Source organism: Amphiprion ocellaris, chromosome 2 (assembly GCF_022539595.1).
Source record: "Amphiprion ocellaris isolate individual 3 ecotype Okinawa chromosome 2, ASM2253959v1, whole genome shotgun sequence".
NCBI lineage: Eukaryota > Metazoa > Chordata > Actinopteri > Pomacentridae > Amphiprion > Amphiprion ocellaris.
In genome coordinates, this window is record NC_072767.1 from 1,442,538 (window position 1) to 1,559,669 (window position 117,132).

At 38.2% G+C, this 117,132-nt stretch overlaps 7 protein-coding genes across 16 annotated transcripts; 3 read left to right on the forward strand and 4 right to left on the reverse strand.

Annotated features, from left to right (window-relative positions):
* Nucleotides 1–10,725: 10,725 nt before the first annotated feature.
* safb (scaffold attachment factor B) lies at nt 10,726–24,591 on the reverse strand. 2 transcript variants are annotated; one of them, XM_023264835.3, is made up of 21 exons: nt 24,314–24,591; nt 23,919–24,015; nt 20,929–20,993; nt 20,578–20,769; nt 20,439–20,498; nt 20,306–20,345; nt 19,116–19,518; nt 18,712–18,755; nt 18,516–18,625; nt 18,258–18,407; nt 17,367–17,455; nt 16,965–17,014; nt 16,760–16,839; nt 16,462–16,604; nt 16,031–16,136; nt 15,636–15,832; nt 14,065–14,242; nt 13,623–13,693; nt 13,454–13,512; nt 11,598–11,655; nt 10,726–11,502 (listed from the first exon to the last, which is right to left on the reverse strand). In XM_023264835.3, the coding sequence occupies exons 1-21, from the start codon at nt 24,464–24,466 to the stop codon at nt 11,385–11,387; spliced, it is 2,463 nt and encodes an 820-aa protein (XP_023120603.1). In that variant the 5' UTR covers nt 24,467–24,591; the 3' UTR covers nt 10,726–11,384. The 2 variants fall into 2 exon arrangements, with proteins under 2 accessions (XP_023120603.1, XP_023120602.1); XM_023264834.3 differs by having other exon boundaries at nt 20,578–20,772.
* A 2,167-nt stretch (nt 24,592–26,758) lies between these two features.
* Nucleotides 26,759–44,743, reverse strand: malt2 (MALT paracaspase 2). Of its 5 annotated transcripts, none has more exons than XM_055015090.1 (17): nt 44,572–44,743; nt 44,129–44,298; nt 40,609–40,744; nt 38,676–38,806; nt 37,172–37,328; nt 36,894–37,081; nt 34,670–34,766; nt 34,420–34,470; nt 33,987–34,079; nt 33,384–33,587; nt 32,226–32,403; nt 32,058–32,132; nt 31,819–31,946; nt 29,769–29,918; nt 29,500–29,657; nt 29,161–29,298; nt 26,759–28,044 (listed from the first exon to the last, which is right to left on the reverse strand). In XM_055015090.1, the coding sequence occupies exons 2-17, from the start codon at nt 44,177–44,179 to the stop codon at nt 27,601–27,603; spliced, it is 2,379 nt and encodes a 792-aa protein (XP_054871065.1). In that variant the 5' UTR covers nt 44,180–44,298; nt 44,572–44,743; the 3' UTR covers nt 26,759–27,600. The 5 variants fall into 5 exon arrangements, with proteins under 5 accessions (XP_054871065.1, XP_023120599.1, XP_023120596.1 ...); XM_023264831.3 differs by having other exon boundaries at nt 37,184–37,328; nt 40,609–40,775; XM_023264828.3 differs by having other exon boundaries at nt 40,609–40,775.
* A 2,501-nt stretch (nt 44,744–47,244) lies between these two features.
* Nucleotides 47,245–52,315, reverse strand: mrpl54 (mitochondrial ribosomal protein L54). The gene is made up of 3 exons (XM_023264826.3): nt 52,121–52,315; nt 49,363–49,519; nt 47,245–48,060 (listed from the first exon to the last, which is right to left on the reverse strand). Exons 1-3 carry the CDS (start codon nt 52,245–52,247, stop codon nt 47,928–47,930), a joined length of 417 nt encoding a protein of 138 aa, XP_023120594.1. The 5' UTR covers nt 52,248–52,315; the 3' UTR covers nt 47,245–47,927.
* A 103-nt stretch (nt 52,316–52,418) lies between these two features.
* fam32a (family with sequence similarity 32 member A) lies at nt 52,419–58,437 on the forward strand. The gene is made up of 4 exons (XM_023264833.3): nt 52,419–52,549; nt 54,355–54,499; nt 55,545–55,598; nt 58,229–58,437. Exons 1-4 carry the CDS (start codon nt 52,476–52,478, stop codon nt 58,295–58,297), a joined length of 342 nt encoding a protein of 113 aa, XP_023120601.1. The 5' UTR covers nt 52,419–52,475; the 3' UTR covers nt 58,298–58,437.
* Nucleotides 58,438–58,501: 64 nt separating this feature from the next.
* fh (fumarate hydratase) lies at nt 58,502–60,600 on the reverse strand. Its single transcript, XM_023264827.3, has one exon. It carries the CDS (start codon nt 60,541–60,543, stop codon nt 59,044–59,046), a length of 1,500 nt encoding a protein of 499 aa, XP_023120595.1. The 5' UTR covers nt 60,544–60,600; the 3' UTR covers nt 58,502–59,043.
* Nucleotides 60,601–62,892: 2,292 nt separating this feature from the next.
* Nucleotides 62,893–74,244, forward strand: hdgfl2 (HDGF like 2). The gene is made up of 16 exons (XM_023264817.3): nt 62,893–63,135; nt 63,932–64,008; nt 64,565–64,706; nt 65,080–65,262; nt 65,703–65,822; nt 65,915–65,983; nt 66,095–66,281; nt 66,424–66,508; nt 66,582–66,879; nt 68,459–68,592; nt 68,693–68,760; nt 68,840–68,910; nt 69,015–69,116; nt 70,623–70,779; nt 70,871–70,988; nt 73,141–74,244. The coding sequence occupies exons 1-16, from the start codon at nt 63,064–63,066 to the stop codon at nt 73,238–73,240; spliced, it is 1,983 nt and encodes a 660-aa protein (XP_023120585.1). The 5' UTR covers nt 62,893–63,063; the 3' UTR covers nt 73,241–74,244.
* Nucleotides 74,245–75,692: 1,448 nt separating this feature from the next.
* ap3d1 (adaptor related protein complex 3 subunit delta 1) lies at nt 75,693–116,165 on the forward strand. 5 transcript variants are annotated; one of them, XM_055017651.1, is made up of 35 exons: nt 75,693–76,022; nt 81,156–81,251; nt 83,366–83,446; nt 83,684–83,764; nt 83,881–83,988; nt 86,202–86,331; nt 87,059–87,198; nt 87,882–87,955; nt 88,078–88,127; nt 88,544–88,593; nt 88,982–89,030; nt 91,119–91,264; nt 91,809–91,957; nt 92,078–92,308; nt 93,701–93,932; nt 94,074–94,219; nt 94,308–94,449; nt 94,773–94,844; nt 95,541–95,616; nt 95,919–96,118; nt 96,595–96,668; nt 97,004–97,027; nt 99,192–99,360; nt 99,595–99,738; nt 100,157–100,210; nt 104,166–104,273; nt 105,654–105,809; nt 110,003–110,050; nt 110,399–110,419; nt 110,792–110,981; nt 111,222–111,310; nt 111,752–111,837; nt 112,214–112,335; nt 113,330–113,409; nt 113,521–116,165. In XM_055017651.1, exons 1-35 carry the CDS (start codon nt 75,927–75,929, stop codon nt 113,614–113,616), a joined length of 3,810 nt encoding a protein of 1,269 aa, XP_054873626.1. In that variant the 5' UTR covers nt 75,693–75,926; the 3' UTR covers nt 113,617–116,165. The 5 variants fall into 5 exon arrangements, with proteins under 5 accessions (XP_054873626.1, XP_023120584.1, XP_054873634.1 ...); XM_023264816.3 differs by lacking the exon at nt 110,399–110,419 and having other exon boundaries at nt 75,694–76,022; XM_055017659.1 differs by lacking the exon at nt 100,157–100,210 and having other exon boundaries at nt 75,694–76,022.
* The last annotated feature ends 967 nt before the right edge of the window (nt 116,166–117,132 follow it).

Below are 117,132 nucleotides of genomic sequence, written 5' to 3' on the forward strand. Positions count from 1 at the left end.
TCTAACACTACAGAACCAGTATTTTTTTTGTTAATCGACACTGATTGTATCTTATTTTAGGAATATGTTTACAGTATTAAACTCAAAGTTAATAGTTTCAGTTATTTCATTAAAAAAATTAAAATTTGTGAAATTACGATAAATTTGTAAACATTCTTTTATGTCAAAATTTTATAATTATTCACAGTTATGGGTGTTTAGGGTTATTTTACGTGTAATTTCATAGTGTATTTGTGATATATGTTTGATACAGTTATATTTTCATGCATTTAAAAAGAAAATACTGAAAAAATCTGGAAAATAACATAAAATGTATAATAGATTTACCAAATATCTCCCTCCCACAATAAAATCATGACCAGAAACCCTTTTAAAGGTCATGAAACAAATGAAAAATCACATATGAAGCTATTTAACGTTACAGAACCAGTAATTGTTTTCTGTTAACTGACCCTGATTGCATCAAATTTCAGCAGCATGTTTCCAGCATTAAACTTAAACTATTTAATTAAAAAAAACTATAATAATAAATCATGAAATTATGATAAATTTGCAAATATCTTTTAAAGCAAAATATTTTTTAAAAAATCTTTAAAAAATGAAAATTTTAATAATTCGCAGTTACAGTTAAATGTAATTTCACAGTGCTTTTATTTTATCTATTTTTGATACAGTAATATTTTTGTGCATTCTGGAAAAAAATGCTTAAAAATCAGTAAAAGAAAAGGAAAATAGTAAAATTAGGGATTGTTTTTCTTCTTCTTTTTTTTTTTTTTACCAAATGTCTGCCTACCACAAAAATAAACAGAACACAAGCTGAAACCTTTTAAATGTTCATAAAACAAAAAACATCGCATATGAAAATTATTCAACTTCTGCATAGCTGTACAGGTTTGGGATAAAACTGTTTGTGATGTCCAACTAGATGTGGAATTAAAGGGAAACTCAGCTGATTTTACAAGCTACGGCCTTAAAATTAAGAAAATTTGGGGCTGTGGAGTTAAAAAGTTACCTCATGGTCAGACAGCTGTGTTTGGCCAAAATATTAAATCAGAATTTATGAAAATTGTATAAGGTGTTCCACAAGGCTCAATCCTGGAGCCTGTTTTGTTCACTGTTTATATGAATGACATTATTTTCTCCGTATCTAGTTGTAATATACATCTATATGCTGATGACACTCTTATATACTGTAGAGTGGATACTGTACATTCAACTGTCAAAATCCTTCAGCACTCAATAAGCTTTTTTTAGTTCTTAATGCAGATAAAAGCAAATACCAGAACATAAAGTACTGCATATAAAAATCTGGTCATGTCTACAAATACTGAAAGAATTACTGTGTACAAATAATTAGGTATCTTAAATTAGAAGATGACTTTTAAATATCATGTGTCAAGACAGTGACTAAACTATGACCAAAAATGAGGTGGTTTTACAGGAATACATCATGTTTCCTACTTCACTGTAGAAAAAACACTGCAGAGCAATTTAAAGTTTGACTTGAGACAGAAATAGGAGGTGAGAGCAGAGCACACAGGGGATATAGAGATATAAAAAAAATATAAAGGCATAATTATGTACACAATGTACAGCTAAAAGACTGTAGATGGTGTGCAAGTAGGCAGACAAATATAAATCAAATAACTAGTAATGTGCAAACAACCAGAGGTCATTTTGATCCCTGTTTAACCCTCCTGCTGTCTTCATTTATGGGCACCAAAAGATATTGTTTTCTTGTCTGAAAAAAATCCAAAAAAATCTGCAAAAAATTCCCCAAATTTCTGAAAATTTGCAAAACATTCAGGAAGAAAATTCCAATAATTCCTTAAAAGTTTCCCCTAAAAGTTTTATTTGAAAAAAATCCCCCAAATTTGGCAAGAAAATTCTTGTAAACATTTTCAAAAAATGAGTAAAAATCTTCCAAAAAATTCTAAAAATATCTAAAGTGATTCCATATATATATCAGTAAAACTTCTAACATTTTCTTTAAGAACATTCACATAAAACTCAACCAAAATCCAGCGAATTTTGCTAGATTTGGTTGATTTTTATGTGAATGTTCTTAAGAAACATTTTTAACATTTCCTTTTTCCACCAAAAAAATGTTCAAAGATTTCCCAAAAATGTTGAAAATGTGGACATCAGAAGTTTCACTGTGAAAATTTTTTTTCTCCACATTTTTAAACTTTAAAACGTGTCAATTTGACCCGCAGGACGGCACGAGGGTTAAAGAAAAATAAATGTTTTTCAGTGTGGTGTAAGTGCCCCATTGTTTTTTGCTGTTACTGAATCTACTGTCCTTATCTTTATTTTTTTCTGCTCCTTCCTAAAGAGTATAAAACTGGAGATCTGCAGATTTCTCTTTTCTCCTTTCGGGCTGAACTGTTTCTCTGAACTCAACCCCCAGCTGTCCTCTCAGCTCCTGGTGGATCCATCGACGGTGGTCTCAGGTCTGGAGCTTCTCAGACCAACATGCTGATGAGGGTTATGTTTCATTATTTTATCTGGGCAGTAACTCACGCGAACTGATCCTGCTTCAGAGACCAGAAGCTCTAAAGGCAGTCAGAGGCTGCAGAAGATCTCCCTGAAAACCTGCTGTGTGATATGATGTGAATTCCACCGTGTTTGTTTCTTTCTCACATGCAGGACGAAGGCGTGTCTGAGGAACCTGCTGCAGACTTCAGATAATCTGCTGCAGCTGAACACACCATCATGAATCATACGTGGAGCCTTATTTGTAACATGAAGGCTGCAGAGCACAGCAGTCGATGGCTAGTTAGGACCAACCGATCATTTCATCTCAAATCACCACAAAACTATTTCTGCTCGACTGTCTTTGATCTGCCCAACATTTTTATAGCACAAAATATGGATGTTTATAAAGTGACGTGAAATTTTAGCTTGATGCTTCTCATCGACTTACTTTCAGCCATTTTTGTTTTGTTTCGCACATTGAAAATTGAGGCTATGATTGAACCACAATATCCCACGAATTTTAAAAGATAAAAGGCTGAAATTTTCACTGGTATTTCTCATCATGTTACTGATTTGGAATCTGTAATATTGGACAAGTAGATTAAATAATCACTGATTACAGTTGAGCTGAAATATGAAAAAAAAATGAGACTGTCATGAAAAGTTACATCTTTGAGCCAAATTAACCAAAAAAAGACAAATCAGAAGTCAGCTAGTGATATTTTCTGAACCACATGTAGTTGCAAGTCACAATAATACAAAACAAAACATATAGAATACTTTAAAATGTAAAATACGTGGTTACAAAAATGAAAAAAAAATTTTTTTTCATTCGATTTTTATAACTGTTTGAGCAGGTATGACAAGTTGTACCACAAAAACACAAATATTAGTAGATAGATTATGGAGCTTCAAAATGGTTCACCAAACATAAATAAAAATGTGTATGATTTTTAAATATAAACTTTGAACTTTTATCTTTAATATCACGCGATACAGTCATCCAAACATTGCCTCAAATTTTAAAGTGCAAAAACAAATGTGCTGAAAGTGGGTCAATAAATTTCAAAAAAATCTTGGACAATATTTGATAAATCAAGCTAAAATTCACCGGATTTCATCTTAAATATCTGTAGTTAATGATTAAAAAAGTTTCAAGCACCCCAGAAATGGTCAAGCACAAAGCTCCTGATGATTTGAGTTGGAAAAAACCCTGAATAAGATCCAAATATTAAATCTATTTTTTTAACTGACAGCTGCTCGAAAGCTTATGAACCTCCATGAGGATGCAGAGAGCCTTTGGTGCATTCAAGCAGCTCATTGCTGTTGTTCTGATGACATGTGGAACCCGTCTCTGATATGTACGATGCTATAACTTCCCTGAGTTAGGGTGCAGAACACATGATGCCGCACATCATTCACCTGCTGTCTAATGTTTGATAAAGACAAAAACGGCAAGGAATAATCACAAGAAAAAGACCTAAATAGACCAAATATTTCACATTACAATTAAAATCAATGTCAGTGCCAGCACACATTAGGTTAAACCAGAGATGACCTCTTCTTATGGCCTCACTGAAGCATCTGAGTTACACATAAAGGAGGAAATAAAGGAGACAACAGACACACGAAAGACTCTTCAGGACAGACATCAGAGAAAACAGTGACTTTTAAGGCCAAGAATCTGTGTAAATGATGTTGCGCAGCACGAGGCTGACACTAAAGATCAGTGCATTCCTTCAGCGCTGACCTCAGTGCATATTTCTGCTTCACGTCGGTGAGGTGTCTGAAAGGTTCTAGCTGCTGTTTTCCTCCTCCCAGCAGGAGGTTTCATGTTGATCTAAGCCGTTCGCTCCACATCTGGCGGACTGTTTGCAGTGGAGGAGCGGCCAGTCAGTCGGGAGGCCTCGGTGCATGTCCTGGTTTTATCCTTTTACCCACTATCTGTGTCCTCTCTCATGTGTTCCCATTTTTTTCTGCTGCCATTCATATTTGCAAGAGTGTTAATCACGTCTAAAACACGAACACAACCCTTGGTGTGATGTAATTTTTGGTATTTGGGCTGTTTTTACAGTTGCACTTAGTGCCAAGTGGCAAATAAAACAACATTTAAACAAAAAAAAGCCTAAAACAAAAAAGAGAAATGACCAGTTTGAGGTTTAATCTATGACTGAATAACCCCCTCTAGTGGACAAAAACAAAAATGAGGAAATTTTCAGCTCACATTAAGATTTATGCTGAATGATGTTAGATTTAAAGAAATATGATTTATAATTAAACTTACAGTTAGATTTTATTGGTTTGTGTACATCATTGGGTACTACATAAATATGTAGGTATGTGTAATATATTTGTTGAACATTAAAGTCAGGAACACTTCAGGCTTTTTAAAAAAATTTAATTGGAACTTTTCAGTCCAATTAACCGATTTATTGTATAATATAACAATCTCCACTGTAAAAAATGACAAATGTTAACATTTTAAAAGTGAAAATTTTTGAAAAATGCAACTTTATTTTCCAGATTTGCCCTGTTTATTGAATTATAACTAGTAAAATTATAGGAAAAAAACAGATTCATTTACATGTCAGTTATATAGAATGAGACCACAACTCCATAAAAACTCCATAAAATTACATATTTTTAGTGTATTTAAAGCAGAAAAGTTATTTTTACAGATTTATGTTGTTCTTTGAAAAAAGAATTCTGGATATTAAGGGTTGAAAAAATGCTAAATAACTAAGTTGTACAAATTTCTAGATTTTCTTGTTAACACACATGGTAATAAAAATAAAATAAGCCAAAACTGTAAAAAAAAAAAAAAAAACAAATAAATAAAAAGTCCATGATTAAAAGTCTCTCTCTATATATATATATATTTTTTTTTTTTTTTTACAAATAGTAGTTCATTCTTTTACATGTGTGACCACAAATGTCCAATTTTACTGTAATTAAATCGGCTAAAAACATCATTATCTTACAGATATTTGCTGATATTTTCACATTTTTTAAAATTTTGAATGTTTCTTTCTGGAATCCCTGCTGCCAGGTTTGTTTGTTTTTTTTGTTTGTTTTGTTTTTTACGGCATCAGCTAAAAATTTCACACATCATATTAATTACACTATTTTTAGAAGTTTTTCTTTCAGTAACATTGCTGAATTCCCCTTTCGAGGGAACAAACATCCTTGAATGACCCCAAACAGCCTCATGTTAGGTACTTTCCCAGCAGAATGCCGTCAGTCATCCCCAACACTTAATTTCACATGATCTTCAGGGGCTCGGGGGCGGAAAGCATCTTGCTGAAATACAGGAACTCTATTTGTAGAAAGGGAACTTTGAGATAATACCAATGAAGTCAGAGTTCCTTTCTTTTCTTAAGTTTTGAAGAAGGAGCCAAATCTGTTACCAGTTTCTAAGCCAGAACGGGCAGCTGTTGTACTCATCACCTATGAGTTTGAAGTACAGAGGTTAAGGTTTCATCCCACACTCTAAAACCTATTCTTATTGCACAATAAATATACATACATGTATGGATCATCTCTTTATAATACTGCTGAAGTGTTGCTTGAGGAAATACTGCATTAAGAATCACTCTCAGGTCTTCAAGTGCAATTCCTTTCAGTACAGTCACAGCCAAAATACTAAACAAATCCTTAAAAAGTCACCAAAAACAGAATTGATTGGTTACATAAAAATACATGAGAAATTTTGAGTATTGGGTCATTTTGATACCAGTGATCCACTAATGATCATATTTTTTATTAAAAGACAGAATTTTGGATGCCGTGTTTCATGTCTATATAAAGCCAGCACATTAGAAAGTTCTTCAGAGACAAAAATGACTAAAACAAGGAACCTAACACAGATCCAGATTCTCAGCCAGGAAGGATCCAGCTGCTGCCAGATATCCAGGAAGTGCAGATGCAGTCCTTCAGCTGTTGGATTCACTCTGCAGAAATACAGACCAACCAACAGCTTGGAAGACAAACCAAGATCTGGGCCTCCAACGGTTTCTTCAGCAAGAAATTACTGCATCCTGATCCACACGTGCAGGAAAACCACCGAATCACATCACAGGAGCTTCAGCAGCAGTGGTCAAACCAAACTGGTGTCCAGTGTTCCACCTGCACTGTACATGGCCGACTTTCAGATGATGGCTGAAGGTCCTACAAGGCTGTCAAGAAGCCCCTGATCAATGAGAGACGGAGGATAGCCCGGTGTCATTGGACCCAAGAACACAAGAACTGGACAGCCAGGAACTGGAAGAAGATTCTGAGGTCAGGTGAGTCCAGTTTCCAGCTTTATCTTCCTCCTGCTAATGTGAGGCTAAGCAGAAGGCCAGGAGAAGCATCATCTCCAGCATGGACAGTACCTACTGTCAAGCATGGTGGAGGCAGTACCATGGTTTGGGGATGCATGAGTGCTGCTGGTGTTGGTCATCTCACATTGAACTCTGCCATTCTCCAAACCCACATGCTCCCTTCCGCTCATGCTCTGTTCCCTCGAGGTCAAACTGAATGTTTCTACCAGATAATGCTCCTTGAACTCATCCAGGACCAGTAGAACTTGGCTGCAGGAGCTCAGTGTCCAGTTCTTAGAGTGGCCAGCTCAATCCCCAGACATGAGCCCCATTGGAAATCTGTGGTGGATTATCAAAAGGTCTGTTTCAAAGCATAAACCAAAGAATTTAGAAGAATTAAAAGCAGTAATTCCAGAAGAATGGGACCAGATGATCCCTCAACAGTGTGGAAGGCTGGTGGAGAACATCCAGCCAGGATTAGAGCTCTACTAGACTAAATATTAATTTGATGATGTGATGGTTTATTTTTTGTTCAGCTTTGAACACATCCTAGGTTATTTGCTGACTTTGATACCGACAATGTTGAGAACTGACATATTGAAACTGTCAAGAATTCATTTTTTTACAAGTTTTTCTTGTAAACAATAAACAAAAAAATGTATTTGTTTGTGTCTGTCTAATGCAGCCACACCTTTTGAAACACAAAAAAGATTTTTCCACATGATGATATTCAACATTGTGTAAAATTGTAAGGGTGTCCAAAAATATTTTTCCATCATTGTATATGGGGTGGTAACTTTACTCTTATTGTGCTTTCAACCGAATATCTCCTCGGGGATTACTGAAATATTTCTATTCTATCATTTAAAATATAAATTACATATAATAATCAGCAAAATCCCAGAAAAAAATTTAAATTTACTAGTTTTTTTAACAAGTGACATTTCAGCAAGATTCAGGGACTTGTTTTAAGACAATGCATCTTAAATATCTTGTTCAGTCAAACAATCTTGAAATTATCTTGTTTTGAGTTGAATTTTACAAGAAAACTCAAAATAAGTTTAACTCTCGTGTCGTCCTGTGGGTCAAATCCACCCGTTTTAAAGTTTGAAAATGTGGGGGAAAAAATATATTATCACAGTGAAACTTCTGATGTCCACATTTTCAACATTTTTGGGAAATCTTTGAACATTTTTTGGTGGAAAAAAAGAAATGTGAAAAATGTTTCTTTAAGAACATTCACAAAAAATCAACCAAAATCCAGCGAATTTTGCTGGATTTTCGTTGATTTTTTTTGTGAATGTTCTTAAAGAAAATATTAGAAGTTTTACTGATATATGGAATCACTTTCACACATAAAACAAATGTGTAGGACTTCCTTTTTCCACCTGAGAAATATTGTGAAAATCAGGAACATCCTGTCTCAGAGTGATGCAGAAAAACTAGTCCATGCATTTGTTACTTCTAGGCTTGACTACTGTAATTCCTTATTATCAGGTTGTCCCAATAGCTCTCTGAAACATCTACAGCTGATCCAAAACGCTGCAGCCAGAGTACTGACGGGAGTTAGCAAGAGAGATCATATTTCTCCTATATTGGTTTCTCTTCATTGGCTTCCTGTTAAATCTAGAATAGAATTCAAAATCCTTCTTCTGACATATAAGGCTCTTAACAACCGATCTCCATCATATCTTAAAGACCTGATAGTACCATATTATCCTAGCAGAACTCTTCGCTCTCAGACTGCAAGCTTACTTGTTGTTCCTAGAATCTCTAAAAGTAGAATGTGAGGCAGAGCCTTCAGTTATCAGCTCCTCTCCTGTGGAACCAGCTCCCAGTTTGGGTTCTGGAGGCTGAAACCCTCTCTATTTTTAAGACCAGGCTTAAAACCTTCCTTTTTGACAAAGCTTATAGTTAGGGCTGACTGGGGGACCCTGACGGGGTGAGCTGGTGTTTTCATTTGGACAACTGACTTCCCCTCTTGACGTCCCTTTAGTTTGCCCATAGTTCTGCTGCTATAGGCCTAGACTGCTGGGGAACCTCTCTGGATGCACTGAGCCCTTCTCTATCTACCTTTATATTTACTATATATACCATTATTGCATTACATTCACTCTGTTTCTTTCTGTGTCCTTTCTCTGAGTGTCCCTGGTCCCAGAGCTGGATGCTTCAAATCTGTGGTTGTTCTTCCACCAACTATAACCCTCTACCTCCATCCCTCTATCTCTTCCCCTCTACCTCTATCCCTCTATCTCTACCTCTGTACCTCTTCTGTCCCTCTCAACCCGCCCGGCCAGCAGCAGATGGTCCCCCCACATTAGAGCCGGGTTCTGCTCGAGGTTTTTTTCCCTGTTAAAAGGGTGTTTTCCTTGCCACTGTCGCCTTTTGGCTGCTCTGGGGGTTCAGGCATATGGGTTCTGTAAAGCGTCTCGAGACAATTTGACTGTAATTGGCGCCATATAAATAAAAATGAATTGAATTGAATTGAATTGAATTGAATTGAACTTTAGATATTTTAAGGATTTTTTTGGAAGATTTTTACTCATTTTTTGAAAATATTTACAAGAATTTTCTTGCCAAATTTGGGGGATTTTCTTTTTAAATAAAATTTTGAAGGGAAACTTTTAAGGAATTATTGGAATTTTCTTCCTGAATGTTTTGCAAATTTTCAGACATTTGGCAAATTTTTTGAGCTGATTTTTTGGGGATTTTTTTTCAGACAAGGAAACAATATTTTTGGTGCTCGTAAATGAAGACAGCAGGAGGGTTAATACATCTCAAATTAGGAGGTTGCATGAAAGCAAAAATCTATTTTTGAGTGAAAAACTGCTATTTTTTGTATATCTGGCTTATTTTAAGACACCTAAGCTTGACAATCCTGGTAAAATATAGCTTAAAATAAGTTTTCCCAGCTAATTTTAAGATCTCAATATTCTAAATATCACATCTTATTTCAAGAAATCTGACCAAGCCATTTTTCACTTGTTCTATTGGCAGATTTTTCACTTATTTCAAGGTAAAAGTTCATTTAAATAAGTTTTTTTCTTGTTTTGAGAGGGGCATTTTTTACAGTGTAAAATCTGTTTTATTTTACTAAAATCCCCTAAAAAATATATTCACTTTACAGATAGTTGCTTTAATTTTTTTTTTTTTAAATTTGAATTCTATTGTATTGTACTGATGTTTAATATACTTTTTCTGGCACCGTCGATGCCAGATTTTCAACATATTATTCACAAGACTGCTTGTTTTAAACAGTGTAGTCTGGATAATCCTCACTGTACTTTATGCTGACTATTTGGGCACAACAGTTTGAGTTATGTTTCTAGAATATTCAACTAATATGGATGAATTCAGTCAGTAATATAAAAAAAATCCATTATAGACCATCCATTTCTAGTACTATTCTAATCTAGATGGAATCATGGGTGGATTGACAGAAGAATTTACGATTTCCTTCAAAAAAATTCACAAATTCATCCCAAAGTGGGGCTCATTAGAGGTGTTTCCATTAAAGTGTACATAATGTTGTTAAATTGTGTTTATCGTGGTACAAACGTCACCACTTTGATTTGTTAGTTTAGAAATTGTGCTTTTGCTGCCATCTTGCTGGTAAAATTTAAAATGACTGCACTTCATAACCCAAAAACAAGTTTTTTCTTTCAAAAAATTCTGCTGCTTTAAATACATGTGAAAATCTCAATGCAGCTGTTTTTCTTACTCTTCCCAGGCAAAATGAGGCAGAATTGGTGAAAAAGTTTCCATTCCAAGTAGGTCGATGCTCAGTTTTCATGTAGCTGCATCAGTTATTGAGCCAAAATACCTAGTTTTAACTTGAACGCTGCACTTAAAATACAAGACAAAGCTTTTATTCAAGTTGTTATTCAATGTGAGGTTTGAAATATGAGTCCAGGAGCTTTTTCTGTTTAGTAGCACCACTGCAAAATGATGAAAAATCCTTTATTGTAATGTCACCCTGTGAATTTACAAGACACCAGCTGTTCTATCACTGTGCCGATCGTGGTGTTAAGAAAAAAAAAAACACACATTCAACTAAAGGACAAGAATAAACAGAACATCTTTTATGCACAAAACTAAAAACACATTTCAGTTACCACATATCGACTTTCAGAATTTATCACAAATCTGGCTGGAAAAACACTTTGTAAAAAGAAGCCTAATGAGCACGGATAATCAAAAGGTGACATTGAATTTAAAAAACCTTTTTTATTTTCATCTGCAGCAAAAATTGAACCGAGTGGGTGTATTAAAAACGACGTCAACAAGGAGCCTGGAGAACAGAAAGCTACTGACCGATGCAGGAAGTAGACTGGCGAGGTGAAACTGATCAACCCAAGTGTCTAATAAACATCTGAATTTATTATTATTACACACAGCGTATTCTCCAACACAAGGGCCAGCTCACATACACAAGACGGCTGTTGTACAAACAAGGTGGGTCGCACTGAATGATAAATACACTACAGTGCCCAAAAACGACAATGAAACAAACCTAAAATAGACCAGAAAAAAAATATCAATGTTTACATCAAAAATGGATGGGAAATGTGGCAATATAATGAACTCCTGTACAAAAACAAGCGGTCAGTAGCGTCGACCGAAAGCTCCACCCTGCATCCCGCCGCCCTGCATCAGCTGGTTCTGTCTGTTCAGAGCTCCGGAGAGAGACTGAGATGTTCCCGTGTTCATGTAGCCTCCACGTCTGGGAACACAAAAAAAGACAAAACATTTGACACAGCGGTAAAGAATAGTACCGGCTGCTTTTTATGAGCTTAAGTTAATTTCTAAACCACTCACCCAGCCATTCCTCCTCCACGCGCCATGTGGCTCTGGCCTGGAATAGCACCGTCTCGACCTGGAAATGAAAAGCAAAGAAAATCAGAAATGCAGAGAACATTTCTTAAAAGTTACTCAAAATTATTAAATTACTCATTTTGCAAACAAAATCTACACAACAGGCCTTCAATTTACAGAAGGTCCTCGGTTTACGACGTCCTCGACCTACAGCGATTCGTGGTTGTGTCGCCTTCTCCCATAAATTTATTAGGAAAGTCTTGTTCCATCGTTTCGACGTGTCATGTTAGCGACGTTAAAACAGATTCTGTGGGAACTAGTTGGCAAGCGGACGGATACGTCGTCACGCGGTGTTCTACGAAGACGGCTTTGTTTACATTCACCGGTTGTTTGCCACATTGGATTGTGCTACATTGCTTTCTTTCATTTGTGGGTTTTTTTCTGGGAAACTTTTTGTTCTTCATTATGGCTCCCAAGCACAAGTCAGACTCAACCACAGAAGTAAAGGTAGGGAATAGTTCTATTTCTTATTTCTACTGCACGGTGCTTTTATATCTTAGATTCTGATTTTACCACTGTGTCAGTGAAGGTGAGTGACACAGATACTTATGTACATATGTGAGTTCCAACTTGTGGCGAAAAGTGCGTTACGCTGCGCTGTAGGAGCGGAATTTCGACTTAAGTCGAGACCCCCCTGTATATAGTTTTGTTTGAATTTCATCATAGTGGTTAAATAATTACAGCATCACCCTAAAAACATGATTAAAATCTTACTAATTTAATGGACACAATAAATTAGATTCAGAAACATGATGCACTGAAATTGCAAAGATGACCAAATTCCCGGCAGATAGCTAAAAATATTTTTAACACTATTTTTGGGAATAAGATGTGTGTATCTACCGTGATATATTCTTGTATCTACCTCTTTGCCATATTGCACCTACTTTTCATTCGTATTTGCACTACGTATGACATATTTGCACTAGCATGTTACTAAGCTGTGTTTTTTGTCTTATTTCTCTCTTCTTTATTTTTATTCCTATAATACTTGCTCTAGTTTGTATATATATTTATCCCTATTTCTTTATTACGTCATTGTTGCACTGTCTGCTCTACGTGCCTTTTTAATTGCCCCCTGGGGACAAATAAAGTTTTCTGAATCTGAATGAATCTGAATATATAAAGTCAACAAATAATACCAACTAAATTATCTACAGCAATCAGCCGTCTTTACCGGAGAGAGATACAGCGAGAAAGCCATCACTAGCCAACCTGGAATTAGCTAAACAATGTCCATTACAATCTTAAAAGTTCCATTTTGTGCCTCTTTTCACCAAATTAATCAAAGTCTCACAAAATTTTTAGCTAAAAATACTATGAAGATGGTTCCTGCTTTTCGGGCTGTTTCGCATTGAAAACTAATAATCTGCTGCCTCTTTCAGGAAGAAAACTCTCTCTGCATCTGTGATCAATCATAGTTTGAGCTGGATGACGATTGGTTAGTTAGAAGCTACAAAGCACTGGGGTCAAATTCATACAGGTCTGTAAAGCTGGAGGCTAACTAGTCGTAGGGGCTTCAACGTCACAGAAATAAAACAAACAAACATGGATTTTTAAATTATGGGACTTTTAACGCTGCATGTCTTCACCAAGAACCACAAAGGAGGAGGCAGGAAATTGTGCTCACTGTGGTCTAATAATTATTTCTAAAGCTGCTTATTGCCATCAACTTAGTAGAACCAACTACAATGTTAAGATATTTACTTAAACCAGCTGCTTTACGGGTGCCAATCCCCAGAAAGCATTTTTTTTTTACAGTGCAGTCCTAAACAAACATTACAGCCAGGTTTGCCTACCTTGCCATGGCCTGTCTCCATCCATCTTACGGCCGGAGTCCCAGTCACGGCCGCCTTCCCTAAAACACAGAAGAAGTATTTAGAACATTTCTTACATTCTGTGTGGAAAATGGTCAGTAATGGGCTGTGTACTGGTTTTTATGTGGCTACAGCTCTGTGTGATAATCACCTGGGATTCATTCGCTTGTCGTAGCCTCCCCAGGAATCTCTGCCTTCTCTGCCGTGTCTGTCTGAGAAGTGCTGTGAGAAGAGAAGTAGACAGCTGAACTCTAATAATGTGCTCCCATGCAAATGTTAGAATGTCCAGGCTTCAAGGAATCATGTTTTACTGCTCTTTAGGGAAGCTGTGCACCATAACGAAGAAGAAAAGTTGCAAGTATTTGGTTTCAAAGTGCTAGTCACACAAAGGTAGCAACCCCATAGTAAAAACAGACAATTTAAACTAAGTGGCTCTCCTGATGTCCATGCAGCACATCCAGACTGCTGCTGCTGATACAAGGCTCAGGATTCAGGAGTTTCTACAGTGATTAAGAGACAACTCCTAAGGATCACCACATTTCCGTTTTGTTTTCAGGAGTGTAACCTATGGAAGCAGGATTCACGTCTCTTACCTGACCGTCTCTGTCGGCGCCCATACCACGAGCGTTGTCCCGCCTGTCCATCATCATGTCGTCTTGGTAACGGCCCCGGTCTCTGTGATCGAAGTCCTGATAGCGATCTTGGCGTCCGAAGTCTGAGCGGCCGTAACGGTCATCCATGCCCATGCGCTTATCAGGCCAGTCATCTTTCCTGTAAAGAGAAGCAGCAGCAAGCAGAAGGAGGTCATCAGGTTGATATATTCGGTGTAAGAATTAAAGCTCTCACGCTTATTAACAGTATGTTTATTTAGAGTACAAACTGCAACGAACATCTGCTTAATCCCCTGAACAGGCTGGCAGGTTTGAAAGGCAAATTATGTAATAAAAACTATTTTAAAAATAACCAGAATTACAGCATTTGTCAGAGCCACAGACTGCAGAAGTAAGAATAATTGCTGGATTTTCATCAAAAAAACAGTCATGAAATTGTTGGATTTTATTGTCTTACATGTATACTTACTCCGTATTTTCTTAGAACAATGCACGCTTTTTATGCTTGTAGTTTTGTTCACATTTTTATGGCTATATTTTTCTATTCCTGTTTATCAGTATACTTTTTGTATTGCTTATATTTGTAAGATTCTGAATGGGGAGCAATTGGAACGTAATCAATTTCCCCTCCAGTGTCCAACATTTATCAAAAATAAACCATTTGCACAAACTAGATTCTGTAAAAAATGTAAAATTGTGCCCTTCTCGGTGCAACTGTGAAGCCATTTGGAACAGAACTGCAATTGACCATTACATGACAAACATTATGGGACTTTTTGGCTGAAATGCAGGCAGCGTTTGCATAACATACAGTTGACTAGTACGGAAAAATGTGATTAAAATATCTATGTACACTACGGTTCAAAAGTTCGGGCTCACTTAGAAATGTCCTTGTTTTTGAAGGAAAAGCAGTTTTTTTTCAATGAAGATAGCATTAAATGAATGATAAATCCAGTGTAGACATTGTTAATGTGGTAAATGACTATTGTAGCTGGAAACAGCTGATTTTTAATGGAATATCTCCATAGAGGTACAGAGGAACATTTCCAGCAACCATCACTCCTGTGTTCTAATGCTACATTGTGTTAGCTAATGGTGTTGAAAGGCTCATTGATGATTAGAAAACCCTTGTGCAGTTATGTTAGCACATGGATAAAAGTGGCAGTTTTCATGGAAAACATGGAATTATCTGGGTGAACCCAAACTGTTGAACAGTATTGTATGTAGAGTCACCACTATGTCCATGACTTGTAACACCTGTGGTCACTTGGAAAAATGTTGAGTTTTTGCTAAATGATTAATCAAATTCAACTTGTGTTTGCGATACTCAATACTATAAGTTTCTTATATGTTATATAAGTTCTGTTTACTTCTAGTCATGGTTTTGTTGGTTTCATAAAGGTGCAGGACTTTATATTGCAGCGAAAATGAGCCCACAATTTCTACAAACTTCACAGGAGCAAAAAAAAAACTGCTTTCAGTTCAGGGGATTAAGCAATAAATGCACCAATCAACCATCCTGTTCAGTGTCACTACAGTTTGTTTTTGTGTACCTGCCGTCCATGTCATAAGGCCTCTTCAGGGGGCGTCGATCCTGTTCGTATCGCAGCTGGTCCTGCTGCCGTCGAAGCTCGTCGCGCTCTCTGAGGATCCTCTCCTGCTCGCGCCGCCTCTCGTACTCGATACGTAGCCGTTCACGCTCCAGGAACTGACGCTCCATACGGTCTGCATCGAGGCGCTGCTTCTCCGTCTGAGAATTAAATCATTCATCATGACCACCCACAGATACCTCATGAGAATTTATACGCATGGAAAGTACAGCTAGGATAATGAGGGGATTGAGAAGCCTCTATGTGGGAGCAATGAAAGCAGATATTTCTCCTCTTTAGATTAAAATGAAGTGCACTGTATGATGCGAGGACAAACTCAATGAATCACGTGACCCTACCTCCAGCCAGTGTCTCTTCCGCAACAAGTGCTTCCTCTCTTCACTCTCTCGGAAAAGACGGATCCGTTCACGCTCGCGGTCTGGGCGGTTGTCACGATCACGGCCGCTGAAAGAAAAACAAACAAAAAAGTCCATCCATTCAGTGACGGCCTGAAATAAGCAGTAGATGTATCCAAAGCATGACCTGACAGGAGACAAGTGGAAAAAGCTTAAACGTGTCCAGTGTAAAATCACATTGACAAACGCATTTCTTCAACCGCCAACAAGGAATTTGAGAGCATTTTTCGTATTCAACCAGACAAAGTCCCAATGTTTTGTAAGGGCGTTTCCTGTATTAGTTATTCTTCAAAGCAAATAAATGATGTTTGGTACAGATTTGTGTATCATGAAGCCCCACAGAGGATTTACATGATGGTTTGCATGATCCTTACGTGTATCGGCGTCTCTCGACCTCTCTGATCTCCCTCTCCCGTTGCCTCTGCCTCTCCCTTTCCCTCTGCTCCTTGATCTGGTCAAATGACAAGATGTCTTTCCTCTCCTTGCTGGGTGATTTACGGTCGCGACTCTTTGAGCTCTAAAGAAAAGACAAGAAGAAAAACGTTAAAGACGGCATTTTCTGGAGTCGAAATAAAAATCTGCCTCCCACTAATGCGTGAAACAAACCTAATCTTTATATTAGCAACAATACAATTCACAGTATAACAGGTAAAGGTGTGAATGTTTACTTACCCTCTCCTTGCTTTTGGTTTTAACGCTGATAACTGGTTCTCCCTTGGACTTGTCCATAACTACAGTCCTCTCATTACGCCCTGTCAAACAAGCACAATTGATAGTGTCAAATAAGTGAGGATAAAGTGTTAGAGACCAATTAGTGGTCTATTTTTCAATGTTAACGTGATTATATACCAGCTGGAAATTATCCCACATCTCTCACCTTTTCCATCTTTTCCTTCTCCCTCAGATTTCTCATCTTTTCCATCAGACCTGCAGAAAATTTAACACATTGTGACATTAGAGATGCATCTGCAAATACTTTAAACAACCATGATGACTAATAAAAACTGGTTCTGAAGTTCATAGCTCTGACAGGTTTTCAAATTGACTGAGCTAAGGGCTAAGGACTTTAACAAACTACGACTGTTCCATGCTAAAAATATATGCACCAATGACTTTTAAAGGCACGCTGGACCAAAACGACCCAGCTCAAGAGGCATTTTTAAAAAGAGATTATTTAGATGTGACTACAGTCAGTGTGAGGTGTCTTCTTTGGATTGTTTGTTGCCTAGAGTGTTAAATTTATCCACTCAAACATGCAGCAGCCTGCTGGCGGTCTTACTTGGAGTCAGAGGAGTGTCTCCTATCGCTGCCAGACTTCTTGGTGTCATTCTTGTCTGCTGGCTTCTTCCCTGCAGGCTCATTTTTAGCCTGCAATGTTTAAATGGCGACATGTTAGAGTAGAACGAGCAGCTTCGATTACACACTGACAGAACCACAGAGAAAACAAAGAAATAACACAGTTTACGTCGGTATTTGATTACTTCGAACTGTCACAAGATATTCTCATCTGGTTTATTTTCTGCTACAGTAGTTTTTACTGGAGTTAGAGCTTTTATAGAAACTATTAGGCCCAAATTTGAATAAAAACTAGTGCAGCTGGAAATACACTTGTCTTTTCAGTATCTGGATTCCTTCTAAATAAATAAATGTTTTGCTTAAAGCTACATGAATCCTTTAGGATTAGAAAGAACCTCATGCTCATAGCTTTGTCGTTACTGTATGGTTCCTACACATCATGTCCATGAGGTTAGTACAGTTTCTACAATATCATTTAACAGACGCTTTTATCCAAAGTGACGTGCATCTGAGAGTAGATATAACACAAGCAAGGATCTAGTCAGGAGGAAACAACCTGGATAAGAGCCTTAAAACAAGTTCCAAGTGTGATAATAGGACCGTTTGTTTTTTATTGCAGTCTGTCAAATGCAAAGGTGTTCAGTGAAGAGCCATTTTTTTTAGTAATTTCTTAAAGACTGAGAGGGACTCTGCAGATCGAACAGAGTTGTAGTAAAGCTTTCTATATCCTGTTACACCAGCAGAGATCTCATTTAATAGAAAACAAAAAGGTCTGTGTGCAAATGCTCAGATTCTAAGATCGATAAAGCGAGTATCCGGGTGAAGTCTTCATTACTGGAGGACAAATGAAAGCAAGAGTTTCCCCAACACCCACCTGCTCCACAGAGATCATCCTGCCATGGAGCTCCGTCCTGTGAAGGTGGCTGATGCACTTGGTGGCCTCCTCTGTGGACGACATGGTGACGAAGCCGTAGCAGCGAGCGCCAGGGCTCTTGGCGTTGGTCACCACTTTAGCTCCAACAACCTGCAGGGAACATAAGGATTCATAAAACCATTTTCACTGCTTTATGAAATTGAAAGAAAAAAGTTAGGGCTGCTGGCATTGGCGAGAGATGGTTTCCAAAAGACTAACCTTGCCATATTTGCTGAAAAGCGTCTTCAGATCAGTCGCTCTGGTAGTGGAAGAGAGACCACTGACCCACAGATTCCTGCTACTGCTTGCTGCAGCACCACTTCCAGCGGCTACAAACACATTGAACATGAATTCATGACAGTAAATTAAATGAAACTGAGACCACAGCAGCAAAGAAACTGCTTCATTCACTCACCCTTTTCATCTTTTGTCTCGGTTTTGCCATCGTTTTCCTCAGAGCTAGAGAGAAAGAAAAAAAGCCATAAACATACAGCAATGAGGACATCAGGGATCTCTTGACAGAGATGTTTTTACTTTTGCTTTATGGTATAACATTAATTGCAGTGATCAACCCAGCATGTATCACAGTGCAGTGATTTAACGGTGAATAAATGGAGCTCCACCCTCGGACAATCCCAATGCATTACTTATTAATGGATATTAAAGTGGGATAGGTGAGTGTAAAGAATGACAAATGAAAACAGACAAATGCACAGAACGTTTTTACCTCCAAAAGAGCATCCAAATTTTGCTAGCACAAAGGGGGCCAATGCAACAGAGATAACCATTTTGGTTTCTAGTATACAGAAAGCAACAAACCTCTTTGTCTGATCATCGCCCTCTACAGAAGAGGACTCTTTCAGTGTTGGATCCGCAGCAGCTTTCTCTTCTGTCTTCTCGTCCTCCTCACCCTTCTTAGACCCCATTTCTGAATCAACAGTTTCACCCACGCCGCCCTGTTCGCTTACACTAACAGCCTGCGAGCTTTTGTTTTCAGCGTCAAATGTCTCTTCTGGGATTTTCTGAGCGTCCCCAACCTCTTTGGTGTCGGCCTCCACAACATCCTTGTCGTCCTCCACATCTCCAGAGGCGGGCTTGCTGGGCACACTGTCTTCCCCTGTGGCGGTGGCAGCATCCTCTTCTTCAGGGCTCGTCCCGTGGCTCTGGTGGCGATCTTCGTTAAGCGGCTCAGATAAACAAGACCCGGCTACTTTGTCATTTTCTACGGATTTAACAGGAATAGAATGGCACAGAGTTTAATCACTTCTGAAACACAGCAATGGTTAACGAGGAACTGGCAAAGGCCTGGATTAGGAACGTCATGACGACTGGCTTGTGCTCTTAGAACTATGAATTAAAACGAAGTTGGCCCTAACGAGAGACTGGAAATGAACCCAAAGGCTGGAGGACAACCAAGCAACTAAAGCGGCTGAACCACTTGGCTCTGTTCACCTGATCCAGAGCAGACAAAGAGTTCAGTGTCGAAGAGAGCCACAAGATCAGCAGTGCAGCAGTAGCAGCTCGCTGCAGTCCATCCTCTTTCAGCTTTTCACATTTCCAGTGTCCATTTGTATCAACCAGAACTTCAGCTCAAGTCCAGCAAGTTTCATATCCAGCTGATTTCTGAGTCAGTGTCCTTAAAAAGTTGTAACAGTTGATAAATCTTGAGGGATCTTCTGTGTCTTGATCTTCATGCGGCCACCTAGAAACACTGCAATCACCTGCAACAGCTCAAACCTCCCTGACCTGGAACTGTAATTGCTGTCAATGTGCATCAAATTGTTAACCACAGTTCTTGTAGAATACGAGAACACAAGCGGTAACTTGACCAACACTTACAGATGTTGAACTATTAATGGAGGTTAACCCAACTTTCAACACAAAGCCAGCAATTTCCTTTGGGCTTCCAGTCTCTCTTCCTGGTTGAAACTAACAAAAGTGTTTGCATTTCCAGGCTCAACACTGTAAAAAGATGTCTCTATCACTTGATAAACCATTTTCTACAGTACCTTCTGCTTCTTTCCTGTCGTCTGCATCTGGATCCTGAGCCTTAAACAAAAACAAACAAAAGATGCATTTATAAGTTTGTGAAATTTACTTTTAAAATTGCTCTACATATCAAGAATGCGTGTGTAAACGTACCATATCGATGGATGAACATGTCATTTCTTCATCCTTGTCCAACAGCTCAGCATCGTCCATCTGTCAAAACACAATCGAAAAGTTTACCATAAAACTTCAGAGGAAATTCAGTAGCCAAGTTTGCAGTCGAGTCTCTCACCTCTGGACCTTTTGCTTCATCCTCTGACTCAAAAGTCCTGAAGTCATGTTCATCATTCAACAATGCGTCTTCCTCTGTGTAAAAATCCTCGTCGTCCTCTGCTGGTATTCCATTGTCATTCTCCGTCTCATCTAGAACATTCATGTCAAGGATGTCCATCTCCTGCATGTTCTCATAATCCTCCTGGAGATCCTGCTGGTGAAAAAAAGAAAAGAAATTTGTTGAATACAGAAACAATAATAGAACAGGAGTATCCAGAGGCTAACAGCTCTGATGTCAGAAAAGAGATGTTTCAATCTTTGCAAAAGCAAGTTAACTAACAAAAAAGGGTAAATCTTTCAGCAGACTTACATGCCCATCATGGGAATCCTCCTCCAGAGTGTTGTCCTCTGGTTCATCATTGTCAGGCCTGGTATCTGCAGAAAATAAGCTTCAGCTTAGACTAAATCTTCATTTGCGTGTTAGTTTATAGGCGTCAACAGAAACTGTAAGGTGTGCGCTTTAACCACAACCTCAAAAATTTCCACTGCAATTACAGAACATCTCGCTCATAGTCTCAAAAAAAAAAAATTATATTTTCAGACTTATTAAAGCCCAGAGATCAAAGACCAAAGGAACACTATATATATATTTAAAAATACATGTAAGTTCTCACTGACAGTATTAGTCCTCTTTGCTCTTAAGTGCTGAAAACATACTGATCAAAACATACACCGTCTGCAGTATTTTGCTCCTGTTGCCACTACAATGAATTTGTGCACATTAAAATCAGCACCACAAAGCTCTATATGGTGACTGTATAGATCTGAATGCCATCCAAAGCAAATAGCTAATGCTTTTGCCAGTCTTACATTGTAGGTGAAAGGTTCCAAACAACAGACAGAAATCACTGATGCCATAACTTTTCACTCCCAATGACATGACACCAATACCCACAGATACCAAAGAGGATTTTTAAAAGATGATCTGTCACCTGAGAAGCAGCACCATCAAGCACCAAACACATGCAAGGCACATGTTGGTCACAAGTCCTGCATAATTCTGCCCATCCACTTGATTATTTAGGACTAACAACTGTAACGTTCTTCCTGAATAATCATACAGACAAGAACATCACAACAGAGATGAGAGAAGCTGCCTTACAGCCTTGATACAAGATGTCAGATCTGTATGATCACAGTGTGTTGAATGTGATGAAGACTGCTGCTCTGAACAAATGGACCACAATAGAGAGGTTTACACACTTACAGTTGGTAAACTGCACAAACACCAAAAGCTGTAATGTAACTGATATATTTAAATGATAATAATGAATATTCGGATCTCAAAATTAATATCCGGATACCACCGTCGGGACCAAATATTCGGGTCCAGCCCTGTTTAAAACTTTATTCAGCTTAATAAATGTTTGTTTTACAAGCCGTTTACTGTTAAAGGCACGCTGATTTCAAACCAAATGGCACATTAGTAGTGGAAATTACGAGTGACAGGCCTCTGGATGTCGAGACTGATAACCTGAGGCCTACTTTAAATTATCTCTGAAAGCTAATAGTCTTACACAATTATTCCAACCATTCAAGAACTGCTAATTTCTTGCAAAAAGTTCTGAAATGAATCTGGTAAAAATTCCAGATTTTCTTCTTATATCATCACAAAAAACAAACCCTGCATCATATGCACTGTACAAGCCTCAACATAAAGAGGACAGGCAATGGTAACTGACCTGAATATAACCCTACAGGCTAGTAACACCTGGTGACAGTTTCTTAGAGCAAAAAACGTGCTGATTTATGAGGCAACACAGTGTGGCATCTGGAGGCTGCACATGCATGAAATACCACATCTAGTGTCAATCAGCAAAATGAACACTCCTCCCCTTTAGTTTGTTAGGATTTATTATCTCTTACAAAGCCACTGCTGGCTGAACACTGAAATTTATATCACATATGAGTAATATGAAACTGATATTAAAATAATTTATATTAATATTACATATTGTTTAATTAATGCGTGAGTTGTGATTGACTTTTAAAGGGAGAGTATCTCAGGTTCTGAAGGTTTGACTATATGTTGGTCCCAGACAGGACAAGCTGGAAAGCTACGGTTCCTTATATGTACACATTCTAATGACACAGAGAATCACTGCTTTGCTCCACAGTATATCCCTGTACCTAAATAAGGTAACAGCAAGCTGCACTGAAACTGTTATTGAAGGTGGGAAACCATAACAACCCCCCCCCCTATGGGATACCATTAGTGCCTGCATCCCATCACTGCTAACAAAGGGGAAGAAATGACAGGTAGAGCGCAGGAAGTGTTGGAAAGGTGGGTTCTTTTCACAGGGTTTCTGCAGAAATCAGTCAGTCAAATTTAATGCTTTTTAATGCCATTTTAATGCTATCCTGTAAAAATTTAATGCCAGGACTACAAACTCAATAAATTACACGGGTTTGTTTTGTTGTAAAATATAATTTTTATATGAAAACTGTCCCTACATTTCACTATTTCTGAATCCGGAAACCACCCCTGACCACCCACAGGCTGCAGTCATTCTCTGAATTCCATGTTTTCTAGGCATTTTTGCTGGAATTTGCATTTCTCCATTTCCCAGCTCTCCTCCACCTGGTCCAGCCTGCTGGTCACTGTAAAAACATGCAGTTTTTGGCAATTGTACCCGACCGTCTGGAACAATTATCGTAATGCTTCGGCATGTTTACGCAGATGCACATATCTGACAAATCGCAGTCTAAAATTATATATTATTATAGGCAAATATTTTTCTTGAAAACTGCAGGAAGAATTTTAATGTCACTGACAATCAAATGTAATGATTTTTAATGCCATTTAAGGCCTTAATTTTTGCAAAATCAACTTAATGACTATGAATGCTTTTTAATGGCCTGCAGAAACCCTGTTTTCACAGGATGCGGCTCTTAGAGAATGGATGGACCGTATGCCAAGAGACATGGACATACTGTATCTGTGCACCAACCATAGGGAGAACTGAGTCTAAACCATGCTTCTTCCCCACCTCTTACCCATTCACATTTCAAGAGTTGAATTATATGTATATGTCAAATAGCCAATCACATTGCACCATATAGAATGAAATGTGTTCACATTCAGATTTCATCCTTTTCTGGGAGGCTGTTCCAAACAGAAGAGGTCCTTGTACAAGATTTTTGAGACACTGATATTTGAAAATAAGCAGCTTAATTGAAGAGAAGTAGTTTGTCTTCTGTCTCACATAACGAACACATGATCCCACAAGTTCAAACAGAAACAAACAGGACAGGTTGGACTACATTTTGGGTTTAATGAGCATCATCTCCGAACTGTACCTTTAGCGGCCCGTTTCGGTGTAATGCTAGCCTTCTTGGGAGCAGACTCCGGGGCGACGATAATCTCATCTGGATTTCCACCCTCGTCCTCGATTGCCTGTTGGCAGAGAGGAGCAAAAAACACAGATACGTTACTAACATGTACATATCAGTAGGACTTTCACATAAAAATCAACGTTATCAAGCGAGCTTTGGCGCAGACAGCTAACCATTAGCATCAGTTCAGGTCAATGGGCCTCGCAAGCTAACGCAGCTAGCTGAGAGTTGATCGTGGTTTGACTGACGGGGTTCATTGAAAGATGGAAAATTCTGATTTCTGTCGTGCATTCGTTTCTAAAGCTTCGTATTAACAACACCCAGAGTCTATTTGCGCCAAGAGACAGCGGACTACAGACCTTTTTCAGTCGCTCCGACAGAACGCTCTTCACGCCCGTCGTGTCCAGGTTTCTCTTCTTCAGCTCGGCCTTCAGATCGATCACTCTCAGCTCGGACAGTTTGCGAACCTCGGCGCCCTCGGGAACCTCCAGGTCTGCAGATGGGTCCGCCATCGTTCTGTCGGGAAAAATACCTCCTCGACTTTAAATTAGTGGTATTTTACAACTTTATGCACAGATGCCGTACCACGAATGGAAGCAGCAGGATCACTGCTGCAAAATGGAGCACGGCGACAGCAAGGGTGACGTCACGGCGCAGGCGCAGTTCAGTCATAGCGCAGACCTGTCGAGAAGGGGCTGCACGGAGAGGGCTGTTTGCTTTATAACGTTTTATTTGTTTAACGTTATAAACATTTGTATTTATGCATGTCTAACGTTGTATACATTTATATTTATGCATGTTTAACGTTATAAACATTTATATTCATGCATGTTTAACGTTATAAACTTTTTATTTATGCATGTTTAACGTTATAAACATTTGTATTTATGCATGTCAGGGAGTCATACAGCTAATTTACCTTTGTGTGTTTGCGTATTTAACTTTTATTTGTATTTAATGTTATTGTACGAAATAAATATAAATATATATCTGCCTCTGTGTGTTTCGCCTCTTTCCAACCTTTCAGATTGTACTGTTTGAGATCTCGACACCACAAAGGCCCTTACAGATGATTACATTATTATTTTACCTGATAATTACACAATTTGTCCAAATACAAGTTAAGGAATTAAGTCCAGGCTTCTTCATGGAACAGGTAGAACCACCACATCTTTATTAGGAACTTCATCAAACAAAAAACAACAATTTCCCAGCACTCACAGAATACTTCACTTCTGTGTATAGGTGCACACTTCCTTCAGAATTTGGGTGAATTAAACCTTTAAAATCTTTGGTAGGATATGAAGTAGTACTTTGTGTGGAATGTGGTCCTGAAAGTGCAGCTTCCACTTCTGTAGACAAACTTAGTGGAGCCGAAATGAAAGTGGCATACTCCTTGAAAAAAACTCTTAAATTCTAAGTATATTTTGCGTGAAATCATCCTTTAAAACCGTAAGTTCTGCATTTAAACTGTAACTTGTGTACTTTAGTGATCATGTATTGTGGTAACTTTTAAAAAATGCGACCGGAAGTGTGCAGCCCTCTCGGTGCAGACAGGAAGCGACTAAAATCAACTAATCTTTTCTAGTTTATGTAACGCACTTATACCAGCTTTGGTAAGTAAATTGAAATAAAAATGTCAACTTTTTATTTTTTATTCAGACATCTTCAAAACATCAAAACATGAATCCTTATAGCGAAAAGTGTTTTGACTTAAAATGATGAATTTCATGAAGAAACCGCTGAAACTTCACTCAACTCACTGTCTTAGGTTCATTAGAAACAAAACTATCAAATCAGTAGACTTTCCAGAATGCAACTGCTAGAGTTAAAACTCCCATACGACACTGTGGAAACTAGCTGTGTGTCTGCTAGACAAAAAGTAATATTCTGGGTGGAATAAACCTTTAAACCATAGTTCATTAGTCAGAAAGTACTATTGGGGGTGAAATAGACCCTTAAACTATGAATTTTTAGACAGAAAGCAACATTTTGAGTGGGGAAATACTTTAAGCCACAAGTCACTGGTTAGAAAGTACTATATGGGTTGAATAAATCTCTATGATTAAACTGATATTATTTTTCAAACGCATTCAACTCCATCCAACCCACCATACTCAAAGACAAGCTCACAGAGATGGGAGTGGATCCTTCCTGTGTTTCTTGGATCATAGATTACCTGACAGGAAGTCCACAGTTTGTCAGGCTGGGGAACTGTGTTTCTGGGACATTAATGAGCAGTACTGGGGCTCCACAAGGAACAGTCCTGGCTCCATTCCTGTTCACACTGTATACATCAGACTTCAAATACAGCACTGAGTCCTGCCACATTCAGAAATACTCTGATGACACCGCTATCGTGGCATGTATCAGAAATGGACATGAAGCTGAATACAGGGATCTGATAAATGTCTTCAGTGACTGGAGTCACAAAAACTGCCTGCTACTCATCGCCTCAAAGACAAAGGAAATCATAATCGATTTCCACAGATCCAAACCCCCTTTTCAGCCAGGGAACACTTGTGGCGTGGACATCGAGGTGGTGACATCGTATAAATATTTAGGTGTCCACCTTGATAATAAGTTAGACTGGTCTAAAAACATAGACTTCATCTATAAAAAGGGCCAGAGCCGAATTTTTAGCCTCAGAAGACTTCGATCATTAGACATCTGCAGTAAGATGCTGCAGATGTTTTATCAGTGTGTGGTAGCAAGTGTTCTGTTTTATGCTGCAGTCTGCAAAAACAGTGGTCACAGAGGTCTAATTTTTTTTTTTTCAAAAGTTGTGTAGAAGTAGAAATGAGTCTTGTTTTCATAAATTGTATTTATTTGTAACTTGAGACCTTTTAAATAGTCCAGGAGAAGAGATGCAGGTGCTGATAAGGAGAAAAAGTTCAAAAATAATAATGTCCCGTAAGACAATAACCCAAATAAATACCTAATAATTAGAGTAAATCTGCTACATGTGTAGCTGCTACAGCAACAAACAATGAAATGTAATGTTCAATATGCAGTTATGGGGAAACATCCATTCGCACAATAATTTCACGGCTACAATTTGTGAAACGGAAACAGATAAATTTCAATAAAAACAATTATAATGATAATAAAAATAAAACACTACGTGGCAGAAATAATATTTTAGCTTTATATTTTAATACATCAGACTTTGATGAACAGTAAAATAATGCCTATTTTTCAACAACTACTTGTATATCATATTTTCTACAGTTTTATGCATGATCGAAAGGTCAGATGAACAGATCCAAAACAATTTTTTTAAATTTTTTAATATAAATAAAAAAGAAATACATAAAGAAAATCTAAAACATCCTGGTTATAGTCTTGGACGCCAAAAATAAAGATGCCACTGATACAGTGATCTGAGGTCTGTGCCAGCTTTACTGAAATGGAAAATGAACACGCTTTAACCCTCATCTTTTACCATCTTTATGATTATATGTTCTTCAATTCAGTTCACTTTTATTTATATAATGCCAATTCACAACATATATCATCTAAGGCACCTTATATTGTCGGGTGAAGACAAAATTGATCCAACAAATCCATAGTTATCTTTGGATTAGCTTTGGCAAGAGTGCTTTCCTCTGATTTATCACCACACCAGTCATGGGGTTCATGATGCTCAATAAGAATGGAAATTGCACATGTCACTAAATTTGTAGTTTAGGTCATTTACTTGGCTGTGGGGCAAACTTTTACTGGCAACAAGAGGCTCAGGGGAATCAAAAAACTCCGGACAGTCGGTCTCCTCTGGTACATTGGCGCTCCTGGATGAAGTCTGATGGTTGGCACTGGAAGAATCTGTGCCAGTTTGTGCGTAATGCGACCACGTGTTTGAAGCCGAGTCAACAGAGGCGAATCCCTCGGTGAAGGAGGAGCCCTCTGTAACGCTGAAGGAGTCGAGGCTGAAGGACGAGGAGGCTGAGCAGACGTGATCCGAGCGTGGTTCATGGAGGTTGAGCTTGGAGACCAGCGGTTTGCCGATTGTTACCGGCTGCCTTTCCTGTACTTCTTCATCCATGTTGGAATACGTGTAATGGAGGCAGACGGTGAATGTGAGCTCCGTCTATGAAGACAGGCAAGAGCACAACGGGTTTTTTAGCTGAGAGGGAAAATTGAAACATATTTAAAGTCTCCTGTTACTATCAAAAACTAACTTGACAAATATTTTAACATGAACTTTGAACTAAAATAGTCAAAATAGTGGTTTTCTTTTTGACTCTAAACCGTCTTCAGATTGCACATGAACACTCCAAAAAATTTAAGGGAACACAATACATATGTGTGAATGAGAGGAAGGGTGAGCTTAAAGGGAGTAGAGACAAAGAAGTTGGAGGATTTTTTTAAGTGTTTAGAGTCAACAGTCAAGAACAATGGAGAGTGTGGAAAAGAGACGAAGAAACGTTATTGGAATGGGTTGGAGTAAAGTGTCAGGTGTGATGTCTGATAAAAGAGTATCAGCAAGAATGAAAGGTGTAGAAAACAGTGGTGAGACCAGTGATGTTGTATGGTCTAGAGACGGTGGCACTGAGGAAAAAACAGGAGGTAGAGCTGGAGGTAGCAGAGATTAAAATGTTGAGGTTCTCTTTGGGAGTGACCAGGATGGATAGGATCAGGAATAGGACATCAGAGGCACAGCACATGTTAGATGTTTTGGAGAAAAAGCCGGAGAGGCCAGACTGATGGTTTGGTCACATACAGTGGAAGGACAGTGAACATATCGGGAGAAGAATTGTGAGTTATGAACTGTCAGGCAGGAGGCCTAGAGGAAGACCAAAGAGGAGTTTTGTGGATGTAGTGAAAGAGGACATGAAGTTAGTTGGTGTGAGAGAAGAGGATGAAGAGGATAGGCTTGGATGGAAGCAGATGATTCACTGTGGCGACCTCTGAAACGAAAAGGCCAAAAGGAATAGAAGAAGAAGAACAAGGAGAAAAAATTTAATAGGACATTTAAATCACTGATATACACTCTGTAATTTACTGAGAACAAAATGACGTTAGAGTGGAAACCGAAATTATTAACCCACTGAGGGGGTATTCACAATCTGTTACGCATCCGAACTGGGTAGATCGATATTCCACAAGTTTAGTTGAACTGTGATGATTAAGCGTTTCCTTAATTTTTCTGAGCAGTGTAAATTCTTCTTGTTTCTAATGCCAAAAACAGTGACGAGATACTGACCCTGAGTCTCTGCAGGCTGCGAATGCGGGTATAAAGGCTGGGAGCCTCCGGTGAAGGTAGACCCTCCTTGATCAGTAATAAACTGCCGGCTTCAAGCAGAGTTTCCTGATTACTCTTCTTCAGATCAACGTCCACACCCTGGCAAAAGAAAGTTAAAACGGTGCATAGACAAGTGCCATTTTTCATTAAGTAGCCACAACAACTAGTTCCTGCTTGAATTATTGTGTATTTTTATATAATGACATATTAAAATATTTCAGGTCAAAAACATTAAAGGTTTATGCAAGAAAAATGTCTTGGTGTCTTGGAATCTACATATATTATTAGCAGGTAACTCACTTGTGGGAAATCAGTGAGTTGAGCAGAGCAGGAAACAATTTCTTTGGGTTTCTCAAGTATCCGGGTATAGATGACCATGATGTTGGAGAATTCTGCAGCAAAGCCGAGCTGAACCTTCACTCCACAGTCAAACTGGAGGCAGTGGCTCTTAGGCAGCACTGTAAGGACAGACGTTTAAATTAAGACTGAACTGTTTTGCCTTTAACAGTAACCAAAGTGATCTAGAAGTGGGACAGTAACTTTTGCTGTATTTAAGCATCATATGTTACCATGAGCAACAGCCCACTGCAGGTTTCGAGCTTTATAGGATGCAGAACATTCAGCAGTTTGGATCTGGTCGGTGAGTGAACGTCTCTCAGACAGATTACTGCGAAGCTCCAGAGCCTGCCTCCCACGTGTGATCTCAAAGCGACCCATGTCTGTGAAGCAAACAGAACCTTTAATATGTGTAGGATGTGTTAATCAGTGCTGTCGAGGAAAAACACTAAGGGTTATATATATATGTATATATTCTTTCAGACTAAAGGAGAGAAAACATACAAAAGAGATACACAAAATTAGACATATCCGTGTTTATTTCACTATATTTTGTCTAGTTGCGTCTGTAGATGTCAATTATAATGCACATCTTTAAAGGCCATTTTCTCAGATTAAGTTTTTTCTTCTACTCTGAGCCAGAACTCTCACCATCATTATCATTTATATACATTAAACTTTCTAGTTTTATTTCCACCTTCACTCTAAAGGTTTCCACAGAAGGGCCTGTTTATGTATCTGTCACAGCCTAAATTTTAGGAAACATTTCATTCATAAAAACATAGTGAAAATTGATGTTTTTTTTCTAATTATTGACAGTATTTTCTAATTTGTGAAGTGTTAAAAAGAGATATCAAAAATCCCCTGTGTAAAAACCTTTAACTCTAATATGTGAATAAAATGTAATGAAAATTTTAAAGCTGTCTTTATCCAATGTTCAGAATTTTCTTCTGGAAATAAATGCAATGCATTTTAAGGTATGATGCCGATCTGCATAATTAAACAAAACATTTCAGACAACCTGTGATACATAAAATCTTAAGTGTCGCTGTAAGTATTTAAGTTTCATGGTGATATCTGTCTTGATCAGTTATTGCCGTTTTATCTGATTTAGAATTTACTGGACAGTTGTATATATTTTTCCTTTCTAAATTTATGACTTAACTTTAATTTTATTTGAACTGATTGATCATTGGCTCTTTTTTGGATTCTACGGTTTGTGCAGTGATAGAGCCACAAGTGGGATGTTTGCTATCTCACATTGTACTTTGTGTATAAAAATTCACCCAATTCACCTGTAACATATGTCCTTTAAGAGTTGCACATCTGGCTGGAAACCAGAGGCTGATGTGTTCTTATGTGGGATATGGGCAGAACTACAACATGCTACATTTTTTGTGCAGTTTTTTTTGCACTGTATGAATCAATGTTTAGTACACTACCAAATTTTCCTCTGTGTCATGAAACAGCAGCACCTGGGGTGCATTCAACTTGAAAAACTGTCAGTTGCTGGAAGTGTTTCTCCGGTTAAAGAAACTTTTGTTCATGACATTGAAGCACTAAAGGAAATGAGGTGGAACTGATAATAAGGCTGGCTCTGTTCCAGCATACACACACCGCACATTCTGGTTGGGTTAAGACGTGAATACAACTGTCATTTCAGAGCAGACTTGACTTTTAACATGAGGATGAATTATTATACACGTTTGGATGCGCAAAAATCACTTACTGTTGCCCTCACTATTGGATATAGTATATTATATAAGTAAATGAGCACACGCAGAGGTACACAATAATCTGAATATGATACAGTCTCAGTACAACATTCAAGATGTTTATTTGTCACAAACACAATTATACATAGTATAATTATATATTGCACCTGTTCCAAAACTGAAACAATAAGAATAATGAAATAAAACACACAAGAAGTATGTATATATATATATACATACACACACATATATATGCATATACACACACACACACACATACATATATATACACACACACACACACACACACACACACACACACACACACACACACACACACATATATATATGAATATATACATATGAATATATACATACATATATAGATAGAGATGATGAACAAAATAAATATATAAACCAGAGTGAAGTAGTACAATAATGTATATGTACAAGGCGTAAGTGAACGGGATATTGAATATTGAAAAGCATTGTACTGTGCATATCCAACACATAACTGCTTTAGTGATTGCTGTAAATCTGTCCTATCGTGTCGTATTGTGCGTTCTACCTTCAGCGACTCGGTCCAGCATGACAGTGACCTTCTCATCTTCACAAACCCTTCGTTTGAGGAAACTTATGAAGATGCCGTTCGACACGTCTTCCCTCTTCACTTCATAAGCTTCAGCATCAACACATCTAAACACAGGAAGTTACACATTAGTGGAGCCTTGTGACCAAAAGTAAGAAGTTTCATCCATTAATTGCATTCTAATGACACCAATAACATGTTGAGGATCAGCGACTCACGTGGCATAACCAAACACGATGTTTGCCGTCACCTTCACCAGTCCAGGTTGTACAATGACGTCGTCACAAAAGTTTCTAAAAAAAAAAAAAGAAAATATCTTCGCACAAAATGCACAGCAGACGATCGAATCTCAACGTTATTTCATGAACTAAATTTAACATCCATACCTTTTGCGGCACATGTCCAGCAGGAACACATTGAGTCCAGTCTCCTTCTCCTGCATCCTGGTGAGGATATTCTGAACACACAGGCAGTGTTCTGAGGTGTAGGAGGCCGGAGCATCGATGGGAACCATGAAACTGTTGCCGTAGTTCTCATAGCCATGACCGGCAAAATACAGCAGACCTGCAAAAGTAGGGACAAAGAAATATTATCAGAGTCAATGAACTGTATCAAAAAGTACTGAAGAAAGGATGGAAAGGATGCAGTGTAAATGACAATCCCATTTAAAAAAACAGTGAAAACACGGCAGCAACGGTGCTAGAAAAAATATGTTTTTAAAAAAAGTGAAAATAAAGGCAGATTTACAATTAAACACTAACTTCATGGTCACAGATTAGAAACAAAGAAATTATTATTTGTGAAAATACAGATTTGTTGATTGTTGTATTTCAGAATTGCCACAACACCGTAAATCAGACGACATGAAAAGAATCTCAGATCCTTACAGTACTGTACATTGTTGACATTGTTGGTGTTAAATGAATATTATTTCTGTGATTTTACTGGATATTAATTGTAATTTATTAAAACAAGGAAAACATCTGAATACGCATAATTTTTATTTTATATAATGGCAGATATCTGTAAAATACCATTTGCTGCTGATTTAAATACATAAAAATTGTGTAATTTTAGAGCTAAACATTGTAAAAGAACAAATTACCATTTGCAAAAACACATATTTATGACATGCAAGTTATGAACAGTTTTGGCCTCTGTTTTTTACAGCTATAGTTACAGTTACAAAGTCATATTTTGTGCTGTGATTCTTCTAATTAAACTTTAAATCATTTTTCAAACCTTAATATATACAATTTTTCCTTAAAAAATTAAATTATCTGTATAAAGGGATTTAAATACAGTAAAAAATGTAATTTTACGGTCTAACATTGTGAAATCTGTAAAACAATAGTAAATTATTCAAAAAATTACAGTTCAATCTTTTTTCAAAGTAAATTTTTCTACAGTGTTTATCCAATTTTGTAGAACAATGGTACATTCATTTTAATTTACTATGAAGAGGTAAAGCTGTTCCCTAAAAGTGGAACAAATGTTAGAAAAAGGTTAAATTAACATATAATAGAGATGGATGAAAGACCAACCATAGACTCCTTTGTCAAGCAGCAGCAGGAACTCAGTAACAGCACTGTGCATCTCCTGCCAGTTGAGGTCGAGCAGAGAAACCACCTTGAAGTCCATTTGTCTCAGAAGGTTGGTCAGCTCGTGGACGTCAGAAATGGGAGCGCACAGTTGAGTGTGGTGGACGTAGTTCATGTTGCCGATCAGGAGAGCAACTTTGTCCGTCGCTGTGAAGACAAGATGAGATTAGATGGAAGGGAACGATGCAAAATCCAAAAATGCAAAAATGCAGGGAAATAAGTAGAAAAACGACAAATAAACAAGAAACATACATAAGTACAGGTAGAAAAATAGCAATACTACACAGGGTAATTCTATATGTAGAAAAATACTGACATTGCACAGATTCTATTACTATCACACAGTTTCTTCTGTAAGATGAGAATACCAATATTATATGGATTCTTGGATAAGTACAGAAAAGTGACATAGTACAGAGACTTCTAAATGCATGAAAACTACTTATAATGCACTCATGAAGGACTCATGAAGATCTATTAGCCTAAAAATATATCGTAATGTACCTATGGCAGATGCTGTACTCTGTTTGCTTCCATAAAACTCACCATAGAAACTTTTTGCTGACTGAGGCGGGCTGGTCATCTGTCGAAGTGGATGTATTCCTGCTCCATAGGTTGACCTGTGGACTTCTTGTGACTCTAGAAACACCAGTAAGAAAAGAGAAAATTAAAAAAACTTCCCGTGCCGCGTTATCTTACATCCAACAGTTTATTTAATGTCTGGGTTCATTTCTATAAAGCCTGGTGAGCACACAGATTGTACACATCGCTTTCTTCTGATTAAATGAATGTACAGCTGATCAAACAGTTTGATGGTTACAACCAACGCTCAGACACCATTAGCTGTTCCGTCAAAGAAAACCTACATGATACTCTATTTCTAAAACAGGAATTAAAGTGCAGAAAATGACAGAGGAACTTCAATTCTGCTGTAGTTCCTGTTTTTGCTTCTTAATATTGACTAGAAATGAAAGAATACCTAGACCACGATCTACTTCTACCCAGGAAGCATCAGTGATGGAACTGGGGCCTGCAAAAGGGTGAAAAACAGGAACAGCTATTTTTTGCACAGCACTTCAGTTTAACTCATGTGTGACACTGTTGGTGCAGTGTCAGACTAACTGTATGCTTCCATTACACTGCAAGACATTTTAACATTAACATGCCATTGATTATTCTCATTGATTTACATTCTATATTTAAAAAAAAAAAATGCCTGTGGGTCTCACCGATAGCGATTGTTGCCGTGTCGCTCCACGCCTGATGGTACAAGTTGAACACCTTACATCTGTACTCTCCTCTGTGCTCTGTGGTCACACATGGGATCTAAACGTTGAACAAGAACACAACACATCATACTCGTATGCTGATGTACGAGCGTATGCAAGTATTAGCAGTCTGTGTCTGTACAAATACTTAATTGTAATAACATTTTAGTCATTGAGATGGTGATCAAACAACCAAATGGAACTACAGCTAAATTCAGACTCCTTTACGTTAATCTTACAGCATCCAGAAGCATCGACTTTTTGTCTGAATGAATGCTCTGTTCTGTAAAAATCACAACTGCAATCTTACTAGATTGGACCAAGTAGCAATTACATACACTGGAAAAAATGCTCCTCTCAAAACAAAAAAAAATAACTTATTTCAAGGAACTTTTACCTTGAAATAAGTGAAAAAATCAGCCAATAGAACAAGTGAAAATGTCTTGGTAAGATTTCTGGAAATAAGATATGATGTTTAGAATACTGAGATCTTAACATTAGCTGGGAAAACTTATTTTAATCTAGATTTTATCAGGATTGTCAAGCTTAGGTGTCTTAAAATAAGCCAAATATGCTAAAAAAATAGCAGTTTTTCACTGAAAAATAGGCTTTTGCTTTCATGTAACCTGCTAATCTGAGATGTATTAACCCTCCGGCTGTCTTCATTTACAGGCATCAAAAATACTGTTTCCTTGTCTGAAAGAAAATCCCCCAAAAAATCAGCAAAAAAATTCCCCAAATTTCTGAAAATTTGCAAAACCTTCAGGAAGAAAATTCAAATAATTCCTAAAAAGTTTCCCTGAAAAACTTTATTTGAAAAAAAAAAAATCCCCCAAATTTGGCAAGAAAATTCTTGTAAATATTTTCAAAAAATGAGTAAAAATCTTCAAAAAAAAAATCTAAAAATATCTAAAAGGATTCCATATATATCAGTAAAGCTTCTAATATTTTCTTAAGAACATTCGCCATTGGTGAATGTTCTTAAGAAACATTTTTAACATTTCTTTTTTTCCACCAAAAAATGTTCAAAGATTTCCAGAAAATGTTGAAAATGTGGACATCAGAAGTTTCACTGTGAAAATATATATTTTTTCAACATTTTCAAACTTCAAAATGGGTCAATTTGACCCGCAGGACGACACAAGGGTTAAACTTATTTTGAGTTTTCTTGTAAAATTCAACTCAAAACAAGATAATTTCAAGATTGTTTGACTTAACAAGATATTTAAGATGCATTGTCTTAAAACAAGTCCCTCCATCTGCTGAAATGTGACTTGTTGAGTGAATTTATCTTAAATCAAGTGAGATGAGACATTTTGACTAAAAATAAGACAAATAGACTTGGTAAGATTTAGAGCTTTTGCAGTGCATCTGTTTTCACGTGGCACAAGTGTGAGATTATACTTCCAGCCATTTGCAGGAGTCTTTATTAAATATCTGCAGCATCAAACAGCAACAGGATCCATATGAGTAGTGTGCATTTACGCACGTGGAACAACAGAAGTAACATCATTTGTTACTTACATTACAAATTATCCCTGACATTGAGACAGGATGTGATAACAAGTCTCACTGCATACTTTTCTGCATTTTAGACAAGTGAGCTGTCACACGAGAGTTGCAGTTTAGTTTGTTGCTTCCGGCTGTTTGTAGGAGTCTTTCTTCTGAGTTTATTAAATACCTGCAGCATCAAACTGCAGCAGAGTCAATCCGAGTGTCTCCAATTTAGAGTTATGTACATTTACTCATGCAGCAACAGCAGCTCCACACTTCAGCTTCAGCAGCTTTTAACTTAATTAATTAAATTTTTAAAGGATCCCCGACATGGAGACAGTATTGGTCAGAATCTACCAGAAAGTCACACTGTGTATTTTCTTTCTCTTCAGACAGGTGAGCTACTACACAGTCACAACTTTAGGCTGCAGTTAAATCCTTTGTTAAACAGTGAATATAGATTTAGTCTTTTGTTCACCAGTGTATCATTATGCATAATGTCACTTGATGTATTCTCCAATTTTATGTGTATGACCAAAATTGTGCACACACCTTCATTCTCTCTAATGCTTTCGTAGGTGTGTCTGAATGAAGGCATGAAAAATATTAACAGGAAAGTGGTGAATGTATGAATGACAGAATGCCGTCACTTTAACAGATAACAAGCTCACAGCAGACTGAATCCACTTACTTTGAGCAAGCGTGTCTTGTGTTGTGGCATGGGCACTGCGTTGTGGAACCATTCATACTGAGCGGGCGGGTTGGCTTCTGCATGGCACTCCAGGACCAGAGTGTCGCCCTCAGACGCCGCCTGAGACCGAGGCTGATGAACGATGTGTAGCCCGCTAACAGAACCTGGAGACAGACTGCTGCTGCAGCCTAGGAACACAATCAATACTGAGACATCACATTACATCCCATGAGATGTAGTAAAACAGGAGAAGAGAAGGAGGGCAGGAGGACAAGTACTTGGACTAGAACCTGCAGAGTGGACCAACAGAACACGAGCCCACTGGGAGAAGATGCAGTTGTCTCCGTGGTTGATCCGACAGATGAAGTGACCCTGGTGGGCTTGGCTTAAAGGACACAGAACCAGCTCTGGCGAACTGCCTGTCTTTTCCAAAACCTAAAGCAAGAAAAGAATCCTGTAATCTACAAGAAATTTTATAGCTGAATTTTCACAATAAACACCGAGATGTCAAAACATCTCATTGCCATCACCGCTTCAACAAATGATCTACAGGACCTATGAAACTATTCACCTCCTTTGGAAGTCCTCCCCTTTAAATGCTTTCTACATTGAATCAAACACTGCACTAAGAAGCATGGTGGTGGCAGCATCATAGTGTGGGGATGCTTCTCTGCAGCAGGAAGGCTTGTAAAGGCAGAGAGTTAAATGAATGCAGCAAACTACAGGGAAATCCTGGAGGACAACCTGATGCGGTCTGGAAGAGAACTATATATTTGGAGACAATTTGTTTTCTGGCACTATAATGACCTGAAATATGAAGCCAAACCTACACAGAAATGCTTTAACCCTCATGTCATCCTGCGGGTCCAAACTAACCCGTTTTAAAGTTTGAAAATGTAGAGAAAAAATATTTCACAGTGAAACTTCTGATGTCCACATTTTCAACATTTTTGGGAAATTTCTCAACATTTTTTGGTGAAAAAAAAAAGAAATGTTAATGTTTCTTAAGAACATTCACAAAAAAATCTACCAAAATCCAGCGATTTTTCATGTGAATGTTGTTAAAGAAAATATTAGAAGTTTTACTGATATATATGGAATGACTTTAGATATTTTTAGGATTTTTTTGGAAGATTTCTACTCATTTTTTTTGAAAATATTTTCTTGCCAAATTTGGGGGATTTTTTTTTTTTTTTTTTTTAAATAAAAGTTTTAAGGTAAACTTTTAAGGAATTATTGGAAGTTTCTTCCTGAAGGTTTTGCAAATTTTCAGAAATTTGGGGAATTTTTTTGCTGAATATTTGGATTTTTTTCAGACATGAAAACAATATTTTTTTTGGTGCCCATAAATGAGGACAACTGGAGGGTTAAAGACAACAAGGTGAATGTTCTGGAGTCAGAGTCAAGACATCAATCCAATGAAGAATTTGTGGCTGGATTTTAAAAGAGCTGTTCACTCATGATCTTTGTGTAATCTGACAGATTGAGCAGTTTTACAAAGAAGAATGTGGTAAAATTTCAGCATCCAGATGTGCTGTGACTGAAACCTACTGGCAATGCCGTAATCAATGCAGTAAATGCACCCAACCTGACATGAAAGGGGGGAATACTTATGCAGTTACTTATTTTATCTTTCATATCTTTAATTAACTGACATTATTTTGTAGAAATCCATTTTCACTTAGGTAAGAGTCTCTTTTGCAAATTTTTATCCAAATGACCAAATTCAACCAACCATGTGTCATTACTTTTCATCACATTATCATAAGATGCTAGACTGACCTCCTCGTCGCCTCTGAACCACTGGTAGCTGAGTCCTGGAGGACCAGAAGCCCTGCAGGTCAACACCACCCTGCTGCCAGCTGTGGCCTGCTGGGACTGAGGCTGCACCGTGATCTGAATCAGCTCCACCACTAACGCACAAGTGTAAAACATGAACAATTACATTCACAGAGAAGTACAAACAATAGACGTGTAGCATCAAAAGATAGCTGGGCGTGTCTGTAATAATATGTTCAATGTGCACTAACTTGTTTCACTGCTAGACAAAAATGATCTTTGAAAATTATATGGTCGAACGAGCTACAACTATTTCCTCCTGCTGTTTGCCAAAAAAAAAGATTTAGTACACATTTGTGGTAGTGGCTCATGTTAGCATATACTGGACTCATATCATATCACCCCAAACCATAAAAATGTGCTTCTGTAACAATGTGAATTTCCCCTGGAGTGGGGAGAAATAAAGGACTATCTTATCTTATCTTATCTTATTTTATCTTCGTTGTTCTAGAGCCTTTTTCATTGTCAACTCAAAACATGTAAACATACCAATGGTTATATTTTAACATTTAGAAGCGCAAAGTATAAAAATAATATATGACCTGACAATATTCTCATATCTAATCACCCACCTCGTGTTTAATGTGGAATTTCAAACTTGCTCTACAGACTGCATATGGCATTACGTACACATTTAAAGCAACAAGTCACATTCTCCAAACAAATATCAATATCTTTGCATTCATATAAGCAGATTAGTAGCTTCTATAGTTGGACAGAAGTCTCAAACAATACAAATCCAACAGTTTCCAGTGTGCGATACCTGAGCACACTGGAAAAAATGCCCCTCTCAAAACAAGCAAAAAAACTTATTTCAAGGAACTTTTAACTTGAAATAAGTGAAAAAATCTGCCAACAGAACAAGTGAAAAATGGCTTGGTAAGATTTCTTGAAATAAGATATGATATTAGAACCTTGAGATCTCACAATTAGCTGGGAAAACTTATTTTAAGCTCTATTTTACCAGGATTGTCAAGCTTAGGTGTCTTAAAATAAGCCAGACATGCCAAAAAAAAAAAAAAAAATAGCAGGATTTCACTCAAAAATAGATTTTTGCTTTCATGAACCTCCTAATTTGAGATGTATTAACCCTCCTGTTGTCTTCATTTATGGGCACCAAAAAATATTGTTTGCTTGCCTGAAAAAAATCCAAAAAATCAGCAAAAAAATTCCCCAAATTTCTGAAAATTTGCAAAACCTTCAGGAAGAAAATTCCAATAATTCCTTAAAAGTTTCCCTTGAAAGTTTTATTTTTTAAAAAAATCCCCCAAATTTGGCAAGAAAATTCTTGTAAATATTTTCAAAAAAGGAGTAAAAATCTTCCAAAAAAATCCTAAAAATATCTAAAGTGATTCCATATATATCAGTAAAACTTCTATTTTCTTTAACAACATTCACAAAAAAATCAACCAAAATCCATCAAAATTTTCTGGATTTTGGTTGATTTTTATGTGAATATTCATAAGAAACATTTTTAACATTTCTTTTTTTCCACCAAAAAATGTTCAAAGATTTCCCAAAAATGTTGACATTGTGGACATCAGAAGTTTCACTGTGAAAATATATATTTTTCCACATTTTCAAACTTTAAAATGGGTTAATTTTGACCCGCAGGACAACATGAGGGTTAAATTTATTTTGAGTTTTCTTGAAAAATTCAGCTCAACACAAGATAATTTCAAGATTGACTTAACAAGATATTGAAGATGCATTGTCTTAAAACAAGTCCCTCCATCTGCTGAAATGTCACTTGTTCACTGAATTTATCTTAAATCAAGTGGGATGAGACATTTTGACTAAAAATAAGACAAATAGACTTGGTAAGATTTAGAGTTTTTGCAGTGTATTTGACCCCCCCAGGTCACTTCTACTTTACCTGAGGTGGTGAGGAACTGCACAGCTTCCTGATGGTCCATCTTCTTCAGGCAGTGGAGCAGGAACTCCAGGGAGCAGGAGCGATCAGCTAGCCGGGCCAGGAGGGTCCGACCTGGGCTACCTGCAGCGCTCAGCACCTGGAGAGAGCAGCTGGTCAGCTCCTTCTCACTGCAGGGAGAGTTCAACACGTGGTATCAGATGATGTGGTGACAGTAGAAGAACCCGGTCCTACAGTGTTATTTATGGTGGGAATTTACCCAAGTAATGATTAACACCCTACAAAAACTCATATAAAATGCAGCTTTACTGGACATAATAAAAATTAAGACTACGACTCTACAGTTATTGGTTACGGAGATGAACCAGACTAATTTAGAACTAAAATTATGACGAGGTTATGAGCAAGTTTTGCTTTCAATTTTAATTTCATGTGCATTATTTATTGTAAATAAAAATTAAAATGAAATATATATATTTACATATTACTAAAATATACATGTCATACATCAAAGAAAAATTGTCTAAATGTTCAATTTATTAAATTAAATTTAAAAAAATTACCTAAAGTACAACTTTAACTGAACATAACAAATATTAAGGCTAAAACCTTCAGTATTATTAATTATGGCGATTAAACTGACTAATTTAGAAGTAAAGCGAAAAACAAGCTTTTTTAAAATTATTCTTATTCGTACAAATTTGAGCAAATAAAAATAAAGGAATAAAACAAAACTAAATGTTTTCTGAGTGATGCCTTCAATGCATCACAGAGTAATTTAAATATTAAGGATTAAAACAATACAAAAAATATGCCTGACTAAAATTAATATTGGAGAATAATGTGACCAGTTTAGAAGCTATGACCTTCCACAAAGCTTTGTTTTTATATTTATTATATATTATTAAATAGACTATATTTAGTTTTAAGTGTTTTGTGAGTATTTGCAGTATATTTGTATAAAATCTATATACTTTTAATCATATATTTATGATTTGCAGAAAAGAAAAATATCACACATAGTCGATGGGCCAGACCAGACATTGGAACCGTCTCAGGTGATCAAACCTGAGTGGTGCTAAAACGTATGTTGGGTTATTAGAAGTACATCAGGATGTGAGAGTCTTTCCACACTGGCAGCTTTATCACTTCACTATTAGGGAAACGGTCACATTCACCATAACCGCTGTATGACACAATTCATAAATCTCTCCGTCTGCAAAGATCACATCTAATATGAATCAATGATCAAATAAAACTTTTTGAGAAAGGGGAATATACTTTAATAATTACACATCAGACCCAAATGAAGGCATTTCTTGTTTGTCTATACTTTCATTTCATGCTTATTTTTTTTTTGTCATTTTGTTTCTCACTCGTGTCGTTTTGTGTCTTTTTCAGTCATTTTGTCTCTCGTTTTTGTCATTTTGTGTTTCGTTTTGTTATTTTGTGTCTTGTTTTTGTCATTCTGTGTCTCGTTTTTGTCATTTTGTGTCTTGTTTTTGTCATTCTGTGTCTCATTTGTCATTTTGTCTCGTTTTTGTCATTTTGTGTCTTGTTTTGTTATTTTGTCTTGTTTTTGTCATTTTGTGTCTTGTTTTTGTCATTTTGTGTCTCACTATTGTCGTTTTGTGTCTTGCTTTTGTTGTTTTGTGCCTCGTTTTTGTCATTTTGTGTCTTGCTTTTGTTGTTTTGTGCCTCGTTTTTGTCATTTTGTGTCTCGTTTTGTTATTTTGTGTCTCGTTTTTGTCGTTTTGTGTCTCGTTTTGTTATTTTGTCTTGTTTTTGTCGTTTTGTGTCTCGCTTTTGTCGTTTTGTGTCTCACTTTTGTCGTTTTGTGTCTCGCTTTTGTTGTTTTGTGTCTCACTTTTGTCATTTTGTGTCTCGCTTTTGTCATTTTGTGTCTCGCTTTTGTCGTTTTGTCTCGCTTTTGTCGTTTTGTGTCTCATTTTTGTCATTTTGTGTCTCACTTTTGTCATTTTGTGTCTCGCTTTTGTCATTTTGTGTCTCGCTTTTGTCGTTTTGTCTTGCTTTTGTCGTTTTGTGTCTCATTTTTGTCATTTTGTGTCTGGTTTTGTCATTTTGTGTCTTGTTTTGTCATTTTGTGTCTTGTTTTTGTCATTTTGTGTCTTGTTTTTGTTGTTCTGTGTCTTGTTTTTGCCATTTTGTGTCTCGTTTTGTCATTTTGTGTCTCGTTTTTGTCATTTTGTGTCTTGCTTTTGTCATTTTGTGTCTCGCTTTTGTTGTTTTGTGTTTCGTTTTTGTCATTTTGTGTCTTGTTTTTGTTTTGTGTCTTGTTTTTGCCATTTTGTGTCTTGTTTTTGTCATTTTGTGTCTTGTTTTTGTTGTTTTCTGTCTTGTTTTTGCCATTTTGTGTCTTGTTTTTGTTTTGTGTCTTGTTTTTGCCATTTTGTGTCTTGTTTTTGTCATTTTGTGTCTTGTTTTTGTCATTTTGTGTCTTGTTTTTGTTGTTTTGTGTCTTGTTTTTGCCATTTTGTGTCTTGTTTTTTTGTTTTGTCTTGTTTTTTTCATTTTGTTTCTTGCCTTTGTTGTTTTATGTTTCGTTTTTGTCATTTTATGTCTTGTTTTGTTATTTTGTCTCGTTTTTGTCGTTTTGTTATTTTGTCTTGTTTTTGTCATTTTGTGTCTTGTTTTGTTATTTTGTCTTGTTTTTGCCATTTTGTGTCTTGTTTTTGTTGTTTTGTCTTGTTTTTTTCATTTTGTGTCTTGCCTTTGTTGTTTTATGTTTCGTTTTTGTCATTTTATGTCTTGTTTTGTTATTTTGTCTCGTTTTTGTCGTTTTGTTATTTTGTCTTGTTTTTGTCATTTTGTGTCTTGTTTTGTTATTTTGTTTTGTTTTTGTCATTTTGTGTCTTGTTTTGTTATTTTGTCTTGTTTTTGTCATTTTGTGTCTTGTTTTTGTCAGACAATCTTGTTACCATAGCAACAAAATCTGTTTCAGTCTCAGGTTTGTTATAATACTGTTCTGTGCTGTAAAGTTTTTCATAAAGAGTTAAAATCGTATCGAATTCTGTCCCGTCTCATTGACAGGACTTTTGGCTCAGACTCTTTCATTGTGTCCATTAAACCAGTGATAACATTTATTAAGCTGTGAGTCTGCAATGGCTGTCATATCAAAATGCAAGCTAGTGACATATAGCTAGTTAAAAACACCAAAAAGAATTGGCCACCTCAAGTGGTACCGATACTGGAGATGTTGGGTCTGGGCCCGTGGACTAACATGCACCAAAGAAAGTTCTTGCAATGCATGATGGAGTCTTACTTTTGTTCTTGTGAATATATAAAAAGTTGTACAAGCTTTTTAAATAATGATCAGAGCTGCTTCTCTGTACGTGTGATGCCTTCAGGGTCTCACCTGCAGCGGAATTTCAGTCATAATGTGCACCAACTAGTGTATGTTCCGGTTGACAATAAAGTGTCTATTCTATTCTATTCTATTTTATTCTATTCTATTCTATTCTCTAGATGCGTCTCTGTTCGTGTGATGCCTTCAGGGTCTCACCTGCAGCGGAATTTCGGCTGCTCGGACGCTGCGGAGGCCAGCTGCCTCCATCCGCAGCTGGAGTTGTCCAGCATCTTTGACAGCTTCTTCAGAACTTCTTCACTGAGGGAAGCGACGCTCATTTTCCAAACGTCCATCTTCACGGTGTCCCCGCTGACAAACCGGGAGATCTGCGGGACAAACCGGGACGTTAAAGTGAAACTGCACCGCGGACAAACGGCAGGTTGTGAACTGAGAAACTCCGCCCGGGATTCCCCAGATGTGTAAAACTCTGCAAGTGTGACACACCGAAGTAAAACGAACCGGCGAAGCGAGAAACCAGAAAATAAAACAGTGATTTAAAGCCGAGCTGAGCCGCAGGACGTCGACCAAAGAGCCGCACAGCTTTTTGCAGCTTCCGCCATTAACGTTTCAGAGAGTCGTGAAGAAACCGACAGATTTACCGGGTTTACGGTGAGGAGCAGCCGAGCCGGTGGGCAATCCGAGCCACGGAGGAAGAAGAACAGCTGCCGTTTGGCTTAAAGTGAACTTCTCCACCAGTTTAGTCGCCCTTTCTCACTTTTATTCCCCAGACGGTGAGGAGCTTCTCTTTTCGGTTCCTCATTTGTGCGCGAGCATTTGCATGAAGCGTCGTCATAGCAACCGAGTTTACGAAGATAATAATAATAATAATAATAATAATAATAATAATAATAATAATAATAATAATAATAATAATAATAATAATAATAATAATAATTTATATTAAAAGCATCACACTGCATTAAATTATTTATTATTTTTTCATCTCAAATCAACACATTTTTAGAACAATTTTTTTCCCGATCATCTCTGATTTATTTGAAACTTTCTAAAATCATCAATTGTGGATATTTTAAAAGCCAACTGTAAAAATGAAGCTTTCTATATATTTAAAATAAATCAATAAAAAAATGTCCATGGATCCAATTTCATCAACTTTCTTCACACACTGAAATTTCAAGCAATGTTTAAATGCCAATATTTCAGGAAATATTTCAAATAAAAGACAGAAATTTCACTGTTATTTCTCATCATATCACCGACCCAGAATCTGCAAATTCAGACAAGCAGATCAAATAATCTCCGATTATGGGTGGGATGAATTAGCCCATCTTTGAGCTCACATTAACAAAAAAACAAACTGATAATGCAGAAGGCAACTAGTGAGATTTTGTGAGGCGTGTAGTTGAATGTCACAATAATACAAAACATAAAGAATACTTTTTGTTATAAAATTTATGGCCATAAAAAAAAAAAAAATATATATATATATATATATATATATATATATATATATATATATATATATATATATTTTATTTTTTTTTTTTTTTTTTTTTTTTTTAACATTGAACTTTCATAACTGAAATTCAAAATGTCCCTCCAAATATAGCCACAAAAAATTTTTTTAATATTCATAAAATAACGTTTTCAGTCACTTTGAACAGCATGTGTTCAGCTCAGTGAATGGTCTCACGACTTATTGAAAAGAAAATGTTTGAAAGTTCTCTCTCCAGCAGTTACTATAACATTACATGTACTCACACTTCAACCTTCTGCCGACTCCAGCTGTGACTTTGGTCTTGATGGCTGAGTTTATTCCCAATAAAACGCAAAGCAAGAGAGTCCGTCTTCATCCAGTCCAACAGTTTCCACAATGACTATGAAACTAAATTTAGTTTTGTTTATTTCACTAACTTTTGAGGTGTCAGATATCAGTAAAATTCCCTCCTTGTTTCACAACCCATGACTCACTTGCACCTATGAGCCTGCACTGCAAAAACTCTAAATCTTACCAAGTCTATTTGTCTTATTTTTAGTCAAAATGTCTCATCTCACTCAATTTAATATAAATTCACTTAACAAGAGACATTTCAGCAGATGGAGGGACTTGTTTTAAGACAATGCATCTTAAATATCTTGTTAAGTCAAACAATCTTGAAATTATCTTGTTTTGAGTAGAATTTTACAAGAAAACTCAAAATAAGTTTAACCCACGTTTCGTCCTGCAAGTCAAATTGACCCGTTTTAAAGTTTGAAAATGTGGGAAAAAAATATGTATTTCACAGTGAAACTTCTGATGTCCACATTTTCAACATTTTTGAGAAATCTTTGGACATTTTTTGGTGGAAAAAAAGAGAAATGTTAAAAATGTCTCTTAAGAACATTCAGAAAAATAATCAATGTTCTTGATGTGAAAATATTAGAAGTTTTACTGATATATATGGGATCTCTTTAGACATTTTTTAGGATTTTCTGGATTTTTACTCATTTTTTGAAAATATTTACAAGAATTTTCTTTCCAAATTTGGGGGATTTTTTTATTTATTTATTTTTTTAAATAAAACTTTTAAGGGAAACTTTTAAGGAATTATTGGAGTTTTCTTCCTGAAGGTTTTGCAAATTTTCAGAAATTTGGGGAATTTTTTTGCTGATTTTTTGGGATTTTTTTTCAGACAATATTTTTTTGGTGCCCATAAATGAAGACAACAGGAGGGTTAATACATCTCAAATTAGGAGGTTCATGAAAGCAAAAATCTATTTTTGAGTGAAATCCTTTTTTTTTTTTTTTTTTTTTTTTTTTTAGCATATCTGGCTTATTTTAAGACACCTAAGCTTGACAATCCTGGTAAAATAGAGCTTAAAATAAGTTTTCCCAGATAATTTTAGGATCTCAATATTCTAAATATCATATCTTATTTCAAGAAATCTTACCAAGCCATTTTTCACTTGTTCTATTGGCAGATTTTTTCACTTATTTCAAGGTAAAAGTTCCTTGAAATAAGTTTTTTTTCTTGTTTAGAGAGGGGCATTTTTTTCCAGTGTGGCAGGGAATTTAATCACATCTCATATGACTTGAAATAAATCACAGAGAAAAACATGATGTCCAAGATATGCAGATTTGATCATTTTGCTTTTTTTTCTCATTTTCAGGGACCAACAATGTTCCACCATTTAGATCTGCGTGAAATTATTTTATCTGTGGGACTATTGAGACGACGACTAAATATTTTGGTTATTTTTTGGACCCATTTAACACATTTATGAGGACTGAACAAAATCTTCACCAATTCTCTCTGAATTGACAGACTGACCCTTTTTAGATTCAGATTTATTTGTAATAAGTCTGCAAAGTAACAAACATTCACATGATTGATAACAAAAAACAACCTTATACATGTTCCGTTCTTTTAATCCACCACAATACAGCAAACACGGCACTTTTCTGTTTTTTTAGCTGCTCTGGAGCTTTTCATTAAAACACGCAATCTTTCAAATTTTGATCACAATTTCTTTATAAGCAGATAAACCTGATTTACTAAATTTGACTGTTATACGTTTAGAAGCTCCAGAAAGCTACTAAATGGACTTTGCAGGGAGATGATCTTGTCAACTAACGTTTCCAAGGCTGAGAACGAATTCACGATGCATTTTTAAGGGTTCACTCTGGCAGTGCTTTGGACTCTGCAGCTTTGTGAATTTTATGTCTTCCATCCCCGCTTCATGTTTAATATAAAGGACCATCTGCCCCTTTGTAATACATATAACCACTGCTGAGCCTCCTGAAGTTATATACCATGCAGAAAAGTCGAAAAGTCTAAGACTGGATAATTTCAGACTATCCACTGGATGAATGACAAGTGAGACAGAGTGGATCTAAAAGTCTGTTATTCAGGAAGATATGGTCCTGAATGTGCATCATCCTTGTGGTGATTCAGTCCAGACTGTAAATCATGACGCTGTCCACAAAGAAGCCCCGTGTCAGTCCGGTGAAGGCCTAGAACTTCTTTCCTTTGTGCAGTCTGTTGGAACGCCAAATGTTCTCCTTCCTCAGACGTTTCCAGTACTCCCAGGTGTCCGATTCCAGCTCGTGCAGCTTTTTGGGCATTCCCAGGTTCAACTGGAACAGCCTGAGCGATAAAACAAGACTGAGATCAGATCACCGAAGACACATTAAAAATCTCAAACTGTCATCCCCATGTTTCGCAAGATTGGAGTCAATGAGTCTCTGACGCAATCTCAGCTAAAATAATAAGCAAAAACACTCTGATATTTGTCCAGTGTACAGTACCTGTTTTCCATTACCTCCCTCTGACTGACTGCACTGAATCATGACTGATTTACAGGAATACTTGTCAGTTACCGAAACATGTCTGGACTTCATCCGCTGTGTGTACGTGGAGGGAACAACAGTAATAGTGACACAGAGCACTCAGGAAGCTGTGCAGTTCCTCACCACCTCAGGTAAAGTAGAAGTGACCTGGGGGGTCAAATACACTGCAAAAACTCTAAATCCTACCAAGTCTATTTGTCTTATTTTTAGTCAAAATGTCTCATCCCACTTGATTTAAGATAAATTCACTCAACAAGTGACATTTCAGCAGATGGAGGGACTTGTTTTAAGACAATGCATCTTAAATATCTTGTTAAATCAAACAATCTTGAAATTATCTTGTTTTGAGTAGAATTTTACAAGAAAACTCAAAATAAGTTTAACCCTCGTGTTGTCCTGCAGGTCAAATTGACCCGTTTTAAAGTTTGAAAATGTGGAAGAAAAAAATATTTTCACAGTGAAACTTCTGATGTTCACATTTTCAACATTTTTGGAAAATCTTTGAACATTTTTTGATGGAAAAAAATGTTAAAAATGTCTCTTAAGAACATTCACAAAAAAAATCAACCAATATTTTTTGGTGCCCATAAATGAGGACAGCAGGAGGGTTAATACATCTCAAATTAGGAGGTTACATGAAAGCAACAATCTGTTTTTGAGTGAAAAACTGCCATTTTTAATTTTTTTTTTTTTTTAAGCATATCTCGCTTATTTTTATACACCTAAGCTTGACAATCCTGGTAAAATAGAGCTTAAAATAAGTTTTCCAAGCTAATTTTCAGATCTCAATATTCTATATATCATATCTTATTTCCAGAAATCTTACCAAGCCATTTTTCACTTGTTCTACTGGCAGATTTTTTCACTTATTTCAAGGTAAAAGTTCCTTGAAATAAGTTTTTTTTCTTGTTTTGAGAGGAGCATTTTTTCCAGTGTATTAAAGTATATTTTTCTTGTGGTGTTGATGTTCTTTATGAATTTGTATAAATACGTCAAAAAAAGATGGTAACTTCCTCATTTTTTCACATGACTGTAATCATACTTGATGACAGAGGCAGGGATTTTTTAAAAAATGCATCAGAAGTGAAAGTGTCCTCACCACTCAGGATAATCCTCATGAGGCTTCAGTTTGGGGTCTTCCCCCTGTTTGAGGATGTTGACTCCGACTGCGTAAGACGTCAGTCTGACTGGGTCTCTACACACCTCTGGACCTTTCAGCTCCTCCTTCATCATACCTTTACCTTTTCCTTTGGCCGCTGAAAGACAGGGACAGAGACTTTGGATATCAGTATAAATATAATGATGTGTTAAATGAACACCAGTACTGAGAGATTTGTCAGTTTTTTAACAGAGAGGATGGCCCTCGCTATCACATTTCTTCTTATTTTGTGTGTTAATGAGTAAACACACCTTGAAATTGTACGCAGTGGACTGAGTCAGGTGAGCAGAGCTGCTTTAACTTAAATGACCCACATGGACCCTAAAATTTTCTGTTTTTTTACCAACTAAATTCCTTGAAATTATATGGATTTATTAATATACTGCCCAGTTAGAAAGAGTTTAATAGATGCTAACTTGCACAAATCTCAGTCAGATTAAATAAGAATTAAAAAACAGGAATAAAAACAGGACAAAGCATTTGCAGTCAGGGCCCAGAGGCTCTGCAACAATCTGCAGGCTGGGTCAGTGATAATTTTAAAATAGATTCTAAAAACATATTATTGGAGAAACTTTCCTGATTTTATCGAAGTTCTTTCAATAATATTCTTTACCTTTTCGAACACAGTGTCGGTTTTTTAATACACCATCTTGTGCTTTCATTAGTCCTTCAAATTCTAATGTTTTTCTAACTCATCTTTGTAACTTCAATTTTTAGTAAATTTCCTTTGAAGTATCTTTTATTTCTTCAATCACATTTTCACCTTTTCTAGCACTGCGTAGGTTTTTTATACACCATGTTGTGTTTTAATTTTTTTTTAATTCTGATGATTTTATGAATTCTCTGTTGTATTTTGCTGCCTTGTGAAGCACTTTAAAACTTACACTTTGAAAAGTGCTCCATAAAAAAAGACTGTTATTATTATTATTATTATTATCACTTACTGTTTGTACTGGTCATTCTCTGTATACATTTCATTTTTCTAATGCTGTTTATACCACAACTTACCCCTACTTATGTATGTACATTTTCTGCCTTTATGTTTATATCTACAGATGTTATATTAATATATTCAGTGTGTTCATATCACTCTGTTCATAACAAACTGCGTATAGCTGCATAATTAACTGCTCCCTTTGCATTTCTAGCTAGATGCTAAACTGCATTTCACTGTCTTAGTAGTTGTACTTTTAATCAAATACTGTGGAGTAAACAACACCTTTATTAATAACCTTAACTGGAAAACGACGTGGAACCTGCCAGCTAGATATATGATAAATAATAAAGTAAAAGAAGTATCTTTTAAAATAATTCACAGATTTTACCCATCAAAAGTCTTTTTGCAATGATTCACAAGAGACATAGATATAATCTGCTCTTTCTGTGAAGGACATCCTGAAGATGTATTTCATTTATTTTGGTTTTGCCCCCTTTCCACCAAATTATGGGAAGATATTTGCAAATTGATTTCTACTTGTATTGAATCAGATTCTTCCTTATACTTTGAACATATATTGTTTGGTTTCACTGACTATCCATCTACCAAAAAAACCCAACAATTTTATATTATTAATCTTATTATAAATTTAGCCAAATGGCATATCCACAAATGTTGATACACTAATCAGAAACCACTTCTTTCTGTCTTTGATGAAGTCAAACAATATATTAAAACTATTAGACATTCCACTAATATGAAAGCCATTAAGACTCTTAATCTGTGTGCGCTTTTTAACCCTATAAAGCCTGACCCATCAAAAAATAGCCAGAAAATTCTATTTTTTTGAAATTGAGATGTTTATTACCCCTACAAAATCCTTTTCTTTTTGCCATATCATTTTGTTTATGATATATTTTTTGTATCAAATATGATCCATTGGGCGTTTTTGCTCACAACAATCTACAGTAAAACTCCACTTGCTCCAGTCTACTAATAGCATTGAGTGAGCTGACGTACTTCATAGCAAAAAAATTATGTAATAATAGATAAAATTAAAAGAAAGAACAGAAAAACAAACTGCAGGAAGCTTTGTCTCCATCTCCCAGTGGGTTCTCATATGCATGTACATGCCTAGAACCTGCTCTATCTCCTCCTCATCCTCATCTTCTAACTGCTCCATGTCACTTGTGTTTCCATCCAGTATCTCCTTGATGACATTTTCAATGTACTTTCTTTTTCTCTCTTCTTCCTCTAGTCGTTTTGACATGTAAAAATTGGTCAATGTAGTATAGTGATTATGATTTCAGAGGAATTGTTATTGTAAAAATACTCAGAATGCATTTGAAGATGGCACTTCACTCCTTAATTAAGTTAATTAATTAAAACAGTATGTGTTTGTATTTTCATAGGTATAATGTAGATTACGAAAATGGTACATGACAATTGAGGAAGAAAAAGGACGTTATAATCCTGTTGTATCATATATGATACAAACATTTTAACACAAGTTAACTGAAATATAAGTAACAAACTTATTAAATATTCATTCATTCAATGTAGAAAATACTTATTTTAAAAAATGAGTAACAATTTAGATGTTATTTTTACCTTTACTTCTTGAAAATTAACAATGATTTTCCTGAAAAAAAAAAAAAGCGTGTGGACGATTTCATGAGAGTAGCCGTTCCATCTATTCACTAAAACTAACATACAGAGCGTTTCCTCTAGCCTGAGACAGTGAATGTCTTCTTTACTCACCAGCTTTCTTGGCGTATAAACACGTCTGTATTCTGTTTAACGGGCTCGTTCTGCACAGCAACGTTGTACCGCCGTTTGTGATGCATTTCGTTAACGGCGCAATCCGAAGTAAACCATTTCCCAACATTTTTACTCCGAGGTTACCTAAAAACAACCCACCATGCTGCAGTTTGACATTCCTTCAGCTTCCGGTGTCCGCTTTGTTTTTGGACTCAGTGAAAAATCCTCTGCTGCCCCCTGTGAACAGGAGGAGGAACTACAGCCAGGTTTGTGTAGTTTTATTTAAATCCGGCAGGTGGCAGCACTGATGTTCTGTCGGTGGTTCTAATAATAAAACAGAAGAAGACGTCAGAACATGTCTGAGTACGCCACAGTGCAGAAGAGTGCTCTGAAATTAAAGGGAGTAGGAGACATTTCAGCTGGGAAAAAGTAAGTTTAGTCGTTTTAGTGTTCGGCAAAAGTTTTAGTAGAAGACGAATCGCTTAAATTAATTAAAAACTGCCAGTCTGAGCCGATTAAAGCGCCACAGGAGGCTAACTGTTAGCGTGTTTGCTAGCAGAACAACACGGCGTTAATGTGAGCCTTAAATAAAGATAATGTGAATAATTAATTATTAATAATTAATTATAAAAATAGCTTTTTTACCGAGAAAACACTCGCTGTGTTTGTGATTTCGGTTCTGGCTTTATAGAATGTAACATTTGGAGCTAGAAAACGTTAGCTAGCTAGCATTAGCTACAACAAAACAAACAACAAACCTAGGAAGGACATTTTAGATAAACTAGACAATAAAATGTTGAACTAGTTAGTAAATAATGTAGATCCTGTCGGTTTTACACACTCAGTAATACAGCGTAGATTCATCACAACATGGACACAAGCTAACGGTTAACTGCGATCAAAAATAGGTTTCACTCTTTACCTGTAAATGAACAAATTATAACAGAAAAGGCAAAAATACAACAACTTGGTAGTACCTCATTATGGCATAGTAGTAATAATAGTGAGCCAACAGTTCAGTAGTACAGATAATAGACACATTGATTTCCAGTGCAGCATTTCATTGAGACTATCTCTGAAGTACGGTAAGTCTGATGATACATGAATATCGATACAATATTTCCAAGTGTGATAAAGGAGTGTGCAGAACATGTCACATTTTGGTTTAGATAAATAATGAAAAATATTAATCATGTTCTTGCGTAAACAACAAACACATTCCTATTACACAACAATCCTCAAAGTTAGATTCCAGGATTGGTTGTTGTTCTTGTAAAAATCAGAAGTGAAATGTTCCAACTTACACCAGGGGCAGGGTTCATTGGTTATCTGTGAAACTTGCTAGAAAAGTCTGTGTGAACCAATCTTGCAGTGATTTATAACTATCCACACCTCTTTCCATCTGTTACCCCTCATCTAATGATCCATTCATCATGAACTGAAAGATTATATTAAAGAAAGATTGGTTTATATGTTTATTAAATATCTATTCATGTATTTCCATTGACGTTATTTAAATATCGTAACATTCTGTTACAGCTAACCTTGATGAGTAAAGTTTTTTCAAAGCAAGCTAAAACATTCAATGAGTTGAATACATGTTTCAAAAATCCTGCTGTCTTTGGCAACAAGAACATTATTCAGACAATGAAAGGTTAGATTTGATCCTTACACACTTAGCTAATAAATTGAAAACAAATAACATTACAGATATTTAACGACATGTTGCTAAAACACTCTTTGCCTTAGATATTCACAAAAGGCCTCAAAGCTGAATTTTAGTGGAAGGCTGTCTCATGGTGATGTGGTAAACTGACCAGGAGCACAGCTGCTCATCGCTGTGCAACCACGTCAAAGGTCGGTGTTATATTTAACCTGCATTAAGACGGCCTCTGTGCAGCTCTATCCAGTTGCAAGAGACACAGTTTTCTGATAAAAGTAAATGTGTTACAGCATACCAATATAATTGAAGTTTTGTGGTGCTACAAAGATGTGCTGGCATACAAATCATATTTCCCCAAAATAATGAAACATGCATGTATCGTACAGACGGCAGCAAAAATCATGCTGTTCTTTTTAAACTTGTTTGTGTAAGAAAGAAATAGAAAATTGACCATTTCCACTAAAAACGTGGTTCATATCATTTTATCTGTCAAAATAGATGATCTGTGTGAGTTGTTGACCCAACAAACCACTGATCAAGTAACTGTTCATTACTTGTTTCTTATTTTTAGGAAGAAGAAGAAGGATAAACAGAGTAAACATCGCTTGGAGCAGGTAGCGACCAGCCAGAACGATGAGGAGGTGAAAACCAAGAAGGCTTATGTTGACAAAAGGACACCGGCACAAATGGCTTTTGACAAGATGCAAGAAAAAAGAGTAAGTTATTGCTGTGCAGCGTTCCAAGAGATGCTGTGATTGGATTTAAGGCTGAGTATTGACTAAATGACCTAGAAAGCTCTGGCTGCTGCTGATGTGGTCACCACGACTACCACAAATCTGTACCACTAATAACCACAGTGCATTATTACAGTAAAGGCCGTGAGGGTTTATACTGACACACAATCAATCAATCAATCTGTATTGAGTTTTTCACTGGTCAGAGCCAAATAAGGGAGTTGTTGTAAGAACGGAATCTAAAATGTTATTTATATAAAAACACAGATCATGAATCTTAAAGATCTTTTGAATCTGAAGCTTTCCTGAAATGTGATCAATGAAGCTCATGCAGTTTGCTGTCAGTAATGCAACAATCACTAAATTATCCATATATTTATTATATTGTTTATTTTTTTGCAGGGACAGTGCACAATTAAAATTAATTGCATCTGCTGTATCTACAAATTAATTTACCTCTGCTGAAAAAAATAACGGCCAGCGAACTAAAATTGCACAACAAATGTGGACAGTAGATTATCAACGTGTGCTGTTTTGAACTTTCCTCCTCCACTAAAGCACCGATTATATTACCTCTGAGAGAGACGGTTATCAATGTTAACACAGCAGAGTCATTTGAAGCTAATATGGTTTTAGAATTTACACATGCAGCTCAGGGTTTTTGTTAATGATGTTGGATAGTTTCAGTTTGCCTTCAGATAATTTACACAATGTTTGTCGGTGTTTTTAGAATCTAAAGGACAAAGGTTGTTGTTTGAAATGGTGAATGTTGCAACAGAGTGTCCTGTGAAGCAGAAACAGAAAAACACCTCAACATGAACATGAAGAACAGTGTTTTCTCCTGACTAAATGAGTATTCTCAATGTGTCTGTCCGATCTGTCCAAAAACATGGGATGATGCTTATAAATAACACAAAGAAAGAGTGCCTTAGTCTTAGTTTAGTGTACTGGAAGTGATGTGTGTAAATAAGCAATAAAGTATAATTTCAGTCTTTTGCATTAAAGTCTTTTTTCTCTTTTCTTACAGCAAATGGAGCGGATTTTGAATAAAGCATCGAAGACTCACAAACACAGAGTCGAGGTGAGTCACGTCAGATTTGACATCGCTCTTTTGGGGTTCGTTATGAAGCAAGTTTGAAAAAGTCAGGCTTTCTTTGTGTGACAAACCCTAAACCCTAATGAGGGATAATGGGTGTTATGATGTTGCTGATCAACTTTCTGTCTCAACCACATTTTTCCCTTCAGGCTCTGACCGAGCTCCCACTAAAGAGTGCGTTTGATGTGTCATGTGACTCTTCTTCTGCACAAAATGAACCAAATTCATGCCGCTGACATTAGTCATGGGGACAAGAATATACAAAGTCCTTACAGTAAAAAGTTACAGTTACTGAAAATAATGCAAGAACAGATAGCTGGAAGAAAATTGTTAATCATGTGAGTCAATACATATTTATTTTCCCACTCAGTGAAACTCTTATTGCAGCTCCTTATTTCTAACAGCTGCACATTAGAACTTCATACATTTAAACATGAAACTTGAGAAGTGCATTAAGGTCTTACGTTGTCATATTTGGCCAAATCAAAGTGAAATGAATGTTTTTGTTAATATTCTTTGTGATTAATACCAGTAGAATAGTGAATTTCTAATCTGTCTTCTATAGGCTGCAGTAGAACAGTGTAAAACAGCCTAACCAGCAAAACAAGACAAAACTTAGAAACACATTTAAGCTTTTTTTGCATCATCAGCTGATTGCATGTAGATTCCTGTGGCCACATGCTGCATTCAGTGCTGCTGTAGCTGCTCTGCTTCGGTCAGTGACAATACAAATGTATGGATCAAGCAGATATAGTCTGAGAGCCCAGATGGCTTACCATATGCCCCCCCACAACAAAATGCCACTTAATATTTTTAACCTTTATGATGTCCTAAATGAGACTTTGAGTGGTAACAATAAAATAACTCATTCCCACCATATTTTTTTACGCTATTTTTACTTTCTCTAGAAATGTGATTTTTTTTTCCACTAATTTTTCGGTTCTTTTTTCCTGAAAATTGACATAGCTATTGTATCCGTTTCACTCACAGCAATCACAACATGTTATATATCATATAAAAGCTTGGAATCTGTAGTTTACAAATACCATCATATTGTTCTTGTATTGGGCTGCACAGTGGGTAGTGGTTAGCACTTTCGCCTTGCAGCTAGAAGGTCCCTGGTTCACGTCCCGGCTTTCCCGGGATCTTTCTGCATGGAGTTTGCATGTTCTCCCTGTGCATGCGTGGGTTTTCTCCGGGTACTCCGGCTTCCTCCCACAGTCCAAAAATATGCTGAGGTTAATTGATCATTCTAAATTGCCCGTAGGTGTGAATGTGTGAGTGCTTGTTTGTCTTTGTATGTAGCCCTGTGACAGACTGGTGACCTGTCTAGGGTGTCCCCTGCCTTCACCTGAGTCAGCTGGGATAGACTCCAGCCCCCCCATGACCCTAGTGAGGATTAAGCTGTGTATAGATAATGGATGGATGTTCTTGTATTTTCATTACAATAGAAATGGCATATGGTACAATGACGGCATGTCTCAGAGTTAACTTTTTCCTGGAAATTTTTAGTATAAGCAGCTCATATTTTGTTATATATATATTTCAGGGTTTCTGCAGGGCATTGAAAAGCATTAATAGTCATTAAGTTGATTTTGCAAAAATTAAGACCTTAAATGGCATTAAAAATCATTAAATTTGATTCTCAGTGGCATTAAAAATTCTTTCTGCAGTTTTCAAGGAAAATATCTGATAATAGTAATATATAATTATAGACTGCGATTCGTCAGATATGTGCATCTGCGTAAACATGCTGAAGCATTGCGATAATTGTTCCGGCCGATCAGGTACAATTGTCAAAAACTGCATGTTTGTAAAGTGGCCGGCAGGCTGGACCAGGTGGAGGAGAGCTGGGTAATGGGGAAATGCAAATTCCAGCAAGAATGGCTAGAAAACGTGGAATTCAGAGAATGACTGCAGCCTGTGGGTGGTCAGGGGTGGTTTCTGGATTCAGAAATTGTGAAATGTAGGGACAGTTTTCATATAAAAAGGCATTATTATTATGAAAATCATCTTTTACAAAAAACAAACCTGTGTAATTTGTTGAGTTCACGGTCATGACATTAAAATGTTTACAGTGTAGAATTAAAATGGCATTAAAAAGCATTGAATTTGACTGGCTGATTTCTGCAGAAACCCTGTATTTATGTCAACTTTTTATAACATCAGCTTAGAATCTGTATCGCTCACAGAGAATATCATCAGGAAAAGCAGTGATTAAAGGGAGATGCTTCTTGCAGCTGATGTAAATCCTACATTTTAAACAGAACCTCCTCCAGAGCAGGTTAGCTGTGCTGCTGAGTTACCATAGTGATCTTACCGGGTTGAAAGAGAACCACCTCCGTGACACTGAAAACTCTTGAGGCCCAACATACCTCACTAACTCAGTAATTTCACTTCATAGTACAGCTCTCTGTCCTGTTAACAGCGTTTTCATTCACAACTTCATGGCTTATTTTTAGTCATCGACATGCAGTTTATCTAAATGTGACTTTTAAAGTGAAGCTTGCATTAATGTGTGTTCAGTGAATCCTGCAGTTGCAACATTTTTAAAGAGAACTTTCACAAGATTTTTGCAAAAATTAATGCGCCTTCTATCTGTTGTGTGGTTCCAGGACTTCAATCGTCACCTGGACACCCTGACTGAGCATTACGATATCCCAAAGGTCAGCTGGACCAAATAGACGAGGAGCCACTGTTCACTTTTTCTTTGTACAAAATTAACGCTGTCATTTTCTGTTATTTGCAAGTTTTATATATTTACAATTTGGCATTTGTTCTTATGTTGAAATTCCTGATGTATGCAATAAAGAGTTGAACTATACACACTTTCTCTGTATGTGTGTGTGTGTGTGTGTGTGTATAAACAATAGAAAAGAAAGGTCAAATCAGAAAATATTTGCTTTTAATTAATATATTTGGTTGGACTGGAACACTGCATGTATGGCACACAAACCAGAGCAAATGAGGTACAGCTTGTTGAAATGACTGCAATGGTACAGACTAATAACTGGAGATTTCAGAGGATTTTATATACAAAAATTCATGAATTATGATAAATACGCATTCGACTTGTGCATATGGTGATAAATAGTGATGTTGAGCAACAGTTGTAGCTATTTCTGAGACTATACTGCTATGGAAAATAATGTAAGACTTAAAGGTGTAGGTATGCCAGAATCTGGTTCGGTCACATCCACAAGTGTCAGATCTGGTCTACCAGCTAATATCTGAAGCACAATAGAAGTTTAACACCACTAGTAAGTAAGAAGCTTCATCCAACAACTGGAGCAGATGGCACAAACTTTTATTCAGAGATGTTCAGGATTCAGAAAATGTCCTTCAACAGTTTCACTGCTTTGATTTCACAGTAAACACTCTTTCTGGCTCTGGAAAAGTGAATTTTCTATGTTTGGTAGTGTTTCAGAGTTCACTTTGGCCCCAGCATGTCGCTCGGCTTCACCCACTGGTCGAACTGCTCCTCGGTCAGGTATCCGAGCTCCACGGCCACGGCCTTCAGCGTGGAGCCCTTCTTGTGGGCCGTCTTGGCGATGGTGGCAGCCTTGTCGTAGCCGATGTGCGGGTTGAGGGCGGTGACCAGCATGAGCGACTCGTTCATGAGCTTGTTGATCCTCTCGGTGTTGGCTTCGATGCCCACAACACAGTTATTGGTGAAGGAGACGGAGGCGTCGCCGAGCAGCCGCGCCGAGTTCAGCACGTTCTTCACCATCATGGGCTTAAAGACGTTGAGCTCAAAGTGTCCGTTGCTGCCTCCGATGGTCACAGCCACGTGGTTCCCCATCACCTGGGCCGCCACCATGGTCATGGCCTCGCACTGGGTCGGATTCACTTTCCCCGGCATGATGCTGCTGCCCGGTTCGTTCTCGGGTAGGATGAGCTCCCCGAGGCCGGAGCGAGGTCCTGACCCCAAGAAGCGGATGTCGTTGGCGATCTTCATCATGCTGACGGCCACCGTGTTCAGGGCCCCGCTCAGCTCCACCAGGGCATCGTGAGCAGCCAGAGCTTCGAACTTGTTGGGTGCTGTGACGAAGGGAAGACCTGTGAGGGAAGCGACTGTAGAAGCGACCTTCTCGGCAAACCCAATGCGGGTGTTGAGTCCCGTCCCAACGGCGGTTCCTCCTGCTGCCAGCTCGTACACCCTGGGCATGGCGGCCTTCACTCTCTCGATGCTGTACTTGACCTGCTGGACGTAGCCACTAAACTCCTGCCCCAGTGACAGTGGGACGGCATCCTGAGTGTGGGTTCGCCCAATCTTGATGATGTCCTTGAACTCTTCGGCTTTGGTGGCCAGAGCATCGTGGAGGGTCTGGAGGCCGGGCAGCAGGACCTGGTGGACCTCTGTGGCGGCGGCGATGTGCATGGCGGTGGGGAAGGTGTCGTTGGAGCTCTGGCTCTTGTTGACGTGGTCGTTGGGGTGGACCGGATCCTTGGAGCCCAGTTTGCCTCCCAGGATCTCGATGGCTCTGTTGCTGATCACCTCATTGACGTTCATGTTGGTCTGGGTTCCTGAGCCGGTCTGCCACACCACCAGAGGGAAATGATCGTCCAGTTTACCTGCTGCAACCTCGTCTGCAGCCTGGACGATAGCGTCTGCTATCTTTGGGTCCAGGCCGTAGTCTTTGTTCACCTCCGCGGCTGCTTTCTTCAGGATCCCGAACGCCTTGATGACCGGCAGCGGCATCCTCTCGCTGGGTCCCCCGATCTTGAAGTTCATGGTGGATCTGACAGTCTGAGCTCCGTAGTACCTGTCAGCGGGGACCTTTAGCTCCCCGAACGTGTCCCGCTCGACCCTGAACTCGGAGGCGGACATCGTGGACGTGGAGATGCGGAGTTTGGAGTTCACTCCGAGTCTTTGTGAAGTCAGGAGGTTGCAGTTAAACTGCCGGACGTGTCTCAAAGACCGAAACATGGCTCCGCAGTAGAGGTGAGTCTGGGGGGAGGTCAATGCAGCCTTCCACCCTGAAACCTGTCATTGGAGGAAGTGAAGACTGAGAGCAGGACGGCCAATCAGGAGAGAGATGAGGCGGGACTTCCGCTGATAATGTCCAATCGAGTGGCGACATCAGGCTGCTTCATCCGGATCAATGAAGCTTCGGTAAACACTACAACCTTTTAACTTCCGGTGTAATCATTTACCTGCAAGAACAAAAGTCCGTAATTTACACTACTAAGTTTGTAAAGAATACATTTAAATAAAAAAGCAAACTAACTTTTAAAGAAATATTTCTGATACATTTGGATGGATTTGTGATTTTTAATTCCTGGGAAACTGTAGATGAACGGTACATAATTTGGTAATTTTATCATGAAAAATAAATTTGACATTTCGGACACGTGGATTTATGTTATTAGTTTATTTGCTGCTACACACTATTAGCGCTGGTCATAATGGAACAAAATTACATTTTTAAGACCCATCTTAAAACACACCTTTATTCCCTGGCTTTCCATCCAGAATGAGGTACTGATTTTATTTGTTTTCAGTGCCTTTATTGTGTATTTCTGATTCTATTTTTTTTTAGTGCCTTTAATTTTGTGATTTTATTTATTTCTAGTGCCTTTATTGTATATCTCCGATTTTATTTGTTTTAAGTGCTTTTACTGTGTATTTTTGTATATATTATATTATTATATATCTTTACAACATCAGCATCACTGGCTGATGTTAACATAAACTGGACTATATCATTACCACCCCAAACCATAAAATTTGCACAGACATTCTTGCACTGCACATCTTTGCACTTTTAAACTTTATTTTTATTTTTATTTTTTCTGTTAAAAATTTTGCCACCCTTGTATATATTGTAAATAAAACTGCTGTAACAATGTAAATTTCCCCTGGAGTGGGGAGAAATAAAGAACTTTATCTTTATCTTATCTTATCTTATCTTATCTTATTTGCTTTTAGTGCTTCTATTGTGTATTCCTGATTTTATTTGCGTTGTTCTGGATGTACAGCACTTTGGTTCAATCGGTGGTTGTTAAAAGTGCTATAAAAATAAAGCTGGATCGGATTGAATTGGAAAATTACTCTTTATAACTTTTAAAGTTCAGTTCTACACACCATATTAATATGGCTACATGTGAAAGGTCAATATAGTGTAAATAGTATTTATTATCTTTATTACTTTTGTTTTTTATCATCGTGTCATTGCTATATGTTGAGTCTTGATTTTTAATATGCTTAATTTTTTATCTAGCTGCTGTGTGCTCCTTGTTGTTAATAGTAGTTCGATATAATTTATCTTTATTGTTGATATATGTCTGAAACATTATTGGATTGTTGACGAACATATTGTGGGAGTGAGACAGAAAACGTGTCCATTGTTTATGATAAAGCTAAGTTTATATTTTGAATCCCAAATTATGCACCATTTCAAGCACTTATGACAACAGCTAACTTTGTGTTCTCGACAATAATAATAATTACATTTTAAAACAATGTAGTTGTATTATATTTAGTTTTTAAATGTGTTAATATGTGTGTTCTTGTTTTTGTTTTGTTCAAACCAAATGAATTTGTTGAGAATAAAAGGTATGTAAAGAATAAGTCAATAATAGGTAAACTAAATGGAATAAGAACCAGTAGAATATGATAAATATGTTAGGAAATTGCACAAAAGCAGCAAAAAGTGACATTATGCATTCAGGTAGCCAGTTGTTTGGAGTTCAGGAGTCTGATGGACCATGGATAGAAACTGTTCCTGAGCCCGTTTGTCCTGCATTAGGAACAGTTTCTATCCATGGTCCATCAGACTCACATACATATACATGCAAACATATTTATCATATTCTACTGGTTCTTATTCCATGTCATTTACCTCGCATATTGTAAATATCTGGCCTCCTTTGCAGATGTTGGCATTTTTAATATTGTTTTGTTATATATGTACATTTGATTTTATTATTTAATGTTGATATTTTAATACTTATTGCTTTTTGTTGTGCACCGTCCAGCAGAAGCTATTTATATTTTCGTCATGCCATGTATGATGACAATAAAGCCATTCTAATTCTAATTATTTGAGAGCATTTCTACTGCATTTCTAACGGCATCACTTTAACGACTTGATGAAGCAGCAATTTACATATCTCATATTTCACTACTGAGGTTCTACATTCTTAAATAAAGTTTATATAATTTTTAGGAAACTGGTGTGAAGCACTTTTTTTTCTGACAGTTTGTTTTTACTGTTCAAGCAGAAGGCTTTTAATTTGAAGCCAAACAGCTAACCCTAACCGGAAGTATCGGCTGCGTTGCCGCCATCTCTTCTCGCGGTAACGTTAACGTACTGTTAGCTTGCTGGCTAACCCCCATCGTTTCCAGGTTTCGTGTCGACCTGAAAACACCAAACCCAGGAGACACACAGACAGACGGCGACTCTGAACACTTTCCCGCGTCCAGGCTGCACGGAGGAGCGGCACGATGCCTCACAACTTCCAGCCCGGAGACCTGGTCTTCGCTAAGATGAAGGGATACCCACACTGGCCGGCCCGGGTGAGCGAGTAGAGCAGCCGGAGGGGCGGAGGGTGGGCTGCTCTGCATGGGACTCTGGAGAAGCTTCTCCGGCTGTCTCCGGCTCTATTTAACGGTTACCGACAAACACACGCGTAGCTGAATGCGTTCCGGACTGTGGGGCTGACCCACGGGCCCACAGTGAGTGTAGGAGCGGCAGAGTTTGCATGAGATGCTGTCGGCCTGAAATACACGGAGGCAGCGAAGTTCCGTTGTTATTCTGGAAACGACGGTTGAGAATTTCTCTGGACAAGAAACCCCGTTCTCCTTGTAAAACTAGTTTAGTTTGCACCACTTATACATGTCGTTTAAATCATTTAAAGCTGCTCTAAAATGTTTTCTTTACCAGGCATCAATCAGAATGAGCTTCATTGGCCAAATATGCAAACATATGCAGGGAATCTGACTCTTTTTAATTTGCTTTCACACCAAAAAACATGCATTTAAACAAGGATACCATGTTAAAGAAAGAAAAACATGTTTTTACTATATGCAGCTGAAAATATGTGTAAAATTGCACGTTTAAGGTGAACCACATTGTTGTGCAGATTCTTATGACTGAAGCAAATGCAGTTATTCAGGACAAATACAGGGTTATTTACAGGAGGTAGATGGATAATATTGCAGTTTAGCAGAAAACAGATTTGCTAGAATTAAATCTTAACAGACATGTGATATATAGTGGTCCAGGATTAAATATTCATCGTTTGAGTATCCAGGTCTGCAGAAAACATGAGAGATATTTATGAAATATTTTTCTAATCCTGCTTGTTTACAGATTGAAGACGTGGCTGATGGAGCAGTGAAACCACCTCCTAATAAAATCCCAATTTTCTTCTTCGGGACACATGAAACGTGAGTACAACAGAGATTCATTTAATTATATTCACAGAAGTGTTTAAGCTCAGACGGCTGCAGCTGGAAATAAAATCACAAGACTGTTTTAAATCCTTTAGCTTTGGTGCATTTTATTTTTCATCATGCATGGTGGAACTGGATGTAGCAATTTTAAATTTAAACCCAGGCTCATTTGTGTTTTTTTTTTTTTAACCTGATTTCCTCAGTGGTGTGAGATGGAAACACAAATCACTACTTTTGTGCGACAGCTTTTCTTGCTGACTTTATTTCTGGAGGTTCGCTGTTAACTGGTGTCAGTCTGAATGTGCAGTATGTTTCCGAAGGATGTGTTGACATGTTTGATCCACCATCAGACACCATCTGTCTGACAAGATGGCACCTGCTGTGTGTTAATGCATCACTAGGTGGAGCCGTGTGCCGCTCTAAAGCCTGCAGTCAGAGTAAACCTTCCTGAGCAGCAGTGTAAACATCCTGTTAGTTAATGGAAACTTAACTGTTGAAGTTTGTTTTCGTTAAAGTAAGCTTCTGTTTTTTGTATTTTCTCTTTTCTCAGAGCATTCCTGGCAGCAAAGGACCTTTTTGCCTACGAGAAGTACAGAGAACGCTACGGGAAGCCCAACAAAAGGAAGGGATTCAACGAAGGTTTATGGGAGATCCAGAATAATCCACACGCCTCCTACAGCGCCCCGCCTGTAGTAAGTCAACCTGATATCAAAAATCCTGAAGCATCTGTAGCTCAGCATGAAATCGGAGAGATAACGTTCATGCAGACTTAGACGGTGTCAAATTGTACTATTTCTCCTCTTTTTTTAATCTCTCAGGTTCAACTATTGTACATAATCCTCATTTAATCCCCAATTTAATGTTCCTTATGTCAGAATTTACAAGCAATTCTTTGCAAAAGTGAAGCAGTCTGAACTGTCTAACCTCGACTTTTGATGACTAGACTGGCATCCTGCTTGCCTTGTGGTTTAAGCTTTGATTTCTACCAGCTGCAGCATCTTCTGTTTGATTCAGAGCGGGAAACTTTGCTGCATCTCTCATCTCTGTGTTGCGTTTCGTCTGCAGCCGGCTAGCTCGTCCGACAGCGAGGGCAACAACGCCGGAGGAGGAAGCGACGAGGACGAAGACGACGAAGACGCCACGGTTCCTCGGAAAGCCGAGTCCGGAAGTGAGGTCGACTCGGATTCCGGCAGTGAAGACCGAGGAGGAGGAGGAACAGGAGTGAAGCGAAAGCCACAAGCTCCTAAGGTGATTCTGCAGATTTTCATTGCAAATAAATCACTGCTGCAGCTACACGGTCTGTTCAGAGACTTCTAATTATCATGTTATTGAAGTTTAACAGAAAAAGATATCCCTGGTTGCAGTTATTGGTACAAAAAGGACGCTCTTGACATGAAACACACCAGAGTTATCATAACAATTTGCTGTGCATGAATGACTGCTGAGAATTTGCCTGCTTGTATAATAATGTCAACAAAAGGCAGCAAAAAAGACCACTCATTCCTGTTAGCTTCTTTCTTCATATCAGAAGTCGTCATAGCAACAATAAAAGCCTAATGCGCCTCGGATTAACAGAACTCGTCGGTGTGGCTTTAGTGCATGTTTGACAGGTCAAATCATTTCTTTCAGATAAAAAAAAAATCACTCTTCAGTTTTTGTAATTTCATGCTCTTGTTTCTCTTTTTTAGCGACCTCCTCCTCCAAAAAAGGCTCGCGGCTCGTCCAGTGACCGAGACGAAGAGAGCGGATCTCCTTCTGAATCAGAGCCGACGCCTTCAGAGTCCGACTCCGGCAAAAACAGTGACCAGGTAGTAACACGTGTTTTTCACTGTGGTATCTGCGAGTGAACCTTAAAAGTCTGTAAATCGGTTATGTTTGACATTTGTTTTTCCTTCTACAGGATTTTACTCCAGAGAAGAAATCAGGTGGACGAGGTGGAAAGAAAGCAGGAGGCAGAGGGAAGAAAAAGGTGAAGCATTAACCTTCTCACACAAAGATTATTTGGGTGTTTTATGGCACAAAAATTGGTGTTTTCTCTCTCTGTATCTAACTTTGACCCCTTTTCTCTGTGACGATGCAGAAGGCTTCGTCTGACTCGGATTCGGAATCGGGATCAGGGTCGGAGAAGAAAGTATTGGACAGCGACTCTGAGGACGAGAAGCCTCGACCGGCTCTGTCCGGCTCAGAATCTCAGTCCGGCTCGAAATCCGACTCGGATTCGGATCCTCCTCCTCGGAAAGGCCCGCAGGCTCGCAAGAAAAGTGCAGGTTTAGTCTTATTTCTGTATTTATTAAAGCTTCATTCAAATTCCTAGAGATGCAGGTAAATGGAGATTCAGCGAAATGTCTCAGGCCCTACATTGCTGCTAAAATCACAGAGCTCACAGTCTGTTGTTTTGTCGATTTACAGAGAAACCTGCGCCGAAGCCTCGTGCACGTAAACCCAAACCCGCCCCGGCAAAGCGAGCACCTTCATCCTCCTCCGACAGTGACAGGTCAGCTTCTGTTTTTAAATGTTGGTGCACAAACTCAGAAATATGTGTTGACTAAAAGTTGTGTTTCCCACAGCGACAGTGAACCCGACCGCATCAGCGAATGGAAGAAGCGAGATGAAGAACGCAGGCGAGAGCTGGAGGAACGCCGGAAAAAGGAGGAAGCAGAGGAGCTCCGCCGGCTACGTGAGAGGGAGAAGGAGGAAGAGGAGAAAAAGAAGAAAGACAAAGATAAGGGTAAAAAAGGGAGCGACAGTGACAGCAGCAGCAGCTCAGATGAAGGTATCGATGATCACCCGCTGAAGAAGTCCAAGAAACCACCTCCACCTCCGATCCCAGCACCCTCAGACTCTGATTCTCCACCGCCAGCCGAGGTAAGTCTCTCAGTTAGTGTCATGAAGTTTAAATACATTTGTAAAGACCAGAGTTATTATAGCTCCTCTGGAAATGTGAGGAATTCTGCTGGGCCAGAAATATACACACAGCAGTTTGGTTAAACGTCCTTTGGCCATTTTTACCTCAGTTAGGAGCTTTTGATTTCCTTCCACAAGCTTCTGTTTGTATCTTTGCCTCTTCTTGACAAAACTGGTGCAGTTCAGCTGATTTCTTGTCTTTCTGGCATGAATTTGTTTCTTCCATTGCAGTCCACAGGTTCTTTGTAGTGTTTAAGTCAGGACTTTGGGGAGAAAAGTGTAAAACCTTAATTCTAGCCTTATTTAACCATTTCTTTACCACGTCTGGAACACCCAGCTGTGTCCACGATCAACCTTCTGGATTACGATTTTAGGATTACCCAGAGAATGTGGAGGTAATCCTCCTTCCTCATTATTCCATCCCCTTTGTGTAAAGCACTAGTGCCAGTGGCAGCGAAACAGCCCCAGAGCATAATACTGCCACCACCATGCTTGATAGAAAGTTAAGTGTTCTCAGAGTCAAAGGCCTCACCTTCTCTCCTCCAGACGTATTTCTGGTCATTGTGGCCAAATATCATTTTTGTTCCATCTGATCACAGAACTTCCCTCCAGAAGGCCTTTTATTTCTCCATGTGATCAGCAGCAAACTTCAGTGGAGCTTTAGAGTTCTGCTTCTAGAGGAAGAATGTCCTTCTTGCATTGCTGCTTCTCAGTTCATGTTGATGTAAAACCATGTGGACACTGACAGATGTGTTCCAGCAGCTTCTAATTCATTGCAGAGCTGTTTTTTGATGATTTTTGGTTGACTATTGACCATTCTGAACAATTGTTTCTCAGCAGCAGGTGATGGTTTGTGTTTTCTTCCTGATTGTGGCAGTAACACAACTGGACCATGAACTTCACTCATGCTTGTTCAACGATTGATTTTGGGATCTTTAACTGATTTGAAATGGCTCCAAGGGACTCAGCTGACTTGTTGAAGTTAATGATTAGCGTTTTCAGGTCTTTGCTGAGTTCCTCAGACTTCCCCACTGTAGTGTTTGTGTCTGAGTCTAATCAGTGGATCAAATGGGCCTTATTTAAATTGGCTCAATGGAGTCAACAGCTGCAGTCAATCGTAATCACTACCAAGAAGTTAAGAGGCCCTGTCGGTAAGAAAATTAGATTAACACTGCTTTCTACATCACCAAAACTGATCATTCAACGTGCTGTGTGTATATTTTTGAGCCAGCAGATTTTGTCATATTTCCAGGAGACCTATAATAAATCTATGAATGAACCAAAAAACATGATTGGTTTTATTGTGTGTCAAAAACACATGAGTTTCAGTGACTCCATCATAGAATATTGAGAGTTATAGGAGTCATTGGAAACTCAACTCTGCCATGATATGCATGGTCTTTACAAGTTTATGGAAATGTTTGTTCACAACTATAAAGCAAAAGAAGACAACATGTTTATCTCAATTTGACATTGCTTTATTCAAAATAATAGAATTGCAGTTGACACATGTAGCTTCATGTGCTTTTTCCATCATCAGGTGAAGAAACCTTCCAAGAAGCTGGACAACCAGAAGAAGGCCAGAGTAAAGAAAGAGAAGGAGAGAAAAGAAAGAAAGGAAAAGGAGCTAAAGGAGAAGAAAGCCAGACGGTCAGAAGAGAAGTCCAGAGCAAGGTGAGAGCACAAAGGGGAACCGACTGCAATATGCAAACCTCATTAGGAGAACTTCATTAAAAATGAATGCACAGAGATCACAGAGTTTCCTCTCTCTCAGGTCTAAGCCTGAAAAACCCAAACGCAAACCGGAGAGGCTGCCGGACAAGAAAGTGGAAAAGAAAAAGGGTCAGTCAGTTCTATCACTCACTGTTTCACATGTACTGTTAGATGAGAACAGCATGTTTAACTCTGTGTCTATGTGCAGAACCATCACCAGAGGAAAGGCTACAGAAACTCCACACAGATATTAAGTTTGCACTCAAAGTGGACAACCCAGTAAGTAATGTCTACAATTTAGGTTAAATACAGTTTCCTTTTGGTCTTTGCTGTCTTAATGCTGACAGGAATACTCAGTGTTTATGTGCTTGTGTGTTTCCTAGGACATAGAGCGATGTCTACAAGCACTGGAAGAGCTCGAGGCTGTACCTGTCACCAGCCAGATCCTCCATAAAAATGCTGAAGTTATTGCCACACTAAAAAAGGTGCAGTTTCTGGCTCCACTGTGCTTCATTTTTATGTGACTTCTCCTGCAGGAAGCCCAGCATGGTTGAAATATATAAGATATATAGACAAGAAAACTATCCTTATAATATACACTGCATTAGTCCAAAACAAAATAAAGGTTATCTTCTACACTGGAAAAAATGCCCCTCTCAAGACAAGAAAAAAAAACTTATTTCAAGGAACTCTTACCTTGAAGTAAGTGAAAAAATCTACCAATAGAACAAGTGAAAAATGTCTTGGTAAGATTTCTTGAAATAAGATATGATATTTAGAATATTGAGATCTTAAAATTAGCTGGGAAAACTTATTTTAAGATATATTTTTACCAGGACTGTCAAGCTTAGGTGTCTTAAAATAAGCCAGATATGCTAAAAAAAAATTTTTTAAAAAGTAGTTTTTCACTCAAAAATAGATTTTTGCTTTCATGTAACCTCCTAATTTGAGATGTTCTAACCCTCCTGTTGTCCTCATTTACGGGCACCAAAAAATATTGTTGTCTGAAAAAAAAACAAAAAATCATCAAAAAAAAAAACCCAGATTTTTGAAAATTTGCAAAACCTTCAGTAAGAAAATTCCAATAATTCCTTAAAAGTTTCCCTTAAATGTTTTATTTTTTTTGAAATCCTCCAAATTTGGCAAGAAAATTCTTGTAAATATTTTCAAAAAATGAGTAAAAATCTTCCAAAAAATCCTAAAAATGTCTAAAGTGATTCCATATATATCAGTAAAACTTCTAATATTTTCTTTAAGAACATTCACAAAAAAATCAACCAAATCCCGCAAAATTTGCTGGATTTGGTTGATTTTTTGTGAATGTTCTTAAGAAACATTTTTAACATGTCTTTTTTTCCACCCAACAATGTTCAAAGATTTCCCAAAAATGTTGAAAATGTGGACATCAGAAGTTTCACTGTGAAAAAATATATTTTTTCCCACATTTTCAAACTTTAAAACGAGTTAATTTGACCTGCAGGATGACACAAGGGTGAAACTTATTTTGAGTTTTCTTGTAAAATTCAACTCAAAACAAGATAATTTCAAGATTGTTTGACTTAACAAGATATTTAAGATGCATTGTCTTAAAACAAGTCCCTCCATCTGCTGAAATGTCTCTTGTTAAGTAAATTTATCTTAAATCGAGTGGAATGAGACATTTTCACTAAAAATAAGACAAATAGACTTGGTAGGATTTAGAATTTTTGCAGTGTAAAACATACATGCAAGAATAGTGAGGTTTGATGATTGTTGGTAAATCCACTGCCTCCATCCTGTAAATATAATGATAAAAAATTATATAGTTTTAATAGCTTGCCAGGTCTGCTGTGTTTTATTTAATCAAATCCATCACTAGTTCTATCCTTTTATTTCTTTACTCAACTGTGAGGTGCCTTTACAATATGTTAAATGTGCTACATTGACTGTACATCTCGCATATTGTCTCTTTTCTCAATGTCTTTCATGTGTTTTTGTTTTGAACTTTCCAGATTCGGCGGTATAAAGCCAGCACTGCAGTCATGGAAAAAGCGAGTGACGTCTACAACAAGTTGAAACTTCGCTTCGTGGGCAAAGGAGAGGTGCCGGCTAAACCTAAAACAGAGGATAAGGAACCCGAAGACGATGAGAAGGAACCACAAAACGCAGGTAAAAAGCCACTTTTTGGATTTTTCTAGGCTTCGGTTTGCTCGTTTTCGTTTGCCCAGTGTTTATGTACATCTGAATTTACTTTTTGCAGATTCCACTCCAGTGAATGGAGAATCAGAGGAGAATAAAAATGACATGGAGGTAGAGGAAAAACCAAAATCACCTGCACAGGAGGAGAACAATGACGAAACCACTTCAAGTCCAAACAGGTGAACATCTGACTTGCTCTGTTGAGCTGAGGATTGCACCATGAAACAAGACGAATGGTTCGGCGATTTATGTTGAGCCTAAAGTCAGAATGTTTAGTGTCAGGAAGGTGTCTCTCTTTTAACCTGTTAGATCACCATGGTAACCGATGCTGTGAATCTAAGCTGCTGTGGAGTCGATTCTACTCAGAGTTCTGGCTTTAAATTGGCTCTAACAAGCGTCCTCACCAGTTCTTTTCCTGATTATTCTCTTTGAACGATACAGATCCTCAGCTGAGGGAATACGTTACACCTGTTGAGCTGTACGTTATTAATCCCAGTGGACGAAGCCGTAAAGTTGTACTATTAAGTGTATGTTACCATGGTTACCTACATCCATCCAGTTGGTGATGCAGAAGACTCAAGAATACGTTTGTATGTTTGATCCTGTTCTATGCTGCTGGTACTGCAGCAGATACAGCACAGCTTAGAGAACTAGTTGTTCTGTTAGTATTTATCACAGAGAATGTTCAATCAGCAACATTAATTTCACTTTGATTTGCCCAAAATCTAAAGCAGTTTCCACGTATCCTTCATTATGGGGCAATGTCAGACCTAAATGCACTTTTTCAATGTCATATTTACATGAATGAGGTTTGATTTTTTTTATTAAATATTAGAAGTTTTACTGATATATATGGAATCACTTTAGATATTTTTAGGATTTTTACTCATTTTTTGGAAAATATTTACAACAATGTTCTTGCCAAATGTGGGCGATTTAAAAAAAAAAAAAAAACTTTTAAGGGAAACTTTTAAGGAATTATTGGAATTTTCTTCCTGAAGGTTTTGCAAATTATCAGAAATTTGGGAATTTTTTGCTGATTTTTTGGGATTTTTTTTCAGACAAGGAAACCATAATTTTTGGTGCCCATAAATGAAGACAACTGGAGAGTTAAACAGCCTGTTATTTTCATTTTATGCACTGATAAAGTAATAAGCATTTCTATACGCCGCCCAATGTTTTTCCTAAAGCAGCGAAGTAAAGATTAAATTGGCACCTTCATGATTGAGGAGAAAGAACGAGCCACAGACCTCAAAGCCACAAATAACAAAAATTGACCCATTTTAAAGTTTGAAAATGTGGGAAAAAATATATATTTTCACAGTGAAACTTCTGATGTCTACATTTTCAACATTTTTGAGAAATCTTTGAACATTTTTTGGTGGAAAAAAAGAGAAATGTTAAAAATGTCTCTTAAGAACATTCAGAAAAAAATCAGTGTTCTTTATGTGAATGTTCTTAAAGAAAATATTAGAAGTTTTACTGATATATATGGAATCACTTTAGATATTTTTAGGATTTTTTTGGAAGATTTTTACTCATTTTTTGAAAACATTTACAAGAATTTTCTTGCCAAATTTGGGGGATTTTTTAAAAAATAAAACTTTTAAGGGAAACTTTTAAGGAATTATTGGAATTTTCTTCCTGAAGGTTTTGCAAATTTTCAGAAACTTGGGGAATTTTTTGGTAGAATTTTTTGGATTTTTTTCAGACAAGGAAACAATATTTTTTGGTGCTCGTAATTGAGGACAACAGGAGGGTTTTTAACAGCTGTAGTGTGCAGCTGTCAGAGAGTCACTGAGTGGTAAAATGAACATATTAAGATACACAACTGACAGTTTCCTACCAGCATTCCTGTCTTGAATCATTTGCATTTTTAAAAGTTTATATTCTATAGCTTTATATTCTAGCTCTCTATTATAACAACCTGCAGACTGAAGTAGGCGGCACACGATTGGTTCATTTCGTGCAGAAGAAGAATCAAATGACGCATTAAATGCCTTCTTTTATGTGAACCTGCACAGTTGAGTCGAAAGCAGAAAACCTGTTTAACAAAGGAAGTTGATAACCACTGTTGTCACACCCAAAATGTCTGATTAAGGTTTTAGGTTTTTGTTGAGCCGGCTAACACAAAGAAAGCCTGGATATGTTGAACTTGCTTCATGGTGCATCCTCCAGGTCTCTTGGAAAAATACACAACACAGAGATTTCTTTGGAAAAATGTCAGTTTTAGGTTGAAACTGAGGCATGACATGTAATAATGGAGCTTATGTGAGCATCTTTCCTTCAATCCCAGCAGTTATTGTTACAGACTGTGTGTTTTCTCTCCAGACGAAGCCCAGACAGTCCAGCTGAGCAACAGACACACACATACGAAGATGCAGACAACTCCATCTCTGCAGAGACGGAACCTCCTGCCATAGAAACCTGAGAGACCCTTAAACAACCACTGCTGTGGACCAAGTGCTAAAAGATGGTGGCCTCTGTTGTGACGTCCTCCCCCGGCACACACCCAGCCGATTCCTCCAGTATCTGTTACGTCACCGTTGATGTTTTGGACATTTTGTACTTGGATAATATCAAACCTGTTAGCCCCGTTTGGTCCACTGTCCATCACAGCAACAAGGAAAGCTTCTTAGTGTGATAGTTTGTGGCGCTGCGCAGACTTCTTTCGTTTCTGAAATGTACTTTTCCTTTTATATGACACTCTGCCCGTCCTGGACCCCAAACTCCTGCTCCTGGCTGCTTTCTTTATTCTACCACATGAACTCTTTTTTTTGTTGATCTTTCATACTGTATGTATATTGAATGATTACATTTTTAGCACTTCTAACCGGAATTTAGGTCTGGGGTAGTATGAGATGAAACTTCAATGAATCCTACGGGGAAAATTGGGAAGAAACTGAGTCGTGCTGGTCGTTTGTTGCTCTGAAGATGTTGTGCAGCCCTTAACATCCGTTGGCTTCGTTTTTATAAAGCCTGCGAAACATCACAAAAGCCTCGTCTGTGTGTATGGCATCATGAGAGTGGTAAAGTACTATTTGTGAGTCTTTTATGTTAAGTTTTTTTTTTTTTAATTCTCTGGTCTTGATCCAGTTAATCCAGTCTGAAATGTAAAGAGTCACTTAAAACTGTTTTCCAACTGAGGTCCACCTACTTTTTTTATAGCCTTGTTTTCAGATAGTCACAGTTTTGTCTCAAATAATAACTGCTGTGGAGTTGAACACCTACACTCTCCTCTCCCCTAGTGTCTGCTTGCAGTAACTTGCATAATAAATGGAAAACTGCCCATAAAAAGCTATCGAGATCTCATGTAGCTGCAGCCTATTTTGACATTTTGCTGTCATGTGCATACAACAGGTGTTTTTAGTGCTATGTAAATTGGTAAAGCATTTCTATCACTTCGTTGAGACTTGAATAAAAATCTCAGCATGATTGTGTTTCTATCTCATTCGCTGGTGTGTAAAAACCTGCTTTTCTGTGGAAGAATCGGTCGTTAATATTTGTACTACACATTTAAAACTCAACTCCTTTCCAATAGAAAAACAAGAATGTCCTTATGAATTAACAAGTTTAAATCATCATGTTAAGATCTTAAACTGTTGTTTATGATTCTAAATTTCTTGAATGTTTTTAAAAAAATACTAAAATGACAGAATACAACTTTACCGGACAATAATTAATATTAAGGCTAAAACCCTACAATATTAATAATTGTGGAGAGCAACCTGATTAATTCTAAGGATGTACAGTTTAATTAATTATGAAGATTAACCCCATGGTACAAATAATTATTGAGGTTAGCCTAACTAATTTAAATATGCAAGCTAAGACCCTACAGCATTATTAATTCTGAGGATTAGCCCAACTAATTTAAATATTTGGACTTAGGCCCTACATTATTCATAATTACAGAGATTGACCGAACTAATTTAAATATTAACCCTCGTGTCAACCTGCGGGTCAAATTGACCCGGTTTAAAGTTTGAAAATGTGGGAAGAATATATTTTCACAGTGAAACTTCTGATGTCCACATTTTAACATTTTTGGGAAATCTTTGAACATTTTTTGGTGGAAAAAAAGAAATGTTAAAAATGTTTCTGAAGAACATTCACAAAAAATCAACCAAAATCCAGCAAATTTCGCAATATGTTCTTAAAGAAAATATTAGAAGTTTTACTGATATCTATGGATTCACTTTAGATATTTTTAGGATTTTTTGGAAGATTTTTACTCATTTTTTGAAAATATTTCCAAGAATTTTCTTGCCAAATTTGAGGGATTTTTTTTTTTTTTTTTTTTAATAAAACTTTAAGGGAAACTTTTTTTTTTTGGGGGGGGGGGTTGCTGAATTTCTGGATTTTTTTCAGACAAGGAAACAATATTTTTTGGTGTCTGTAAATGAGGACAACAGGAGGATTAAACTTATCATTTACCACCACTTACCACTTACCAAATCATTTGATTTGCTGAACACAGTGCTACTTTACTCATGTTGTCACACAGCAGGTTGCCAGTGTAACATAGATAGATAGATAGATAGATAGACAGATAGACAGATAGACATATAGATAGATAGATAGATTAAACCTTTATTGATCCCACAGCAGTGAAATTTACAGTGTAAAAGCAGCAAAAAGAAGAACAGTTTGAATAAAAAAGAGAGCAGCACACAGTGTATAGATATAAATATTTTCTTCTTCTAGAAGAAACGATACAGTATTTCCAGCAAAATTTCTATGAAATTGCACAGCATTATTATTTATATTTTTATTGCACGGGGGGGGACTTTAAAAAGGGGGACTGGACCTTTAATTCCTCTGATTCCCACATGAGAATCTCTCGCCTCATAGAGCAGCATGTAATACTCCAATCAGCTGACATCAGACGCCATTTTGTCAGCCATTTCCTCCACTGATCCAGCGTCTCTGCTCGGCACAGGACGCCTCGTCTGGCCTCCGCTTCAGCTGCCCGGGACTCGGTCACCAGCGGCGGACCCTGCACACACGGTACCCGGGTGGATGAGACACGGTGTTGCGTGTCGCTCGGCTCCTACTAACCCTCCTCCAGGCGCTCGGCCCCCGCAGCACAGAAGCGGTCCCAGTCGCAGACAGACATGGCTTTGAAGATTGTCAAAGGGAGCATCGATCGGATGTTCGACAAAAACCTCCAGGATTTAGTACGTGGCATTCGGAATCACAAGGAGGACGAGGTAAAAACGAGCGGACGCCGCCACTGGGGGCGTTTTAAAGCCCGTTTTCGTGCTTGTTTTCGGGCTAACAGTTGTGCCATCACCGTTAGCGTTGAGCAGCTAGCAGAGGCTGGTAGCTAGCGTCAGTCATTCCAGCAGCTAGCTAGCAAGTTCACCAAACAGTCGTTTTCACGGGGAAACAACACCTGAGTGAATGTTAAATTAACGCTCACTTCATAACACGTTAAGGAATATTGTTGTTAACTTTCTAGAAATGTAACCTGTCAGTTTTTTTTTAACCCGAGCAGGGTGACAGCTAGCTAGCATCCAGAAAGCTAGATTATCAACCAGGAGATTACTACTGAGCATAACTCACATCAAAAAGTGACCATCTGCCCAGAATTATCCTCTCGTCTGTGCTTTATTTTACTGCTCTGTGCCCTTCATTGCACCTGAACCAGTTATTATTTTTATTTTTTACTGTTTTGAAGTAGCTTAAAGGATCAGTTAAACTCTTATAATGCAATTTTCCACTTACCGGAAAGTAATTGCAGCCCATATATGTGACCAAAATGTAATCAAAATGACTTGATTTCATTCAATAAAGTCCTGCTAATGATTTGAAAATAGACGATTTCTCTTTCAAATATAAAACCCAACCATTTTTCATGTTAATTACAAGTTTAAACAAAGATAATTATACACACCCAACACATAACGCCTTAACATTAGAATTAGAATTAGAAACACATAGACAATTTTATACTATTGTGCATGCATTATTTTACTGCTTCATGCTGTAAATTCCAACCAAAATAGTTTGTTATACCTCTTGAAATAGTCCAAAAATAACCAATTAAACTTTCCACTTACCAGAAAGTAATTGCAGCTCATATAAGTGACCAAAATGTAATCAAAATGACTTTATTTTATTCATTATAGTCCTGCTGATGATTTGAAAATAGATCATTCCTTATTTCATATATAAAACCAAACTATTTTTCATGCTAACTAAAGTCTAAACAAAGATATCAGATGCACCAAACACATTACACCCAAACATTTAGACAATTTTATACTATTGTGCATGCATTATTTTACTGCTTCGTATTGTAAATTACAACCAAAATGATCATTGTAGCTGTTTGAAAGAGCCTGGAAAAGAACTAGTTCAACTCAAAATGCAGTTTTCTGCTTGCCAAAAAGTGATTTCTGCCCTTACATTGCGACTGAAATGTTATTAATGCATCCAAATGTCTTGATTCAATTCATCATAGTTCTTTGGATAACTGGAAAAGTGACCATATTGTTAATTTAGACCTAAAATCCAACTATTAATCATGCTAATTGCAATCTAAACAACAATTCCAGACATACCAAACACATACAGTCTAAACATCTGGAACAATATTGTAACATTACCAAAAATTATCAATGTCATCCCTCATTACACTGTTATCCCTGCCTTGTTTTATAGCTCTCTGCCTTACATTACAACGAATCCAGATATCTTTACTAGTTTATATAGCCTAAATCGACCGACTCAAGTTATATAAAACAAGTTTTCACTTGCCAAAAGTGATTGCAGCCCCTACGTTGTGACTGAGATGTTGTTAATGCATCCACATGACTTGATCTCATTCATTGCAGTCCTTGGTGTAATTGGGAAAGTGATCATTTCCTTATTTTATGTGTAAAACCTAACTATTATTCGTGTTAATTACTATATAAATAAGAATAGTACACACATCAAGCACATACAGTCTAAACCTCTTAACAATTCCATAGTTTTACTTAGAGGCATCAGTGCGATCACGTCATGAATCATCTGTGATCACACTATTATCCTGGCATTATAGTACTGCTTTGTATTTCCTGGTTTAAATGCCTTTAAAGGACCAATTCAAGTCAATCACATCATCCAGTTTTCTGCTTGCCAAAAAGAAGTTGCAGCCCCTACACTGTGACTGAAATGTTATCCATGCATCAAAATGAATTGATTTCTTTCATATGAGTGGTATTATTCAAGATTTGGATCCTTAGAATGACTGGAGAAATTATAATTTCCTTATTTTAATGTAAAACCCAACAAATAATAATGCAAAATCGGCGTAAACAAGGATATAGGGCAGATCAAACTCATACAGTCCAAGTATCAGAACATTATTATACTTAAATTGCAACCAATATAATTTTTTTTATTGGGTGAAATAGCCTTAAAGTACCAATTCAACTCATATAAAGCAGTTTTCTACCCCAGCATTGTGACTGAAATGTCATTAATGCATCAAAATGACTTGATTTCATTCATATCATTGATATTTCTAGAGATTATAGTCCTTGAGATAATTAGAAAATAGGTAACTTTGATATTTTATGTAACATAGCCCAACAAATAGTGATGTTAACTGAAGTGTAAACATGGATGCTTGAAAGATCAAAACCATACAGCCTAACTTCAGAAGCAATACTAAAATTGTGCTCTAAACTGCAAATATTTGGTCACAAGAAACGTTAGTTTCACAGAGGCTTTGTTTTGCTGTCACCTCAGGTATGAATTTGTTTGTATTTGTACATTATGACTGTTGAATCCAGATAAAACTCTGCTGTAGTTGGATACAAACAAGACTATACAGCTTTAACAAATATCTGTATCTAATGATAAAATCAAGTCATGTTGATGCATTTATAGCATCTCAATCACAAGCTGCAAGATTATATTCCATCCATTACCCATATCTAAATCATGCTGATTGCAGTCTAGTTTCCAAATATAAATAAGGAAACTAAATATACCAAAGTGCACATTTGGGATGAATTTATCTAAGGGAACACATCCAGACATATTCTTATTTAGCTGAGCTGAGGACACTACAGTGACTTAGCCACCGAATGGATGCTCTGATGCAGAGCACTAAAGAGGTCTAATTTAAAAATCAGGTCCACGCTGAGCTTATAAATGCACCTGCGGCTATTCAGGTTATCAAAACCACATCTTATATAAACTTAAAATGACTCAGCCATCCCATCAGCGATCGGTGATGTCATCACAGTCGCAGCTCTGTGGGTGATGACAAGCCCATGACAGCATCCAACCGGAGGAGGTGGGACGAGGTGGGATGGGCCATGAGAGGGCACCGTTAGGGGGACGGCCATGTTTCCGTCTCTCACATCTGATAAGCGTCTGTGCTGGTGGGTGACGCTGTGAAAACGCTGTCAGGTGGTAACGTAGGGTGGATGTGAAGCTAGATCCTAATACTGTTGATACGCAGAGCTGCTGCACTGTGCACAGCTGCCCATTTCATCCTCAGCGTGGCAAATTTGCGATGCTGCCACCTCATCAGGAAACCAGAGTGCAAACAGGTGTTTAACCAGCAGATCGTACACACATTTAGCTTGTATATGTCACAACTACAGCCATCTTTATATGCTTTTTAGATGTAGAAGACAAACACATCAATGAGCTGTGAGGTTGGAGGCCACCAGTTCTTGATCTCTTGATTCAGTGGAGGTCTAAGCTGTTCATCAGCAGTAACCGAACCCGGGCCGTCTAGATAAGGTGCTGGTTACCCAGTCAACAGTGGACAGTTTGCTGAAATATTAATACTCTGTGTGAGTGTGTACTCCTGAGTGTGTGTTGGCCTTTTTCCTGGCCAGTCCACAGTTTCTCATGGGCCGTGTTTGTTTTTCACGTGTGCTGAGTCTTTGCACACTTCATTCATTCGCTCTGCCTCTGACGCCTTTGGAACAGCAGGCATATTGAAGAAAAGGTGTGAGGATGTCTTGAGTGTAATTCATGGAGGTTGTCAGTGAGAATTTGGGCCTGTTGGTAATTGTTGTCAGTTTGAAAAGATGCAGCGTTAGTTAGCATCAGCTAACACTGAGCCTGTGAATTTTGACAGATTTTTTTTTCCACTTTACTACCATTTCACAGTGAAATTACTTTTTTTTAAAAATCAGGAATGAATATTATTTTACAGATAGTTGTTATTTGACAAAATGCATATGTCTTAAGAATTTAAAAATTTTAAGTATTTTTTTAACTTCTATTTTACAGATATTCCCTTTTTTATTACAGATAAGTCCCAGAAAAAAAAAGTTTGAATATACTGGTCCAAAACTGTAGTGTTCACATGGAAAATCTGTATTTTTTTAAACAGTAGTTAGTTGTTTTTACAACTCATGACCAGAAAACTATACTGTTTTCAGTTTTTCATTGGCTAAAAAACATTATTTTACACATATTTTCTGTTATTTTCATATATTTACAGTTTTTGAATGTTATTTTATGCCACCGATTTTGAACGGCATGTTTTTTTCACAGTTTTTCCAGTGCAGTCTATCTCCCCCTCGGTATGAAACACTGGCAGATAATGTCTGTGCTGGCTTTGTGTCAACTATTTCAGGTATTTCAGGAGGTTCTGGGTTGGTAATTGAAGAAGAGTGTGACAGAGAAACACTGTGTGTCTGGTGATAGTGTGCTAAAACCTCCCTGTCTGCCCTCCAACCCTGTTAGCCAGAGTTCCTGAACAAGCAGCAGATCTCAGTCCCACCACCACCACCACCACCACCTCCTCCTGTCTTTCTGCTGTCTCATGACTGCACACACATGACCGACACACTCTCACGCTCCACAAAGCTGCATGTGTATGCTTTGGTATTGCAAGGGTGCTCCTCTTAACAATAGTTGACTGATCTGAATATCTAACTCAGATTAACCCCTGTGCTCAGGATTTTAGTTAACAATTTTGGCTATGAAAGCAATGACAGTTTATTTTTGGGCCTCTGTTTTCCCACCATCAGTCCATTTAGTGCCATTTAGTGTGTGTCAGTCACTAGAGAAGAAATGTTTTAGCAAAAAGCTTTTACACAGTGATCTGTAACTCAAATTTATATTATGACTCAAAATCTTTTTCCCTTTCCAAGCCTGTAGTGGTAGCATTTAGGATCACGTCAAACACAAAAGAAAACGAAGCATTACTTGGGCAAAAACAACTCTGCTTCCGCTGACTAGTCTCTTAGATAGCAACCACATATACACTAGAATTTTTCCAGCTCGTCCGTGGTGCTCGGTAGCAGCCTCCCACTCCGGATATCACTCCACCTAATCTGATCTGGTGTCTGCTGTTTGTCCTCTCCTTTGTCTGTCCTCAGGCCAAGTACATCTCCACATGCATCGATGAGATCAAACAGGAGCTCAAGCAGGACAACATCGCTGTCAAAGCCAATGCAGTGTGCAAGCTCACCTACGTAAGATCTCCCTCCCTCCATGGATTCACTCTCGACATAGACACTCATGCACATACAGATAAGCCCACCTGTGTTTATTTGGATAAATATGCATAGACTGCGTGGCAGCTTTGGGCCACAATTTACTAAAAACGAAGGCAGTGTATTAAAATAGTAAGCACTAGCAGTGGAATCAGTTAAATAATCCACACCCAAGAGTAACAAAGAAAGAAACAAAATAAATAAGATATCATTCATCAGCAGCATATAATTATGGGCCTCCTTTTCTGACAGTTTTGGATAGGGCTGGGCGATATGGCCTAAAAAAAAATCTCAGATTTTTTCACAAAAAATCCCGATTCACGATTTATCCGATTTTTTTTTTTTTTTTTTTTTTTTTTACCCCCTACCTAATCTCTGCACGCCGGAGTCCAGTCTACTTTATGCAAATGAGCTGCGGCCCTCTCTGGGTAAACACCGGATCACAGCTGGAAATGCGCTGCATGTGGCATGCTGGTCCGGTTGTGGTGCGTTTCCAACTGCGATCCGGTGTGTTTACCTGGAGAGGGCCGAAGCTCATTTGCATAAAGTAGCCTGACTTCTACTTTATGCAAATTGGATGCGGCATGCAGAGATTCCAGGCATTGTGAAACTGTCCTCAAACTTCTAAACTAGGCGTCGGTGACCTAAAACGAGGACAGATTCAGCTGCTGCACAGATTATTTCTCGCCTCAAATGCTTTCAGAAATATTTTTCGCTGACGTGTTTTTAAAATAAAAGGGAAAATTTGCGGCCGAGCCGCTGTGTTTATCTGACTAGTCTGCAGGACTGTCCAGCTGAAAGCTCGGTCATGTGACCACGTAGCGGCCTGCTGTTGCTCAGCGCTGTCATGTGACCATGTTGTGGTCCGCTAGTGACCACCCGCCGTCCGTGTGATTATCAGATGCAGTGCGTTGCCGTGCAGGAAAATAGCATCTAGTGGACACGTGCCTTTAGATCTGCACCGCTCGCCGCCATGTTGTTTGTCTATCAAGCGCGGGGGGGAGGGGGGAGCACTCTGAACTACGGGAGCCCAGCGGGAAGGCGTTGGTGGTGGATGTTGATGAGAAAATCGATCTTCATTAAAACAAATCGACATTAAGTACAAAGTCGAATTAATTGATAAAATCGATATATCGCCCAGCCCTAGCTTTGGAAATAGTTGTTTGACCAGCTGTTGTTTTCTATTACAGAGTCTACACAACAGACCTTAAACGTTGGTTATTTTATTTAAATTTCGTGATGGTTGTTTAATAATTATAGTAAATTCTGAAAAACATGAAACACACTTATAATAATTCAATACATGCAGCAAAATGTGTTGAAACTGTAAAAATGTCACCCTTATTTTGTGCATAAGATGCAGTGCACTGCATGACTAAAAGAAAAGAATACAATATGACAAGAAGACCATCTTTAACAGAGATGGTACTTATGAAAATGCAATATGACACCACCAACAACTACAAATGAAGAGACAGAAAATTATGGTCTTCCATTCATTTTATACCATATATTTTGTTTTAAAAATATGTCATTTACAGCATTTACGTCAGCAACTGAAGACTCTTTATTTGAACAGGTATTTAATTTGTTACCCTGTACTACCATCAATCTGTTCCCCTCCACTGCAAGTGTGTAATATTTTGTTGACATGCACACAGTGGAAAACCCTCCCTGTCTGTGATCTGACAGAATGGAACCACACAAAGACTTCCCTCTCAAACAGAATCAGGCTGAATGAAAAGCCCATTGTTTCTGTTTTTACTTTCATCAGGATCAAGTAGGAGCAACCTGTTTGCCACATCATACGTTTGTACACAACAGGTAGAAGGCTGCATGTGGATATTTAGTTTTATAGCTGAAGATTAGTCACAATGCCGCCAGATATCCAGCAGCCAGCTCTTATTGAGACCAGGACACAATTCAATCACTCTTTCTATTTATAGTCTTGGTGCACATTTAGGTTTATGTGGAGTGTTGCAGTTTGAGAGCTTTCAGTTCAAATCAATTAGTCTATCTGTGCACCACAGGGACAGGTTGGAGCCCCGTCCTCCCTTTATTCACCATCCATCTCTGTCTGATCTGTCCTACAGCTTCAGATGCTCGGCTACGATGTCAGCTGGGCCGCTTTCAACATCGTCGAAGTCATGAGCTCCTCCAAGTTCACATACAAGGTACAACTGGAATATCACGATTTGTATTGAAAATGAACAACTTTTCACTGGTCCCTAACCTGTTGTTGTGATACCTGAGAAAGAAAGGATAGTTTTTGAGGTCGCCACATAGATACTCACCCAATAATAGTAAAAAGAATGTTCATAGCAGCTTATAGTCTGCTGTAGCTGATAAATGGTTGTAAGAATGAATGTAAAAGCAAAATGTGTTGTTTCTGCTTGTGTTTCCTCCTGCAGAGGATCGGCTACCTGGCAGCTTCACAGTGCTTTCACGAGAGCACAGATGTCATCATGCTGACAACCAATCAGATCCGAAAGGTCAGCGATGCACTTGTTTTGTGCACTCTGTGACTCTGTTATCTCTCCTTCTGCCAGCATTGTCTGTCTTACTGACTTTTCTTTCCTATTTTGTTTTTTTAACCTTTTCTCTCCAGGATCTTAGCAGTCCCAACCAGTATGACACAGGCGTTGCCCTCACTGGCCTCTCTTGTTTTGTGACCCCTGATCTGGCTCGGGACCTGGCCAACGACATCATGACGCTGGTGAGTCACGGAGAAAATGACCAGAGGTTTACCTCAAAAGATATTAGGGCTGGCCCGAATAGCAATTTCTGGGCTCCGGATCATTCAGGGTTTCTGCAGGGCATTAAAAATCATTGAATTTGATTCTCAGTGGCATTAAAAATTCTTTCTGCAGTTTTTAAGAAAAGTTTTGACAATGATAATATCATAATATATAATTATAGACTGCGATTCGTCAGATATGTGCATCTGCGTAAACATGCCGCATTGCAATAATTGTTCCGGCTGGTTGGGTACAAATTGCCAAAAACTGCATGTTCTTTAACCCTCGTGTCGTCCTGTGGGTCATATTGACCCGTTTTAAAGTTTGAAAATGTGGAAAAAAAATCTATTTTCACAGTGAAACTTCTGATGTCCACATTTTCAACATTTTTGGGAAATTTTTGAACATTTTTTGGTGGAAAAAAGAAATGTTAAAAAAAAAAAAAGTTTCTTAAGAGCATTCACAAAAAATCTACCAAAATCCAGCGAATTTCATTGGATTTTGGACCCAGCAGATTTGGTCACTTTTTCTGTTAACCCATAATAAAGTCATAAAAGAACCAAACTTCATGAATGTTTTTTGTGACAAAGAAGTATCTGTTCCAACCACTCTATCAGAGAAATCAGAGTTGTAGAAATAACTGGAAAGTCAAGAGAGCATGACATTGTTCTTTACAAGTGTATGTAAACTTTTGACCATATATGTATATATATATATATATATATATATATATATATATATATATATATATATATACATATATATACATATATATATACATATATATACATATATATACATATATATATATATATATATATATATATATATATATATATATATATATATATATATATATATATATATATATAAATATTTGTCCTCCAAAGGGGGGCCTTGCAGAAAAAAATTTTCAGAACCACTGCCTTAGAGTGAGATTTGGTGTAGGACAGAAAATGCGGACCGGATTTTCACAAACCTGGTGTTCTCTGGAGTAAAAACGCGAACTGAATTTCCCCAAACGTGACTGAGTTGCGTGTGACACGCTGACTGGGAGCGACTGGGGGACAGAGACGCTGACTGGGAGCGACTGGGGGACAGAGACGCTGACTGGGAGCGGCTGGGGACAGAGACGCTGACTGGGAGCGGCTGGGGGACAGAGACGCTGACTGGGAGCGGCTGGGGGACAGAGACGCTGACTGGGAGCGACTGGGGGACAGAGACGCTGACTGGGAGCGGCTGGGGACAGAGACGCTGACTGGGGGCGGCTGGGGGACAGAGACGCTGACTGGGGGCGGCTGGGGACAGAGACGCTGACTGGGAGCGGCTGGGGACAGAGACGCTGACTGGGAGCGGCTGGGGGACAGAGACGCTGACTGGGGGCGGCTGGGGGACAGAGACGCTGACTGGGGGCGGCTGGGGACAGAGACGCTGACTGGGAGCCGCTGGGGGACAGAGACACAGAGAAGACACAGGATGCACAGAAAATGAAGACTTTGCTTCAGATGTAAAATAATAATAATAATAATAATATTATTTAATAATAATAATCCAGCAATAGAGAACACCATGACTCCAGATTCTCCCCATGGTCCTAAAGCCCGTTCCATTGTTTTTGCCATGAGACTGTGGTGGACAGAAAAAGTTTTTTTGGAGTGGCACAAATTCATTTATGTAAAATTTGACTGTGACTCCTGATGGTTTTGTAAATAGTTGTGCAAAAGTGCCGAAAAGTTTCCTGCATTTTAGTGCAAATAGTGGTATATAACTGTGTTGACTGCTAAATTTGCACATTATTTTATGACATAAACAATTTATATTTGCATTCTAAGTTCTGAAGAGGATTCTTTACACATGCTTATGGTGTCCACGGTAAAAAAAATCTAACTTTTTCCTACTGGGACTTTGTATTTTTTCTGCAATTTTAGGTCAAGTGTGTTCATACATTATATCAAAATGCATAAATAATTGTAGAATCACACAGGTGAGGTTGTGCTGAAAAAAAGACACCAAACAAAGCAAGATCAACAGTTTTTAAGGTGAAATATAAAGGTAAAATCAGAATTAGTCAAAGAAGGACCTCAGTCAAATTGCCCCCCCAGGGCCCCTAAGAGTTAAAGACTTCTTCTTTATTGACCCATTTTTTGAGCACTATTTCAACACAACTGTCTCTTCTGTCTCTCCACCTCAGATGTCCCACACTAAACCCTACATCAGGAAGAAGGCCGTATTGATCATGTATAAGGTGTTTCTGAAGTACCCAGAGTCCTTGCGACCAGCTTTCCCCAGGCTCAAGGAGAAACTGGAGGACCCAGATCCAGGTATAAAGAAACACACAGCATCCACTCTGTCCAGTTTGCCACTTGGGTTTACAGTCTTCAAAAAACAGAGGAAGTTATTTGCTGCTTTTTCTCAGAATCTTGGTTATGGCTTTGGTTTGGGCCAAATGTCCTTTTTCTCATTCGAAGTGAATTCTAGACACAGCTGGAGCTAGTGGTTATAGGCGTTGTCTGTCAGCCAAACCCCATGAATTATTCAGCAACCAAGAATATGAGATAAAGGGAGGCTTGGTTGTGATACCACCAGCACTATCTGGCAATAGAGTCGCACAGAATTGTTATTTCACAGGGCATTTATCTGGCTTTATGGAGTGCAGCTAGGACTGTGCCAGAGGTGTCATACTTTCTGACTTAATGCCAGTCGGTTAATACTACAAATTTTATCTTTGGCTCTTTGCTATAAAAGCTACTTTCAACTGTTGTTAGATGGATATGTCAGAATTGATGTAGCCAGTTGTGGTGAAATGGCTTCATGCAAAATATAAATCTAGTGACTTGTTTTTGTTTTGATATTATATGGCGTTAAAATGTTTATTTATTTTTGTCTGTATACTTCTGTTATTTTACGTCACTGTTTTTATGCCATGCAAAACATATAGCATTTGCACTCAAAAACACATAAATCAGTTTCAGCTATGAGATAATAAATATCTTACTGCTGAATTTTCAGATTATTTGCTGGTTTTTGATGTATTTTGTCCTCCTTCAGGTGTCCAGTCAGCAGCAGTAAATGTTATCTGTGAGCTGGCCCGGAGAAATCCTAAGAACTACCTGTCTCTGGCTCCACTTTTCTTCAAACTCATGACCTCCTCTACTAATAACTGGGTTCTCATCAAGATCATCAAGTTGGTAAGCCAGCAGGATGAAGAGATTCACTTTAAACTCCCTCTTTGGTCATTTATTAAACCCTTACAATCCCATCTCTGTATAGTAAAGTTACACGTTGAGAAGTTCTATCGTTCCATGAAAATGATCCCTCCCTGCCTTTTAAAATAGCTTAGATGTAACTAAACACTGTTGCTTCCTCTAGAATGATCTATGAGGGGATCCTAACCTCTTTTCACACACCCTTCACACACAGCTCTGTTCAAACACTAAAAATGCTTTACGGCACACAATGAAACGATTCAACAGAAGAATAATGACATAGAAAGTTGTACACACACTGCAGGTTTTTTACCTCGGCAGTCTGAATCCATATCTTTGTGACTCCCATCGGCACACTGCAGTTTGAAGGTGGAAATGCCTACATTTTCTGTCTCCCTCCATTAAAATAAACGCAAAAAATGCTGAAAGAAACCGAAAAAGAGGAATCGATACTAGTTCCTCACGCAACTGTTCATGTCAGTGAAAAGTGACGAGTTCACCTTCCTTCTCTTGCAATTGCCTCAGTACAAGTAAATTATAACATATTTTCACCAACTTGCTTATTTATTGTATTAATTGTCATTTGTGATGTTTTAAAGGTAGTGTAGTATTCACAACAGTTGCATTATAGACAAAACAAAACACACTCTTTGTGCTTTTTGCAGTTTGGTGCACTCACACCACTGGAGCCACGGTTGGGGAAGAAGCTAATTGAACCTCTGACAAACCTAATCCACAGGTGAGACGAAACTGTCAGTTATTATCTACTCAGCAGATGATAAAAATGGTGCGATCTGATGAATACATCAATAATAATCTGCCTTTACTCTCTGTTTCTCACTATGTCTTTCTCCCTCACAGTACCTCTGCCATGTCTCTGCTGTATGAATGTGTCAACACTGTAATTGCAGGTCAGTACTGGTTTTCTGTGGGCAGCAAAGAGGTCTCCCTCAGCTTAGTATGTGTTTGCCATTGTGGTTGCCCTGAAGGGTTGGAATGTGGCTCCTAGTTTAGAGTTTGTACTACAGTAAAGTTCCTTATGTATGATGATTTTGAGGCATATAAATACAATTCTGATTTTGCTTATGTACACATACGCAGTATTTTTTTGCATAGTCTTGTGTGCATTTGCTCTTTTTCTGTCCTGCATGAATGCAAAAATATCCTTTTGTAAACATTGCTTGATTCAGTGACAAAAACTTGAAAATTCAGCATTAAACGTCTTAAAGATTTGACTTGACGTTTACATAATAAGACCGATCACAATCTTTTTTCATAATATTAAGTTCACGTTCAGATCTAATTGCATCTTTGTCCTGCATTGCAGTGTTGATTTCTTTGTCTTCTGGGATGCCTAACCACAGTGCTAGTATCCAGGTAAGCCTCTAAGGTGTTCTCCTCCATCTGCACATTCAAGTGCTTAGTTGCTGATTTTTTTTTTAACCCTTTCCACTCCAGTTAAATCACAATGCATGCTTTCACAAATCTGTCTGGTCAAACACATCTTAAGTAGAAACTGTCAGACTGGCTACAAAAACTCATAAAACTCTTTTTTTTTTGGTTTTACTTTCAGTCCTAATGACTCACTAATGCACAAAAAACCTATCATCTAATATAGACCACATCCTCACTTCTGTTTTCCTCATTTACATTCTTTGAAATGTTCTCGTATAAAAAGACTAGAAACTGGTGTGGAAAGGTTTACAGTGATGTTAACTACTCTACCCTTCTCCCCTTCTGTTTTTTCTTCGTCCCTGCCTCACAGCTCTGTGTGCAGAAGCTGCGAATCCTGATAGAAGACTCGGACCAGAACTGTGAGCCCTCTGTCAATGCCTGCAGTGTGTCATTTTCTCATTGTCTGCGTGTTTCTGACTGTGGAACAGTCCGCCCTTGTAGACGACAATAACGTAGACCCTCTGACTCTGGATAACTCGAACATTATTACCTTTTCACTCTCAATCAGATGGCCTACTTGGAATACCTTTGTGCTTAAGTCACATCCACCCCTTTCCCACAGAAAGACCACATATAACAGAGAAAATCAACAGCTTGAAGTGGGGTTTTCTCTGTTTGTTGCTTCAGTGATGGGCCTAAAAGTTCTAGGACCTGACTTTATAAATATATGACCTCATTGAGCGTAGGTTGCTGCATCCAGCTATTCGAGTTATCTGGACCCCCATACATAGATAGTGGTGTGTGTGTGTGGAATAGAGTGTAGACCTCTGGTTTCAATAGAGCAGAGTGTGATCCTGTGGTTTAAGGTTTTATTTATCCTTTTACTGCATCTCTCATTGGCTCTTAAAGTCACACTTTAGGTGGAACACTTTCCATTACATCGATGAGTAAAGGATAGTGTTGACATTCATTTTGAAGATATTTGTCTGGTAAAGTCAAGGCTGTCGGAACCATTTACAAGTCCTGAGTAGAAATGGAAGAACCCATTGTTTTTCAAAAATGTTTATGCAAGCAAAATGCATTCCACACCTTTAAAGTTGCCTGAGGCATTAGATGTATTGCAGGTTGCTAAAATAAGAAGCAGCCAGTGTTTTAACTGCATTCTGTGTTAATGCAAACCAGCTGCGTTCTACTTCAGTGTCAATTAAGTACAATTAATTCTGAAAGTGCATTTGTGGCAGAGCATTTTAATGAACCTGAATAATCTTGGAAAGGCATCAGTGTAGACAACAGTCTTTGAAATGTGTGCTTCTAATGATTTATAGTGCCATTCTGTGTTTGTTAGCGACACAAAGTTGGACACGACATACAACTGAACTGCCACTGTGTCACCTTCTCCTGCAGTTCCCAGTCATTTCCGTAATGTACTCACTGCAGCCACCCGCCTCGTCTCACCCCAAGGTCACTACCACACACATTTATTGATCATGGAACCTGAGAGGCATTAGACTCTGCCAGAATCGATGATCGACAAAACAGCATGATTCAGCAGATTCCTGAATGTTTGAAAATCTCCCTGGTGAGGGAGAAGGATGAGCTGCCAGCTAAAAACAAAGGATAAAGCAAAACAAAACCACTTTGTCCTGTTGTGTGTTGTCCCGTGTACATGTTTGTGTGTCCTTTCCATCCTTCTGAGTGGTTTGTGTTTCTTTCCCGTTTTCCTTTTTTATATTTAGTTTGTTATTTTTTCAATATGAGTTTTATTGATTAGTCTAGCAAAGATGAGCACAGGACTAATTCATTGCTGATCATTCATTTGCAAGACAATATTTTTTCTAAGTACAGATTGAAGGTTTTTAGATATAGTAGATGCAGGGGCAAACAGGTATGAAGTGTAGCATAAGCTGAGCTTTTTCAGTCTCCCAAAAAATCATTTTCTCTACAACCACATATTGTATCTGCTGTGTAACTGGAATAGCAATCAGGTAGAGCTGCAACTATTCATCGATTAGTTGTCAACTTTTAAATTAATCAACAACTGTTTTAACAAGCGATTAATCAGTTGGAATGATTTTTAGGAAAAATGTCAGAACTCTCTGATTGCAGCTTCTTAAATTTGAATATTTTCTAATTTCGTCACTCTCCTATGACTGTAGAGTGAATATTTTTGGGTTTTAGACGAATCAAATCTTTGGGAAACACTGATCAGCATTTTCACCATTGTTTGGTACTATGTATATCCAACAACTAATCGATTATTTGAGGAAATAATCACCAGATAAATCGACAATAGAAAATATTTGTTAGTTGCAGCGCTACAATCAAGTAAAAATAATCAGGTTTATGAATAATGGTATATAACAATGATGAACCATGTTAATACAGCAAATGACGTCAGGTACAAGACTCAAGATACGAGAGTAATAGATACTGGATAGGGTGTGTAGATCTAAGCGCTGCATGTATGTCTGTGGTTCAGTACACTGAGGTGTGTTTGTGTTGTGTAGTGAAGTACCTGGGCCTGCTGGCCATGTCAAAGATCCTGAAGACCCACCCCAAGTCAGTGCAGTCTCACAAGGACCTCATCCTCCAGTGTCTGGATGACAAAGATGAATCCATCCGCCTGAGAGCTCTGGACCTGCTCTACGGCATGGTAGGGAGCCAGACGTTTGACTTCTTCATGACTGCTGCTGCAGTTTCCTTCAGCTATTGTTAAAGATGTTTAGAAGCAGATTATTTTTTATTCAATGCCAGTTTTTAGCAAATTGTCTTTGTTTTAAATGATGCAGAAAATGACACTTTTACTGCAGCTGCTGGTAAAGGCCTGTGTTACCTCGCTCCCCACTACTTGTTGAGTTTTGCAAGTTAAGTAGGATAAGTTTGCCAGGCAGTCACACAACAAAGTGGCAAGTACAGTAGACAAACCAGAAAGCCATTAGCAGCAGGAAAATTGTGTGATTGATTTATTTATTTTGTATCAAACAGTGAGTTATTCTGAATTTGTTTAACTATACTAAATTGTTGTGTTTATCATTTATGTAAACTTGATTGTACTCTGAGATGCAGCACAGCAAATTGTACTCTGTCATTTCTGAAGTTAAATGAAGGAATTTCTTTTTGATAAATAAAAGCAAACATGTTTGTAGATTTACACTCCCGCTTTACATCACTTTGGAACTGGTTTCTGCTCTCTCCAGGTATCAAAGAAGAACTTGATGGAGATTGTGAAGAAGCTGATGCTGCATGTAGACAAAGCAGAAGGAACCACCTACAGAGATGAACTGCTCACAAAGATCATCGACATCTGCAGCCAGAGCAACTACCAGTACATCACCAACTTCGAGTGGTCAGTTCTGTCCACACCAGCATTTCCTTCATATTTCAGTCAGAGTTTCATGTATTTTCTTTGTCACTTTCCACTTGCTGAGATCATACATAACCCCTCGTCTCCATATCTGCCTGACAGGTACATCAGCATCCTGGTGGAGCTGACCCGATTAGAGGGCACGCGGCACGGCCACCTCATCGCCTCTCAGATGCTGGATGTGGCTATCCGGGTCAAAGCCATCCGGGTTTTTGCCGTCGCCCAGATGGCCACTCTGCTGGACAACGCCCACCTGTTGACAGGAAACATGCAGCGAAACGGCATCTGTGAAGTGCTGTATGCTGCAGCCTGGATCTGCGGAGAGTTCTCAGAGTACGTTTATTTCTCTCATTGGGATGCCGTAACTAGGAGTGGCTCTGATAGCTGGTTCCCTTTTAGATCCATTTTCAGTTTGATAAAATACACAGATTTGTTTTCCTCTGTGCCCAACACATCCCTTATTGAATCTTTTGCATTCTCTGTTTAGTGAGACTCTTCTGCCTCTCTCCCTAAAACTACAGGCATAGGCACTAAAAAAAAAAGACTTGCATATACAAACACAATATAGTTTTGCGACTCTGCTGTAAACAAATGTACAATCAACACAAGGTCCCCTTGATAAAGGAGATATAGATGAGTCTTTCACTTAAATACATTTAGGTAGTTAAATGCATTTAAGAGCAATACAAATGCATTTTTGATAACTTGAGAAGGGTGAGTGCTTTGCATCAAGCTCTAGAGAACCATCAGATAAATTGCACCAGATACTGAGTGATAAAGTAGAATTAGTACTATTTCAACTTTATTTTACTTTAGTCTCTGTGGCTTCTGCAGAACGGCTCTCAGAGAGGGGCTAACGCTGATTTGCTGCTAAAGCAAAATTGAATCAGAACAGTGGTAGTGCAGTGATAAAACATGTGGTCGAAGCCCTGCAACCCTTCAGCAGAACAGAATGTGCATGATGACAGTAGTTTCCATTAGTGTCTGTGCCACGTTTGTCTGATAACCAGGTCAGGACTCACTTTTAAAGTTAGCTAAGTTAGTTAAATTAACGTGGTTTGAAGTCACTACATTCTTAAATATTGAGTTATGTCCTCTGTTACACAAAACAGAGCTGAGTGAAATAAAATCAGCGATTGTTTTAGCAAACTAGTCATCATTCCCCAACAAACAATTTAAGATTTTATTTAGAATTTGAAAGGATTTGGAACTGGATTCAGATTTGATAAAATGCTCTTGCACCCCGTTCCTAACAAAACATCTCTCCTAACACAGACTAGTGTAAAAGTTGAAGTGACGCTACAAATATACATCAAGATAAGATATCTTGTCGCCCCAACTGCTTATCAATACATCCACAGAGAAATGAATGGCATCTTGAATCCAATACTTTGTTCCATGTGTGTTTTCTTCGTCTTTATCATCCGAGTACATGTGAGCGCAGCCTGACATGACTGACACTTTACAGAATTAGACAAGCTAATCTCCAGCTCCAAATGGCACTCAGAAACACTCGTATTATCATTCTATCTGTTAGAAGAAATAATCAATAGCAAGATTCCTGTTGGTGATAAGATATGGCAGAAGATATTTTCCAACTGATTTTACACACTTGCTTGCATTAGATGGTTACATTGTCTTTTGTTGACAGCAACCCCAGTTACATATCCTAGATCATGTGCATGTTTGCAGCAGGGAGTAACAACTCCCACCTCTTCTTTTTAGACACCTGGAGAACCCGATGCAGACGCTGGAGGCCATGTTGCGGCCCAAAGTGGCCACACTACCAGGCCACATCCAGGCTGTTTATGTGCAGAACGCAGCCAAGCTGTTTGCCACCATACTGAAGAGTCAGGAGGGGAACACGGACAGTACAGCTGCACAGGATACCAGCCAGCTGATGATAGATAGACTACCACTCTTTGTACAGAGCGCCAACCTCGAGGTGCAGGAGAGGGTAAGATTGATGAGGAGCAACTCCATTTTTTTTTCTTCCCCCAAACTGTAGTAGAAATATTGACCTTTAACTGTTCAGGTCACACAACTTAATACTCAAATGAATGACTTGAATCTCTGATACCTTGCCTTTTGTTCTCAGGCGTCTTGCATCCTGCAGTTGGTCAAGTACATCCAGAAACTGCAGCAGAAGGATGTAGAAGTAGCAGAAGAAGTCAATGCTCTGTTTGCTGGAGAACTCAACCCTGTAGCCCCCAAGGCCCAGAAGAAAGTGCCTGTCCCTGAAGGGTGAGGTGACATGAGGAACACACACTAAGTCTACATTATTTAGTTTTTACCATTTACCAATGAACTGCAACCATGTTTGTTTGTGCAGCCTGGACCTGGATGCTTGGATCAATGAGCCTCCATCCGAAAGTGAATCTGAGGATGAGCAGCCGAAGGCTATTTTTGCCAAGGAGGAGCCCAAACACTCCCGCCCCCGTCACACAGAGGTGGACGAGAAGGAGCTGGCAAGGGTATGCTGATCAATGGTTGTAGCACTGATGAACTGAGCAGCTGTACAGTACATTTTCTTTAGTTGTGTTCACAGCATTTCATGAAAACATCCGCTCAGTACTACTAACTGGAAAAAGTATTCACATAAAATGCAAAAACAAGGCAAGAATACATTTTGTAATGTTGCCAAAATCATGTAGTCATTGTCTTAGCAAACCGTATTGACCTCCTCAGAGCTCTTCTGTGAATAAACCTGTTTCCCATATGGATCCCTGCTCCGATAAAACTGAGGTAGGATGTTCTCTATTGATTAATTAATGTTGCTGTTTTTCTTCACGCTCAGAGGAGAGAAGCCAGAAAACAGGAGCAAGCCAACAACCCATTTTACATCAAGGCCTCCCCATCCTCTCAGAAGGTACGTCTACCAGTCTTCACTCATCATTTAGGTAATCATAGTAATTTTTCCATGGTACAGTAGAATCTGACTGATACTGGATGTTTTGAGGATATGAGTGAGTATAGAAAATGTGTTCATATTCTTTATCCATGCATGCACACACACACACACACACACACACACACACACACACACACACACACACACATAGATAGATAGATAGATAGATAGATAGACAGATAGACAGATATACACACACACACACATACATACATACATGCATGCAACATGTTAGGTATATTGAAAAGGTAAATTATGGGGTTATTGTTTTATTAACTTTCCATCTATGAAAACACGGCTTGACTCTGCACCATCTGCTCAGCTGTGATACATAGCTCGCTGCATGTGCTGCAGACAAACCTAGGCGTGGTGTGAATAATGGAGTCAGAGCTGCTCTGCTGGATAAAATATGTGATTACACCAGTTCTTAATTATTGGAGACTTTTTATGCATTATGTTCTGTAATAACAACAAAAATTTACTTGTCAGATAACATATACGATGATTTATCTGCGATAGAAACCCAGATAAATTGTTCAGGTTCTACGTATAGACTATTTAATAAAACCACTTCCGCTTGTCTGTAGTGAATGTGCAATATCAGACTGTGTGTTCAGTACCATTCATATTTTAAATGAATCATCTCCTCTGTAGGTTTACCAGGATGCTCCTGGAGTGGAGCACATCCCAGTCGTGCAGATTGACCTTAGTGTGCCTCTCAAAGTCCCAGGTGGGTCACAGTGTCCTCACATTGCCATAAAACACTCATTTCAATCTCATGATAAATAAGATTACACCAGAATCTAAGTGGCCTACCTTAGCTAGACCTGCAGTCTAACAAGAAGATGTGAAATTTACGGCAGTAGATTTACTGTCAAGGTTCAGGTTCTAGTCGCTTATTATTCCTCTTTGTGTGTCCTTACAGTCTCTGTTGTTCCTTTTTGTATGTGTCTGATTATTTTAAATATTACAAAACGTGTTTGATTTTAGTGTCTATATTTTTAAAATCATGTCTGGTTTTGTGCCCCACAGGTCTGCCTATGTCTGACCAGTACGTGAAGCTGGAGGAGGAGCGTCGGCAGAAAGAGAGAGCAGAGAAGAAGAAGAAGGAGAAGAAGAAGAGGAAAGAAAAGCGCAGCGGACGAGGGAAGAAACATGACTCAGGCCCGGAGAGCGAAGAGGACATCACGCCTGCGCACCAGGTCGACATCGTAACAGAGGAGATGCCAGAGGTAAAGGAAAATCACTCGTCTGTAAACATGAGGATGATTCAGTCATGAATAAAATCCACTTGACTTGAGTAGAATTCAGTACAAGACAGACGAGAGTTAACTGTGATTTTATGCACTATTATGTGTTTGTGATATATGATGACAAAAACAAGATTTTCATTTTTTAAATTTTCTTTTATTAAGTTAAAAGAAATGGTACTGACATCTGTTTTCTTTCTTCTTCTTTTTTTTCAAGTAACCAAATAAGAAGTTTTCCTACTTTGATTGACAATTACTTTGACCTTAGTATCTGTTCAAGCAAAATCTTTCCCACCTGCTCTTTGCAAGGATTAAATACCACAATCATTACTCTGTTTATTGGATTCTCAGCTCTGAGACTGGAAGTCAATACCTCAACGAATCTTTTGTTGTGCTAATAGATTTATTCAGTGAGTTATTAACTCTGTTTTGTTGACTGTACCCTCTCCTTGCTTCAGAATGCCTTACCCAGTGATGACGACGATAAAGACCCCAACGACCCTCACAAAGCCCTAGACATCGACCTGGACAAGTGAGTTCACACTGTCCCGATTCTACGCTGAAATCCTTCATTTACATGCATAACTACAACAATCAACCAGTCAATGAAATTTTGATTTTCAGCCCCCAAGTCTTAGCTGAGAATCACTGACGCTTGTGTGTGTTTGTTTCTAATCTAAATCTTTTCTCATTTGTTGTGGTTCAGAATTTATTCCTCATTATGTCTCAAACTTTCTGGCCACAGCGTTAAAACCAACGTGACTTCTTGGCCCTTTCCCTCCTCGCACTCCTTCTCATGGCATTCTGCTTTCTGCTTCCTCTTTTCTATGCCTACACACACCCATTACTGCCTCTTTGCGTGGGCAGCTTGATGGAATCGGCTGGGCGCAGGTGAGTAGCATCCCAGCCACAGGAACCTGGGCTCCAATGCTGGTCGCTCTTTCTTTGTCTCTCTCCTAGTAGCTGGCCTGCTCCTTTTCACTAGTATAGCTGTCTGTTCTTTACTCATTCGGAGCCTGCAGTATCCGCTTCCTCTATCTGCTCTTCTTCCCTTGTATTTTCAACATCTGTTCTTTAACTGTAGCTTTTGACTCATGACAATATCAGTATCCCCTCTCTCTTGCCCCGCTTCCTTTTCTTTAAGCTTGACAATATCAGCATCTCTGTTTCTGAGCAAGTTGTTCTTTGATTTTTCAAAAGGCTTCCCTTATTAGAGATATCTTTCAATAACATAAAAACATGATTTCTTAGAAACCAATCAGTGCTGCTGATGTTCTCAGGACTTAATCTTTTACCCCCTGTCCCCCCGGAATAGGCTCCTAAAAGCATTTTGGCACTTGTTTTTCTTGGAAAAGATAACCAGCACAAACATGCTTTTAGAAAACTTATCCCAGGGGTTCGATACTATAGTTCTTTTGCTCCCAGGTCCTCCTCAGCTGAGTTCAGTAGACTTGGCATGCCTCCAAATTCTCACCAGCTGTTTTTAAGTGGATACACGTTGCCTGCCCTCAGTGGAAAGAAAAACAAGAACATGTGCCCTCAAAGCAATGCCAGAAAGTAGAACATTTTAAATGTGGGGTCATATTGTGTCATTTCAGATGGTGGTGTTGCTCCACCGTCTCAGAGTTTACTTGTTTGTTCAGGAAAAATAAGCCTCATATGCTGTTGAATTTCAACATGAAGTCAACATGGACACAACCTGTAATTTTACACATCTAACAATATTTAGACCCCTATGCAGACCAGTTTGTTTATTTTTTGGTCCTATAAGTGAGCCTACATCACCATTATCTTAATATAGCAAAAAAAACTGTAATCTTGGCTTGCCAAACTTCCCACATGTCAAAGTTTACTGATGTCTGTGGCCTTAAAAGTTGTTGAAACCAAAGACTGTATTTTTAGTAGGAGCTATGGCTGCAATCAAATATATACACCTATAGGAACTTTCCGGGGCCCAAAACCACCCTTCTTTGAAGAATGTGTTATTTTTTTTCATTTTCGAGGGCCAATAATTATATATTTGGCCTGTGCTGGAGCCGTTCAATCATTTGGATCTGGTGGAACCAATTTTGTTTGTCGTTGTCTTCACCAAATTTCAAAATTACTATGTCTGCAAACCTATAAAATTGTCAAAATTCAGCCAAAAATATTTTACAAAATCTCATTTCTTGCCTCAGTAGACATATTTATCAATAATGAAGAAAATATGAGACAGTGCAGCAACATATTTCTTTAATTCTGTCTGAATTGACACAGACTGGCCAAGTGTAAGACAAAATGGTGCAGAACTTACTGTAAACAGTCAAGAATCATGCCGATCCTAGAAATAGATGCTTGCATTGGACATTGTTATTATTTATATAAGGGCAGGTACACCTTTAGAAAGTTGCTGTTTTCTTAATAGTTCATGAATACAGTGTGTGCTGGATGTAAAGTTCCTGAATAATACGTCACCAGTGTCTCTACAAAAACATCTCTTGAACCTGAAAGTCTTTCTTCTAACTTAAATTGCAGCTTAAAATGAGGTAAGATAATAAAAATAATAACTAAAGCTATTTATTTCTAGAAACTTATGACCTGGTATATTGAAAAATAAACCAAGTCAAGCTAAACTAAGACGTGAAATGTTTTGTTACCCATTGGAGAGCATTGTCTTTACTGAGAATGACCAGCAGGGGGCTACAGTGCATGTTTTTACTGCCAGAGCAGGCTTTGAGGACATGACAGCTCTTATCAGTTCAATATGGAGGAATTTATTGGGGTAGTTTCTAGCTGCTTGGGAATGTCCGATGTTTCGAGCTCTGCTGGAGGAATGGCTTAACTTAGTGCTTTGATTAAAACCTGGCTGCTTCACAGTGCAGAATATGTGCTTAAGAATGGTGGATTGCTGCACCCTACATGCCTTGTTCACCTTCTCTAACAAATTAATGCCAACCTATAGAGTGCAGGAAGGTTAAACACATTTTTCTCATCATGGCAGGTGGACCATTATCGCCTCCTATCTCCTCATCTAAGCAAAGTCAAACTGTGCATCTGTACGTTTTTATTTGTCCAGGCCGCTCGCAGACAGCGAGAAGCTACCAGTCAGGTCACACCGTGCAGCAGAGGCTGCAAAAAGCCCAGCAGAGGACGGGGAGACGGAGAACGCCACCTCGCTGGAGCCCAAGAAGAAGAGCAGCAAAGAGAAGAGGGAGAAGAAGAAGGACAAAGACAGGGATAGGAAGGTGATGGTGAAGTGCTGGATTCATCATTGGGATTGTGCCTTTTTTGTTTTCATTTTTTTTTGTTTGCATTTTTTAACTGGAAATGATGCCTACCACCTTCTGTGTAGCTGTAAATCAGATTTTAAAGGGCGGTTGAATGGGAGGTGGGAAACAATGAGTGATACTGTGATGACTCAGGGGTTGTTGGTCTCAGCCCGACTGACACATGATGAATTTATTCTCCTGTTTTTGCAGAAGAGCAAAGAAGAGAAGAAGAAGAAAAAACACAAACATGAAGAAAAGGAGGAGGATCTTCTCGGGGGTCAGGCGGATGAGCCTGTGGTCCAATCAGAAGAAACCAGCGAGGTGGCAGCCCCGCCCACTTCCACCAGCGCTGAGGTATGCCTTTGGAACATGTTGGAGCAGGGCTGTTTCCTACCTAGCAACAGGGTTTGCACCTCATATTTAATGTGACTCCTCAACCTAATTAAATGAGCTGACCTAAAATTGGTTATCAAAAATGGCCTAAGGTCACAATGTCTGTGAAAAGGTGACATACTAACAGATGTTTGATCATTTTCATTTACTCAGCACTTCCATTGCTTCTTCCCAGCCTCTCTTTCAATCAGCTATAGTGATCAAGTATCAGTTTCCTCGTAGCTGACTGTGCAGTCTCTTGCCAAATACTTGATTTATTCATGAAATAGAACAGTGTAAGCTCTGTATCCGTTTCCATGAATAGTAGTAAGATACAGAACCTGTTTGGCCCTCACCCCGCTCACCTCCTCGCACTCCTCTCCCTCCCTTCCTGTTCTAGGTTTCGGACCTGGATTTCTGGCTCTCAAACGCTCCAGTGCCCTCTAACACCCAGGTTGAGTCGCCCCCCTCTCTCTCTGTCCCACCCTCATCTCCTCAGTTTACACCTTCCCTCCCAGAACACTGTGTTTTATTCACCTTTCTCATACACTGGTTTTGCCATACATTCTGTCTCTATTGGGTTTTCCATCTTAAATTATCAGCGGTCTTTTGCTCGACCACCTCTGATTTGCTTGAAACTTTTTTTTTTTTTTTATCATAAACTATACATATTTAAACTGGTATTTGTGGAAATTTTAAATCAATACGTCAGATAAATTCCAAGATATTTTCAAAAATAATTTTCCCCCAACACACTTAGTGCACATTTTTTCCACACATTAAAATTTGAGGCTGCCTGAATGACAATATCTCAGGAACTTTTAAGGACAAAAGCCTGAACTCGTTACTGTTATTTCTCATGATGCCTTTGATTCAGAATCTGAAATACTAGATGAATTGATAAGAAAAAACAATTGAATCCATCATGAAAGGTCCTACCTTTAAGCATACATTCACAAAAAAAACACAAGTCAACTATTTTCTGATCTATATGTGGCTGCATGTCAGAGTAATACAACACAAACAGAATACTTTTCTTTATTAAATAGTTGGTCACAAAAATTAAAAAATGTTTTTGTTAAACTTTCATAGCTTATTGACCCAGTTTTATCACTAAATTACAATCTTGACAGATAGTCTAAAGTAGAACAAAGTTCTGGGGTTTCAAAATGGTTTTCCAGTATAACTGAAAATATGTACACTACCATTCAAAAGTTTGGAGTCATCCAGATAATTCCATATTTTCCATGAAAACTCCCACTTTTATCCATGTGCTAACATAACTGCACAAGGGTTTTCTAATCATCAATGAGCCTTTCAACACCATTAGCTAACACAATGTAGCATTAGAACACAGGAGTGATGGTTGCTGGAAATGTTCCTCTGTACCCCTATGGAGATATTCCATTAAAAACCAGCTGTTTCCAGCCATTTTTGTATCCTATGGGATTACCCACTTATGAGACAGTATTGGAAGGATGTTCATGGAGCACTGCAAAACAATTTTAAATGTGTAATTCCATTTGGAATAAATACAGTTTATTTTGGATGTTTACCACAGGACTGGAGAAAAAAAGGATAAATATCTACGGAGTGTTTTGTTGGTTGCAAGTAAGAAATCGATTACTAAGAAATGGCTATTGCAGGATATTCCCACATGTCAGCATGGTGGGATATAACACTGGCTATTTACAAAATGAAAGAGATAACAGTGTTTGCAAATCAAAAACAAGACTGGTTTTTAGCATGTTGGGGAAAATTGCGTATATAAAAATTAAAAAGCCCAATTTAATTTTGAGTCTAAACATTTAAAGGCAATGTATTGGTCACTCCCTAATGTTCTTAAAGATGTTCACGTTTCTGTTTATTTTATTTTCTTGGATGGGAAATTGTCTTCTGAAAAAAGAACAAAGATAATATTGTGCACATGCTGGCACATATGAATTGTACACATCACTAAAAATCTGATAAAACTGAAAAATAAAGAATTAAAAGAAAAAAATCAGCTGTTTCCAGCTATAATAATCATTTACCGCATTAACTATATCTAGACTGTATTTCTGATTAATTTAGTGTTACTGTCATTGGAAAAAAATGCTTTTCTTTCAGAAATAAAGACATTTCTAAGTGACCCCAAACTCTTGAACGGTAGTGTATAGTTCTTAATATGATCATATTTTCATATCATTTTAGGACCCCACTTTCGTTGTATAAACGTTGGTTTGGAAGAGACTTGACATGTATTTTTGTTTAATTTCTTAGTTTTTGCTAATGTGTACTGAAAGATGGAATTTTTCTTGATGACTTGAATTTTTTTCATATTTCAATCCACTCATAATCAGAGACTATTTGATCTGTTTGTCCAGCATTACAGATTCTGAGTTAATGACATGAGAAAAAACTGTGAAAATGTCAGGCTATTTTCTAAGTTTCTGAGATATCATCGGTCAAACATAGCCTCGAATTTTAACGTGCAAAAATTGCGCTGAAAGTACATTGATGAGCAATTTCTTTAAAATAATTACCTTGGAAAGCATTTGATATCGCGAGCTAAAATTTCCACAAATATCTTTATAAATATTCATAATTTATGCTTTAAAAATATCAGGCAAATGAGAGGCGGGTGAGCAGAGACCGATTTATTTTCTGTGATATGCTTCAGTTGTTTTTTGTTATTTTACGCACCTTTTCGATGCAGTCTCCTCTCTTTCACAGGTCACCTATATATTCTCTCATTCTCTGTTTTTTTTCTAGCATGTGTGTGTCCACAGTATGTGTGTGTTTTGTCTCACGCTACTGGTGTTTCTCTTCCTCAGCTCTTATTTTGCTTGCTGGGTGTCGTGTCGGTCTTGAGGTCAAAGTTGATGTTGTTGTTTTTGTTGTGCTGGAGGTGGTGACAAGTGAGCAGAGGTCACCAGGTTCCCCTGGAGTCTCGCCTGGAATCCGTTTCCTTCTGTCCATATCAATACCACATCGTCACGTGTCCTTCCTCGATGGTCATGTGAGATCGTTGTCATCCGTGTTTCTGTTGTATCTTTAGATTCTGTGTCAGAATCTTATACGGAGAAACAGAAAACGTCTTGTGCTAAAGAAGTAGCTTGTAGTTGAGATGCGTAGCAGAGTTCTTGATGAATATGGAGCAGTGTTTCTGTAAGTGGGTCCTCATTTTGTTTGTATGCACATACAGATACATACAGAACAATGCTGCTTGCTAGAGAGGAAGGATGTAAACACTTCAGGATTAAAAATATCTCAACAGGACTGTCAGACCTCAGATTACCCGTCCGGCCAGCAGCAGATGGTCCCCCCACATTAGAGCCGGGTTCTGCTCGAGGTTTTTTTCCCTGTTAAAAGGGTGTTTTCCTGCCACTGTCTCCTTAGGGCTGCTCTGGGGGTTCAGGCATATGGGTTCTGTAAAGCATCTCGAGACAATTTGTAATTGGCGCTATATAAATAAAATTGAATTGAATTGAATTAATTGGTGGGAAAAACTGAATATAAAGTTTTTTGTTTACAAGAAAAATCCACAAGCGCACTTTAACTTTCACAAAGTTAAAATAAATACTTTAATTTGGTCTTTAGTAACAGTAGAAAAGGAAATTTGATGTAAAAGTCTATCCACTAAATGTAAAAAAAAATCCACCTGCTCGGTTGTCGGAGATCAAGCATTGGTTACTGTGGACAGGAGAAACCTTGTTTCCGTCTTTATTCTGGGTTAAGCTAACCTGCTCCAGCAAGAAGTGAAAAAACATCACACTAGTCCTTAAACCGTACAAGATAGCTGTTGACATTTAACACAGATGTCAGTACAGACTTTGTGTCTCACCTTGGGCCTTATCTGTAGATATCGGGCAGGCAGGCTCAGTAAAAGCAGGTTTGTTAGGCATTTTAATTTTGCTTTTGGGGATTTCTGTTTTTAATCTTTGGAGCTGTCAGCCCCTGAGTCAGCGCTGACCTAGAAACACGCCTCAACGTGTCAATGAGGAAGGTCTGTTTTTGTATTGGCTGTCGTATTAGCGTCACAGATCTTAGAGTCACAGACGCTCGATTTCACAATCAGGCCCTGAAATCTGTGAGCAGCAGCTAGTGGAGCTGGTTTGTGAAGTGGATCCTGAAATCAAAGAACAGAGCCACCGCACAGATACATGCAGACGTACTTGTTTATTTGTCAGTCTGTCAGACACGTTTGTATTCTTTCATGTGCCACTTTTGGTTTAACAAATCAGGTGTGTGTTTGGTATTGCTGAGTTCAGCAGATGATCATGAATGACTTTTCGATGTATGACTGAGTGGACTCACTAACTTCACTTACCTCTGTCAGCACAGACATGGCAAACGCTGCTGTATGTGTTAGTGCAGCTGCTGTTGCTAATGAGTGTATTCGGCGGTGTGTTTGTGTGTCTGAACAGGAAGCAGCAACAGTAGCAGCAGCAGCCGCCCCTGAGCTCGAGGCACCGACCGGCACAGCGCCAGACTCCGAGCCCGATGAGCCCAAAGACACCGAGATGGAGGAGACTGTGAGTCACCACCGATAATGTGATAATTGCGCGGCACAAAGTTTGGCTGCGGCGCTCGAGATTCCAGTTCACAAAGCCCTGAGAGGATGGAGCACGTTGGCAGCGCTCGTTATCACAAGTCTGTGCAAATGATGTACCGTAGACCTGCCAGTTTCTGTGGATGAATATGCCCACTGGTCGCCATGTTTCATTACAACAATTGAATTTTTAATTAGTACAGCAGACATAAAAGACACGAGAACAAACGTGTTGCCAAGCGTAAATTCACTACATAGCCTAAAGGTTCGTTATTCAGAGAAGAGGGCACAGTGATGACGTGTTGGTGCATTTTCTACAATTTCATTTAGCAGATGCTTTTATCCAAAACATCTGAGAGCAGATACAGCACAAGGAAGGATTTAGTCAGAAGAAACAACCTGGATGAGTGCCATAAAGCAAGTTAAAATGTGATAATAGGACTGTGGTGCCTTCAGGCAGTGCAGGAGGTGATAGGAATTTTAGTTCGTTATTTAAAATTTTTATACTCCTGTTTTTGGTAGAAGTACCGAGTGGTAGTAAAGAGAAAAAACATAGATAAGTCCTCCTTAGACAAGCCTTTTACTCTGTAACTTAGATCATTTGAATGTTAATTCAGCACGGCTGGTTTGATTTTAACAGAACTTCAGGTTCAGCATCAGTTGAATTTGAGGGATCAGATTCTGAGGGATTGAATTTTCTTTTATTTAAAACGACAGAACACAAGAAAAACGAAAATGACAGTGTATGGACAAATCTCACCCAGTGCTTATTTATCTGGGGAATTGTACCGTTCTCGACGCATACGTTTTCCCCATTTTCTCTCAATGGAAAGCTGTTTACCCTTCGAAAAATTCACTTTCATTCCATTACAAAAATTCCAGTGACTATTTGAGCCAGTTTTTGGCAGACATGGGATCCACCCGCTGACATTTGTGTGAAATTTTCAATAGGTATCGGTCACTCCCTGTCACTGCATCAAGGAGATCCCCCAGGTAGAGAACAAAGCAAACACCTGGAGGGTAGAAGGAGATCGTGTTTCCAATTTCAATCAAATGCTCCTCAAAAACCTCAAGACACACTTGTTTTCCATGACTTTTGTCTGTTCTTAATGGTCATAATACTTCATATTTATTTTTATTTTACAAATTGATCGAACAAGTTGCTCTCCTGTTTAAGTATTTTGCCCTATTTTATGTTGTTTTTTAAATGCAAGTTTCACCCTGTCTTTAGTTGCCATGTGCCTGATAACATGTACGGCACTTTGGTCAGCTCAGGTTGTTTTAAACATGCGATAAAAATATATTTGAGAAATTTTCTAACATTTTTTTTCTCCATCTTCTTTTTTGGGTTTGTGATGATAAGAAATCCTCCAAACACAAGAAGAAGAAGCAGAAAAAGGAGAAGGAAGAGAAGGAGAAGAAAAAGAAGAAGAAGCATCATCACCATCACCACCACAGTGACGGAGGAGGAGAGGAGTCGGTGCAGAATGGCACCGTCGAGGAGGAAGAGCCGCTGCCGGTCAGTCTTAGTCATCGTCTTATTAACCCTCAAGTTGTCCTGCAGGTCAAATTGACCCGTTTAAAAGTTTGAAAATGTGGAGAAAAAAAATATTTTCACAGTGAAACGTCTGATGTCCACATTTTCTTTTTTAAACTTTATTTTTATATTTATATTTTTGCCTTTACAATACAAAAACAACAAAAATTGTACATTTAACAACAGAAAGATGAGGTCATCATAACAGTCAGGGAGTTCGCCAGCATGTAAAATTAAGCTTGCAGAGGTATAAAATAATATATAAATGGAAAATGAGGTGGGTTACATCGGGATCAGGGTATACAAGACCATGTTTCTTTCAGGTCCTTTCTTTTGAGTCCTCAATGGTCAGTTAAATCCAGAAAAACAAATAACATAGATAAACTAATCAAAATATATTTAAAAAAAGGAGAATGGGTTTTCGTAAACACGGTTGAGGTAAACCAAAGCAGGAACATCAACATCCCTCCCGGTTGTAATATGACATCCGGTTTTTCCAATATTTTTCTCCCTTTTTGGTGGTCTATCTCAAGGAAAATGTCATTTGTTCCATACTATGGGTGTCTTGAATTATTTTTTTCCATTCAGTGATCATTGGAGATTCTTTATTCAGCCATTTTTTAGTGATTGCTTTTTTACTACCAGCCAATAAAATTTGCAATAAATATCTCTCCCCTTTCTTGAGCCCACCTGGTAAATTTCCTAAATATATTACGTCAAAGGTAAAATTGATCTCTGGTGTGATGATAAGTCTAATTGCAGTCACAACATCCATCCAATAGAAGGAAATAACAGGACAATCCCAGAATATATGGAAATGCCCTGCAGAGTTAGCACCACACAATCTCCAACACTGTCCATATTCAGGTTTATTATTTTGTAATTGCTTAATTTTGGGGGTGATAAAGAACCTCAAAATATTTTTCCAAGTAAATTCTCTCCACAAATGCAAACTAGAGGTAGTGGACTGTGTTTTACATATATTTAACCATTTGTCATCAGTTAACTTTACATTTGCCTCTTTCTCCCATCTGGTTTTAACATACATTGTAGAGAGCCCTCTTTCTTGTTGCAGGGATGAGTAGATTCTAGAAATCATTTTTTTGTTAGTTTTACCATTAATAACATCAACAGAAATATTAATAAAGCATTTTCCTCTCTCCTCAGTATTTTTAATATGTTTGTCAAAGTAAGATCTTAACTGTAGATATCTGTAGAAGTCTTGCTTCTCTAAGTTATAAGTTTTTATAAGTTGTTGAAAAGTCTTCAGATCCCCCTTGTTGGAAATAGTGCAGTAAGACATGAGCCCTCTGCTGATCCATTGCTTAAATCTACTGTCCATTTTAGCTGCTTCAAAATCAGAATCATAAGCAATCCAGCATAATATTTTTGTTGATTCTTCAAATTTTTGATCTTTACATTTTTTATACCAAATGTTTAATGGGACAGTACTCCAATTGGGGAGTTTATCTAGGCCTTTCTTTTGAAGGTTCCTGTCTCCTAGGATAGACGCTAGTGGTTCATCTATTTGGGTTTGCTCCAAATCTTTCCATTTTGCTTCAATGTTAGGATCACACCAGCAGACTAATGACCACAGTTGTGCTGCTCTGTAATAATCTTCAAAGCATGGCAGTGCCATCCCACCTTTGTCTTTAGGAAGCTGCAATGTCTGTAACTTTACTCTTGGTCTTTTCTTTTCCCAAATAAAATTCAAGATTAATCTGTTCCATTCAGTGAATTGTTTAGCAGGTATCTCCACAGGTAAAGACTGAAAGAGAAAGAGTAGTCTGGGTAATATATTCATTTTAATAATATCTATTCGATTGTATATATTCATAGAAAGTAATGACCAGCGGTTTAAATCATTTTTAATATCAATCGTTAAAGGTGGGTAATTATGAACATAGATCTGTAATAAATCCTTAGGTATGTTTATGCCTAAATATTTAAGAACTGAGTTTTTCCATTTAAATTTGCTCATTTTTTGAATGTTTTTGGGTGCGAGGTAGTTGAAGGAGAGGGTTTGAGTTTTATGCAAATTTAACTTGTAGCCGGAGTATAAACCAAATGTTTCAAGTAGGGCTAATAATTTAGGCAGAGATTTATTTGGATCAGTGAGTGTTAGAAGAATATCATCAGCGTAAGCACATATTTTATGTTGCTCATCCCCAATTACAACACCTGATATGTCTTTGTCTTCTCTGATAGCCTGTATCAGAGGTTCTATAAATAGGGCAAACAGGGTGGGGCTGAGGGGACACCCCTGTCTGCATCCTCTTTGGAGGGATATAGTTTTGGATATATTACCATGAATTTTAATTCTGGCTGTTGGTGAGCTGTATAAGGATTTAAAGTAATTCACCACCTGAGTATTAAAGCCAAATCTCTGAAGAACAAGATATAAGTACTGCCATCGGACTGAGTCAAAAGCCTTTTCGGCATCTAGACTGATAACTACTGATTCACAATTAGTATTTTTCATATAACTAATTACATGGAGTGCCCGCTTAACATTATCCTGCGTCTGTCTATTCTTCACAAAACCTGTCTGGTCTGTGTCGATTAAGTCAGGAATAATATCTTCCATCCGTTTTGCTAAGATTGAAGCATATAATCTATAATCTATGTTCAAAACAGATATAGGTCTATACGAGTTACATTCAGTCTTATCTTTACCGGGTTTAGGAATTATTGAGACGACTGCCTGTCTCCAGGATAACGGAGTCTCTCCTCCTTTAAAAACATAATTAAAACAATCTTTAAGGGTTGGCACTAAGATTGTTCTGAAGCACTTACACCATTCTGATGGATAGCCATCAGCGCCTGGCATTTTATTTGTCTTCAGTCTTGATATCGCTTTATTTATTTCGTTTTCTGTTATTTCTTGGGTTAACACTTTGTTTTGCTTTGTTCCAATAGATGTTAAATCTAAAGATGTCAGAAACCTAGACACTTCTTCAAGTTCAGCTGCTTGTGGCTGTGCATATAATTTTGTATAATACTTTTCAAAGGAATTTTGTATGTCATCTGATTCATAATACAACTCATTATTGTCAGGATCCTTCACTTTAGCTATCAGTCCACCTGTTGTCTTCTGATTCTCCAAGCCAGCAATTTTTTAGATTTTGGGCTGTTTTCATAATAGCTCTGTTTTATAAACTTTGCTTTATTCTCTATCTGTTTTTCATAGATATTATTTAATGTTTGTTTTGTTTCTTCTATTTGATTTAAGGTATTAGTGTCATTACCTTCCATATGCTTTCTCTCCAAAGATTTAAGCCTCATGGTCAGGTCTTTAATTTGTTTCTCCTTTTCCCTTTTCTTCTGGGTTGACCACATAATGAACTTGCCCCTAAGGACAGCTTTAGCAGCGTCCCACAGAATGCTAGGAGACACAGCTCCATTATCATTATACCGGAAGTCCTGATGTCCACATTTTCAACATTTTTGGGAAATCTTTGAACATTTTTTTGATGGAAAAAAGAAATGTTAAAAATGTTCCTTAGGAACATTCACCAAAAAATCTGTCTTTTGTGAATGTTCTTAAAGAAAATATTAGAATTTTTACTGATATATATGGAATCACTTTAGATATTTTTAGGATTTTTTTGGAAGATTTTTACTCATTTTTTGAAAATATTTACAAGAAAATTTGGGTTTTTTGTTTTTTTTAAATAAAGCTTTTAAGGGAATTATTGGAATTTTCTTCCTGAAGGTTTTGAAAATTTCCTGAAATTTTGGGAATTTTTTTGCTGATTATTGTGATTTTTTTCAGAAAAGGAAACAGTATTTTTTGGTGCCTGTAAATGAATGAAGACAGCAAGAGCCTGTTACTTTCATTTTATGCACTGATAAAGTAATAAGAAACACTTTTATACGTCGGTCAATGTTTTTCCTAAAGCAGAGAAGTAAAAATTAAATTGGCACTTTCATGATTGAGGAGAAAGAACGAGTCACAGACCTCAAAGCCACAAATAACTCAATGCTGCGTGTAGGCAGCATAATTTATCATCATTCTTTGAGGCTCTGCTGTTTAAACCCATTGACTGCTACCAGCACAGACAGACACACAGCCTCGCTTGTTCTGCATCAGCCAGGTAGAACTCCTGTTGCCTTGTTAGCATACTGAGAGACACAGAATGCCTGATCTGACCTGAGCTCCTCTTTCCTTTCAGCCCATGTCCAATTACTGCCTGCTGGCTGAGAACTCCTACATCAAGATGGTGAGTGAAGTTGACTGGGAGGCTGCTGCAGCACGGAAATTCAGTTTTTCCTCTCATTTTTAAAAAAAGTTTTTGTCCACCATTTGGCCTCATTTTGGTCAAAATCACATTTAATTTCCAGTATCTAAAGTAGTATTCGTGCTTCTCCAACAAGACTTGCAAAGCAAACCAGATGGATTAGTCAGACATAATCAGATTGTGTTGGATGTTGTTTATCCAGTGATGTTAAAATATTTGATCCACTTTAAGATGGCTTCCCAGAAATCAGTATGGAATTCATCTACAACAACACAAGCTGTAAAAAGGCAACACATCCAGATTTCTCCTTTTCTGTCCCTCTCTTTAAAGATGATGGAAGATGCTGATCAGGTATCAGAGTTCTGTCAGTGACAGACTGCTGTTAAATCTCTTTCCTAGATGTGTTTCTCTCTGCTCTTATTGTTCTTCACTGACTTGCCACAGGGCCAGACTGCATTCATGTTTCTGTAGCGCAGCATTGTTGCTTCTGTTTCTGAGAATGATTTCTTCCTTCGCATTATCTCTTTGTGCTCAGACTGGTTCTTGAAAGCAGTCATGTGCTTTGTTGTTGGGGTAATCAGTCAGATTTCGTGTGTTTGCTGTACGCCTTCTTTAAAAGATCGTTTCTCTGTTCTTAGAAAACTAGGAGGGGAGATTAGACAGCTTGAGCACCAACACTAAACAAAAATAAGTTTCTTTTTTTAAATACTTCCTCCCACTCAGGTGTACGACATCCAGGGGAACCTGCAGGATGGCAGTCAGGTGGTCGTGTCTGTTATATTTGAAAACAAGTGCGACAGCTTCCTCAAATCCATGGAGTTCAACGTCCTGGACTCTCTGAACTCTAAGCTGCAGAGGCCAGAAGGCTCCGGTCCACACGACGGCCTCACCGTCCCCTTCCAGCTGCCTCCTGGTCAGTGAATATCTGCACAATGCACATTTTTACTAAAACATGTAAAAGCTCTACATATCTGTTGTACACATTTGTATGTTTTCTTCCCTATATTGTTCTCAAGACTTCACATTATAATACAGTCTTTCAGTTTAGTTCAGTCATCAAGCATCAGCAGAAAGATCTTTATGTGAAAGACACTGAAACCAACTTAAAATGTAACATGAGGAAGTGGAGTCTGATTTGTCTCTCGTGTTGCAGGAGTGTCCAACGAGGCGCGATTTGTCTTCACTGTGCAGAGCATCGTAATGCCACAGAAACTGAAGGGAACCCTCACCTTCATAGTCAAGGTTGGTAGAAAAACCTTTACTACAGATAAGGTCAAAAATGACATGAGATTGTAGAAGAATCACCATAACACACCTGATCGGGTTTGGTATTGTGTTTTAAATTAGGCAGTGCTTCCTTAATACTATGCTCAGCTGTTTTCAGATTTTTTTCACTGTATAGAAGTCAAACTGGCTCTGGAATGCAAAAACAATAACTTATAACACAGGTGAGATGACAGTATTGTTCGATGCTTGAGCAGTTGTGGGTTTAGTTGTGTAAAAGTGCAGTTCACAAAACGTGAGACAGCAGTTCATCTCTTGCTGATGGGGATCTTTGCTGCCTTTCAGATGCTGTTTGCTTATTTATCATCCACTCAGACTTGCCCATTTGTTAGCAGCCAAGAGAGAATCAGTCAGGAGCCACATCACTTTGTTAAATGCTGTTGTGCTTCGTTCCCACAGAATGAAGATTCCTCCACTCATGAGAAACTGGACTTCAAACTGCACTTTACCTGCACCTCCTACCTAATCACTACTCCGTGTTACAGGTCGGTGGTTTATGACAGTTAAACTTGTCGTGGGTGTTTTTTGTCGTCTTGGTTTTTCCATATTGATCACTTTGACATATAGGTGTACTGTCAGCGTGGGAGGATTCGTAGACTGAGCGGTGACTGTTTGGCTCATGAATTACACTAGAGATGAGCTTGGAGAACATTCAGAACACCAACGGAGGCCCATTGATTAGATATTTTGGCTTGATGTTGCACCAGAAGAAAAGAAAAATTCAGTCATAGTCTGGGAGCCATGATCAGCTGAATTTAGCTAAAATCTCATTATTATTTTTAGCATTCTCTTGGCATTTTGTTATATTTGGAAAAAGAGAAATCAAAAGTTTGTGTTTTTTTTGTTGTTTTGTTCTGCCAGTGATGCGTTCGCAAAGCTGTTGGAGTCGGGAGACCTGAAGGGCAGCTCTGTCAGGCTGGAGGGAGTCAACATGCCCTTCCACCACCTACTGGCCAGGATCTGCTTCCACCACCACTTCTCTAGTACGGACACCATTTTTATGTTTTTAAGAACCTCAAGAAGGTTCCACTACTTCACATAGAGGAACTACAACACAGTGTTTTCCAGAAATGAGGGACTTCTAGAGAAAAGTAATTGAAAGTCAGTGTTGTTTAATGAGGAACTTGCAGCGTGTGTGTGCTTTTCTGTGTGGAAAACAGCATCTGATTTAACAAGAAATTCAAATAATAAGCTGAGATTAGTCAGCGTAATCAGTGACAGGGCAAAATGCGTTAACATTTTTAGTCCACGTGTGTTGTTATCTTCAGTTCCTTCTTACAAATTTGTTTCTTCAGCATCACTGCGTAATTCTTGCGTTGACGTTCATTAGTCAGCTGCAGCAGAGTTCCACTGGGTTAAAATGTAAAAGTTTCCCAACACCCAACTCTTTCAAGAGTCTGGGAGTACTTCAGATTATCACAGAACAAAACCGTGGTTTCTAAATTGTGCAGATTTTTGATGGCAGAGCAGATCTGAAGAGAAACAAACAGGAGGTCCTTTCCATGTTAGATTCTCTCCTGCTCTCTGTGCTCACTTATACTGGATTTGTCTGTTTCTGTTGTCAGAAAACAGAAAGTGTGTTAAATAGTGATGGAAATGCAGCTAAATTAGGACTACACATTCACCAAGTTGCTGTTGAAATCTGCTGTATTTTCTTAAAATTCACATTTACTTGGAGTTGTCCTGTTGGCTGAAGTAATTAACTTTCTTTTTTAGTTTAATTTTGTCATGTTGGAGTTTCTAGTTTAACTCAGAATTGCACTTAAATATGAAAACCTTTGTTTCCATTTCATACTGTGCTGTTTAATTCAATGAAATAAGGTTCATTAGAATGAAACTTAAGAGAAATGATGATTTTGAGGGAAAAGAGAATCGTTTAGATGCAGCGATTGATGTGTAGAGTAGCTTTTAGAGGCAGCCCTGGATATGATCTCCTGTGTTGTGCTGACACTTGTGTTCTTTGTGTTGTTGGATCAGTTGTGGAGAGGATCGACTCCTGTGCTTCCATGTACAGCAGGTCAATCCAGGGTCACCACGTCTGTCTGCTGGTCAAAACTGTGAGTAAACCACCGAGATTCCTCCTCGTCTGTTCACCCGAGAATAGAGACATTCAGAACTTGACTCTTGATGTTTCTCTAGCTGACGTCCTCTTCTCTGTTTTCTCCCAGTCTGGTCAGACAGTGTCCATTGACGCTAAATGTGACGAGCCGACGCTGCTTGGGAATGTGCTGGATGAGATCAAGCAGACCTTCTCTCAGTGCTGATTGTGTCTGACAGCCCCAGGGTGCCCCGACCCCGACCCTCACCCAACCACAACATTAATCATGTTACCAAACACTGCGGCTGGCACTTCCAGTATCGCCCTATTTATTGGTCCTCAGATTTGCAAGATTTCTTTTCCTCCTCACCTCCCCCTCCCCCTCCTTCTTCTTCTTGTTCTTCTGCGGCTCCCCACACTTTGTCGTTCCTCTGCACTCTGAGCTCTGTGGTCACTCCTTCGTACTTGATGTTGTTTTACAGACTCATTGTGTACACGCTCCGTCTTCTCTGCAACGCACTTTCGTTTTTACTTCCTGTTTTTTTCGGACAGCCTCCCCTATTTCAGCCCAACTCTGACTCTGTCCTGAGCTCCTGTTTCTGGACGCCTGACGTCCTCTTTCCACCCTCCACTCTGTCGGCAGTTCAGTCTGTGACGGTCCTGTAATGTAATGTTGACAACTGGACTCTTTTGCTGTTTATGGTTGAATTGTATTTTTACCGTTTTGAAGTTTTATGTTTTTCGGTTTGTTTTTTTTTTGTTTGTCGTTTTGTTGCTTTTCTTTTTCTTGTCTGAAGCCTGTCTGCGCCTTCGTCTCACCCCTTCTTTCCACTCACTAAACATCGAGCTGCTCGTCTGTGTAGACCTGAAAAAAGAAATCACACGTGACTGACTGTTTTCTCAGAAGAACGGACACTCTTCACCTGCTCACCCGCCACTGACCTGCTGCCTGGAGAAGACCAGACGCTGGGCGACAGTAGAGCGGAGATGAAACCAAAGCTACATATAAGGCATGGGTTTTTAGACTTGTATCAGGGCCGTTGCCCCTACTTGCCTTTTTGGCAAAGGCTCAAAGCAGATCCGCTGGTGTTTAACAGAATCCTTGCGTGGCACTACGGGTGATTTGTAGTTCAGTGGGTTTGCTCTGAGCCTTCGCCCTGCAGTCTGGCCTCCTCCAGCACTTCTAGAGCCCACCTCACCCCCTCAAGTGTATCTGTTCACTGATTTAACTGCTAAGCTGCAGATTGACCCCCCCAAGACTTTCAACATATCATTCCTCTGACCAATCACAGTAGTAGAATGAATTCATGTAAGAAACTCTGTACGGTGACTGTTTTCTGTTGAGTCATTCATCTCATCCTCAACTCCTGGATGGTTCGGTTATCTGTATAGAAGATGTTTTATTATAATTATTATTATACACAGAAGGATGCTGTTTTTTCTCTGAAGCCACTGTGGTGCTGCAGACTGGTGTAAACATATTGACAGAATAATGTGGTTTAAGGAGAGCTGCCCGCTGTCCTGCCCACTTTTCTGTCTCCATTTTTACAACCAGCTGGTCTGCATATTAGGTCGCTTTTTTCCTGTTAACTCGTCCCTTCTGAGTCAGTGTTAGTCGGCGTCGCTTCCATGGCGAGGAGACATCCGCTCGGTGTGCAGCTTCGCCGTCTTCATGGGATACATTTGATGAATCCCTTCACGTTTGTTTCCCCTCCAGAAAACTGCCTTGCCACTTTTCTTTGTGCATTAACGTGGTATGAGGAACATGAAATGTCTTTTTTTTTTTTTAAAAAGAAAAGAACTGGCCTCCTCTTAGAGCTCTCAGAGGTACTCGATGTTTTCATTTGTCATTCATGTCACTGCCCTGTCCAGCGCAACTTAACCTTGTAGTAGCAACATAAGAGCTGACCTGGTAGCGTCTCTGTTCATGTATACCGGTAAGGTCCCTTCACATCTGTCTGCTGTTGTAGATAAAGACTTCTGATGATGTCTGTGACCCGGAGGTCGGGTCAGCCATTCCACTAGATCCTCAGTCCAGTAGTAGAGTCTGTTTAAAGAGGTGATCAGCTGTTTTTCAGGAATGTCAATAGAAAATAATTATGTATGTATTCCTCGCTCCTGAAAACGACTGGAATCGACCCGAGAAACCAACTCCCCTTAATCATACATTGTCCTGATTCTGATCATTCTGTGCATAATATTTAGATTAAAATTTGTATATTGCATGATTAGGAATGTACACTTTTTATTTCCCTCCTTTTTTTTCTTCCTGTTCCATGCTTACACAAAACAAAACAACTTGTCATTCCATTATTTTTTTTTTAATGAAGTTTACTTGACCATTCTCTATTTTTGATGGTATTGTGTTTTTATCTATTCTCAGTTCAAACAATTAAAAAAAGAAGTGATATCATTGAATGTTTTAAATTATTAAAAGCACGGGAAGGAAGGGGGGTTCTGTTCGGGTTCGTGACGCCGAGGCATCGGGGCTCCGACTAGAAAACAGAACGGGTCACGTGAAGCAGCGTACTGAGAGGAAACCCACTCTGTCTTAATTCTGTTGGTTCAGTTGTAGTGAGTTATTTTACCAGGTTTGGCTTGTGACATTGAAAATATACTCTTATGACAGATTTCTAATGCTCATGTCTTTTCATTTCTCCATATTCAACTATCGAGCTGTACAATGTCATGTTTTAAAGGGGATGACGTAAATTATCTACATTCCCTTTATAGAAAGTCCACCTAAATTAAAAAATAAAGGATGTGAGAAGCTGCTGTAGTCGGTTTTTTTGTGTTCCAGTGAACCAATAAACGCCCACAAATGCCAAATATCTTCTGTCTGTGAACAGCTGATTGATAAGTGAAGACTAAGCGGAGGAGGTGTGGTGTTCAAGCTTTTTAACCCCGACAAACATTGATTCATTTCAGGACCATTTAAATGCCAGTTTTTTTTACTTCGTACCACCGTTGTTTCTTTATGAATAAATGTCAGAAACATGAAATATTTTCCAGACACTAAATATGTTAAATATTACCACAGTCTGTGATTGTGAAAAACACAGATTCTGATGCATCATTATTTATTTTAGCAGCATTCGATCTGGAGAAAAAACAGCTCAGTCAGAACCTTAACTACAAAAATGTCTTAATACTGCCAATATTTTTTGTGTGTATTATTATTTACATTAGTCCTTATCATACCTACCAAATATTTATTCATTTTCAGGGTTTTTAATCTTGTAAATTCATTTTATTTACATAGTAACACTGTTTTTTTTAAGGAATATACATTTAAATATATATATATAAAAAAAACTGTCAGGACCTTAACGATAAAAATGTTTGTCAAGAAGCTGCCATAAAAACGTATGTCAATATTATTTTTCAGTTTTCCTGTGCTATTTTTTTGTCATTGTTTTTTATAATTTTTCCTTGAACAAATTAGTCCTGATCAAGCCTCCTGTTATTTATAGTGCCACTGTGGTTTTTAATGAATAAACATTTTAAAAATTTTATATTTTCTATATACTAAATATGTCAAATATATTACCACAATCTGAGGTACCTCTGTGAAAAAACAAAACAGATTCCGACATTATTGTGTTTTTTTTTTTTAGCAGCATTAGATCTGAAGAAAAATACGGCTCAGTCAGGACCTTAAAGACAAAACTGTCAAAAAACCTGGCATAAAAATGTTTTGTATTATTATTATTTCCCATTTTCACTGTGCTTGATTTTTTTT

Bases quoted from the DNA above. Each gene is read 5' to 3' on its own strand.
- safb (XM_023264834.3), bottom strand. From the start codon at position 24,466: ATGGCGGACCCATCTGCAGACCTGGAGGTTCCCGAGGGCGCCGAGGTT. The intron at 17,456-18,257 runs GTGGGTGTTGGG...TAAACATTGCAG, and splicing joins GGATGATCTCTGTGGAGCAG to GCTAAAAATGAGCCTGCAGG. The intron at 14,243-15,635 runs GTACACAAAAAC...TTCTCTTTACAG, and splicing joins CCTTATGACATGGACGGCAG to GAAAGATGACTGGCCTGATA.
- fam32a (XM_023264833.3), top strand. From the start codon at position 52,476: ATGTCTGAGTACGCCACAGTGCAGAAGAGTGCTCTGAAATTAAAGGGA. The intron at 52,550-54,354 runs GTAAGTTTAGTC...TCTTATTTTTAG, and splicing joins GACATTTCAGCTGGGAAAAA to GAAGAAGAAGAAGGATAAAC. The intron at 54,500-55,544 runs GTAAGTTATTGC...CTTTTCTTACAG, and splicing joins ACAAGATGCAAGAAAAAAGA to CAAATGGAGCGGATTTTGAA.
- malt2 (XM_023264828.3), bottom strand. From the start codon at position 44,265: ATGGACGTTTGGAAAATGAGCGTCGCTTCCCTCAGTGAAGAAGTTCTG. The intron at 32,404-33,383 runs GTTGGTCTTTCA...CTACTTTTGCAG, and splicing joins GCTTGACAAAGGAGTCTATG to GTCTGCTGTATTTTGCCGGT. The intron at 32,133-32,225 runs GTATGGATGTTA...TTTTTTTTTTAG, and splicing joins CTGGACATGTGCCGCAAAAG to AAACTTTTGTGACGACGTCA.
- mrpl54 (XM_023264826.3), bottom strand. From the start codon at position 52,247: ATGTTGGGAAATGGTTTACTTCGGATTGCGCCGTTAACGAAATGCATC. The intron at 49,520-52,120 runs GTGAGTAAAGAA...CCTGTCTTTCAG, and splicing joins TTTATACGCCAAGAAAGCTG to CGGCCAAAGGAAAAGGTAAA. The intron at 48,061-49,362 runs GTGAGGACACTT...TTTATCGCTCAG, and splicing joins CATGAGGATTATCCTGAGTG to GCTGTTCCAGTTGAACCTGG.
- fh (XM_023264827.3), bottom strand. From the start codon at position 60,543: ATGTTTCGGTCTTTGAGACACGTCCGGCAGTTTAACTGCAACCTCCTG.
- hdgfl2 (XM_023264817.3), top strand. From the start codon at position 63,064: ATGCCTCACAACTTCCAGCCCGGAGACCTGGTCTTCGCTAAGATGAAG. The intron at 64,009-64,564 runs GTGAGTACAACA...CTCTTTTCTCAG, and splicing joins TTCTTCGGGACACATGAAAC to AGCATTCCTGGCAGCAAAGG. The intron at 70,989-73,140 runs GTGAACATCTGA...TTTTCTCTCCAG, and splicing joins ACCACTTCAAGTCCAAACAG to ACGAAGCCCAGACAGTCCAG.
- ap3d1 (XM_055017651.1), top strand. From the start codon at position 75,927: ATGGCTTTGAAGATTGTCAAAGGGAGCATCGATCGGATGTTCGACAAA. The intron at 83,765-83,880 runs GTCAGCGATGCA...TTTTCTCTCCAG, and splicing joins CAACCAATCAGATCCGAAAG to GATCTTAGCAGTCCCAACCA. The intron at 112,336-113,329 runs GTACGGACACCA...TTGTTGGATCAG, and splicing joins CTTCCACCACCACTTCTCTA to TTGTGGAGAGGATCGACTCC.